The sequence below is a fragment of the Peromyscus californicus genome, unplaced genomic scaffold, assembly GCF_007827085.1.
Source record: "Peromyscus californicus insignis strain IS unplaced genomic scaffold, ASM782708v3 Scaffold_6__1_contigs__length_162567912, whole genome shotgun sequence".
Classification (NCBI taxonomy): domain Eukaryota; kingdom Metazoa; phylum Chordata; class Mammalia; order Rodentia; family Cricetidae; genus Peromyscus; species Peromyscus californicus.
In genome coordinates this window covers 85972961-86117139 of record NW_026294584.1, presented here as the reverse complement: position 1 = coordinate 86117139, position 144179 = coordinate 85972961, and the positions used below count along the sequence as shown (strand labels likewise).

General features: G+C 44.4%; 2 protein-coding genes, 1 non-coding gene and 1 pseudogene across 4 annotated transcripts; 1 reads left to right on the top strand and 3 right to left on the bottom strand.

The window, feature by feature from the left end:
• Positions 1-7007: 7007 nt before the first annotated feature.
• Positions 7008-10393, bottom strand: LOC128099692 (protein SET-like; annotated as a pseudogene).
• A 27076-nt stretch (positions 10394-37469) lies between these two features.
• Positions 37470-43356, top strand: Tex37 (testis expressed 37). 2 transcript variants are annotated; one of them, XM_052719429.1, is made up of 3 exons: positions 37470-37496; positions 40028-40120; positions 42937-43356. In XM_052719429.1, the coding sequence occupies exons 1-3, from the start codon at positions 37470-37472 to the stop codon at positions 43354-43356; spliced, it is 540 nt and encodes a 179-aa protein (XP_052575389.1). The 2 variants fall into 2 exon arrangements, with proteins under 2 accessions (XP_052575389.1, XP_052575388.1); XM_052719428.1 differs by having other exon boundaries at positions 42934-43356.
• Positions 43357-45808: 2452 nt separating this feature from the next.
• LOC128100208 (small nucleolar RNA Z17) lies at positions 45809-45862 on the bottom strand. The gene has a single exon (XR_008214722.1). It is a non-coding gene; the product is annotated as a small nucleolar RNA Z17 (small nucleolar RNA).
• A 22498-nt stretch (positions 45863-68360) lies between these two features.
• Positions 68361-135784, bottom strand: Eif2ak3 (eukaryotic translation initiation factor 2 alpha kinase 3). The gene is made up of 17 exons (XM_052720663.1): positions 135293-135784; positions 121989-122118; positions 101021-101215; positions 98807-98940; positions 95991-96225; positions 95072-95234; positions 93639-93779; positions 92170-92292; positions 89440-89660; positions 86363-86475; positions 84593-84715; positions 82868-83017; positions 80859-81639; positions 77112-77279; positions 72388-72489; positions 71345-71407; positions 68361-69501 (listed from the first exon to the last, which is right to left on the bottom strand). Exons 1-17 carry the CDS (start codon positions 135586-135588, stop codon positions 69301-69303), a joined length of 3339 nt encoding a protein of 1112 aa, XP_052576623.1. The 5' UTR covers positions 135589-135784; the 3' UTR covers positions 68361-69300.
• Between the last annotated feature and the right edge of the window lie 8395 nt (positions 135785-144179).

Genomic DNA, 144179 nt, shown 5'->3' with positions numbered 1-144179 from the left:
GCATCCTTTGCTAAATAATAATAATAATAATAAAAAGTCACGCTTTTCTATCGATTTTCTTTATTTCATTTCATTTTATTTTGAGAGATTCATTTCACGTAGTCTAGGTTGGCTTTGAACTCTCTGTGTAACTGAGGACAGCCTTTTAGGGGCAGACCCTCCCGCCTCTACCGCCCAAGTGCTGGAGTTACAGGCATGTGTACCATACATACCCATACCAAGCCTTTGATCACAGTTTGGTTCTATAAACATAAAGCTAGTACTAGTCACAGCCTGGGTTATTCCCTGTCAAAATTAATTTTTTTAAAGCATCTCTATGTTTAAAATGGAGGAAGCTGAGGCAGGTGGATTGCCATAAGCCTGGGCTACAGTTTGAGAATGTTAAAAAAAAAAAAAAAGCCCACAAACAAACAAAACAAATAAATAATAATCAGAGCAAGAAGAGTACTGAAACTAAAGTTCCCACCGGGGAGGCTGAGGAAGGAGGATCCAGAATTTGAGGCCTGAGTGCTGCATTGTGAGACCCTATATAATATATATATATACACACACACACACATACACACACACAACTACAACACAAGCCGGGCGGTGGTAGCACATGCCTTTAATCCCAGCACTCGGGAGACAGAGGCAGGCGAATCTCTGTGAGTTCGAGGCCAATCTGGTCTACAGAGAGAGCTCCAGGAAAAGGCGCAAAAGCTACACAGAGAAACCCTGTCTCGAAAAACAAAAAAAACAAAACAAAACCAAAAAACAAAAAAACAACTACAATACAAGACCCCTGTAATAATGTTTTGTCCAGTCACCCTTCCACAATAGGATATAATCAAGACAATTAATTGTTGCATAAATATAAGCTGTGGTGTTTGGGGGAAATTATAGGAATAATTAACTCACAGGCTTCCACTGCTATTCGCTGACATTCTGACGGGATGTTGTCATTTTGAGCAGAGTCTTATGGGATGTAGTTATTATTTCCATCAATCTGCAGTTATCACAGGAACACAGCACATTGGTGTGCTGGCCTCGCCACCTACTTCCAGAGGAGGAAAGGATCACATGCACTGAAAATGGCCTTGGTGCTCTTCACTAAACACATCAGCCATCGTAGACCACTAAACACATCAGCCAGCGTAGACCAACGCTGCATTTTACGTAGCATTGATGTTTACAGAAACACTCATGAGTGGAAACCATGGGCTCAGTGGGTAAGGGTGCTTGCCACCAAGCTTTATGACAGTGGAAGGGAAGAACTGACCCCCTCAAATTGTAAACAGAGAGAGAGAGACAGAGACAGACAGACAGACAGGCAGGCAGGCAGGCAGACAGAGTGACTAAAATAAATAAATGTGATTTTTAAAAACTGGAAACCAGGCACTCTAGCCCTATCTCCTACCTGGCTGTTTAGCTGGCATTCTGTAGTCATCACACTCATCTCACTTCATCAAGTAAACGAGATGCTCACTGAGGTTGAACCCTCCCGGACCCCCGACAGTATAGCTCAAACTGGCCCAAACTTCCCACAGTCCAGTTCTCTCAGACTTGTGAGTGCTAGGATTGCAAGCATGCCCAATTGTCCTGGCTGGAGGGGTCATTCTTTGGCTCACCAAATATTTATGGCTTTACCAAATATTTATGACTGGTAATGGGAAGTAGAGTGGACAGCTGGGAGAGCAAGCTTTTGAATGATGGGCAAGTATTTCATGTGGTGGTGTACCCAAAACAAACAAAATTTAGAATAAGCCTAGGCTGTGGCCCTGGATGAACCTTGGATGCCTACATCCGAAGAGTATCAAAAGAGAAAGTCATACGTGGGGAACCAAGAGACCCAGGAAGCCCAGACTATCCTGTACCCAGCCTTCCAATGCTGAAGGTCACGTTGTCATACCTGGGTGAACTGATGTAAACTGGTCCACTATTTAGACTTTCAAATGAGTAAAAGTTATCTAAAGTCAGGCTGATGCTAATTTGCAAATCTTTACTCAGGCATGTGATCTCAGACTTTTTCCGCTAAAGAGATAAGTCTTCCGCTAAAAAAAAGTTTGGGGCTGGGAATATAGTGTATTAGCATGTGCTCATCCAGCCTAGCATACTGGAAGCCTTGAGTTCAGTCCCTAGAATTTACATAACAAAGACTGGCCTTGGTTGGAGAGATGGTTCAAGGGTTGAGAGCACTGACTTACAGAGGACCTGAGGTCAATTTTTAGCAGCTGCATGATGGCTCACAACCATCTGTAACTCCTCTTTTTCTTCTGACTTCTATGTGCATGTGGCATACAGACATGCATGCAGGCAAAACATTTATACATATAAAATAAATAAATTAAAAAAGAAAGAAAGGAAAAGACCTAGAACACTAATACGAAATAGTCACTTGCCAACATTTCAAACAATTGGGAAAAAAAGAATTCACCCATTTTTTAACATATCTGACAATATCGGTAGATTTCTGGACTCGTCATGACTGTCTGATTTCTGTAGCCAAGAAGTCTTTGGGTACACAACAGTGAATATTTGTGCTCAGATGTACCAGCCTGAATGAAGAGCTTCCATTCTCATATTAAACCATCAAGAACCATGCACTCTGGGTTTTCCCAACCTTCTCAAACTCCATTTTGGTTTGCCATAAATAAATCAAAGTGTTCAGAAACCCTTACCATCTCTGGATGCATGAATTGGCAGATGTCACCATGGTCCTCATTCAGCCTGTGTCTCTCACATACAGTCAAATTAGCTGATTTTAAATTAACAGTGACTTCATCAGTTTCCTGGCCTCTGTCATATATATATCTTTGTATAAAGTTCAAATATACATATATGTATACATGGGTGTATATACTATTATAGAATATGATGCAGTGAGTAGATTTTTCTGTAAGGTCTGACTACATGATGCAGTATATACACATATGCACACACACATATACACAATAGAATGCATATATACAATGTATATGTATCATGGCAATATACTCCTATAGTTCTTTGCTTTGCTTCTATTTTTTGAGACTGGTGACTGCCTTTCATTTAAAAGGCACCTCATACATGTTTTCTCATGATAATGATGTCCATGGTAATGATAATGAAGAAGTTGATGACAAACGTAATTTTATTGTTCTTCCTAACTCTAGACTTAATTTGGTTGATTCCTCCTAGCCAGGGTTTATTAATTTGCCAACCAGTGCTTCAGGGTCCCTTGGTGAAATCAGGAAGAGGATTAAAATGCTGATTCCCTAGACCCACCCAGGAGAGAAAATTTGCTTTTAGGGTCTTCCATTTCTTTCTTTTGGTTCCAGAGCTGCGGAGTGAAGCTAGAGCCAAGAACATGGAACTGCAGGTCTCCTGCTGAGCTAACCCCCTAGGACAGGAAACCATTCAAGTCTCCCACCAGCACCCAGTGACTCAGACACTGCTGGGTTTGGGAGCATAATCACCCATTTAAAACTTTATAAATAAAAGGGGATGTTACTTTAGAGACACACACACATCATAAAGCAATTGTTTGCAAGTTGTCGATGTGTGAGCAAGGTACCAGAATCAATAAAAAATATTGTTTTCAAATGACCTGGGTGAAAAGCCATGAGCAATAGGTATGTGTCTGCATAACTCCACAGATGGGGGGGGGGGGGGGAGATGCAAGAGCCATGCTACAGGGCAGGTGTGGAAATAATGACAGAGGACTTCGTACAAATGCATCAATCTATATTTTAGAAGGGGGGGGGAGAAAGAAGGGGAGAATGTGAGGGGTCTGGGAAGGGAGGAAGAAAGGGGGAGAAAAACAAGGGGAAGAAATGATGGAAAGGAGAGGTAGGATGAGATCTGGGATAGAAAGGAACTCTTTCTTTTCTCTTCTTTCTTTCTTTCTTTCTCTCTCTCTCTCTCTCTCTCTCTCTCTCTCTCTCTCTCTCTCTCTTTCTTTCTTTCTTTGAGGCAGTGTCTTTCTACATAGCCCTGGCTGTCCTAGAACACACTGTAGACCAGGCTGGCCTCAAACTCACAGAGATCCACCTGCCTCTGTGCTGGGTTCAAAGGCATGTGACGCCACACCCAGCTAAAAAAAAAAAAAACGAACTCTTATCTCAACTACAAAGTTGGAAGATAAAAATGGCTTGAGCTCATCTTGAGATGCTAAGTAAATCTGTGACTCTGAAGCAAAGGGTACCTGAACCAAAACCTCTCAGACCTTTGGCTTCTGTTCTCTGAAAGAGTTCAAGTATCAGGATGAGCACCACTAGCTACTCACAGGACAGATGAGCAGCAGAGGGCTGGGAATGCTGGTACAGAAACAAAAGGAAAACAGAGAAATTAAAAACAGAGAAATTTAAAAACCGTAAAAGCTGTAACAGGAGCTGGAGAGATGGCTCAGTAGGTAAGGGTGTGTGTTGCTCTTACAGGGTACTAGACTCTGGTTCCCAGCATCCATATCAGGCAGATCATAACTGTCTGTAAATCCAGCTCTAGGGGATCTGAGGCCTCTGGCCTCTGCAGGCACTGGTACTCATGTGCACGTACCCATACAGATATACACTCATACACATGATTTAAAACAATAAAACAATTTAATGTTGAAAGCAAGAGCCAAGGTGCTTAAAGACATGACAGGAAATGTGGCGAGGCCTGGAAAGTACTGAGCATTTAGCAAGCAATAGCTTTTAAATGTTTTTAAAATTTATTTTTATCGTATAAATGTTTTGCTTGCATGTATGTCTGTTTGATATATGTGTACTTGGTCCCTGTGGAGGTCAGAAGAGGCCATCAGATTCCCTGGAACTGGAGTTACAGACAGCTGTGAGCCACCATATGGGTGCTGGGAATCAAAACCAGGTCCTCTTCAAGAGCAGCCAGCAGCTCTCAACCTCTGGGCCATCTTTCTAGCCCCTGAAAACAGTATTTTTTTGGTTTGTTTATTTGGTTAGTTGGTTTTTCGAGACCGGGTTTCTCTGTGTAACAGCTCTGGCTGTCTTGAAACTCCCTTTATAGACCGGGCTGGCATCGAACTCACAGAGATCCTCTTGCCTCTGCCTCCAGAGTGCTGGGATTAAAGACATGCACCAACATCACCTGGCAAAAACAATGTTTTTAAATCATTACCTAATTTTAATTTTTATAAAATAGATAGACCTGGAAATTAAATGTATGTTATTGTTGTTCACTTTTGAGACAAGGCTGGCTTAGAATTCATTATGTAATAAAGGCCTCCCTCAAACATATAGCAATCCTCCTGCCTCAGCTTCCTGAATGACCACGGGTGTGCCACCATACCTGGTTTTAACAAGTCCTGTTTCGATCGCCCATAAGACACAGATCATAAATATAGAAGAATGAAGAGAAATAAATACTAGATTCAAGTGTGTGTGTGTGTGTGTGTGTGTGTGTGTGTGTGTGTGTGTGTGTGTGTGTGTGGTCTGTCTGTCTGTCTGTCTCTGTGATGAAAGTAGAAAGGGAAATACAAGAAGGCGTGCAAAGAACAAGAGAGTCATGAAATATAGACATTATGAAAATAGAGGAGGGCACTATGGGGAGTAGAAAGGGGATCAGCAAGAGGGGAGATGGGACATGGGAGTGTGTTTTGGGTAAAAAAAGAACGTGTGTGTGTATGTGTGTGTGTGTGTGTGTGCCTATGAAAATGTCACAGTGAGCATGTGTGTGTGTGTGTGTGTGTGTATAAGAAAATATCACAGTGAAACTCATGCCTTCTGTCTAACCAAAATAGTAATTAAAAAGAATGATCTCAGCTCCTCAGAAGGTGGAAGGAAGGAAGAGAAGTGAGCGGTTCTGGTCCTATTGTGACCGGTGCTTGAAGGAGGAGGAGAGGGAAGACAACTTTGCCCACATGCACATCTGCTAGGTTTCATTGCTTGACATTAGCCTGTCTGTATTGTCGAAATTCTTTACAGAGAGAATTTAGAGGACAGGGACCAGAAAATAAGACATGACATGTTACTTGTATCAGCGATATTTTGTACTGTTTGAATACCAAGGAAGAACATATTAGTGGCAACTGACTCAAAATAGGCAAAATATTGCCTGCTAATTGTGTGAAAATGCATCTCCTGAGCTAGAGGTGTAGCTCGGCGGCAGATCCCTAACCTAGCAATTTGATTCCCACCATGACAACGAACAAACCAGAACACTGAAATGTCCCTTTGCATTTCAAATCTTGTCTGGTCAAAGTGCTAGCTTTGTTCACTTGTTTCATCGGCTGTTTGAGATGGAATTTTATTATATGGCTGTGGCTAACCTTGAACTCTCAGCAGTCTCCCTGCCTTGGTCTCCATTGTGCTGGGATTACAGGTGTGAGACACCACACTCAGCTCAAAAACGTGTTAGATCTGAAAAAAGAATATTTTCAAGATTGAGGAAGAGACCGAGGGGGCTGAGGCTGGCAACTGCAGCCTTGGGTGATGTGTGTGTGTGTGTGTGTGAAGCTGTCCCTACTGAGTATTGCTTAAGTATAATTTCTCACCATCTTTGCTCTGTATGATGGTGTGTGTGTGTGTGTGTGTGTGTGTGTGTGTGTGTGTGTGTGTGCGCGTGCACTCGCGCGTGTGCGCGCGCATGCACATGTAATTCAGAAGACAGTTTATGAGAGTCCAATCTCTTTGCTCTACTCTGTGGGATCCAGGGTTGAACTGAGGTCGTCCAGCTTGAGAAGGCAGGATCTACTACTGCCTGTGAAGCCGTCTCTCCAGCCCTGAGTTTTTTGTTGCTTTTTTAAAAAAAATCTGTGTGCATGAGTGCATGTGTTTGTGTGTTTATGCGCGAGTGTGTGTATGTGTGTGCCTGCAGAAACCAGAAGAGGGTATTGGATTTCCCCAGGAGCTGGAGTCACAGGCAGTTGTAAGCCACCAGATGTGTGCTGAGAACCGAACTGCAGTCCCCTGGAAGAACAGCAAGTGCCCTTAACGACTTCACTGGGGATTTTTAATTTCACGTTTCTCCTTGGAGGGAACTGTAATCAATGGTGTCACTGAAGGTTGCACTCAGCTCTCCTTCAGCTGTTTCTATAAACTACGGATCGCACTGGTCGTAGGGGAGCGGATCACAGGCTTTCTGTAGCGGAGGGAGAAGATGGGACGCTCTAACCAGGCACTTGATTTGATCTTGCCAACAAGACTTGAAGGAAGAATGGGGATGACGTTTCGGATTCTGCAAATACATGAGGGACAGACATGGGCCCCACCCTTTGTCACGGCGCTTTCTCTGCTGTTCCCAAGCGACAAAGGATTAAGATGAGGGGACCAGAGTGACAATTTCTAAAATAATTCTTCCTAAGCCAGGAGAGACACTTTTTTTCAGAGAGTTGTGGGGCTGGGTGGCGGCGCATACCTTTAACCCCAGCACTCAGGAGGCAGAAGCAGGTGGATCTCTGTGAGTTCGAGGCCAGCCTGGTCTACAGAGCGAGTTCCAGGATAGCCAGGACTACACAGGGAAATCTTGTCTCGAAAAAGGAGGAGGAGGAGGAGGAAGAGGAGGAGGAGGAGGAGGAGGAGGAGGAAGAGAAGGAGAAAGTAGTGGTGGCCCATGGATTATACGGTCAGGTCACTGTCCACAAATGTCCCCACCGCTCATTTGACATTATGATTTGCTGTTTAAGCTGCTGACCTCACTTCCTTCCCAGTCATCAGAATAAGTAAACACCATCTTTTGGCACAAGTATAGATGACTACTAACCCATCTGTTATCAGGTAAGACTTTCTGGGAACCGCTGCCCAGTCGCCTCACCAAGCTGGCCAGTTAGGGACGCCAGAACCTCCTCACCTGTCCTTCAGAGGGGAGTGAGGGGGGACGGGAAACACACACCTCTCGGCAGGGGAAGTAATGAAGAGGGTGAATTTTGGTGTGCCTGTGAACGAACAATCACGCACATTTATAGAAAGCTGGGCTTTCACAAGGCCTTCTGTCTGTCATCACCTGGGCTGGGAGACGGAGCACTCACCTGAGCCATCCCTCTTCCTCAAGACGTTTCCCTATCCCAACTCTGAGAAGCATAAATAAAGACCACTGGGAAGAGCTTTGCTGTCTGACCTTTAACCTGAAATGAAAATAAAGCTTGGAGAATGTCATCCTGACTCAAGGCTCTGTCAGAGCAACTCCTTCTCTTACCTGATGACAAGCGCCTGCCAGACCTCACAGTTACCTTTGATTTCGCTGGAATGGCATCCCCACACATAGCAGAGGTCTGTCCTGTAATCCTTCTGAAGCTTAGGTCAATTTGATGGTAACCCGAGAGCCATTTCCTGCTTCAAAATGATGTCACTGTCTGTTAACACATACTAGAGTGGCCACGGAATTCTCTCTTAGGGCAGCAGAGCCGTGGATGACACTTAGAGTCGGAGCTGGCTAAAAATAAACGTTATGTGAGCTTTCAAAATGCAAAAGGAGGTTTGAATCTAATACACCAATAAACCCCTAAAAGGTATCTCAACAGATGTTTTCAAAGAGCCCAGAGGGTTTTATGACTCAGAAATCTGTACCTCAGAGGTCTGAGAGTTTAGTTTTTGTTCAAATGGGTGCAATTTTAGAACTGGGGCGGAGAATCAGGGACATCAAACCATCCACACCTGTAACTGAAGTTTATTTTACATTTTGCCTTTGTTTTGGTGTTTTCCATTGAAAAGAATGTCCTCTCAGCCGGGCGGTGGTGGCACACGCCTTTAATCCCAGCACTCGGGAAGCAGAGGCAGGTGGATCTTTTCGAGTTTGAGGCCAGCCTGGACTACGGAGTGAGTTCCAGGAAAGGTGCAAAACTACACAGAGAAACCCTGTCTTGAATCCCCCACACACACACACACACAAAAAAGAAAGAAAAAGATGTCCTCTCTTTTCTAATGGAATTTTTGTTGATGTCTGCTGGAGGGGGCAGGGTATGTGTGTGCATGCATTGGAGTCCCTCCATATAGCCTGGGGTGGCCTCAGGTTTGGAATTATCCTTCTGCCTCTGTCTCCCAGGTGCTGGGATTACAGGTGGATGCAACAATATAGCACTTCTAATTGATTTGAAATCGTGATTTTTTTTTTTTCTCAATTCAGTTATTTCTCTCCTGAAACTGGCTTGTATCCATACAAGGTACCTCAGGGCTAATACACAGTTTAGCTAGGTGCTGTAGCGTGCACCTCCAAGCTCATCCCTTAAGAGGAAGAGATGGAAGGATCAGGAATTCAAGGTTATGCTCAATGACACAGTGAGTTCAAAGGCACCTTTGAGATCTAAAACCTCAGCTGGGGGTGGGGCATTCTACGTATTTTTCCTAGTTGTGCCTCTGGAATAAACTTAATAAGTTGAATAGTAATTTGTGTGGGTAATGGAGATCCTGTTGCATTTTGCTCAAGGTGTTTCCTCCTAAATAGGTTGAGAACCATGGTGTTGAGAAGAGGGACCTCAAAACCAGGGTGACTGAGCACAAGAGGGGTTGGGGAGGGGAGGGATATGACCGCAACCTGCTCCCAGGGACTGGCGAAAATTCAAAAAGAAAAAGAAAATAAAAAACAGGGTTGGACTCCATCAGTCTTCTGTGTTGGTCATCCTGGCCTGCATCCTCCTCTCCTTCCTCCCCTTCACCTTCATCTTCCTCCCCTTCACCTTCATCTTCATCTCCTTCACCTTCATCTTCATCCCCTTCCTCATCAATATCTTCCAAGACTTCCTCTTCTTCACCATCACCATCATCATCTTCTGCCTCTCCTTCTTCGTCATCCATCTCAGAAACCAAACAGGACTGCAAGGGGGGCCTCTCCTAACTCAGCTGCACCCGCACCCGCACCAGAACGGTCAGTCACCTGGTAAAGCAGCTCTCCGGCTCTTCAGCTGCCTCTTCCTGCTGGCCTTATTCTGCATTTGACTTGAGCATTTAGTCAGATCCTTTCCAGATTTCCGTTTGATTTCAGTGGGCTTTGAAGATGGGTCACCACTCTCATTCAGATGGAATTCTTTGGAGAGAACTTTATTTTCAAAGTAAGGATTTCCATCGAAATAAGAATCTATTCTGTAACCGGATTTAATGTCTTCAAATTCTGTCACTTTGACTCTGGCCAAGTGAAGTAGGGCCTCTTCATCTTCCTCCCCAAGCAGTGCAGACACATGTGGACGGTTGACAAATGTTGTTACTCAAAATTTTGGGATTTTGGCGATCAATTCTGACCTCTTCTGAAAAAAATGGTTGGCGGAGTTTGTTATATTTTTGTTCAACTTTCAAAAATGTCCTCACTGGCTTGTTCATCAAGTCTGTCTGTTTCATGTTGTACTCCATCGATGTGTTCAATTGCTCCTTCTGCTCCTTTCCTTCCTTCGGCAGGCTGGCGGAGGCCAACTTGTTCTCCAGTTTGGGGCAGGAGCCAATTTGGGTTTCTTGGGCTGAGGCAGGAGCGCAGATTGCTGTTTCGGGGCCATGGCATGAGGGAAGAGGCCAGGAACCAGAGGCCCGATGTGCATGGGTGTGTGTGTGTGTGCGCGCGCGCGTGTTAACCAGGAGCTTCAAAACCAGCAGCAGACAGGCATCTTTAACCCCCGCACTCAGGAGGCTGAGGCAGGAGGCTTTTGAGTTCAGACTGAGCTTCCCTAACCCATAGGAGCTGGCCTGCTTCTTGTGGAGATGACCAAAAGAGCATTGGATTTGGGGTGACTTTACCACAGACCGGTTAAGTTCTTCAAAGAGCAGGAGGTCTCAAGTGTGGAAAGGAAAAGACTGGAATCCACACAGCCTGGAGGAGAGCATAGGGCATCAGAAATGCTGTCTAAACTGTAATGGGCTGTGAAGGGTGGGCACATCTGGAACATAAAACACATGACCAGGAGACGTGGCCGTTGCTAATGCTCATGTCAGATGTGATGTTCAGGGTTCCTGTGGCTTCACCTGGGACTGGGCTGTGTCTGGACACTAGGTATCTCAATTTTTTGACTGCTCAGTTATTTCCGTTACATCCAGCTGTTGTATATTGAGCCCAATGGAGTGTGGTCTAGCCACTGGGCATCTCTCATAGGGCTCCATCAACACCCCCAACCAGACTGTCCTCTTCTGCAATACAGTTCAACCAATAACTCAGGCCAAGGCTTCACACTGTGTCCCTTTCTGCTCTATTTCTTATGACCAGATGTTTCCCAGATGTTTCCCTGAAATTGACTAGATCAAACCTTTATGTGTTTGTTTTCCGCAGCTGCTTCCTGCTTGTCTTTTTTTAAAAAGACAGGTTCTCACTCCTTAGACCTGGCTGTCCTGGAACTTGCCTGACTCTGGCTATGGAGTTCTGGGATTTAAGGCATGCACCATTACGCCCAGCCCTGCTTGTCTCCAAACTCAGCCAAAGCCTGCCTTTCTCACCTCCAGGGCGATCAGTTCCAGTAAACTTCAGAAGCATATGCGCATGTGGCTGCGTTTTCCTCCTTCCCGCCCTTCCCAGTCTCTCTCTTTCCTTCCTTGTAGATGGCATGTACATGTTCGATTTTGAATTGTTCATTGCTAATGTATATAAAAACATAATTGCGGTAGGTGTGGTGAAACACACTATATTCCTAGCACTTGGGTAATAGAAGAAAGATTAGAAAGAAGTACAAGATTATTGCCAGTCGTCTAAGGTGGGGTCATCCTCGTGGATTCCTGGAAACTTCCCTAGCACCCTGCTTCTCCCTATTCCCATGACGTCTTCATTTATCATGGTATCTCTTTCCTTGCTCTCCCACTCTGTCCCTGTTCCAGCTCGAACCTCCTGTTCCCCTGTGTTCTCATCCCCCATCCTTTGCCCTCCATTACCCCGCCTCACCCCCAGTTAGCTCATGTAGATCTCATCTATTTCTCCTTCGCTGGGCGACCCATGCGTCCTTCCTAGGGTCCTCCCTGCTAGCTAGCCTGCCTGGAGCTGTGGGTTGCAGTCTGGTTATCCTTTGCTTTACATCTAGTATCCACTTATGAGTGAGTACATACCATGTTTGTCTTTCTGAGTCTGGGTTACCTCACTCAGGATGATATTTTCTAGTTCCATCCATTTGCCTGCAAATTTCATGATGTCATTGTTTTTCTCTGCTGAGTAGTACTCCATTGTGTATATATATATATATATATATATATATATATATATATATATACCACATTTCCTTAATCTGTTCTTCAGTTGAGAGGCATCTAGGTTGTTTCCCGTTTCTGGCTATTATGAATAATGCTGCTATGAACATAGTGGAGAGGATGCCTGAACCAGCCTACTCTGGTGATCAGATGTCTGAATACCCTAACTGTCATCATAGAGCCCTCATCTATGATATAGAGTGAAGGATAGAAGCAGATGCAGAGATCCATAGCCAGGCACCAGGCTGAGCTCCAGGAGTCCAACTGACGAGAGAGAGGAGGGATTCTATGAGCAAGGGACATCGAGGTCATGATGGGAAAATGTACAGAGACAACCAGCCAAACTAGTGGAAATGCATGAACTGTGGACCAATAGTTGAGGAGCCCCCATGGTACTGGACTAGGCCCTCTGGGTAAGCGGGACAGTTGTTTAGCTTGAACTGTTTAGGGGACCCCCAGGCAATGGGATCAGACCGTCCCTGGTACATGAGCCGGCTTTTTGGAGCCCAGTGCCTATGGTGAGACACTTTGTGCAGCTTTGGTGCATGGAGGAGGGGCTTGGACCTGCCTCAACTGAATGTACCAGGCTCTGCTGACTCCCCATGGGAGACCTTACCTTAGAGGAGGTGGGAATGGGGGTGGGTTGGGGGGGAAGACTGGGGGGTGGGAGGAAGGAGGACGGGGGATCTGTGGTTGGTATGTAAAACAAATAGAAAATCTCTTAATAACAACAACAACAACAATAATAAAAAGAAGTACAAGATTAAACTCAGCTACATAGCAAGTTTGTGGTCAATTTGGGCTACATGAGGCTAAATCTCAAAAAACAAAATAAAGTTTGATTTATATGTTGCCTTTTTAACCCTATGACTTTGCTAAATTTTCTTGATTATTGGTACACAACTGTGAGTTCTTTGGAATTTTCCCCACAGGCAGTAATGTTATCTACAAAGAACAATTTTTATTTCTCTTTCTCAATATGTATGCATTTCATCTCTCTATTATTTTTATCTGTTTACTTATTTATTTGGGGGATTTATTTGGCGATGGGGATAGTGTCTTATACAGTAGTACAGACTGGCTTACAGTTCACTATGTAGCTGGCACTGAACTCACAACAATCCTCCTGCCTCAGCCTCTTGAATGCTGAGATTACAGGTATAAGCCATCTATTTGGTCATGCCTGGCTCTTCTTTCTCTTGTCTAATTATACCATATTGGATCTCTAGTGAATCCAATAGTGGAAGTGGATACTATTACTTCTCTCCCTCCATGCCCCCAATCTTAGAGGGAAGGCTTGCAGACTCATACTAGTTGAGGTAGGTGCTGGCTGTGTGTCTCATAGAGAGCCTGAGGATATAGCTCAGTTGGTAGAGTGCTTGCCTGCAATGCATGAAGCTCTGATTTGAGTCTATCACCATATAAAAATGGCCATGGTACTACTAAGATGAATATGAACACACCATATAGGATTCTTATCCAAAACAGGTGGTAATGGATAATGAGATCTGTTGGACGTACTAGACACTGGTGGACAAGAGGAGTAGAGTGCCATGAGAGGCAATACACAGGATAAGTGAGGGCTCCCTCTGCAGACATTAACTTCTACAAGGAGCAGATTAGCCAGTGAAAGACTCTGATGGCCTACGGATTTGTGAACAAGGACTTTTGACACAAAGTAAGCCGACGAACTGGCCAAGAGTTCTGAGATGCCACTCTCTCGGCCAAGACAAGATCGTGTGTGAAGATGCTTTTTACAGACTGGTAAGGGAGATAAGCCAGTACCAAATGAAAATCATCCACAACGGTGATGGTGGCACTCCAGGTTGTGTGGAGTTGCTCCTGAGTGATGGAGTGAGATATACAGGGAGCTCTGTCACCAGAAAAAAGACACCTGCCCTGATATGCCCTTTCTAACTTTGGAGAGGCATCCCGCTGCTCTCTTCACCTCAGTGGAGCTCCCGGGATATCCCCAAGTCACTACGGATCTCCTCATGAAATTTCCTCACTTGCTTTCTGACCGGATAAGTGCACCTGTTACTCCCCGGGGGTTTTCTCACTTGGGTGTCCCCCCATCCCCAAAACAAACACCTCTGCCAGCCAGATTTGCCATCCAAAAAGCCAGCTATAGACAAGAAAATCTGTTGAAAATTGATCCTTACACTCTAAAATATCAGCTGCTGGTGATTATTTTTTTCTTGTGGCTGACCTTGGACCTATGCTAATTTTTGGGAAAATGTCACAAACTACTGTTTTGCTGACAACATAATTAATGCTGCTGATTGGTTTGTTTGTGGTGTGACCAGCTATATTCTAGGCCAGAAAAAGACATCAGATCCCCTGGAATTGGAATTACCAATTGTTGTGAGACACTATATGGATACTAGAAATTTAACCCATGTTTTCTGCAAGAGCAGCAAGTATTCTTAACCACGGAGCCATCTCTGCAGCCTCTATTTTATTTTTAACTACGCGTCTATATGTGTGGATGTGTATGGGTATGTGTATGCAAACACCAAGGACATCAAATCACCCGGAGCTGGAGTTACAGGCAGTTATGAACTGATTGACCTAGGTGCTGGGAACCAAACTAGGGTCCTTCAGAAAAGCAGTACATGCTCTTAACCACAGAGCCATCTCTCCAGCCCCTCAATACATTCTATTCAACATTCTAGTAGCAAGGAGTCATTTAATGGCCCCCATGCTGGGAGGGCCCTAACTGACCTTCAGTGTGTTTGAAACAGAAATACATAGGGAAATATGGGGGGTATCAGAGGATGCCTCCTGGGAAGATGGCATTTGAGTTGGCAGCCACTAAAGAAAGATGATTCATTTAGACCAATGTTTCTCAACCTTCCTAATGCTGTGACCCTTTAATACAGTTCCTCATGTTGTGGTGACCTCCAACCACAAAATTATTTTCGTTGTTACTTCACAACTATAATTTTGCTACCATTATGAATTGCAATGTAAATATCTGATATGTGACCCCTGTGAAAGGGTTGTTTGACCCCCAAAAGGGTCTCAACCCACAAGTTGAGAACCACTGATTTAGACTAAATGGATAATATGGACATAAAAAGAGATGATCTTGTCAGGGGGAATAGAAATGGCAGATGGAGTTGGGAACAGGGGGGTTACCCTACATTGTAAATCAGTCAAGGTCTTTCTGTTCAGCAATGGGGCTGGGTCAACATATCCAGCATCTGCCAGGGCCCACACAGAGATAGTATCTTACGATGTATAAATCTACATTTGATTTATTATTTTTTTAAAGGTTATTGAGGTTTCTGCCCCATTTCAACAAGGGTGGGCAGTGATCCGTGCAGAAAGCAAGCAGGGGAGAAGACAGATCGCCCTGGGAAGCACTCTGTTTATCCACAAACACCTCCCCCCATGCACGGTGTTGGAGAGCCAGGTGACATGTCAGGAGGGACATGTCGTCAGGAGGGACATGTCAGGAGGGATGGCCTGGTGATGCTTCTCTCAACTCTCTCAACTTCCTTTGTTCTCTTCCTTGGTGTTTCTACAGCTCTGGGTCGGCTCGACTCTCTGTGAGAACGGCACTAACCGAGATCCTGTCAAGGCGTCTCTTTGGGCAGATGTTTGCACCCTACCCAGATATAACCCAGTCTGTTTCCAATCCAGGAAGAGAAACTGGGATAACACAAGTGCTGACTAGTTTTATGTCAACTTGACGCAAGCTGTAGTCATCCGAGAGGAGGGAACCTCAGTGGAGAAAACGCCTCCATAAGACTGGGCTGTAAGCAGACAAGCCTGTAGGGCAACAGTTCTCAACCTGTGGGTCTCAATTCCTTTTGGGGTCCAATGACCCCTTCACAGGGGCCACATATCAGATATTTATATTATGATTCATAACGGTAGCAAAATTACAGTTATGAAGTAGCAACGAAATCATTTTATGGTTGGGGGTCACCACAGCATTAGGAACTGTATTAAAGGGTCACAGCATTAAGAAGGTTGAGAGTCACTGCTATAAGTCATTTTCTTAGTTAGTGACCAGTGTGGGAGAGCCCAGCCCATTGTGAATGGTGCTATCCCTGGGCTGGTGGTCCTGGGTTCCCTAAAAAAGCAGACTGAGCAAGCCATGGGAGCACCCCTTCATGGCCTCTGCATCGGCTTCTGCCTCCAGGTTTCTTCCATTCTTGGGTTCCTGTCTTGACTTCTTTGCTGGTGAACTGTGATGTGGAAGCATAAGCCAAATAGACCCTTTCCTCCCCGAGTTGCTTTGTTCCTGTGTGCTTCATGGCAGCAATAGTAACCCTGACTAAGACACATGCCTTGATATTGCTGTTTCTGGCTGTCATTTGAAGGGATACTTAAGAGCTGGGAGTGTAGCTCGGTGATGGAGCACTTGCCTAGCATGCATGAGGCCTTGGGTTTGACCTGAGCAATAGAAAAAAAACAAGCCCCCAATACCAAAAATACTATAAACTATAACCTAGTGTACCTCACAATTTCATATTCAGTAAAAAAAACGGTTTTGTGGACTGGTGAGATGGCTTTGGGGGTAAAGGCACTTGGCACCACGAGGCTGCCAAACTGAATTTGATCCCTCAAGCTCACATGGTGGAAAGACAAACTGTCCTGAGACCTCCATACATGGACCACAGCACACACATGCTTGCACACACAGACCCCAATTTCTGAATGAATAAATAACTAAATGTAATTTTAAAATAGCTTAAAAAGTGGTTTCTATGGTGGCTACTTGTATCAGTCTCAAGCTCTGAGTTCCAGCTCTAGCTCCATTTACGGGTACTGATAGCATAGGTCACACCCTTGCTGCAAAGCAACCCACCCTTTACCCGAGAGAATAAAAGTTGTAGGCAAGGTGGCCATATCTTCAGTTAGCATTTCCAGGGAATTTTGAATGCTTCACTTACAGTGTAACATTTCATTGGCAAGTCAAAATTTGATGAGTGACACAGTTTTTATATTCCCTAAATCACTTAGACATGCATTATGTTTATGTAGAATGCACAAAACTCTGGATTCGCTCTCCAGTCTAGCCCCCCCCCCCCCCCGCCCCCGTGTGTGTGTGTGTGTGTGTGTGTGTGTGTGTGTGTGTGTGTGTGTGTGTGTGTGATTGAATGAATGCTCACTGATGATCTAATAGGGTGAAGCCCCGGGGTATGTCAGAGTTACCATCTGCTTTGTCCAAGGTCACTCACTTAACAAGTGATTCTGTGCTTCAGAGCTGTACAGAGTGTCATCAATCCTTCAGATAAGGAAACTCGGGCAGGGCAGAGAACTCACCTATCCTGCCCAAGGTCATACAGGGAGGAGGTAGCTCAGTCCTTGACTCATAACTCCACATGTTCAGCCTCATCTTCCTGGCCTGACCTCATTTTGCATTTGGTCCAGGAGTGCTAGTGTCCTCACTTCAAAAGAAGATGTTTATTCCATCTTTAGCCAAGGCTGCAGTTGCTAACGCTTATCGTTGTTCTCACAACTTAAAGCTGAAAAAGTAGCACAGGGTATATAATATCAGGGAGAGCTTGATTTTTTTTCCTTTTTCTTTCTTTCTTTCTTTCTTTCTTTTTGGTTTTTCGAGACAGGGTTTCTCTGTATAGCTTTGCGCCTTTCCTGGAACTCACTCTGTAGCCCAGGCTGGCCTCGAACTCACAGAGATCCACCTGCCTCTGCCTCCCGAGTGCTGGGATTAAAGGTGTGCGCCACCACCATCCGGCCCTTTTTCTTTATTATGTAGCTATGGCTGTCCTGGAACTGATATGTAGACCAGACTGGCCTCAAAGTCACAGATCTACCAGTTTCTGTCTCCCCAGTTCTGGTCTGTGCCACTATACCCGGGCAAGCTTGACATTTTAACATTGTCATATAATGTTTTAATAAGTATTTGACAACTGCAACACACACACACACACACACACACACACACACACACACACACACACACACACGAATTGGTGAACACTTGCCTCATGAGCCTAAGGACCTGAGATCGATTCCTCAGACCCACACAAAGGTGGAAGGAGAGAATTAACTAGAAAAAGTTGCTCTCCACCTGTGTGTCGTGGCATGTACACCCACACCCACATACGATGTACATATGGGCACACACAATACATAATAATTAAAAAACAAAATGAAATTTTAAGAAATGAATTAAAAGAAGCTCTAAGCATGCACAGTACAGGCTGTAACTCCAGCACATGGAAGAGAGACAGGAGGGCTGAAACAAGCTTGGGGCCAGGCTGACACACACTGTGAGTTCAAGGGCTACATAAAAGACCCTAACCAAGACCCAAACAAAATAACAACAGAAGAACCTTCAATATTCGGTTAGCATCAGATTCTAAAATGAAAAATGTTAGCTCGGTACTCCATCCACCTACGCTTGTTTTTGTTAAGAATCACTCCAGCCTGCTTTTGCTGTTAGGTAACCCAACCCCACCCGGAAAACTAAAAGCCGCAGTTCTAAGCAGCTGCCTACTTAAACTGACACAGCAGCGGGGTAAGACCTGGCCTTTCCCCTGAAGAGATAATTAAGCAACTGGGCTGTTTGGGTTTGTGTCAAAAGTCACCTGTCCCCTTGATCTGTACTTCAGCTAAGGTGCATGATAGGCCTCAGAGGTCATGGGAGAAGAGGGCCAGGGCAAGGGAGAAATTTCAGTCCACCTTGAAGTGCCAAGTGTTTGTTTTCCCCTGGTCGGCTCATCTGACTTCCTCTCTGGTGAAAATCTACCCTCCGTATTCCTTCATGAAAGTACCTTGGCATTCTTTAACTGCCCTTCCCCAAACCTCAAGGAACCCAGCCCGGGACCATGGCTTTCCAAAGGCTTCTGGTGGTATCTTGGAGTCTGTTAGGTTCTGAGACACAATGTAGAGGATTTTTGTTGTTTCTGTGGTCTTATTGTTTCAATGTAGCAACATGTGTTTTCTGCAGCGGTACAGGAACTTGACATCTTTCACACTTCAGGGAGACTCCCCTACCCATGAACTGATGATCTGAATCTAAATACAACATCGCTGTGTGATAAGGAAATTGCAATCACAGTCACGGTCACTGAAAGTCACAAGGTTTTCTTCTGCTCTTTAACAACTTCCCTTTTTGTTCCTCACCTTGTGGAGAAGCATCAAGAATTGAAGATCTAGAAGATTCCATGAATGCAGGAGAGGCTTTTATCTGATTTAGGAGTCCTGTAGCAATTTCTATCAGTTTTAAAACCTCCCTCTTATTTTTTCTTTTGTTTCCCTCCATACCACTGGTAATGCAGTGAAACCAGAAATTCTCTTCACAAAGTTTTGGTACTACCCCTAAATGCCACCCCCCCATCCCTCATTCCCCCACCCCTCACCCCTCCAACTCTCCCCACCTTTCCCACACCCCCACCCTGTCCCCACCTTCCCACCCTCCCCACCCCTCCACCTCCCCACTCTCCTCACTCTCCCCATGCCCCATCCTCCCACCTCCCCCCCCACACCCCCGACCCCACAACCAGGAGCAGAGTCACTATCCTAGGAATTCTGACCACACTCTTATTGATATAAATCAACAGCACTTTTTTTTTTTTTTTTTTTTTTTTTTTTTTTTTTGGTTTTTCGAGACAGGGTTTCTCTGTAGCTTTGCGCCTTTCCTGGAACTCACTTGGTAGCCCAGGCTGGCCTCGAACTCACAGAAATCCACCTGCCTCTGCCTCCCGAGTGCTGGGATTAAAGGCGTGCGCCACCACCGCCCGGCTCAACAGCACTTTTTATCCTGATTAATAAGTCAGGAATCTTAGAAACGAGCAAGGCTGTCACCAACAGCTTCCCACACAAAGGAGCTGTAGACGCTCAGGTCGATTCTGTGGGACTCCAGACTTCATTTCCCCAGCTAGCGTAATCATGAACCAAATAAGACAGTTGCCATTGCATTTTTGTTGTTGTTCTTTGGAGACAGGGTTTCTCCGTGTAGCCCTGGCTGTCCTGGAACTCAGAGACCCACCTGCCTCTGCTCCCCAAATGCTGGCATGAAAGGCGTCAGTTGCCATTACAATTTGACGATGATACCGAGGCAAACAAGGAGCTACTCCAGTTAGACCTCCCTGACTGAAACAAGGAAGCATGGAATTTTGGTTCACAGGGGCACTGGCTCGGGACATGGAAGACAAACTTCCAGTGGTCTGACCGTTCCTCTCATAGAGTCAAGGGCAGAAGAGACATGCTCGAGCCTGGCCTCCACAGTTTCTGGTCACTGCAGGCAGCAAAGCCCCTGGGATTCTGCGTACTCCAGTTGCCACCAAATTTATGACAATTTCATCTCTGTCCAGAGTAGCTGTACAAAAGATTTCGTGGAAGATGGTGGGCTGGGGAGATGGCTCAGTGGATAAAGCACTCCTCCCGAAAGCATGAGGACTGGGGTTCTGATCCCCAGAACCCACCAGTCAGGTAAATGCCAGTTGGGCTCCCACCTGCCTGAAATTCTAGCTTTGCAAGGCAGAGACTGGATTTCCAGATCCATCTGTCTAGCAAGACTAGTCATATCGGAGAGGTCTGTTTGGACGAGAGACCCTGGCTTTAATGAGTAAGGTAGAGGAACAGGAGAGGATGATCTTCTCATATCAATCTTAGACCTCCACAAGACCATGCACTTACGTGTGCATGCATATACACATATGCCCACACATATGCAAACCACACATACATGGAAAAAAGGAAAAAAGAGAAAAAAAGGAAAATGGGTCTGCTCATTCAAAGGGGCCTCTTGCTTCCTCCAAAGCAGCTTACATCTAGAGTGTTTAATAAAGGACTTTCTCGGGCCAGGTATGGTGGCGCCTGCCTTTAATCCTAGCACTCAGGAGGCAGAGGCAGGTGGGTCTCTGTGAGTTTGAGGCCAACCTGGTCTACTACATAGGGAGTTCTTGGCCAGCTTAGACAACAAAGTGAGACCCTGTCTTAAAATTAAAAACTGATAATAATAATGATGATGATGATGACAATAATAGACCTTCCCAACTTCACTTGTGACTCTAGTACCAAGCTCCCTTTCCCTCTACCAGAAGGTCTACCCCAGGTCCAACCCAGAGATAACTTTCACTCTAGGCAGAAGAAACAGGTTTGGATATTGGGCCAGCACAGGAGACAATTAAGGTATCTCCTGGGCAGCATGTATTCTGGCTTAAAAGAGAACGACTAAGAGGAGTTTGTTTAAGGAGATCGCAGCGAAGCCAGAAGTGGGCCCTGCAGCTTCTGCCTACATCACTCTTGGTGTCCTTCGGAGGGTCTAGACAAGGAGATGATTATGACAAAGAGTTGACTTAGGCCCACATTGCACACAGTTCTTTCTTGCTTAGAATGTCACATGGCAATGAGAAGCTGCTAGGATAGACTGGACAGCAGTAGTTTGGAATCCTGCGACAGTGTGTGCCCTGCAGTGCATTCTCTGGCATCTTTTCTCTCTTCTTTTCGGTACTGGGGATCTTTATCTGAACTTGTCACAGATGAGGAATCCGTGTGGTTGAATGTATCAGAAGGATGTCATTGGGCTTCTGTGCTTTGATACGAGCCAAAGAAGCATCAGTACGTCTCTAGTCTTCCCGTGGGCTTGAGAAGACTGAAGTGTGAGATGGAATAGAATAACCTGAAGGATATAAAGAGATTGTTGGGGTAGTTCAGTTTGCATGTGATCACTAGGGTAGATGATCAGAACTTCTGGTTTTCTTTTTCTTCTTAAAATTTTTACGTCTATAGCCGGGCGGTGGTGGCGCACGCCTTTAATCCCAGCACTCGGGAGGCAGAGGCAGGCGGATCTCTGTGAGTTCAAGGCCAGCCTGGTCTACAAAGCAAGTTCCAGGAAAGGCGCAAAGCTACACAGAGAAACCCTGTCTCGAAAAACCAAAAAAAAAAAAAAGTACGTCTATTTTTTATTTTAGTGTGTGTGTGTGTGTGTGTGTGTGTGTGACCATGTGCAAGTGAAGGTCAGAGGACAGCTTCTGAGAGTTAGTAGGTAGAGTGGGTCTCAGGGATGGAACTCAGATCAGCAATTTGGCAGCAGGTGTCTTTTTATGTCTTGCCAGATTTTCTGTTTTTTCAAAAATCTACAATAAAGGACATGTTGTTGTTGTTGTTGTTGTTTTGAGACTGGGTTTCTCTGTGAAGCAGTCGTGACTGTCCTGGATCTCACTCTGTAGACAAGGCTGGCCTTGAACTCACAGAGATCCGCCTGCCTCTGACTCCTGAGTGCTGGGATTAAAAGCGTGCGCCACCACCACCCAGCAGATAAAAGGAAATCTTGATGTGTTATTTCATTTTTAGTAGTAAGCAAATGTATATAGAACTGAAACAGAAAGGAAGAAAAAGAAAGAGAGAGAAAAGGAGTGGGCTAGGTGTGATGGCATGTGCCTGTAAGGAAGAGGGAGTCAGAGGATCACAAGTTCAAGGCCAGCCTGGTCTACTTATCAAGACGCTGTTGAAAACAAAATGTCTGGGGGAAGAGCTCAGTGGGGAGAATGCTTGCCTAGCGTGCACCAGTCATGAATTTGATTGCCCAGCACCACATAAAGTGACACAATGCCTCGTGCTTGGGGCCCGTACTGGGAGATGGAAGCAGAAGGCTCAGAGTCATTCTTGGTTTTCTGTTGAGTTTGAGGCTAACCTGGGCTACATGAGACCTGTTCTAAGCAAAACAAAATAAAGAACCAACCAATCAGATTGAGAGTTCCAGCCTCTAATGGGGTGTCCCCATCCACAGCACTGGGTAGAAACCCTTCCCTGCTCTTGAGCCACAGGCAGAGACCTCTTGCTGCTTCTTCCACCCCACTCATCCCTGGGAACTCCCTGGCTCCGTTTCTGTGTGCGGCTCACTCCAGCTGAATGGTTCTTACCGTGCACCCCCCTCCCACCCACACCGACCTCGGCACTCAACACCGCTTTCCCTCCGGGCTCCTGGTGAAATATCACCTCCTCTGAGAGGTCTTCCTTCTGTGTACTATTTTATATGAAATACTTATTTTCTTCCCCGCCCTAATTATGCCTCTTATGAATTTCCTCTCTTTCTGTAACTGTTAGTGGCACTCACCCTTGCCTCCAGCGTGGTGACCACAGTGCAGCAGTGGCCAACAGAGGAATGAACAGGAAGAAGCCCCTTTGTCTCTGAAGAGGGCACTGTGAACAGCATTGTACTTACGTGTGCAGAACCTGATTCCACAGGGAAATTCAAGGTGGCGTGCAAAAATACAGACAACACAAAGAAGAAAAAATAAGTAAGCAAGAAAAGATAGAGCTAGGAAAAGCTGAAGCAGGCTGAAGAGGGCTCACCTATTATCTATAGGGTGGAGGGGGGGCCAGACTGCTAGCGGCCTGTTACCAGCAGTCAGCAACCTGGAGAACGGGAAACAAAAGGACACAGGAGAAGGGCATGAGGAAAAGAAGTTAACCACAGTCCCGTGGTTTGTAGGTTTGTAGGGTCTATGAAATAAAGCCAACTCTGTTGGATCCGAGAAAGTTAATCCTGTTTCTCTGAATTGAAAGAAAAATTTAGCATGGAAAATTCTGAGACGTGGTCTCACTTTGCAGTTCAGGCTGGCCTTGAACTTCCTATGACAATCCAGGCTAACTAACCTCTCTGACTTGTAGAGATTCTCCTACTCCTGCCTCCCCGTGCTGGAATTACAGGAGTGTGCCACCATGCCTGTCTCCTTTCTTTAAAAAAAACTTTTTAGTTAGCATACAGTACATTCACCTTTCATTGTGAATGTGTTCATGTATAGATCACACATACCACACACACACACACACACACACACACACACACACACACACACACACACCCCCACACACACACACACTTTATGTTATACTTTGTTCTCATCTGCTACCCCCACTGCACTCTCCTCGAGTCTCTCTCTTTCCTGAATAGTTCCTCTATCTGCTTTCATGACATCTACATCCCATTACCCTTCTTGTTCCCCTTAGCAAGGATCTTAATATTTTTGTTTCCTTGTTAATTTTTTTCCTGAAAATGGTCAGACCTAGGAAAATAACATCAAAGAACGGGACAGAGTCTCCTTGTCCTTTGGAAGCTTGTGTCACAGAGGAAACAGGGCCCAGCTATTTATGAGGGCCCCATGCACCCACACACTCCCTTGCTTCTTCCTGCTGGACGACTAAATGAATTGCCCAAGGAGACACACACAGTTGCTTAGTTGCAAGCAGGCTGGGCCAAGAAAATGAGTGCCCAGCTAAGGGCCTATGACCTTTCTACCAAACCCGCCCTTCTAGATAACCAGGTGCTGGAATCCAGGCCCCAGAGGACCCCACAACCTTTGCTTATCAGTTAAATCCTCTGGTTCAAATGAATATCAAAGGGAGCCTCCAGGGAAGTGAATGGTTCTGCAGGGCGGCTCGCCTGCTGAGAAGATGTGAGAGGCGGCCCCACTCGCTCTCCGCCTGGCACTCGATTCCCTCAGGCATGCAGTCCACCCTACCACCTCTCCTACCTGCCTCCCAACACTGCTTCTGAGTTTGAATCCCTCTGAGTCAGCACTCTACAGCCTTATTCTCCTCTACAGCTATATTATTTATTTCAATTTAATTAAATTATTATCGTTTTAAGACCATGTTTTAAGGCCGGGTCTCATGTAGCACAGGGTTCATGACCAGGGACTTCTCTTCTAGCAAAGCTCATTTTATCAAGGGTAATTTTCTACTATCTCCCCACTTCCCCCTGCCCCACCTGCTACCCTATTTTTCCTAATCTGACCGTAACAGCCCTTCCTTGAACTTGCAATGTTCCCTTGAGGTGTCCTTGAATTCTGGATCCTCCTGCCTCCTCTGTTCCAGTGCCTCAGGCCTGCACAACCATGCTTTCCTAGGTGGCTTGGGGAAGCACCTGGTACTGAATCCTGAATAGTCTAGCAGGGCCTGTTAGGCAGAGTGTTCAGGAGAATTGCTCAGGGCAGCAGGGCGATGTTTTCTGCAAGACCCCTATTGTTAGGATCCTGCACCAGCGCTGACGCTGACATGTACCTATCACCTCTTCTAAAGAGATATGGTGGAATAAGCCTCCCTGCCCCTATTCCATGTCCACTCAGCACCCCAGATGGTGACTTTCATTGGAAATGGGGCTTTTACAGAGCTATAAGTAAGGTAAGAATCAAGCCGAGGTTATACAAACTGAGGGCAGCCCCTAAATACTACCAGAGCATCATCACAATAGACAGGAAAGGACAGAGGGGCCCACAGAGAGGACAGCCTTGTGAAGACAGCCAAGCTGAGCAGAGAAGGCAGCTCTGCCCTCACACATCAAGGGACACTTGGGGATACCAGACCCTGGCTGAGGCAAGTGCGGGAGAGGTCTGCACATCTTGGATTTAGACTTCCGGACTGCAGGATTGTGACTGAACACGTTTTCTGTGGTCTTAGACTAGCAGCCCCGGGAAGCATACAAAAACACGCCATTCCACATGAATTTTTGTTCAATGTTATTTTGTGTGTGTGTGTGTGTGTGTGTGTGTGTGTGTGTGTGTGTGTGTGTGTGTGTGGTGCTGGGGGTTGAATCCAGGGCTTCAAACATGTTAGGCATTCTGTCTTACCAATAAGCTACATCTCAAGCCCTCCTTTATTTAGAGACAGAGTCTCACTATGTAGACCAGGCTGTCCTCAAACTCTAGAAGATATACCTGTTTCAGCCTCCTGGTGCTGGGAGTAAGGGATCATGCCACAACAACTGGCCCCCTCTCCACTTTTTATTTTGATACACGATACAGTTAAACTGCCTCAGCTGTCCTTGAATTCACTCTGGCGTCAAATGATCTTCCTGCTTCAACCTTTTAAGAGCTGATATTAGGGCTGGTGCCATGGCTCTACGGCACTGGCTGCTCTTCCAGAGGACCCAGGGTTCAATCCCCAGCACCCGCATGGCAGCTCACAACTGTCCATAACTCCAGTTCCAGGGGATCCAACACTCTCACAGATATACATGTAGGAAAAACATCAATGCACATAAAAAATAAATAGATCTTAAAAAAAAAAAAAGAATCTGCTATGACAGTCACATACCACCAAGTCTGCATTTTCTTTCTTTCTTTCTTTCTTTCTTTCTTTCTTTCTTTCTTTCTTTCTTTCTTTCTTTCTTTCTTTCTTTCTCTCTTTCATTTATTTATCTATTTATTTATTTGTTTATTTATTTTTCGAGACAGGGTTTCTCTGTGTAACAGCTCCAGCTGTCCTTGTCCTGGCTCTGTAGACCAGGCTAGCCTCAAACTCAGAGATCCGCTTGTCTCTGCCTCTCGAGTGTTAGGATTAAAGGCGTGTGCCACCACCGCCTGGCCTGAGGTCAGAGTTTTCTAATGTATGAGACAAGATCTCCCTGTTTAGCCCTGAATTCTTGACCTTCTGCAAGCGCTCACCTTGGGAACCACAGGTGTGCCCTGAGGATCTTATACTGCTCCAGCCACTGTAGTATACACAGGAGCTGGTTTGGGCAGGAAAAATTAATCTGATGCCTCTGAGACTCAATACCCAGGATAGCTGAGGGCCCTAGTGTGGAGAATGTACACAAATATACACACGCACTCTTTAATAGTAAAGGCATGCAGCCTCATTTTGTAAAGCGAAATGTTCGAAGAAGATCAGATGATCAGGATTCATTACCACCCAGGGGTGGTGCCTTGTGCCTGTCCTCCTGACTTTCTGGAGTCTAAGCAGCGGGCTAGCCACACACTGGAGAGCAGCCTGGGCTGCATGTTGAAATCCTGTCTCAAACTAATGAACAGATGAATGAACTGAACAACTTCATAATAACTAGAAGAAAATCTGCAGCATTTGTGAGCAAGTGGCCTAAGAGGGTGGTACTGGGGGCTTGGAACAAGCTGGGCTCATTGTAGCACAGAACGGTAGGAAGTGGGACAGGGTCTAGGCAAGAAGTAGACCCAGCCAGATGTGGGGGCACATGCCTGTGACATCAGCACTACAAAGGCAGAGGCCAAAGTAACCGCTGTGAGTTCAAAGGCAGCCTTTATATAGTGAGTTTGAGGCCAGCGGAGGGTACATATTGAGACTTTGTCTTGAGTGGGAGGGAGGGAGGGAGAGAGAGAGGGGAGGGGAGAGGGGAAGAGGGAGAAAGGGAGAGAAGGAGAGAAGGAGAGGGAGAGAGAAAGGCTGGAGAGGTAGCTCAGTGGTTGAGCTCTTAGTGTTTCCTGTTCTTCCAGAAGACCAGAGTTCTGTTCCCAGCTTCCATGTTGTGCAAGTTCAGAACTGCCTACAACTCCAGCTCCAAGGGATCTAGTGCCCTCTTCTGGCCTCTTCTGGCACACACAAGACAGACTCACAAAGCTACACACATATAAACACAAACCAAAAACAAAACAAAGAGAAGGGGGCCCAGGCCAGCTCTGAGCCTCGCTAAGGCCATCCCTGTCCTGTGAGAAGAAAGGGAGTGGGTATCCTTTTGTGAAATCGATAGGCATGTATCCACTCTGTGTCACCCTTGGAGGCAGCATGGGGTATTGACGGCAATGTGGTTCTTACTCTCCCATGCTGATAATGATGTACACGGAAAATTTTGGCAGCCGCGTGGTGGTTCACAACCATTTGTAACTCCAGTTCTGGGAGATCTGACACCTTCTCCTGACCTCTGAAGCAATGCACATGGCATATAGACATACACACAGGCAAGGCAAAACACTCACCTGAAACAAAAATAAATCTAAAAACATTGTTTAAAAATGGCTGCCGTGAGCCGGGCGTTGGTGGCGCACGCCTTTAATCCCAGCACTTGGGAGGCAGAGCCAGGCGGATCTCTGTGAGTTCGAGGCCAGCCTGGACTACCAAGTGAGTTCCAGGAAAGGCGCAAAGCTACACAGAGAAACCCTGTCTCGAAAAACCAAAAAAAAAAAAAAAAAAAAAAAAAAAATGGCTGCCGTGATTGTGTGTGTATGTGTGAGTGTGTGTGTGTGTGTTTTCTCTAAACGTAGCAAGAAAATGTATTGAAAGGAAAGCAGTAGAGGACAGATACATGTTCAAGAGCGACAGCAGGGGCTAGGGAGATGGCTCAGTGGTTGATTGTGCTCAGTGGTTAATTGTACTGGCTGCTCTTCAGAGGACCTAGGTTCAATTCCCAGCACTCACATGGTGGACCACAATTATCTGTAATCCCAGTTTCAGAGGATCCTACATCCTCTCGTGGCTTCCAAAGACACCAGGCACACCCATGGTACACAGATATGCATCTATACATATGAAATAAAATTTTTGTTTGTTTTTTTGTTTTTTCAGACGGGTTTTTCTCTGTGTAAACCTGGCTGTCCCGGAACTCTCTCTGTAGACAAGACTGGCCTCGAGCTCAGAGATCTGCTTTCCTCTGCCTCCTGAGTGCTAGGATTAAAGGTGTGTGCGACCACAGCTCTAACTTATAATAAATAAATACATAAATAAATAAAGAGTGACGGCAGAGCAAGTAGATGAACTATATGTGTGTTTTTTCATGTATATACATATGGCTTTGGTTTTTCTTTGCGAGGGTAGACCTCTGCATCTATTCAGCTTTGCTTTGGAGCAGGTGTTTTATATGGATTACTTCTAAACCGCTCACCTATTCCATTGGAGACATTTTAATTTGCCTTTTCTTTTTCTGAAAATTTAATTAATGTGTGTTGTGTGTGTGTGGGGGGTGTCACAGTACTGGTGTGGCAGTCAGAGGGCTACTTCCACCATGTGTGACATGGGTATTCAACTCATGTCATCAGGCTTTATAGCAAGTGTGTTTACCCATTACCCGTCTCACCCCCAACCCCTATTATTTTAAAGACAAGGTCTCTCTGTGAAGCCCTGCTGTCCTGGAGATTGCTATGTAGATCAGGCTGGCCTCCCAAATGCTGGGACTGGAAGGTGTGGGTCACCACTCCTGCTCACCAGCCCCTTTATTTGACTTCCCTATAAGAAGACCCAAAACTAAACGAACCACCTAGAATCAAACAAGTGAGTGTTAAAGTACTGAGTTTAAACCCAAGTCCATATGCCCTGTATGAAGTCAGTCTGCTTTCCCAAGCCACAATCCTTTACTCTGTTATATTTGTGTGATGTGATATAGAGATCTCGCCCAAAGGTAGGACCATATCCTTGTTCCCTTATGTGACCTCAATAACTGGTGTATAGTACATTCTTACTAAGCACTGGAATGAAGGAAGAAAGGGAGGGAGGGAGGCAGGGAAGGAGAGAGAGGAAGGAAGGAGCGCGCGGGGGGAGGGGGGAATGGTGTAATCTTCGAGGTAATGTTACACATATATAGCTAGTTGACCTTAACCAACGACACAATTGCCCTCAAGAGTTTGTTGAGAAGAAAAAAAAAACAAGTTTTACCTGTTTAGTTTACATGTTATAAATGAATGCAAATAAGGAAGGAATCTCTGAAAGTGAGAGACCAAATATACACACATACATATATGCACACACGTATTTAACATCTGAGACATACAGTAGTAAGCATTGGCTAACAAAGTGAATAAGTAAAGCACATGGATCTATGCATTTTTTCTTGGAGTTTTCTTAATATTATTATCACTTTTTTGGCATTGTGTTTGATATTGCTGAAATAGAGAGAGGACACCATTTAAGACTAACCTCAAATTATTATTATTATTATTTTTGTTGTTGTTGTTATTCCTCTTCTTCTCTTTGTTTTTTGTAAGTCCTGGAACTCACTAAGTGATCCATGCTAGTCTTGAACTCATGACAGTCTACCTGCCTCTGCCTCCCAAGCACTGGGATCATAGGTGTGAGCTACCACCCCGGGCTCTTCTAATTATTTTGTATTCCAATGTAGTAGAGCAGATCTAGGGTTTCATGCGTGCTTGTCGAAGATGTAATCAGACATAATGATGTCGTGAAAGACAGGACCATGGCAGATACCACCAAGGTTGCCTTCTGTTGATTGCAGACTTCAGTGTGCTAAAGAGCTCCTGCAAAATCCCACTGATTTCCAGTTGGGCATGGTGGCATATGCCTTTAATCCCAGCACTCGGGAGGCAGAGGCAGGCAGATCTCTGAGTTAAGAAGCCAGCCTGGTCTACAGAAGGAGTTCCAGGACAGCCAGGGTTACACAGAGAAACCCTGTCTCAAAATACAACAAACAAAAAGTTAACTTCCATGCCTTTCCCTATCCTTCCCCATCAAATTCTGGTTTGGAAGTTCTGGGCTGGGGCAAGAGAGTCTATACTCTCCCCATCACTGAAGGAGTACAGACTATGTGTAAAGACCCTGACTTCCAAAGTTTCTGTGACTCAGTGTCTTTTCCTCAGCCTCCTGTTGCCGGTTCTGTGTTCCGAAGTGCAAGCAGGCAGGCTGACCCCAAAGTGACTGGCCAGTCTGTCAACACCGCCCCGGGAAGATGCGCCTTTCTGTGCCTTATTCCAATGTGATGGCATAAAGGGAGATGCTCTCCTAGATTACACTTGAGGAGCCAGGGCGAGCACGCAGAGAATGGAGGTGTGACTTACTGATCACCTTGCCCTTTCAACATCTAAATGGCCTGACCCAGCACTGACCCTGGACGCATGGCCCAAAAAGCACTGGAAAGAATTTAGGAAAGTTGACAGAGGAATCAGGAGGCAAAATAAGCTCAGCTCATATATTGCAGTAATTGTTGGGCTAAGGTCTCTTAGGTGCTTTCGGCTCTTTGTGGCATAAACTCCCCTCCGTTATCTCTGCCATCAGTCGCAGCAACAGGTCCTTACTGACCACCCACAGGACAGACACCTCCTACACATTATGGGGTAGAGATTCTGACAGCTATCATTTCCCATTCCATTCCCAAGCTTTCAGGCAGAAAGACCTCATCCATCTATCTTCAGAGATGTCACAATTGTATTTTAATATCTTCATGAAATGGTTTTCTTCCTCCATAGCAGTCCTTACTTTGTTTAACTATCACTAATATTTTATGGTGTGTATGCATCTAAATTATTTTATCAGTTTCTGTTAACGCAGATTTAGGTGCATGCAGGTTCTTGTGATTTCAAGTCATAAAGAACCATATCATGCCTGTCTTCGCATAGGAGAATCAATTGTTGCTGTAAGACCACATCCAGGAAGTCAATTGCTAGGTTAAAGACTTGATTTGGGCCAGGCGGTGGGTGGCTCATGCCTTTAATCCCAGCACTCGGGAGGCAGAGCCAGGCAGATCTCTGTGAGTGCAAGGCCAGCCAGGTCTACAGAGTGAGTTCCAGGAAAGGCGCAAAGCTACACAGAGAAACCCTGTCTGGAAAAAAGAAAAAAAAAAGGAAAGAAAAGACTTGATTTGTGCTCTTGGCATTTGAGCAGATGATGCCAATCACCTTCAAAGGTAGGTTATGTCAGTTAAGATACCTGACAATAATGTGTAAGGAAGCAACAGCTTTTTTCATTTCAATAGTGGAAACTATATATCAGAAAGTAGGTGTAACTGGGATTGGATAGTTTATTTGAGACAGAGTTTCATTTAATTCAGACTAACCTGAACTCACTTCGCAGCTGAAGGAGCCCTTGAATTCCTGATCCTCCCGCCTCTACCTCTCAAGTGCTGGAATTAAAAGCATGCACCATCATACCTAGCTTCTTTGGTTGGATAGCTTTTTAAATTTTATTTTATCATCAATAATTAGTATGTTGTTATATATATTGATGTGTGTGTATAGTTGAGTATTCATTCACCTGTGTGGTCAGAGAACAACTTTCAAAAGTCAGTTTTTCCACCATAGGAGTTCTGGGTATCAAACTCAGGTCCTCAGGCTTGGCATCAAGTGTCTTTACCCAGAATCATCTCACTGCCCCTGTGATTGGGTTAATAATGTAACCATCAAGCAGAAGGAGTAAGCTAAACCTAAGGACACAGCATTCTCCATTGGTAGAATAGGAAGCTATTTGGTTCATTTGTGTGTCTGCCTTAGAAAATGTCCATGTTGGGCTGGAGAGGTGGCTCAGTGGCTGCTCTTGCAGAGGACCTGGGTTCAGTTCCAGCACCTACATGGTGGCTCATAACCATCCATAACTCTGGTTCCAGGGGACCTGACACCTTCTTCTGGTCTCTTTGGGCATGAGGCACACAATGCAGTACATATACATACATGCAGGCAAAACATTCATACACATAAAATAAAAGAAACACATCTTTATAAAATGGTAGTGCCCATGTTTTCTCTATGCTGAGACATACTAATGATGGGGTATTTATTTATTATTTTTCAATACCTGGCATTAAATTGAAAGTCTCATGCACACTAAGCAAGAACTTTATCCCCCAGCACTCTTTTTACTTTTTTTTTTCAAGACAGGGTTTCTCTGTATCCTTGTCTGTCCTGGAACTCATTCTGCAGACCAGGCTAGCCTCATACTCACAGAGAACCATCTGCCTCCCAAGTGCTGGGATTAAAGGCATATACCACACCACCCGGATTCTTTTTACTTTTTAAGACAGGATTGCCCTGTCTGGCCTTGAACTCATTGTGTGGCCCAGATTGTCTTTGAACTTGAGATCCTCCTGCCTCAGTCTCTAGTAGTTGGGATCACAGGCTTACCTAACCAGGTCTGGTTCTGATACAGATAATCTGTGAGATTAGTTATGCTCAATAAGAAAATACATAAATACGAAGCTCAGCTGTGGATGGCAAGTAACCTTAAGCTAGCCATCTATTGTGGCTAACTCAGTCTAACTAGGCTAAGGGATGCCCAGCTAGCTGGTAATACATTATTTGGGGGTTTGTCTCTGAAGGTGTATCCAGATAGAGTAGCAGCACTTCACACTGCAGACTGAGAGGATTTCCCAGTGTGTGAGCTTTACATACATTTTATTATGGTCTGTTATTCTCATCCCTTCATTTTATTGTTAGGTGCTGGTTTTAATCCTGCACGGTGCCCAATTTATAGATAATACTTTTATCATAGATGTTTCCAGGTAAAGGGGAACTGTATTTAGGGTGTGGTGCTCGGTAATTCAGGCCTCCACTGGGGTCTCGGGATGTGCCTGTTAGACATTTTATTGAACAATGAAGTGAGAGGCCCTGAATTCTTATGCCTCTTTAATAATTTCAGGGGCTTTTGATAGTATTTTCTCCTCCGCAGTGAGCCCCCCCACCTGTCCTGCATAGTCCAAGCTCCTGGAAAACTCTGGGCCTCAGCTCTCTCCTCTAAGGACAGTAGGGGGCGACCGTGACAACACCGTTTCCTGTTTCAATCTTAAGAATCATGAGTTGTCTGAGAAGCGTCTTCAGAGTAGATTATTCTCGGGTTGGCACAGAGAAAGGTGACGACAGATAGCAGGCCAATATCATGGATCCCAGGCAGCTGTGAAATAGATGTCATTTGGCTGCTCCCGGAGAAACCTGGCCTTCGGGGACCGTCAGACTATGCTTCAGGACCGGGAAAGGACAGAGCCTGTGTGCTCCTGGTGCAGCAGCATTGCGTGGGGGACAGACAGACCGCTCTGAACTAACTCTGTCATTTCCAGAGCTGTCTCCTTGAACGCTCATGACCCACCACTATGAAATAGCACAGCATCCTCACTAGATAGCACAGCCCCTCCTAGAGATGGGGCAGTCCCACGGGGATTTTTAACTAGGTCGCTTCCTTTTGCCCGGCTGTGTCAAAGAAGATCTACCTTACCTGGTTGGTTGTTTGCGAAGTGAGGGGGGCTTAATTTGTGCTGAGGGCCCTGACCGAGGCCCTTCTTTGGGAAATGCCTGTTTGATAAAGAGTGCCACCTGCCCGGCCCCAAGGCTCTAGGAGAGGGCGTGGTACTTTGTAATGTGGCCTGGCTGTTTGTGTTTCTGGCGTTCAGGGAAAGGCTGCTCCTAATTAAAGGCGTAAATGCTTTAATCCCTGGCCTGGGGGCTTCCCATGGCGCATTAGCCCTGTTAGGAAGGAAGTGGATTGTAATCCCTTTAATAGAAGCCTGGAGGAACTGGAGCTTCCATTTCTTCCTGTGATCTAACAATATTAACAAGCTGAATTTGCATAGACAGAAGTTTGGGGGCCCGGCTCTCCCTTCGGGGTACAGGGGTTGAAGTGGGATTCACGCAAAGAAGGGCTTTGGGAGCTTTCTGCAGCAATAATTAAAGTCCTACAGCATACTAGACCTGGAGTGAAGTAGCTAAATGCACATCACCTCCTTCACAGTCAAGCCTGTGCGTGTGTATTTGGGCAAGTGTTTTTACCAATGTAGAGGTGATTATTTTCACTGGAGGAAGGAGGGGAGGACTGAAGAACAAATGATGTCCCTGGGAGCACTGGATCCTGTTCAGGTAGTCTCCGTCGCTCGCTTCCCCCATTTTGCAACCTTTTAAACATGGTTTAGTGTAGCACAGCCATGCTTCTGCAGTCCTATTGGTTACTAAATTTTTATTTAATACGTCTTACCCTACATCACACAATGTGCCTCCCACACATACACCCAAGGTGAAGTATCTGGAACCCTTGAGGTCAGGATCAACCTTCAGAATTACAGAGAAAGCTATACAAAACTAAACAAGACAAAATTTACTTTCCAGCATATTTCCCATCCCTTACAAATGTAGAAAACATATATTTGCATGTTAATAAAGCAGATACTAGAGAGGCGTATAACTCTGGGTGATGGTGGTACATGCAGAGGCAGGTGGATGTCTGTGAGTTCCAGGACAGCCGGGGCTACAAAGAGAAACCTTGTCTCAAAAAACCAAAAGAGAAAGAGAGCTATATAACAATGGGGACTGTGAGGAGAGAGAGAGAGAGAGAGAGAGAGAGAGAGAGAGAGAGAGAGAGAGAGAGAGGAGAGAGAGAGAGAGAGAGAGAGAGAGAGAGAGAGAGAGAGAGAGAGAGAACAGTGAGGTCTGTGGAGAGGGCTCAGTTAGTTGGTACAGTGTTTACCACACTAGCATGAAGACCTGAGTTCAGATTCCCCACATCCACATAACAAAGCCAGGGCATGGTGGAACATATCTGTGCTCTCAATGCTGTGGAGGCAGAGAGGTGGATCCCTCCAGCTCACGGGCCAACTAGCCTACCCAAATTAGGTTCAATGTGAGACCCTGTCTCAAAAGGTGGGGAGTGATGTTGACTTCTAGTTTCTACAAGCGTGCAAGCATGGTCCATTTAGGCATCATGAATTCTGCTGCTACGAGCAGTGGCATCCAGTATCTCTGATCCCCTGCTTTTAATTCCATTTGATTTATGACTAAAAGTGAACTTTCCAAACCATATGGTTCTTCTCCATGTGTTTTTTTAAACATTTATTTATTTATATTTGTATGTGCATGTGGCGGTCAGAGGGCCACTTTCAGGAGTTGGTTCTCTCTTTCCACCATGCGAATCCCAGGTTCGAACACAGGTAGTGCCACTGGGTGGCAAGAATCTTTCGCTACCGAGCCACCTTGTGTGCCCCTGTGCTTAACTTTTGAGAGACTTCCAACCTATTTTCCCTAGCGGCACCGTTTTCCATCACCACCAAGAGTGTGTGAGAGTTTGACTCTCCCTGAATCCTCAACCGCACTTGCTACTTTTTTTTTTTTGGTTTTTCGAGACAGGGTTTCTCTGTGTAGCTTTGCGCCTTTCCTGGAACTCACTTGGTAGCCCAGGCTGGCCTTGAACTCACAGAGATCCGCCTGGCTCTGCCTCCCGAGTGCTGGGATTAAAGGCGTGCACCACCACCACCCGGCTACACTTGCTACTTTCTGCTCTGTGCTGCTTGTTTTTAAATAGCCTTACTAGTACAAGTAAAAGAGAGTAAGACTTTGAAAAATATGTGAGCTGGGCTCTAAGGCAATATGAAACCCACAGAGGCGTGGGTTTAGCTAAACCCAGGCTGATGTCATCAAGCAACTACTTCTCCTGGCAATAGCATCTCCCCTCCAGGACCATCCCGTCAGGTTTGTTCTGGCTCAGTTAGTCCAGATGTACTGAGACTCCAGGAGGGCTAAGCCAGGGACAGGGGCACTGACATTCAGGGAGGGGACAACTAGCTACCCACATCACAATGACCAGGGCCAGTGACCAAAGCAGTTTCAATTGTGTAGGTCAGGGCTGATCTCCGGGGCAGGCCTGTCCGTGAGACAGTGCCAACAGGACTTCCCAGAGAGCAGGGACTCCTGAGGTTGGACGGGCAGGAACGGTGAGTCATGTCAAAAGGAGAGGAGGTAGGCTCTGAACTAAAGCGGGCCCTGGGCTGTCTGTGTTCAGGAAGGAGGAAACGTGGAGTATCAGCTGAGGTCTGGCCAGTACCTAGCCAGATCACAGCTGGCTGATCAGCATGGACCGCAGGGCAGAGTAGTTCCTGGCAGTGAAATGAAGGAGTGGTTGCTGGAGATGTAGTTCCGTTGGTGGGGTGCCTACCTAGTATGCACAAGGCCCTGAGTTCAATTCTTAGCACCACTTAACACAGACAGGGTGGTACACACTTGCTTTTTGGTTTCTTTTCTTTTTGGTCTTTGAGATCAGGTCCTGGCTGGCCTACAACTCACTATGTAGACCAGACTAGCCTTGAATGCCAGAGATCCACCTGCCTCTGCCTCCTGTGTGGTGTACCCTTGTAACACCCGGTACTCAGGAGGTTGACATAGGACGATCAGAACTTGAGGTGATTCTCAATTGCACTGAGGTTTGAGGCCAGCCTGGGCTGCCTGAAACCCTGTCAGAAAGGGGTGTGTGTGTGTGTGTGTGTGTGTGTGTGTGAGAGAGAGAGAGAGAGAGAGAGAGAGAGAGAGAGAGAGACAGAGACAGAGAGACAGAGACAGAGACACAGACACAGACACAGACACAGAGACACAGAGACACAGAGACACAAATAGAAACAGAGACAGAGAGTCCTACAACATGGCTTCCTTCAAGATTTCAGGGCTGGGCATGGGGGACATTGGACCTTTATGTTCATCCTTCGTCTGGGAATGCCTCACAACTTTCTTTACCTTGGACAGCCTGCTTCTGAACTGGAGTGCTGGAACCCCAGGCCTGGGCCTTGCCTCCTCCGGGCAGGGCGAGCCCTGGTTTACACTGGCTGGGGAGATCCCACATTGCGTACATCTCTGCAACTCAGTGTCATCGATGTGTTAGAAGCTCAAAGTGGCCATGCTGGGGGATTTACTTCCTAGGGATTGGCAGATGCTGTAAAGTCACAGCTTCTGTTCCTTCAAAAATTGGTTATTAAGTTTGCTTTGCTATTTGATGCACCTTTTGGAGAGGTGGAGCATCAAAGTAGTGAATTCTAATTCCTCCGAATCCTGCTTATAGTCTCCTTGTCACAGAGCCCATACACCCATCCCTAGTGCCTCCGAGATTGGCTCCAGGGAATATGCAAGGTAGAATCTTAGGGAAGGTGGAGAGGGGATGAACTAAGGGGACCAGAGTAGTCCTGCTTGCTTGTATAGCTGTGGAAATAGTGGGATATTGCCTCTCTTTGAGACAGAGCAGGGCTAACTGATATGTCTTTCTAGGTCCTTGGCCATGGCATGTATGGTGAACCCCAAAAAGGTGAGTAATGTAGGTTTCTGTCCCCTATAACAGTCTCAGAGTGAGCTACACAACACAAGGGAAAGTCTGAACCATTCTGGAGATTTATTTGTTCATCATGTGCTTACTGGGCACTCATGGTGTGATGTACCAGGCATTGGTGCTGGACTTTAGAGACTGAGAGAGCTAAAACAAGGTCTCAGTCTAGAGTACTTCATTAAGTTTGTTATTGTGGTGGTTGCTTTTGTTTTTGAGTATGTTTATTTTTTGTGTTTTTGAGACTGAGTTTCATTATGCAACCCTAGCTAACCTGGAACTTGTTAAGTCTTACTGTGTAGACCAGGCTTGTCTCAAACTCACAGAGATCAGCCTGTTTCTGCCTCCTCAATGCTGAGATTAAACCACCACACTTGGCTAAATTCTTTTTTGTTTGCTTTTTTTTTCAAAAGATTTGTTTATTTTTTATTTTGTGTGTGTGTGTGTGTGTGTGTGAGTGTGTGTGTGTGTGTGTGTGTGTGTGTGTGTGTGTGTGTGTGAGTGTTTTGCATCCATGCATGTGTATGTGTGTGCCTGGTGCTCACAGAAGCCAGAAGAAGGCATTGAATGCCCTGAACCTGGAGTTATGGATGGTTATGAGACTCTATATGGGTGCTGGGAACTGAACCTAGATCCTCCACAAGATCAGCAAGTGCTCTTAACTGCGGAGCCGTCTTTCTGTCCCAGCTTGCTTGTTCTTTGGTGGTTTTTAGGTTTTGTCTGTTTGTTTTTGGTTTTGAGACAAGATCTCTCTCCATAGTCTTGGCTGTCCTGAAACTCACTCTGTAGACCAGGCTGGCCTCAAACTCATAGAAATCTACTGTGTCAACTAAGCTTTACTTCCTCCTTTCCCAAACCTTATCTCTAGTTCCAGATCTCCCTTTAACTATCACCAGAGGCATCTAGCTGTGCAGGTTGCCTAGCGACTGAGCACACTTTCCCCCACCCTGCAGAAAAATGGCAGATAGCTTGGACAGATATGAGTCACAGGAAAAAAGAAGACAGTTTTATTTTCTCCCATTGACTTAGCAACTTAAAGATTCTTAACATTTTCTATCAATCATGTTTAAGATTACAGTTGAGCACATAAGAGCCCTCTCCTTAGATATTACCTGAATTTAGCCTTTAGTTAATTTATTTTCCCATTGGTTATTTCCCTTTGGGGTTGCAAATGATAATTAACGGTTATTGCCTCTCAGTGTGATTCTTATCACCCCTCCGTTTGACCCTGGAAGCCTGGCTTTGCACTGCCAAGGGAATACTGCTTGTAAGTGTATACATACCAGGACTTCCAGGGCACAGAGGAGAGAGAAGAGAAAAGAGAATGGAAGAACTAGATGGGTAAGAACTTGAGAGGAACAAACTGAGATGCGGAAGAAGTAGATTGAAGGGCTAGAAGAGAGTACTGGAGGAATGAGATGGAAGATGAGGAAGAGCCGGATGGGGAAGAACAAGATGAGGAAGAACGAGATGAGGAGAGAGAAGGAGATGGGAGAGGAGATGATATGGGAAGGAACAAGATGGATGAGAACCTAGAAGGGGCAGAACTAGATGAAGGAATTAAGATAGAACCTAGAGGGAACCGCAGACAAGTGTAGAGAGAAATCAGGCTAGAAATGAGCTAAATATGAGAGCAGAATATAGGCTTGTAACTGACACAGAATAATAAAGTATATGGACTAAGGAGTTTCGTGTACATAGATTCATTTCTTCTCATCAAAGATTAATTATCAGCTGGTTGTAGATTCTTCCCGGACCCTGGGAGGGGACTATCGAGGGGCTGGACCCCCATAGTCCCCGATAATCTACCTGCCTCTGTCTCCCAAGTGCTGGGATTAGAGGTGTGCGCCACCATGCCTGGCTAACAGCCAGCATCTTTTGTGGTCCATGTGTTTTGTATTCCTGAACTTCCTGCTTCTACCTCCCAAGTGCTGTATTACAGGTGTACCACCATGCCCAGTTACTTCATTAAATTATTCTCTTAAGATTTATTATTTGTGTGTGTGTGGCTGTGTGTGTGTGTGTGTGTGTGTGTGAGTACAGATGCCCTCAGAGGTCACAGGCATCAATCAGATCTCCCTAGAACTGAGCTACAGGTAGTTGTGGCTGCCTCATGTCGGTCCTGGGAATCGAACTGTGGTCTCCTGAAGGAACACTTGCACAGTATATTACTGAAGCAGATGGGAAAGGAGGAAGGTTTTTGTTCTTGAAAGCTGGGGCATAAAGAGGTAGAGACTGACTGGGGAAAGGGACATTTGATCTGAGTCTTAGAAGATGCCCAGGAGTTTGCTTGTTGGCAAGGGCAACAGTTTTTGTTTTCATCAGGCAGTGAGCATGTGCCAGGCTCCTGTGATGGTGGGAAGAGGGCCCTGAGGGACAGAAGCCAGATTCCCCACGACTCCTGATGCCAGGCCCCAAAGCTGCCTGTGATTTTATAGTCAAGAAGTCTTGAAAGAGCATTAAGTTGAAGAATGACAGGGCCAGGCTCTTGTTTTCTTTTCTCACTTGTCCTCTAGAACTACGTGGACTTAGACATATACCAGAGCTCGTACATGGTCGACTATAAGCCCTTCACGAAGCACAAATACTCCAGAGTCACGCCACAAGAGGTAGGGGTAGTTGCAGGCCTGTTATCCATTCTATGAGTCCCTGGAAGGATCTTTATTATTTTATTTTATATGTATTTCACCTGATGTATGTGTGTGTAGTACAAAAACTGTGTACGCATACAGTGCCCGAAGAAGTCAGAAGAAAGTGTTGGAGCCTCTGGAACTGGAATTATGGATGGTCGTGAGCCATCAAAGCCAGCGCTGGTGACTGAACCCTGGTCCTCTGACTGTTCTTAATCACTGAACTATTTCTCCAGGCCCATGATTATTATTTTAATGTGGACACTGTGGCTTTTAAAATAGCCGGTGACTGGGGACTTCACTTAGAGGTTTTGCATGTTTGTGTGTGCATACACATGCGTGCACGTGATATGCCAAAATGTATAGCACATGTAAAACTTGAAGTATTATACACTTATAGTTTAAATATCACTGATAAGGGCCAGCAAGATGGCTCAGCAGATAGAGGTGCTTGCCACCAAGCCTGAGTTCAATTCCCAGGACCCACATGGTAGAGGGAGTGAACGAACTCCCACAGTTGTATTTTGACTTCCACATGTACCATGGCATGTGTGTGTATACCTCCACATATGCCATGGCGTGTACACGTGCATGCACAACAAATAATTAAATGTAACAAAAAATGTAAATAACATTGAGAAAGCCAACACTAATGTACCCATTAGTAACCAGCTTAAGCATGGCATGCGTATTCCTCCTCTTACACACATATTCTGAATGTTAGCCTAATCCTATGTGTTTATAGAATTCCTTTAATTTTTCTTGTTGTTTATTTTGAAATAAAGTCTCACGTGGTCTAGCATTGAGCTTGCTATATAGTCAAGGATGCCCTTGAACTTGAATTCCTGATACCCCTGCTTCCACCTCTTGGTTACTGGGAAGATAGGCATGTGCACCAGGCCAGGTTTAATGGTGCTGGGGATTGAACTCAGAACCAGGCAAGCACTCTCTCAGTGAGCCATCTGCCCAGACCTAGGCCCCTCCTTCTCTCCTGTTCCTCCTCCTCCTCTTTTACTCTAAAGAGAGAATTACTTGAGCTGGGGAGATTACTCATTTGATAAACTACTTGCTGTACAAGCATGAGGATCTGAGTTTGATCCCTAAAACCCACGTAAAAAGCCAGGCATAGTACCGCGCGCGTGCGTGCTTATAACCCCAGTGCTAGGGAGGCAGAGACAGGCGGATCCCTGGAGCTCATCGGCCATGCGGTCTAGCCAGATGGGCACCAGTGAAAGATGCCGTTTCAAAAGATAAGGTAGATCTGAGAAACAACATATGAAATTGATCTCTGGTCTCCACAAGTACTTGTACAGATGTGCACATGACCCCACCCCCCTCCCTATGGGTCGCTTTCATGAGAGCACACACACACACACACACACACACACACACACACACACACACACACTCTCACACTCACACAGATTAAATAAAAATAAAATGTACTATGTAATGAGGAACAATTTGTATGTGTGTTGGCCTGCATACATGTATGTGCACCATGTGTATGCCTGGTATCCACGAAAGCCAGAGAACGGCATCAGATCTTTTGGTACTGAAGTTAGTTGGTTTTAAGCTGCCATGTTGGTGCTCGGAACCAAACTCCAGTCCTTTGCAAGAGCAGCAAGTGCTAATAACCACTGAGCCATCTCTCCAGCCCCATTAGTATGTAATTTTTGAAAAGTGAATCGTTCATATCCTTCCGTAGCTCTCATTCTTGCTAAGCATTGTGGGTATCACTCACGAACTCTCCACAGTGTGGGTGCTCCTTCCCTTGGTGGACACGAGCTGTTTTCTTCCCACTTGGATGCTTCTAAGAAGAGGAAGCCCATCCTAATGTGCAAGAGTTTCTTATGCCAGGAGTGGGGTTGCTAATTCTCAAGTGTGTGAGCAACACAGTTTCCCCTAAAAGCTTCTAGTTCATACCATTGTTAGCAGTGGGTGGCCACGGTGATACTGCTGTCTTGTGCAGCTTGAAAGGGTTCAAAAATTCGGTGAGTGTGGAATCATATGGTCCGTGGTCATAATTTTCCTTTTTCAGTTTTTGTGTTGTTTTTTCAAGACAGGGTTTTTCTCTCTGTGTAACCCTGGCTATGCTGGTATTGCCTCGATGACTGGTCTAGAACTCAAAGCTCCACCTGCCTTGCCTCTACCTCCCAAGGCTGGGATTAAAGGTGTGTGCTATCACTGTCCAACTTTTTCTTTTTTTAAATTTTATATTATTTATGTTCATATGTGTGTAAGGTACATTTGTGCCAGGATGCCCACACACACATACTACACAATTGCACACACAGTAAATAAAAGTGCTATAAAAAGAAATCAAAACTGGCTGGGCTTGTGGTGGCCCATACCTTTAATTCCAGCACTTGGGAGGCAGAGGCAGGTGGATCTCTGTGAGTTTGAGGCCAGCCTGGTCTACAGAGCAAGTTCTAGTACTGCCAAGGCTATACACAGAGACCCTGTCTTGAAAAACCAAATAAATTTAAAAAAAATGTATGTGTCTGGGTCTTTTGCCTGCATATATGTCCATCCCACACGCATGCCTGGTGTCCACAGAGGCCTCAGGGGTGTCCAGTCCTCTGGAACTGGAGCTATAGATGGTTGTGAGCCACCACATGGGTGCTGGGGACGGAACATGGTCCTTTGCAAGAGCAGCCAATGTTCTCAATATTCAAGTCATCTCTCCAGCCCTGAACTTCCCATTTTTAAAAGTAGTGTGGCTTTTGTCTGGAGTGCTTTGAGGGGCACTGCCTCGGGGACCTTTCTCAGTCTTCCCTTTGTTTCTACAGCAGGCCAAACTTGACACTCAGCTCCGAAGCAAAGAGTTTTACCGGCCCATGCCCAACCCCAACCCCAAGTTGGAGGATGGGTACCCTGCCTTCAAAAGACCCTACATGACCGCAAGAGACTTGGGAGTCCCTGGCTTCTTCCCACCACAGGCGCCCGTCACCCCTGTGAAGAACGAGAGCAGGTTCACCAGCACCTGCCATGTTGCATACCCAGCTTCCCTGGCTCTGTACATGGCCCAGTTTGAGCCCCACCGGCTTCATCAGAGAACAGACTTCCCGTGCCTCATGGAGCCTGAGCTGCAGCCTGCTCCAGACGTGGCCAAAGGCTATCTTCTCCTCCCTGGCTGTTCCTGTCCTTCTCGTCAGAGAGTCAAGGTCCCCATCTTGAACAGGTGGGGCCCCTTGATGCCATTTTACCAGTAGAGGTGTGAGAATGCCTGTGGCTTCGATGCGCGAGGAAATTCCACACCAGCGCTCACAGAGAAGGCACCAAAAATAAACCGGGGAAGATGTTCCTTATGGCAAGCGGTATTGTTTCATCATAACCATCGGCCTCATCTCAGCGCAGGAGGAGGGAGGGAAAGGGAGAATGTGTGTGTGTGTGTGTGTGTGTGTGTGTGTGTGTGTGTGTGTGTGTGTCCAGCTGGAATTAGTGTCATTCTTATTTTTTATAGTTTTGGAGTGTGAGTATCGAATGGATGCATAGCTGTGTGAGTGGTGGCGCCTGCATGCCACGGTACGTGTCTGGAGGTCAGAGGACAATCTTAGGTGGCAGTCCTTATGCTTTAAAATAGGGCCTTCTGCTGCTTACCCTAGGCTAGCTGGTCATAAGCTTCTGGGGAGGGGGCGTGTCTCCCATCTCTGCTTCTATTTAGTTGTAAGAGCACTGGGATTAAAGGTGCACTATTGTACCCAACTTTACATGGGTTCTGGGGATTCCATCTCAGGTCCTCATGCTTACACACTGTGGTAGTTTGGATGTAATCTCGTAGGGAGTGGCACTATTAGGAAGTGTGGCTTTGTTGGAGTGGGTAAGGCCTTGTTGGAGGAAGTGCGTCACTGTGGGGGCGGGCTTTGAGGTTTCCTATGCTCAGGATACCGCCCAGTGTGTCAGTTGACTTCCTGTTACCTGCAAGAATAAGGACTCTCAGCTACTCTAGCACCACATCTGCCTGCATGCTGCCGTGTCTCACCATGATGATAATGAACTGAACCTCTGAAACTGTGAGTCTTCCCAATTAAGTGTTTTCTTTATAAGAGTTGGTATGATCATGGTGTCTCTTCATAGAAATAGAAACCCTAACACACATACAGCAAGAGCTTTATGCCCTGAGCCATCTCCCGAGCCCATCATATTATTTATTTTTTGGTGGGAGTGGCTTTTGTTTTGTTTCTTTGTTTTTTTTTTCCATGCATTTTGGTGGCGGCCAGGGGTGGAAGGGTTGCACCACAGTGTGCTTGTGGAGGTCAGCAGACAATTTGTGGGAGTCAGTCAGTTCTCTCCTGCCATCACATGGGCCCTGGATTTGAACTCAGGTTGTCAGGCCTGGCAGCAAGTGCCCTTACTGCCAAGCCGTCTCGCTGGTCCTTGGTGAGATGTTTTGGAACAAGGTCTCATTTTATAGCCAACTGGCCTGGACCTTACTGGAGTGGGTAGCTGCTCCAGCTTTGACCTTGAAGCACCCCCTAGTGAGGCAGCAGGTAACTGCTGCACGGCCTATAACTTGCCCCTGGGGCATGGCCTCTTTGGACCCTTAAGACCTGAGATGTGTAGGGCTGGCTCTCTTGGCTACCTCATGATCCTGGATGCTGGATTGCAGACCAAGTCAGAGTTCTCCAGAGAACTGCGTTGGCCTGCCCCTTGCCTCTCCCGGATTCTGTAACTTATCCATTTGCTGGTTGTAAGTCACCCCAAAATAAACTTCTTTTGACTACTATCAGATAAACTCCGTGGAATTGCCTTATTAATTGCCACTTTACCTTACTATATAACTTAGGCTGACCTTGAATCTTATGGGATGCTCTGGCTCAGCCTCCCAAACTCTGGGATTACAGGCAGGAGGCACTATGTGTGGGTTTGTGTCATATTCTATTATAATTAAGAGTCTTTCTTTATAATAAGTAGAACTCCTCTCCTGTCCTATGTCATGGGTTTAACAATCTCAAAGTGTGTGTAAGTGCAATCATGTGGGGGTCACTTTTAACTACAGAAGCCAACTCAGGCAATAAACTGAAAAGATCCATAGCAGCAGACCTCCTGTAGAGTCTTACTGTTTCAGGCATTTTCTGACAGATATGATTTTAATGTCTTTCCAGAGAGCTTGGGTGTTGGACATTAACTCCCGAGTTCACAGGTTACTGGTATTTGGAAGTGAGATTTGGGAAATAATTAGAATTGGAGGAGTTAATGATGAGGGGGATCATGATGACATTTGTGGCTTTATTTTTATTTAATTTTATTTTAGTGTGTGAATTGATGTCCCGCCTGCTTGTCTGTGCACCATGTACATACCTGGTGCCCTCAGAGGCCATAAGAGAGTGTCAGATCCTGGAATTATGAATAGTTGTGAGCCCTCACTGTGGGTGCTGAGAATCGAACCTGGATCCTCTGGAAGAGCAGCCAGTGCTCTTAACCACTGAGCCATCTCTCCAGCCACATTTGTGGCAGAGGAAGAAGGAGAAGGAGGAGAAAGAAGAGGAAGAATAACAAAGGAGAAGGAGAAGAGGAGGAGGGCAAGGAGGAGGAGGAGAAGGAGAGGAGAGACCTGAGCTGGCACCCTGCCCCATTTCCCCATGAAATGAATGCCCTCCACCATGCTATAATGAAGGACAACAGCTTCTCCCAATCTTTTTTTTTTTTTTTTTTTTTTCCGAAATAGCAATCATTTCTATCAGACTTTGGTCGCTAAACAGTGTCATCACATGCAACTTCTCCCAATCTTGTACCATATAGGCTGTCATCCCTTGTCATTTTTTGGCCCTGTGAGGGACCCTTGCAAGTAGGCTGCAGAAACAGGGCTAGGGCTTGGAGGTAAGGCCAACAGTCCTTGACTATGAATATTCCTCGAGATTTACAAAATACAGCCACAGGTGCTATCTTCCTTCATGCTCATTTTTCCCCAGACTTAGGAGTTTCCATGCCCCTTTCATAGCAGGGACAAGGGACCAAGCAGCTGGACAGGGATTCACACTGTGGTTTCAGACTTCTGTTGAATGGCTTCTTCCAGGTGAACTTTACCCTCAATCCACACTCTCCACTGGTAACAACTTCTGAGAGTGCCTGCCTGGAGAGAGCACCTGGGCTGCTTGAGAAAATGTGGGCATCAGGTCCAGATGGACATTGTAGGATCTGGAGCCAGTTCGTGGGATTCATGCGTGTATCCAGTTCAGAGGAATGACTGGTGCTGTATGCGAGAAGCAACAGAATTCAGCACTGAGCTCCTGGGAGAAGGGAACAGCAGTCAGGCTCTCCTGGAGAGAAATATAATAGATGTGGGTTAGGAGGTCTGTGTTGAAATATGTGAAATCGTTCAGGTGGAGCCACATTCCAGAATGTGCCCATTAACCTTCAAATGTGTGTGTATATTACATTATATATAATGTATACACACTTTTTTTCATTATTTTGGTGGAAGGCAAGAGTGGAGGGGCTGTACACACACACACACACACACACACACACACACACACACACACACACACACACACACACACACGGTATGTATGTGTGGTAGTTTGAAAGAAAGTTGCCCCCAAAGGGAGTGGAAACATTAGGAAGTGTGGCCTTATTGGAGTAGGTGTGGTCTTGTTGGAGGAAGTGTGTCACTGTGGAGGTGGGCTTTGAGGTCTCATATATATGCTCAAGATACTGCCCAGTGCCTCAGACCACTTCCTGTTGCCTGCAAGATGTGAGACTCTCGGCTCCTTTAGCACCATGTCTGGCTGCATGATGCCATGTCCCATTATGATGATAATGAACTGAACCTCTGAACTGTAAGCCAGTCTCAATTAAATGTCATGATTCAGGATTTTTTTTTTTCCGAGACAGGGTTTCTCTGTGTAGCTTTGTGCCTTTCCTGGAACTCTCTTTGGAGACCAGGCTGGCCTCGAACTCACAGAGATCCACCTGCCTCTGCCTCCCGAGTGCCAGGATTAAAGGCATGCACCACCACCACCCGGCCATGATTCAGGATTTTAAATTCTGGAAATTGCTAGTGTTTTTGGAATTTGGCTGCCTATTCTTCTTGGCTTGTGGATGGCTTCATCTCAGCATCCCATTCTTTTCCACATCCCATTCCTCTCGGCTTGTGGGTAGCTTCATCTCATTTATTAAATGCCAGTCTATCATTGAGAGGTTAGACTCCATCGGCCTTCTTACTCTTTCAAATATAACTTTCAGCTACTGTTCCACTGCACATCAGAAGCCATCGATCCATTGCCTGTTCGGCTGCCTTCAAAGAAAGGGGCACTATACCTTTTCTGGATTACAAAACCACTTCAGCAATGGTGCCATATTGTCCTGGCCTCAGAGGATGCCTGTTGCCAAAGCTGCAACCACACTTGTCTTGGCAAGGATCAGCAGTCCTTTGTTTTGTGTCCTGTTTGTCCATTTTGGATAGCACACTGTCAGCAATTGCTGCAAGGGCACTTTGTTGCTCAGTGGCTAACTTTTGCCACAGTGAAAGTTAACTCTGTATGTAGTTTCTTCAATGCCCATATCTTCTCTGATTGGTGCTACCAGGAGCTGACATGTCTCATAGCCATTAAAAAAACGAAAAATTCTAAGTTATTAAAAATTTCAAATGCCATATTCTATAGATCTCTGAAGGGTTTAAAGATGACCTGTCTATCTAAAATATATCTCTGCTTAACCTTAAAAACACCAAATGTGACTACAAGTTTGATTGTAATGTCTAACTACTAACTTTCATTTCTTTATAGCCTAATAGTTGGTAATAATAACATTCAAGGATTAGCAAATTGCATTACTTTGTTAAATGAACTGTATAAATACAATATCTTGAACAAGCAATATCCACAACAATATATGTACAGCATTTTCTAACAATATCAATCTCTCTCTATATATACATATATATATAATATGTATACAATATATAAAAATCCAATCCAATGTAAAGTATTTAAAACTAGTAGTTGTCTTAAAAGTAGATTCAATAATCTATCTTGTAGCTAGAGTTTTCCTGGTCCTGCCTGGCCCCCAGTCAGGACAAATCTTTTTCACCTGCCAGTACCGCAGCTGCTCAGACCCAACCAAATTAACACACAGAGACTTATATTGGTTACAAACTGTATGGCCATGGCAGGCTTCTTGTTATCTAGTTCTTCTATCTTAAATTAACCCATTTCTATTCATCTATACCTTGCCACATGGCTTACCAATATCCTACATGTTGGTACTCATGACAGCGTCTGGCAGCATCTCCTGACTCAGCCTTCTTGTTCCCAGAATTCTCTTCTCTGCTTGTCCCACCTATACTTCCTGCCTGGCTACTGGCCAATCAGCATTTTATTTATACAGCACTACCTTTTTATCTATATCATATCTACATCCTCTCTTTTCAGAGGAGATTCAATAATCTACCCTTTATTCTATCATTTTTATATCTTTTTTATCAGAGTAGATTCAATAATCTACCTCTTATCTATATCTTTTTTTTCTTTTCAAATAAGAACCTTAAATCTAATCTCCTTTGTTTAGACCTTTTCCTGACCATTAACAACAACTTGTAACCAACCTTCCTAAACAATGACAACTATCCCAAACCTGAAATCCACTGAAAGACCAATAACCACCTGCCCCACCCTACCTCTTGGGAATGTGGATGTTGTGTTCTTAAAATTGCTTCCTGCTGTTTGTGGGCAGAGGCATCTTTTTTTTTAAAGGTTAATTGTATTACGTATGCAGTATTCTGCCTGCATGTATGCCTGCAGGCCAGAAGAAGGCACCAGATATCATTACAGGTGGTTATTAGCCACCATGTGGTTGCTGGGAACTGAACTCAGGACCTCTGGAAGAGCAGTCAGTGCTCTTAACTTCTGAGCCATCTCTCCAACCCCAGAGCAAAGGCATCTTTAGGGGATCCTGAAAAGAAAATTTTTTGGGTTAATTGTCAAGTTCTGGTAGAGGTAGCTGTATCATTTGTTGTCCAGTCTCTGCTTAATGCCAAAGTGCAGGGCTTATCGCAAGTCCTTGTTTAAGTAGTCTGTGAAGCTGGATCATCTCAGCTAGCCATCTCAAAATTGTCCTGAGCAGTTTGTAGTCCAAAGATGATCTTTTTTAAACTTTTACTATTGACGTGATTTTTCTTTTTCTTTTTTTTTTTTTTTTTTTTTTTTTTTTTTTTTTTTTGAGACAGGGGTTTCTCTATGTAGCTTTGTGCCTTTCCTGGAACTCACTTTGTAGACCAGTCTGGCCTCAAACTCATAGAGATCCACCTGCCTCTGCCTCCTGAGTGCTGGGATTAAAGTCATGTGCCACTACCGCCTGGTGATTTCTTTTTAAATGAAATTATGAGGCCTCCAGCCATTTCCTATCAGTAATTTATCAATCTTGTCATTACCTTGTGCTAGAGGGCCTGGCAGACCCGTATGGGATCAGATGTGAGTTATATATACAGGATGCTTCCTATTCCTGATTGTATCTTGTAACTGAATAAATAGTGAAGTTAATTCTGACTCATCAGGGATAAATTCTGTGGTCTCAATATGTAATACCACTCTTTCAGCATACTGAGAGTTAGTAACTATGTTGAGAAGTTCTGAAAAATCCTTTAATACCAACAGAATAGCATACAATTCTGATTTTTTAACTGAATTATGAGGACTTTGAACCACTTTACTTAAATTTTCTGATTTGTAACCTGCCTTTCCTTGTTTGTTTGCATCTCTATAAAATGTACAAGCTCCAGATATAGGTGTTTCCCATACAATGCGAGGCAAAATCCAATCAGTTCTCTTTATAAGTTCAATTCTATTACTTTTGGGATATTTCCTGTTAATCTCTCCCAAAAAATTACTGCAAGCTCTTTGCCAAGGTTCACTTTCTGCCCATAATTTGTCAATGTCCTCCTTAGTTAAAGGTATGATAATTTCTGTTGGGTCTATTCCTGCTAATTGACGAAGTCTGAATTTTCCTTTTAAAATCAAGTCAGAGATCTTTTCCACATAAGTTTTTAATTTTTTACTCTGTTCCATTCTAATATAATATCTTCCCTCTGCATTAAAATTCCTGTAGGAGAATGCCTAGGTGGTAAAATGAACAAAATGCAATCCAGCTTTGGATCCACACGATCCACATGTCCATCTTGTACTTCCTTTTCCACCAAGGCCAATTATTTCTCAGCTTCAGGTGATAATTCTCTTGGACTTTAAGTCCTCCTCACCTTCTAAGGTTTTGAACAAATTACTCAGTTCATCATTTTTCACCCCAACAACAGTTCATAGATGGGAAATGTCTCCAAATAATCTTTGAAAGTCATTAAGAGTCCATAATTGATCTCTCCTAATTTCACCTTTTATGGTCTAATTTTTTTGTAGACCTATTTTATATCCTAAATAATTAGTAGAATCTCCTCTTTGTATCTTTTCAGGAGCAATTTGTAATCCCCAACAAGACAAAATTTTCTTTACCTCTTCAAACATTCTTTCTAATGTATTTGCATTTGAGTCAGCTAGTAAAATATTGTCTATATAATGATAAATTATAGATTTGGGAAATTGTTTATGTATTACTTCCAATGGCTGTTGTACAAAATATTGGCACAGGGTTGGGCTATTCAATATTGCCTGTGGGAGAACCCTCCATTGATATCTCTTAACCAGTTGAGAATTATTATAAGTAGGCACCGTGAAGGCAAATATTTCTCTGTCATTTTATTGTAAGGCTATTGAAAAGAAACAGTCTTTTAAATCTATAACTATTAGAGGCCATCCTTTAGGTAACAGAGTAAGCAAAGGAATTCCAGATTGTAGAGAGTCCATTGGCTGAATTACTTTGTTAATTGCTCTTAGGTCTGTTACCATTCTCCATTTACCAGATTTCTTTTTAATAACAAATACAGGAGAATTCCAAGGGCTGGTTGATTCTTCAATATGCTGAGCATTTAACTACTCTTCTACCAGCTCTTCTAAAGCCTGGAGTTTCTCTGTTGTTAAAGGCCATTGCTGAACCTATCCATACAGGCTTGTATGTTAACCATTTTAAAGGTAGAGCTGTTGGTGTCTTTGGAAGATTATCAGTTGTTGTGCCCTGTTTCTTGTACAATCTGGATGGCTGGTGACCACTCATTAGAATAGTACCTCCTAATATTTCTCTCAGAAACATGTGCTAGTTTATGATTTGTTTCTGAGGTTGGAGGAATGTTAATCTGAGTATTCCATTGTTGTAATAGATCATGGCCCCATAAGTTCATAGCTATATTAGCCACATATGGCTTTAATTTTCCTCTCTGTCCTTCTGGACCTATACATTTGAGCCATCTTGCACTCTGTTTCACTTGAGATAATGTTCCAATTCCTAACAACTGAACATTTACCTCCTGAAGAGGACAATTTGGATGCCAAAATTCTGGTGCAATTATTGTCACATCTGCACCTGTGTCTGCTAAGCCTTCCAAGAAAACATCATTTATTCATATTTTTAATTTTGGTCTTTGTTCATTTATAGAAGTTTGCCAAAAAATTCACTTTATGGTTTCTCCTGAATTTCCTATTCTCTCTGCTACAGCTGTTCTGTCAGTCCAAACAGCATGGTTTATTTCAATAGGCATTTGGTTATTTAATTGCTCTGAGAAGGAATTTCTTCTATGATGTCAGGAAACATCTGATCTGAGTTTGCTGTGGGGGCCTGCATGAGGCCCCTCTGGGAGTTTCCCGGAGGCAGAGGCAAAGGATTACCTTGTCTGTCCCTTGTTGATCTACATTTGTTTGTTCAATGTTTACCCTTACCACATAATCCAGAAGGGAGGGGCATTCTGTTGCCATTGTTCCTTGAATAAACATTATTTCTAGGAATACCCTGTTTACACTCCCTTTTCTTTTCTTTTTTTTTTTAAGATTTATTTATTTATTATGTATACAGAAGAGGGTGCCAGATCCATTACAGATGGTTGTAAGCCACCATGTGGGTGCTGGGAATTGAACTCAGGACCTCTGGAAGAGCAGTCGATGCTTTTAACCTCTGAGCCATCTCTCCAGTCCTACACTCCTTTTCAAATGACCTTGTTTACCACAACCAAAACATCTGACATTTTTCCTCAAAGCTTTTGATATAACCTCTCCTATCCACATATCATCATGGTCATGAGACTCAATATTAATTGTGTCCCTAATCCAATTTTCCAAGGGTGCCGATTTTGCCTTTAATGGTCTGATTATTCTTTTGCATGCTCCATTCACATTCTCAAAATTCAAAGATTCAATTATTATCTGTCTAGCTTCTGAATTTGGTATCATTCTATTTACTGCTGAAGACAGCCTTTGTAAGAAATCTGTGAAGGATTCTCTGGGGCCCTATATAACTTTTGTGAATGATTCAATTTTTTCCCCCTGCTTCTCAGTTCTGTCCTATGCATTCATGCCTGCCATGCAGCATAGAATTAAGGTTTGGTAATCATATAAACATTGTCTTTGTATACTAGAGTATTTGCCTTCTTCAAGAAGCTGATCCTGTGCTATGGGATGTCCTGCATGCTGTGAGTATATGTTGCTATGATTGATTGATAAATAAAATGCTGATTGGCCAGTGGCCAGATAGGAAGTATAGGCGGGACAATGAGAGGAGAATTCTGGGAAGTGGAAGACTGAGGCAGAGAGATGCTGCCAGCCTCCACGAGGAGAAACATGATGTAAGATACCGGTAAGCCATGGGTCATGTGGCAAAGTATAGATTTATAGAAATGGGTTAATATAAGATATAAGAACAGATAGCAAGAAACCTGCCACAGCCATACAGTTTATAAGTAATATAAGTCTCTGTGTGTTTACTTGGGGGATGCGAGTGGGAGAGATTTGTCCCGACTGCCAGCAGGCCAGGACACACAAAAAAAATCAGCTACAGTCCTGGGAAATTTCCACACCTCTAGTTCTACATTGGTTTTCTATTGTCTTAGCTGCCTCCTTAAACCATGTTTGCCAGTGTAATTGTGCTCTGGATTCCAGGACAGCTGTTACCAATTCTTTCCAGTCCTGATGAATAATCCTATTACAAGTTGACCATGAGTTTAACATTTGCTTTATGAATGGATAATGTATGCCATATGATACTATAGCTTCCTTAAATTTAACATTTCCACTGGAGTCTAATTAGCTTGTACATGCCCCTGAGCAGGTAGTTCCTATAGGCTACTAGATAAATTAAGTTTGATTGTTTGTAAACAGGCTGCCTCTCTGTAACCATATAATTCAATCCTGAAATAATTTCACCTTTAAATTCTTCTGTCTGGGTCTGAATTTCCCTATAATTCATTTTAACAGGTTTTTCTAAAGCTTTTATCTTGGCACTTAAATTGATCAACCTTTTCAATACTAAAAGAAGGATAATTAAACAATTTTCATAATTGATGTTACATACATCCCATCAACATTAATTATCCTCTCATTTAATTGTTCCATTTTTAGACTGCCTAATGTGTTGTCAAACAAAGACCAATTTCCTTCCATTGTAAAAATGTTCCCCATTTTTTAATGTGGGGAAAAAATCTCTTAAGTAGTTTCTTCCTTTAAGATATCTTAATTGACTTACCAAGTCTGTATAGAACAGTAGAAGTTCAAGGAAATTTCAAAGCAGCTACCTAGTGTGGTGGCAGTCTGAGATGGGAATTGAGGGGAGGGGGGCAGGAAGTACCTACTACCTACCAGGAGAAGAAAAAAAGCTAAAAGCTAAAGAAAGTCTGGCCACGTGCTCAGGCCTGAGCTGTATCTTGCCTGAGCCAGGGGCTCTGTAAACCCACAAGCAGTCTGGCCCCTTGAGCAGCTATGGCCGCTTGTAGCTTCAGCCCCTTGCAGCTCCGGCCGAGTGCAGCTCTGGCTTTTTTATGAATTCCTGCACCACAGTTGGATACCAAAGACCAGATGTGAGCGCTCAGCTACTTCTCCAGCACCATGCCTGCCTGCCAGCAAGCACCCCCACCAGGATGATCATGATGACCTTTAAGCAAGCCACCAATTCAATGCTTTCTTCTATAAGTTGCCTTGGTTATGGTGTCTTCTCACAGTAATGGAACAGTAACTAAGACAGGTGCCTTTCTGGTGTGGAAAATTAAGATGTGCTAGAGGTGAATTGGGTGATCAGGACCAGCTGGGTGAGCTGGCAAAGTGTTTCCTGAACAGGCATGCCTTAAATTTTTATTGCTGTGAAGAGACACTATGACCATGGCAACTCTTAGAAAAACGACAACATTTAATTGAGGTGGTGGCTTACAGTTTCAGAAGTTTAGTCCATTATCATCAAGATGGGGAGTAGGCTGTGTACAGGCAGATGTGGTGCTGGCTACATCTTAACCAGAAGGTGCCAAAAGTTGACTGATGGTCACACTAAGTGAAGCTTGAGAAAAGAGACCTCAAAGCCCGCCCCCACACCGACACACTTCCTACAACAAGACCACACCTACTCCAAAAAGGCCACACCTCCTAATAGTGCCACTCCCTTTGGGGGCCATTTTCTTTCAAACCACCACAAAGCATGAGGATTTGAGTTCGAATTCCTAGCCCCTGTGTGAAGCCCAGCATGGCAGTGTGCATCTGTAACCTCTGCACTGGGGCAGACCTCGGCAGATCCTGGAGGCTCACTAGCCATCTAATCTAGTTTAAATGGTAAGCTCCAGCATCATTAAAGAGCCCTGTCCCCAAGGATAAAGTGGAAAGCGGTAGAGGAAGAGACCAGTACAGGCGAGAAGGGGTGATGGTTTGGTATTTGTAGGATGGAAAATGACAGTTTGGGGGTATTCAATAGTCTCCCCCTTTCCCAAGCTTGTGCTTTCTTTGTTTTCATTGCCTATAGTCAGCTGTGGCCCCAAAATATCAAATTTTAAAAATCCATATATATCCGAATATTTTTTGTTTCATATTACTCTAAATACCATGATGAAATCTCTTTCTGTTCTACCCGGGATGTGAGCCAACCCTTTGGCATCCTGTGCCAGTTGCCAGCACCACGGACTCACACGCTTTAGACTCCTTATTAAGTGAAATTAATGTTAGTTGAGCACAGCTACTGGGACCCTTTGGCAGTCAATCTAATAACCAGCAAGCTTCTAATAACTAACAGCGACCCCTCGTAGTTTTGGGAACCATGCTACTCAGAAGGCTAGAGGCAAATTATCACTAATCATGACTAGAGGACACTTTTGACAAGACTCCAGCTAGCCTTGTACAGCTTTGAGCCCCGTGTACAGCACTATCAACAGGCTAGGCAAGCACATATTGGTGCATGAGTCTGCTTTGGGAATAACCACATACTTTGTGATTAGATCTGAGGCGTGATCCACAGGATAGAATTCAGATCCGGTACTGGACACTGTCTGAGGAGGTCCTAGTAGGCTCCAGGAGGGAGGCTACTGATGTTTCTTTGTCAAATTTGACACGCCAGTCCAATTAAATCCCAAATAATTATGCTTATATCTATAAATTAGTGTTGCTGAAAGTTTTGGACAGAGCTTTTTTCTTTTTTCTTTTTTTGCAGTGGGAAGTGTAACTGCCAAGACTCACTGACAATAAGTGACCATTGAATGCTCATGCGTACATGGGACACAGATATCCCACCCTCTCCAAGGCTTAGGGAACACTGAGGAAGGAGGGTGGAAAGGATGTACGAGTTGGAGGAGGGGGTGGAATGTTGGCATTCTTAAAGATCCAGCCTTTTAATGTGCTGCCAAGGGCTAGAAAAGATAACCAGAAAAATTAAACAGCAAGAGAACAAGTCATCCAGTCAGTAGATGGGCTAATGAACAGAATACACAATTCTTAAAATAGGAAACAGGATGAAAATACTTGAAAAACTCCAGCATCCTGGTCATTGGAGAAATGTGAGTGAAAGCTGCTTTTGAGATTTATCTCACCCCAGTCATGATGGCTGTCACCAAGAGAACAAATGATGTTGGAGGCAGAGGCAGGCGGATCTCTGTGTTCGAGGCCAGCCTGGTCTACAGAGTGAGCCACAGGCCAGCTGGAGCTACATAGTGAGACTCTGTCTAAAAAGAAAAAAGGAAAATTCTGGTGAGGTTGTGGGAGAAAGAGGAAACTTATTCACTGCTGGTGGGAATCTGGATTTCAACGATGGAAATCAGTGTGGAGGTCCTTAACTATGTATGAGAATAGCTACCACATAATCCAGCTAAGTTATTCTTGAGTATATATCTTTACTTATTTATTTATTTTTATTTATTTTATTTCATTTATTTATTTATTTTTTGGTTTTTCGAGACAGGGTTTCTCTGTGTAGCTTTGCGCCTTTTCCTGGAACTCACTTGGTAGCCCAGGCTGGCCTCGAACTCACAGAGATCCTCCTGGCTCTGCCTCCCGAGTGCTGGGATTAAAGGCGTGCGCCACCACCGCCCGGCTACTTATTTATTATTAATTACATTTATTCATTTATTTTACATCCTGACCACAGTTTCCTCCCCTCCCCCTTCCCCATTCCTTCTCTGGGTACAGATCTCATGGACTCTAAGTCAACTCACCATCTGTTTTTATTGCTGTGCTATAAGCAATAGTTAAGAAGTGGAACCAGCCTTTGGTCCTATTAGTAAATGAATGGACAAAGAAAGTGTGGGACAGCTGAGGCTGCAGCTCAGTTAGCTGGCTGCTTGCCTAGTATGCAGAAGATCCTGGGTTCAAGCCTCAGCATTGCAGAAACCAGACATAGTGACATGTGCTGCAATCCAAGCATTCAGGAGGCAGAGGCAGGAGGGTCAGGATTTCAAGGTTGTTCTCGGCTACAAAATGAGTTCCAAGCCAGTCTGGGATTTGGGGGGTGGGGGAGGTGGACGAAAGAAAGAAAACAACAACAAAAGATGGTACACAGTGGAATTTTAGGCACCTCTAAAGAAAAATAAAATGACACTTGAAGGAAAACAGATACAGCTAGAAATCACTATGTTGAATGAAATAAACTAGACAGACAAATAGCACATTTTCTCTCATATGCAGAACAGAAACTGTAAATTACAGGTGTCTGTTTGTATGTGTGAAACTACACAGAGCAACATGAGAGGGAAAAGATCTTAAAAGCAGTGAGTAAATTTTTAAAACCTGCTGTGTAACAATAGGAAAAGAGTATCTCATTGTTCTTTTCATCTGTATTTCACACACACACACACACACACACACACACACACACACACACACACACACTTGCGCATGCACATTTGGAGGATAGACTGGATTGGAGATTGGACTGCCTGGAGGCCCTGATGATGGGATGTGGGCATTTTGCCCTCACCTGGCCAGAATCATGCCTGGCAAGACTGACTATGGATTGGAGCCAGGGCCTGGGGGCCTTGTATTCCGGGAACTTACACTTTCCACCCACCCCCCCCCCCCCCCCCCCCCCCCCCGCCTCCGTCCCAATATATAAATGTTCCAGACACTGGGATGTGAAATTCTTTGTCATCCCAGAATGTCCCTTGCTAAGAGGAAACCTGAGATATCCTGAGCTCCCTGCCTTCCACAGCCTGATGCCCTTCACTGACTTGTTCTCTGCTTCCCCATCTGAGGGGAATAAAGAGGTGTGCCGTTAACAGATTTGCTGGCTTGGGTCATCAGCCCTGGCAGCCCTCCTGACCCTGCGTTTGAGTCTTCCCTTTTGTTATCCCTTTATCCGCCCCCCCCCCCCGCCCCCGTATCTGGTCCTCCCCGTTGGGACCCTGTCTGGTTCTTCTTTGTCTGAGTACACCCATTGTGGGTACATTCTTAGACGGGATAAACCTCCGTGTGCTGCTCCATAACGGGAGCCATAGAGTTATCAAGGAGACTAGACGTGGATTTGGCAAATGCTACCTGCTATCTGTTTGTGCATGTCTGGTCTGTCCGTCCACCGGTCCATCCAGCCATCCTAGGATCTTAGGATGGAATTTGGTATGCAGCACTCATACCAGAAAGAAACCCACCCGGGAGCCCACCCACTGGCAGCTCAGCAGGTGTGCGCCTGGGATAGAGTCATTCAACCCAAGGCAGGGTGGTAATTAATGGAAGGAGCTTGCTGTTCGATCCACCTACCTGCTCGCCAGGCCCCCCTCCCAGACTCTCCTCACACTATATCTCTGTCCCAAGGCCACCCTCTGGCTTCTGTTTCACCAGTGGTCGGGTTGTGTTACTGTTTGCATGACTGAGTTTCCTCAACCCGAGGGCGCCGCAATTCGCGTTGTCTCAGCCTTTCCCCTGAGTCTGTCGGCCCTAGGTAGCCAGTCTGAGTCCTTTTCCCTGCACCTAGTCTTTATACCAACAATTCCTGGCGCCACTCCTGGCTGAGCTGGAGCCAGATTCCCGACACAACTGGGAGAATCGATAGAGCATCCCCCCTGTATTTTAGATCTTTGCAAACTCGGAGGCCACGCTGTGCCCCCGACTCCAGGCGTAGTCAGATGGGGGAGGGGAGGGGAGGGGGAATGACTGACTCGCTAAGTAGCTGTATCCCCTGGGTGGTGGTGCTCCTCAGGCTAGGGTCAAAATCCTGGAAGGAAAGGGGCACTCCCAGTCCTTTTCCCCAACCCCTCAACCTCATCCCAACTCTCACCCCTGATCTATCTAATAGGAACTGAAGGGAAGTCTTTGTTCCCCCACCCCTCCTCGCAGCAACCACGTTTCTTCAAGGTTAGTTCTCTACTACTTCAATAACAACCACGGGATAACAGGTTGGCTTCCCCTAACCCTGATGCCAGTCTGCGTGTCAAGTGCATGCATTCCCACTCTGCCACCTGGTTTTCTCTGTGGCAGGTTTAAGTAGGCTCAGTTTTGTTAGTTTGTTGAGACAGGATCTCACTATGTAGCTCTTGCTGGCTAGGAACTCACTATATAGACCAGACTGGGCTGGGATTTACAGAGATGGGCTGGACCCTGCTTCCTGAGTGCTGGGATTAAGGCCGTGCCCACAGAAGTCATCTGGCCTTTACAGGTCTGTGTTCTTCCCCTTTCCTCCCCTCAGTTTCCATTTTTGTCCTTTCCACCTGAGAATAATCAAAGGGAAAAGCCCGGAGCTCATTTTCTACCTTTCTAGACAACCAGACAGAAAAGGATACTCAGTTCTCTCTCTCTCTCTCTCTCTCTCTCTCTCTCTCTCTCTCTCTCTCTCTCTCTCTCTCTCTCTCTCTCTCTCTCTGTGTGTGTGTGTGTGTGTGTGTGAGAATGTACAGTTTAGCCATCCAATCTCCACACTAGCCTTACTTGGAGAACGCACTCCCTTTTGAACTGAGGGATGTGAACGCTGACTTCCTTCTGAGTCTCTATTGAACTCCAGATAGGTATCAGCTCCTACCATAAAGGTCACATCTCTTATTTAATCTTCACACTGTGTTAGTTGCAGTAGTGGAAGAAGATTAGAGAGCTGAAGGACAATAGTAAACAAGAAGCCAGAGTCTGTGATTCCAAAAGACACTGTCCTGTCACCTGTCCTCCTGACAAAAATGCCCTCAGGGTTTTGGAGACGCAAGAAGGGGACTTGTTATGCAAATCCAGATGGCGCTGTGGCCAGAGGGTTAGTACAAGCTCCTGTTAGGCCACTGTAGTTATGTTAGCTGTGTGATTTACAGTGTGTAAAACAGCAACCGAGACAGTTTTTACCAAGACCTAGGAAAATTAGAAGCCACGCCAAATTCTATGAAACTACAAATCCAAGATTACTCAACATATTTACAAATGTTTCCTCCCTCCCCTCCTTCCTTCTTTCTTTTCTGTTTTGTGTTTTTTGAGACAGTCTCAGGTAGCCCTGGCTGGCCTCAAGATTTTCTATGGAACCAAAACTGGCTTTACATTTCCAAACCTCCTGCCAGCGACACATGCGGAAGAGGCTGAGTGGAGGCCAGCCTGCTCTGCTGAGTTCCAGGTCAGCCAAGCAGACTTAGTGAGATTCCAGAAGAAAATAAAACTCTGAAAAATCCTGCCTTAACTTCTCAAGTGCTCGGATTTCAGGTGTGAAACTCCTGGTCCTGGTTTTCGTCATTTCGTTTATTTGGCGTGGTTGGCATTGGTAGAACACAAAGAAGTCACTGTTACATCCTTGAGGAAGTTCATCCCAAGCAGACATTTAGGAATGGCTCCTATAAACATTCTATACCCATGAAAACAATTTCATCCTGTTGGGTCCAGGGTCTCACAATAATGGGGGACAGACCACAAAAGTCTGTTAAGAAGCAAACTTTATTCCAGAAGAAAAATAAACATAACCGAGGGGTACAAAAGCTTATCAGCAAGCTGAGACTACAGGCAGAGTTGGATTTTAAGGCTGTGGCAGTTATGAGCCCCTTTTTATAGTAAGGGGGAAGGCGTTAGGCACAGAGTGCATGCTAGAAGTCACATAGGAACATCAGGCATGGGATGCATGCTAGAAGTCACATAGAAGCAACTATTTAAAGTTAACTTTGGTCCAGGCAGTTGTTGGCTATAAGGGGAAAGGAGGTTAAAAGTTAACTCCTGGTTGGGTGGTGGTGGTGCATGCCTTTAATCCCAGCACTTCGGAGGCAAAGACAGGTGAATCTCTGTGAGTTTGAGGCCAGCCTGGTCTACAAAGCAAGTTCCAGTTAGCCAGGACTGTTACACAGAGAAACCCTGTCTCAAAAAATCAAAAGAAAGAAAGTTAACCCCTGGCTGTTGACAGAGGAGCTGCTGTAAAGCAGAGGACCATTGTTAGCAGTTAACCTTTAGAGCTGATGACTGTCAGTTTTCATCTCTTAAGCTTATAATTTATATATCTATATTCCTGGACCCTTCAAACCACAGGAAACTATTTTGGTTGGTTGCTATCATAATGCTCCATCTCTCTGCATCTTGTATTTGCCATTTGTCTTCCTAAAACCCCATTTAAAATTTCCCCTTCTGCTGCTGACTCATTGAACATACTGTCCACAGTATGACTGCACCTCCCTTTATCCATCTAGCTGAGTAATTCTGTAGAAGAGTCTTAAGAGATGACCCCCTCTTCCCCTTCATTACATCTCCGTGTCTCCCCCTCAGTTTACAGTTCTGAGGAATGAGCATCATCTAGGGTTCCTGCTGGGAGGTCCCAGAGCACCGTTTCTGCCTCCATCGCACAGCTCCAGTTTCATCCATGCTCCTGAGACTGACAAGAAAGATACTTTGATGTCACACCCCCAAATCTGTGAGGTTTAAGTTTTAGACAGTGTCTTACTATTTTCCTCAGGTGTGGGGTACAGTGGAGGAGCTGTCCTTGCAGGTGCTTTCCTTTCTAGAATTCAAGGGGACCCAACAGCAAGGCTAAGGATGATGATTTACATCTGTGCCTTCAGCCAAAGTACTCAGAATGAAGGCAGAGGTGCCTGGTTTTCATTCTGCTTTTAGTGACCTTGTGGGCCCATGTGAGGAGTCCGTGGTTTTAACAAACGCAGCTTCGGGGGGTCTATTTCAAAATGACATTCTCCTAAGGAAAATCTTATACTAAAAACCCAGGTACCATGCTCTCCTCACCTATGGTCATATCTAGTGTCCAGACCTCAGGGGTCATTCTCAAGTCATTAACCAGTGGTCATTCTACTTTCCTTTAGCCTTTCTTTTTTTTTTTTTTTTGGTTTTTCAAGACAGGGTTTCTCTGTGTAGCTTTGCGCCTTTTCCTGGAACTCACTTGGTAGCCCAGGCTGGCCTCGAACTCACAGAGATCCACCTGGCTCTGCCTCCCGAGTGCTGGGATTAAAGGCGTGCGCCACCACCGCCCGGCCCTTTAGCCTTTCTTGAGAGGTGCATTTTATACCCCACCCCTTCTTATGCCATTGTCTTCCCTAACTTTTATTTTTTCTTTCTTTTTAGATTTCTTTTTTTCTTTCTTTTTTTTTTTAAAATGTACATATGTGTGCCCACAGAGGCCAGAAAAGGCATCTGATCTCTTGGAGCTTGAACCAACCAGTGTGGGTGTTGGCAATGAACTTGGGTCCTCGGAAGAGCAGCAAGCATTCTTAAACCCTGAGCCCTCTCTGCAGTCCTTCCTTTCTTTTTTTCTTTTCTTTTATTGTGTTTGAGACAGAGTTTCTTTGTATAGCCTTGGCTGTCCTGGAACTGGATTTGAACTCCGAGCTCCTCCCACTTCTGCCTCCCAAGTGCTGGGGTACAGGTGTGGGCCGCCATCCTAGTTATCCACGATTTTTCTTAATCTCTCCAGAGCAGATAGAAGAACCAGGGAAGAGAGCTAGCTATTTTGCTGTCCCTAAAGGGGAGGTGCTGAGGAAGGGCCTGGGGACTTGAGTTGATGGAAGTGGCTGGCTACCTCCTGTGTTCCCATCTCTGTGGTTTTAAGTCACCACACACGAGGAATTAATCAATTGCTTGGTTGACTCTTTTGAAACTGGCTCTCATGTGGCCCAGGTTAGTCTCAAACTTGCTTTGTAACTGAGAGTGACTTTGAAGTCCTGGTTTTCACGCCTCTATCTCCAGAGTGCTGTGGTGACAGCTATGTGCTTGGTTCCCACGTGAAGAATTTAAAGGTTCATGGCAAACATGCTCTTGGACTTGGTGTGGGTGAATTTTGCAAAGTGTGACCTGTAGAGTTTGGTTGCCTGTTGGTGAAGTTTGGGACTTCGGGTTGAGGTGTCCTGGGTGGAAATGAGCCACCTGGTGGCATTTACCGTGTTTGCAGAAAAGGAATATCCTAGGAAAGGCTCCATAAAACTGTGCTTGAGGATGTAGTTACAGGGACAGCAGATGTTCTTAGCGTGGGCCAGAGGACATGCAGAGTCCCACTGAGACCTTTTCCAGGAGTAAGACTGAGTGACTGTGGCTGCTAGCTGAACTGGGAATTTGTTTCATTCCCTCAGAGAAAAAAGCAAAACAATAAAACAGTTTTTGTGGTAAGTATATCCCCAGAAAAAGTAGACAGAAGGGAGAGGAGGGGAGGGGAGGAGAAGGGAGGGGAGAGGAGGAGACATGAGGGTGAGGGCAATCCCAGTCTAACACAGAAAGAGGGAAAACATGTAGTTAATTTAAAACTTTGTGCTAGGCTCCTTGACCTCACCAGCACTCAGTTCTGGATGACTCACTTCTGGGAGGTGAACCAGAAGGTGCAGGGATGTTGTAGAATATTTTAACTAGGCAAAGATGTGTTACATTTGTTTATGGTGCAGAATATTACTTTAACTGTGTAAAGGTGTGTTACATTTGTTTATGCTGCACCTGTTTAACATGTAAGGATGAGCCGGGCGGTGGTGGCGCACGCCTTTAATCCCAGTACTCGGGAGGCAGAGCCAGGAGGATCTCTGTGAGTTCGAGGCCAGCCTGGGCTACCAAGTGAGTTCCAGGAGAGGCGCAAAGCTACACAGAGAAACCCTGTCTCGAAAAACCAAAAAAAAAAAAAAAAAAAAAAAAAAAAAAAACAAAACAAAACAAAAAACATGTAAGGATGTGTGATTAATTATGTAACGATGTGTTGCATCTGTTTCACCCTGCCTGCCTAAGGCACCTGATTGGTCTAATAAAGAGTCAGACGGCCAATAGCCAGGCAGAGAAAGGATAGGCGGGGCTGGCAGGCAGAGAGAAGAAATAGGAGAAATCTAGGAAAGAGAAAGAGAGAAAGGGAAGAACAAGGGGAGGAGGAACAGAGAAAGAGGGACATGCCTGGGGCAAGAAGCCAGGCAGACACAGAGAAGCAGTGAAAGTAAGATATACAGAAGAAAGAAAAGGAATAAGCCCTGAGGCAAGAGGTAGATAAACAGGTTAAGTTAAAAGAGCTAGCCAGAGAAGGGCCCAAGCTAGGCCTAGCATTCAAAACTAATAAGTCTCTGTGTCATGATTTGAGAGCTGGTTGGTGGCCCCAGAGGAAAAGCCTGGTACACAGAGATGATGCTCTTGTGGTATGGGGTCAGCAGGGATGTGTGGCTCTGGTGTGTGATGTCAGGTGGGTGAACAAGTGTACCTGGGCATTTCTTCTCATCTAAAAGAAAGTACATCAGATAAACTCCAGGATTTGAGACTTTTTGTCTGTCTTTAACATTAGGGATCTTAATACCCACCCCACCCCCTCAGTGACCAGGCATGTGCTGCCACACCCAGCTTTCTTACCTTTATATATTTGAGACAGGGCTCTGTTATACAGCTTAGGCTAGCCTCAAACTTATAAGCCCTTTCCTCAGCCTCCTGAGTGTGGGGACTATAGGTACAGCTGCATGTTCAGTTTCTCTACCTTTCTGGGATGGCCTTTTTAGTAAGCTTCTCCTAAACAGGCGTCTTGGGCATTGGTTGGTTATGTAGCATTGAACTTATTCCGAGCTGGACACTATAGTCTAACCTTCCTGTAGCTTCTTTAGCTGTGACCAGTGAGTTTGGACACAGTGAATACATATTACATCGGTCAGAGATGCATGGTCTCTGAGCCATGTTAAGAGTGACTGAGTGTTCAAGCTGGTGTGGTTTACAGAGCAGAATGCATGAGGTACACTTACTTGTGTGGCTGTTCCTACAATGAGAGCAATGGCCCCTATTGGCTGATGGGGATATTTTCAGTCATTGTTGGCTTTGGCTTTACTACATGAAAGTGTCTCTGATACTCTCTTTCCAGGTACCACGTGAGGGGCCTGTGTGGGATTGGGTCAATGGTGGAATTACAGCTCCTTATATAAAAAATTGCTAGTGACAGGTGCCTGGGCGCAGTGCTGGGAGACAGATGTGGGAAACCATGGGGGCCAGTGTGAGCCTGCATGTTCCAACACACCCCTAGTCTTGAAGGGCAGTCTCCCTGATCCAATTCTTGAGGATGCCACCCTGCACAGCCTTCCCTGGTGTGGTATTTGTTCCCTGTGGATAGTACTTCTCAGCAGGTCTGTGTCAGTCACTACAGCTGGGTGATCTTGGGTAAATCATGTCATCTTTCTGCACGGAAGTCTGGCCAGAAATAGAATGGTGGTCATTGTGCTTTTTATGGTTAGTTCCCAACTGTTGTGGGGATCAAGGATATGAGTGGGGTGCCACGCCCACGACGGTGTCGCCCGCGTGACATATGCCTTGGATGAGGTAGTTATGTGGGAAAGGGGGGCTCGCGGCCCTCGGGTCTATGCCCCCGGCGACCCCTTATCAATCTGCCCGAATCATGGTGCCAGGCTACACGGAACCACGCAAAATCTGCTTACAGAGGCTGGCTGGCATTCTGCCTTTTTTCTCTTTGCAGCTGTGACTATTGCTGTTTCCTTGTGTATTGATTTCAGGGAGTTAGCTCTCAATGTTTCTGATGTGCCCCATAAAGAGAATAATGATTCCTCAAAAGTGGCCTCAATACCCCCACCTATAATTCAAGCTTTTAGGCAAACAGTTAAAGAGGGTCCTAGAAATTTGAGGGAATTTATGAATGATTTAGAGCAAAAAGAACTCATGACTCAGAGGGACAAAGATTCTAGTGAGGAGAGATGAAACTAAAAGTCCAGGAACTCATTAGCAATCCACACGCGCAGCCAACAGCAGCTGCAAGGAAGCAGTTACAGGAACTAGCCAGTCCTACAAGAATTATCAAGGGACAAATAGAGTTTCTCATCAAGGGTCGGTGGTGGCAACCCCCTAACTTTAATCCTAGATATAATAATTATTTGGAGCCATTGCCCTTTACGGGAGCTTATGATAAACATGGAAACCAATGGGTGAATCATAATAGTATGAAAACAGAATGGCATAAGTTACAGTTCATGGAAAAAATAGCTAGGTCCCAACCCCCCTGGTGCCTTCTCACCTGCAAGCAAAGGTTAAATATTTTCACACAAATGAAACCATGATTAGAACGATGGTGGGAAGGGTTTAATTTTGATACAAAACAAAGGTCTAAAAACTACGTAAAAGGAAAAACTTCAGCTAGTGCTGTAATGTTCTCTGGATGAGGAATCACAGTAGAGGAAATAGCACCTGTACTCATGAGATCTATTAATCATTCTGAGAAAATTGTGTGACCACATTGTTGATTCTATGTCTATTGCCCCACTGGCCGATTGCCTTGTTTTCTTCAAACGATTGTATAAAAAACACTGCTTGATCTGAGTAAAATTGCAGCAGTTTCACAGCATACTCTGGTGTCTGTGTCTGTCTGTCATTCGCCGAATCCCACTTATCCTGAGTACCTTCGACCTGTTCTCCCTCGGTCTGGTGTTCCTACTGAGACCCAGTCCGCGGCAGTGGGGTATGTCAGGAAGAAACCAACTAGTTCCCTGACTGGCATAAAAATGGAGTAGGAAGTAGCAATTAGACCCATCTGCCCAGGAGATGGGAAAACAGGGCTGGCTGGGAGCCAAGCAGAACCTTGGCCAGCCATTGGGTGTGAGTCTAATACAGTCCAGGTAGCTTGGAAGCATTTTCCCATGTCACAAGCTGTTCCTATGTAGTAGATGAACTATTTGTACAATGGAGACATGTTAGCCTTTCTTCATTGTGACAAAGTATCTGAGAAACAGCTTAAAAGAGGCAAGATTTATTTTGCCTTATGATTTTGATCCATAGACACTTGGGCCCATTGCTGCAGACAGAACACCATGGTAGAGTGTGGCCAGGCAGAACTGCTCACTTCATGGTGGCTAGAAGCCCAGAGACAAAGATGTGTGGCCAGAACACCATGGTAGAGTGTGGCCAGGCAGAACTGCTCACTTCATGGTGGCTGGAAGCCCAGAGACAAAGATGTGTGGCCAGAACACCATGGTAGAGTGTGGCCAGGCAGAACTGCTCACTTCATGGTGGCTGGAAGCCCAGAGACAAAGACGCCAGAGATGCAATGTACATGTACACCCGTAAGCCCACTTCCTCTGATCAGGTCTCACTTCCCAACAGTCCATTAAAAATAAAAATGTGGGGCTGGAGAGATGGCTCAGAGGTTAAGAGCACTGGATGCTCTTCCAGAGGTCCTGAGTTCAATTCCCAGCACCCACATGGTGACTCACAACCACATATAGTGAGATCTGCTGCCTCTTCTGGCATAAAGTCAATAGAGCACTCATACACATAAAATAAAAAAAACTTTAATTAAAAAAATAAAAATAAAAATATGTGTGTGTGTGTGTATGACTGAGGTTATGTATGTGTACCACATGCATGCAAGAACCCTAGGTCAGAAGAGAGCACTGGATCCCTTGGAATTGCAGTTACAGGAGTCTATGAGCTGCTTTGTGGTTTTGGAAACCAAACGTAGGTTAATAGTTCTTAACCAGTGACTTGTTTCTTCAGGCCCCAGTCCATCTAATTATGAATTAGCCCATTGATCAGACTCATGCCCTCTGGAGCCAATTACTTTTCCAAAACTCCAAAGTTCTGCCTCTGAATGTCAGAGACTGAGCCTTCAACAAGCCCTTGGGTGTAGATATATCACGTGGCTGTGACTAGTTGGTTTGCATTTATCAACTCAGAGTGCCACAAGGTTTCATGGGCACTGAGATGATGCTGCCACCTTGACAGAATCTAGAATCACTTGGGAGGTGGGCCCCTGAGCATCTGTGGAGGGTTGTCTTGGTTGGGTTTATTGATGTGAGAAGACATCTTAATTTGGGGCAGGAGCATTCCCTCAGTAGGGGATCCTGGACTGTAATAAAATAGAGAAAGTAAGCTGGGCATCAGCATTCATGAATTCCTCTCTGCTTCCTGAACTAGATGTGATGTGACCAGCTATCCCACACGCCTGACGAGTTGACTTCCCCACCGTGAGGGACTGTGCCTTGGGACTGTGAACCAGTTTCTCCTGGAGTGTTTTATCTCAGCAACAGACAAAGACAGACAGGCACAGTTGGGAATTAGGCCCATTGACCTAACTAGCAATCCCACCTTCCTTTTCTCTTTGAGCTCTCACGTTGGGGTATAGTCCTCTATATTCCCAGTCCTTGGCATGGAGTGGGGCACAGAACCTATCTTTGATTATGAATCCTGTGAACTTGGGAAGTAACAGAAAAGACACTTGTCTTGAATAGCTTAAGAATAAGTTTTCATGGAGCTGGAGAGAGGACTCAGCAGTTCAGAGCATTTGCTGCTCTTCCAGAGGACCTGAGTTCGGTTCCCAGGCCCCACATCAGGTGGCTCACAACCAGCCCCAGGGGATCTAACATCTTCTTTTAGCCTCTGCTGGCACCCATGCACATGGGGCAGATATACATACATATACATTAATAAAAAAAAAACTTAAAAAATTAAAAGAATACATTGTCTTGAAAGTAAGGGGTATAACCTTTCAGAGCCTTACGATCCCATTTTGTAAAGTTAGAAAATCATTTGAGAACTCTCTAAAATAAGTCAACTGTAAATATAATTTAAAAAAGTTTTATTAAATCATTTAGACTTGAAAGAAGTCATAATAGTTAACACACTTATGTGTGTTCTGTACACCACCAACCCAAATGGATTGATTTCAGAATTTTTATAAATAAAAAATAAACATATTTACAGGAAAAATGAAAACATGTTAGCAAGTTGAGATGATTAAACTTATCTATAATCAGTTTGGGGATGTACCCACTTGTATTACATATAAGATAGGATTCTAGAGGATAAAAATTACATAATTGAAGAAGTTAGTTGTAATAGAAGATCCATTTTTTACTACAATTTCTTTTTTTAAACCCTCAAATCAGAACCTTAGACCAATACCTAAAAAGCTTCATTTTCTCATTACTGGAGGTAAAAAGTACAAAAAGCTCATGACACTCCTATAACCACCTAAAGAATGAAGCTACTCAATGCCGCCGGCAGACTATGACAGTACTGACATGACCCTCAACCCAGCCTGTGCTCTGTGCCGTCCAATGGTGCAGACACGTCAGGTCCCCACCTGGGACAAAATGGAGGAGTCCGCTTTCTAACAGTCCCCTTGCATCTCTAGAGAGCGCATTTCTAGAGCGGAAGTCACCATGTGGGAAGTCTCGACTCTTCTGTGCTATAAAGACATTTCTAGCTCAGATCATTTCAGGGGTCGCTTCTACCTGCTGGCAAAAGGTGAGATTTCTAAAGCTTGACCTAGTTTTGGGACACCGACGAGGAGCAAGTCCACGTGTCATTTACATAGCCCTTTCCTGGAAGTGCAGTTGAGAGAAAACTGGATTAGGCCCATAATCCAGTCTAACTCAGAAAACTGGTCCCAAATCAAATTGATCAAAGCACAAAGTCTGAGTCCGCCGCTGTGGAGAGCCACACTCCTCCAGGTATCTGCCCCTTGCCACCTTCGGGGGCTGCTGGCACAGCTGAAGGCTAGTTGCCAGGCAGTGGGCTGTGCGAGCAGCTGGGCTGTCTGGAATGCTTTGTTCCGGATGAACTCATGGAGCGGGACCGCTGTCTCAGAACCGTTTTCCCGGGAAACTCCAAGTCCGCAAATACAGCATTTTCAATGATGTTTGTGGCTTCAGGCCGCTCCGTGGGGGATGGAGACAGCATGTCTTGAACCATCATATGCTGAAACATAAAAATGGTTTTGTGTTAAAAGTTCTAGCTTTAGATTATCAAGCAGTCCTTTAAGTCATGGAAAAAAAACAAACATATATATGCATACACTCACATACTCACACTTGGGTGCATATATGCACCCCTCACCACACACACACACTCAATCTGCAGTAGAGGAGCTGGGACACAGGGCTCTGAAGGTGGGAGGGAAATGGTCTTTATTTGGCTATAGCCTCAGCTCCAGCAAAACTTCTCTGTAACCATTTGAAGTGTGTGAACCACATCTGATTAGTCAGCTGACACTCAAGCCCCAAAGCAGCACAGCCATAGAGAATATGTAAAGAGCACAGCTGTGTCCCATCAGTGTGTGTGTGTGTGTATGCATGCACTTGAGCACCTGCAGAGACCCGGGGAGGATGCCAGGCTCCTGCTCTGTCACACTTGAGCGTACTCCCTTGAAACAGGGTCTCTCACTGAACCTGGAGCCAGGCTGGCAGCCAGCAAGCCCCAGAGGTCCTCCTGTCTCTGCCCTCTACAAGGCTAAGTTAAAAATGTGTGTGTAGGCATGTCCAACTTTCTGTGTGGTTGCTGGGGGTTCAAAGCTGGGTCCTCAATAAACACTCTTACCCACTGAGCCATTTCCACGGCCCTTGCTGCCAAGTCTGATGACCTGAGCTGTCTCCTTAAAACCCACATGGTGGAGAGAACTAACCCCCAAAGTTGTCCTCTAACTTTGATATGTACACACACACATACACACACACACACACACACACACACACACACACGGATGGATTTAGCCTATCAGCCGGGCTGCAAATGCACAGAGACTATCTGAGTGTAAACGGTGTTTTTATAATGAAAGGAAAGGTTTTAGAATCACATCCTGGAGGTGCAGATGTCACCTGATTTTAAAAATAAATTTTACAAGTCAGGGTTTATCAATGTGTAAATATTAAAGCAATAAGCTTGTGGACCTAAACACACTATGGGACAAAAGTTACAAAAAGAAATGACAACTTCAGAGTTTATTTTTAACACGAAGACCAGTTTAATCTTCCCCTAATCTTCTAAACCACTTTCTGTGTGGCCTACTCCCACACCTGGAATCAACAGCTACTGAGGCCTTTTGTCTAAGGTAAGACATTTTTAAATTTAAAATTTTTAATTTTTATGTGCACTGGTGTTTGTTTTGCCTGTGTAAGGGTGTTGGGTCCCCTGGAACTGTAGTTACAGACAGTTGTGAGCCGCCATGTAGGTGCTGTGAATTGAACCTGGGTCCTCTGCAACAACAGTCATTGCTCTTAACTGCCGAGCCATGAGTCCAGCTTCCAAGATAAACAAGTCACCAACGGAAAGAGTTAATGTAACATGGCTGCTCCTGTGAAGGCGCTTTATGAAGTCAGCCTCAGGGATGATGAAGGCAGTCTGTCCTCTGCAGGCCCCTGGGCTGAGGGCAGTCCTAACAAACCAGTCCTCTAAAGCAGTGGTGCTCAGCCTTCCCAAGGCTTCGACCCTTTAATACAGCTCCTCGTGTTGTGGTGAACCCCAGCCCCAAGATTATCTTTGTTGCCATGTCATAACTGTAATTTTGCTGTTGTTATGAATTGTAATGTAAACATCTGTGTTTTCTGATGGCCTTAGGTGACCACTGGGAAAGGGTCCTTTGACCCCAAAGAGGTCACAACCCACCATAGGTTGAAAACCACTGCTCTAGAACATCAAGTGTCTCATCTGAAAAGGGGAAGCTGACCAGTTGATTGCTAAGGACCCTTCATGTTTATGGGTGTCTTGAAGAACAACTGAAGCACTGAATACAATTTTGGGGAAAGAAGCTGAGAACTATACATACCTCTCGGGGATATTTCTGAGTAAACAGTGGTGGGAACTTTAGATTCCTTACATCAGTTAAGGTCTAAAAAGAAAGAAAAACAGTGTTCAATCTTTTAACTTTGTTTTTCCTATGGATCCATTTCTCACACATGCAGGCAAATATTGTCCACGGATAGCACCCCAGCCTGTCTTTTCACTTTTTATTAATGTACGTGTCTATGTGCATTACATGTGTGCACATGTCTGTGTGCTTGTGCAAAGGCTTTCAACCATTGAGCCTTCCCTCCAGCCCAAACTCTCCACTTTCTCAAGAGTGTCTCTGATGAACTGATAACTCTACAGAGTTGATTGGATCTCTTTTTTTGTTTTGTTTAGACAGAGCTCACTAGGTAGCTAGTAGCCCTGACTGTCCTGGAAAACTATGCAGATCAGGCCAGCCTCAAACACAAGGAGATCTGCCTGGCTCTGGTTCCCAAGTGCTGGGATTAAAGGTGTGCACCACCACGCCCAGCTCGTACTGTGTGCCTGAAAACCCGTGGTCCTGATTTGTTCTGAGAAGGAAAAACCCAGCCATGTGTCATTCGCCAGCATTGAAGTCTACGAGGGCACAGCCACTTGTCCTCTGGACTGGTGTCCTCCAGCCAACTGTCACTGCCTCCTTCTCCCTCTCCTGTCAACCCTGCAGCCCCCTCTGGCTTTGCACCGATCACAAAGGTACCAAATGCAAAACACTGCTAAGATTATGATGAATTTATGCCAAGGAACAGCTAAGAATAACCCTGTTGTCCACATGATCCCTTCTGCTCCCAGTTAACTATCTAATGGCATCCAGATAAACTTAATGGTGCTGGAGAGTTCAGCGGAGCTGCTTACAACTGCGTGTAACTCCAGCTCCAGGCGGATCGGAAGCCTCTGACACTGGGGCCCCTGCACTGTTACACTCAGACGCACACGCACACGCGTAGTTTACAAATTTAAAAACAAACATAACTATCTTTAAAAACTCTTGTACATGGTCAATGATTTTCTCTTTCCATCCTTTTGGGAGTCAGATGTACTTACCCTGACTCGCTCCATCTGAGTGCTGAATGGGTAAAGTAATTCAAACAGAATCAAGCCCAAAGAGAAGATGTCCACTTTATGGGAGTAGTTGTTTCCATGAATCTGAAATAGCATAAAAATACGTGAGAAATCATCACAGCATTAACGCAGAGATGAACACAGTTGTTATGACAGCATCACTGAGGCCCAGAGTTGACCTAGTGCCTCTGGGTAGAAGTGTATGTGTCAAAGTGCTAGCAAAGAGTTAACTGCTAAGCCCCTCTCCCCGCCCTCTTCCACTGTGGGCAGGTGTAATTACACCACTCAGCATTACAGAGGGAAAGCCCAGGTAAGGCTTGAGATATGCATCAGCAAAATCGGCAGAAACCTGGAGCCTTGTGTGCTGGAGCCTCTAGGGGCTGCTCGGCCCCCCTGAGGTGAAGCTTTTCAAAGCGACACTATCTGAAGCCAATCTCATTTCTAATCACCGTAGTCCTGAAGACTCCTGAAGACGGTCATTACTCGAAGCCACTAATCAACCTGGGAGCCTTCATTACGCACTTAATTGCAGACTGCTTTGTATGCATAGCTCTATTTCTCATGTGCATATTTCTTTTTCTTTCCCAGTCCTGGCAGGGAAGAGACCTGCTGCCTTTGTGTCCCTTTCTCATCTTTCAGCGCTGGGCTAAGTATAGAGAAGGCCCTCAATAAATTCCTGATACCACGAAGCAATGAATCACAACTGGTCTGCTCTATTAGGGAAAGCCCCGTTCAAATGCAAAGCAAACTCCTGGTGCCTCAGGGGAGCCCTTTCATTTATGAACACTTCCTTAGGCCAGTTACTTGACTGCAGGTAAACAGCTCTGGACCTGGCTCACCTCAGAACTGCTCACCAGGGGAGGGAGAGGGGAAACATGCTGGGTGGCGGAGCAGCGGTCAGGGGTGAGGCCATCATCTCCTCTCCTCTCCACCACTCTAGGTATCTGTCTCTCTGGTTCCTTCTATGCAGATGGCAGATGGCTTGCTTCTGCTCACGAAACAGCCGGTGGAAAGTTCCAGGGACTGTATCAGCTCTGTCACCCAACTTCTAAAGTGACTATAGCAATCCATCTGCACAGTCCCTTGCCTGCCCCACCCCCCATCTCTGTGGTTTAGGAAAGGTTCAAAGAAAATGTGTTCAAGGACACTGCCCACAGGGGCACAGGGAAGAAAGATACCTCAGACTATTGGATGGTGTAAATTGACCGTTCACTGGAGGCACCTGGACAGCTGATGATTAATCCCATCCAATTCTGTCCCTGGCCTGGTGGATGGAGATGTGACAGAGGCTGGGGCAGTTGTCCAAGTGAGAAGCCTAACAGCAAAACTGACACTAACTTTAACGTCTGAAACAAACACTGAGCAATGTGAACGGAGTGAATGCTTCAGAGCTGAGAGTGCCGTCTAAAGATGTCCAGGAATACACAAACAGTCCCAGTTCATGGACTAGAATTCCAGTTCTGGTTTCCAACAAAACAATTGTTTTTTTTTCTTTGCTTTATATGAGATAAATGTATGTGCATGTAGCTGGAAATGACAATGTTTTATATGTATTTTTGGTAAATGCCCTTTTCTTTATTATAAATTCCTATATGTTCCACATTCCCTACACAGAAGACAGATGAATATATAAAGAGAAAAAAAATTATTAGCCCATTACTGGATCGTAAAATAGTTGACACTTACAGTTTGTTGTATATATTTTAATTCTACGAATTTGTGGAGACTGAACTATTGTTTGAAGAGACCTTTGAAGAACAGTTTGTTGCCCAGAAGAGGGCAGCAGGTTGGGCAACAGCTAGAGTATTGCCTGACAGGGCATTTGAAAGAAAGAATCAGGACAACTCCCAGTCACCAAATTTCTTTTGAAGGCTTGCAAAGCTGAACTTGTTTCGTTTTTAAAGCAAATGTAAGCGAGACCCCCGACGCCTGGTTTAAGATGGAGACTGGGAGACTGGGAATCCCAGCTGCATTTTAACTGCTGTGCACTTACTGTACAACATAGTTTCTCTTGCTAACCTAAAATTGTAGTTTTGTCTTCTTTCCCTCTCTCAGACCCTTCTTCTGTCTTTGTGACATGTTTTGTTAAGTCACTCGGGCTGGCCTGGAACTTGCTAGGTAGCCTAAGCTAGACTTGAACTTGCAACCGTGCTTCAGTGTCCTGAGTTTTGGGATTACAGGCGTACACTACTATACCTGGTGTTTTTCAGCATTTTCAGTAAGAGCAAATAAAGCATCATTTGTCCTCAATCTCGTTTTCTGGGGGGCAACCTCTGCCCATCCTACACTCACTCCTCCCCCACATCCGTATCTAGAGACAAAGCTTAATCATAGAGTGGTGCCCACCTGTTTTTATTTATTAGAAGATTTATTTATTTTAATTTATGTGCATGTGTCTGGGGGTGGTTGGTGGTGCCCGCTGAGGCCAAAAGAGAGCATCAGATCCCTAAAATTTAGGGGCAGTTGTGAGCCACCCTACATGGGCACTGGGAACTGAATTCTGGTCCTGGGAACTGAACTCTGGTTCTTGGAAAAAGCAGAGTGTTCCTAACCTCTGGATTATCTTTCCTGTCCCTTTCTTACCCCTGCTTTAGACCCCCTCTCCCCTGGTCACATTACAGTTATTTATCTTTTTGTGTGAGAAAAGCATACATGTACACATGAGGAGGTCAGAGGCATCCACTCTCAGTGGATCCCGGGGATTGAACTCAGGTCCTAAGGCTTTGTGGTACCTTTCCCTATCCGCTAATCCACAGATGTAAACTCCCACCTGTTCCGGTTCAGGCATTGTTTTAGGCAGCGGAATTTAAAAAAAGAGAAGGTAGGCAACAACGTTTTGTTGTTCTGTTGTTTTCCTGCATGGGACCTAATTATTTACTCATCTCTGTAAATCTATACCTACCTACCTACATGTGTGTATATATTCTTATTAATATAAATACTGTTATGTAGAATTATCTGGTAGATTTTTTTTTTGCATATTACCATGATTAAATTCCTTGTGTTTGGATTTTTTTCTATGTTCTTCAAGGAAAATAATGATTTGAAATTAACTTTTTAAAAATTTATTTGTTTTTTTTTAATTATCAAAGTATCCTGCTTCATTTGTTGACCCCCCCCTACTATCTTTTCCTGCTGGTCTCACTAGTTCTTCCAAGTAGACCCCACCCTGCCTTCACGTAGCGTAGCAAGATACTAACTTTAATAGCTTATGTTTTAGACAGGGAGAAAGGATCATTTCAGAGAGTTGAAAACGCTATGAAAAGAATACACGTACATGCCGGCAGGGGGTGGGGTGGATGGGTGGATGGGTGGGTGGGGGCTCCGGCTGTCAGGGTACCCTTTTGTAGTGAGCTCTCCACTAAGAAGCACCCAGAGTCAGTAACTGCTACTTTGCTTCTACAATATTTAAAGGTAAACATTATTTCTGACCCTGTAAACAAGGGCTAATTTTAAATTATTTGTTAATTTTTGAAGTTTATTTATTTTTGTGGGTGCATGTACACACACATCCCTGTGTTCCTGTGCAGGTCAGGTGACAACTAGTGGGACTGGTCCTTCATTCTGCCATGTGGGTCTCAAGCACAAGAAATTGGGTTGGTGGCAAGTGCCTTTACCCACGGAGCCATCTTGTCAGTTGATGATGGATGTTTAAAAGGCAATTAAAACGCTTCTTATATCAATTCTGGTAATATGCTGATGTATAAGAATAGAGAAGTGAAGGAAAATACACAATAGGTTAAAATTCCAAATTCCCTCACTCAGGTCAGAAGTAACGGCTGTGGACAGTTCATGGTTCTCTTGGTCCTTCCTCCCTGGGACACAGATGTATACTTACAAGATTTTGATATTCTACTGTTTTTATCTTTCTTTCACTAAGTCTTAGCTACATCATTTGATGAAGACAGTCCACTTCCTTAGCCAAATGATTTCTCTCTCTCTCTGGCTCATAAAATCTCTGCTGTATCCTTTTAAGTTTACTTTTTCTTCTCTTAAGTAGATCTGCTAGAGAAACCTACTGTTTTGATTCAAAACAATTAGAACAATCTGGTGATGCTGTTTTATTATCTTAGGTTGGTTTGCTCTCCTGGGGCTCCTCTCCCCGTGCTGAGCACAAACCGCTACTGTGCTTCGGCAATGACGGCTCATGCAATAAGACAAATGTACGAGGCAGAGGCAGGAAGTAGGGGGTTCGAGGCCTGAGCTATACGAAACCCTGTCTCAGAACCAAAACAAATACAAAGTCAGCAAATTTAAGTCCAAATAGGACTTTGAAAACTTCCCTACATTTCAGTATTTTTTCATTTCTTTCATTATTTGTTGAACACACTGCTGATGTCCTCTTCCTCACACTCCATCTCTTTCTCTTTGGGTTTTTGAAACAGGTTTCATTCTGTAACCTGGGCTGGATTGGAACTCATGGCAATCCTCCTGCTCCAGCCTCCTGACTGCTTGGATTACTGCCCTGAGCCACCAAGCCTGGCTCTCTAAGTCTCTTTCCAGGCTCTTGTTCAGAGGTGAAAGTGTGTCTCATGATGGTATTTTCTCACTCCAACCCCAGGGTGGATGGAGTTGTGCTCCCTGGGGCAGAATTACTTTCATAACTTTTAGGCTGTGCATTCCTGGTTACTGTACGGAGGACATGGAGAAGACTCATCAGCCACAACTATCTCACTGCCTGGCTAACTACAAGTCTGGAGACTCACCTGCTCTGGGCTCATGTAGAGCTTGGTCCCCACTTGTCCTGTGTGTGTGGCATAGGCTGGCATTGGAGTCAGAACAGTCTGCTCTTCTTCATCTTGGTCCATGGCAGTCACTAGTCCAAAGTCCCCAACTTTGACCACATCATCCATGGTGAAGAATATATTGGAAGGCTGGGGAAATAAGGGGTGGGGAAGCACAGTGAGTATACACAGAGAAGGGAAAAAAGTCAAAAGAATTTTGTGATTTCAGAAAAGAAACAGAAGCATCAGTAGATATTCTAAAGTATATGATTCTTTAAAATGAGCCACTGTCCCTAAGAGGAGGAGCAGCCGACCAACACAAATTAGATTCCATCTTTCGTTTTGCTATTAAGAGAGAGTAATGCCGGGCAGTAGTGGCGCACTCCTTTAACCCCAACACTCACAGAGACAGGTGGATCTCTGTGAGTTCAAGGCCAGCCTGGTCTACAGAGAGAGAGTTCCAGGACAGCCAGGACTGTTACACAGAGAAACTTTGTCTCTAAAACAAAACGAGAGAGAGAGAGAGAGAGAGAGAGAGAGAGAGAGAGAGAGAGAGAGAGAGAGAGAGAGAGAGAGAGAGAGCAGGAGGTTGGGTGGGCGGGTAGGGAGGTGGAGAAGGCTCTGGGAGGAGAGGAGCTGGGGGAGGGGGAAGAATACGATCAAGCTGTATGTTAAAGGAAGAAAACCAAGTGCTGTCTCATCAGTTTACTATTAACTCATGTAATACAACCCTTTGAAAACCACTGTTTGTCCTCCACTCTCTAGATGTGGAAACCAAAGCCCCAGCCAGCAAGTGGTAAGGCCAGGAATTGAACTCAGGTAGCCTGGCTCTGTCTCTGCTGCCGTATCCTCATGCCTTACTCTGTGGTAGATGATCACGATCTGACCATCTCCTAAATGTTATACACCTCTCATCTGGTCTGTGTCCGAGGGGGAAACAGCCCATCAAGGGGAATCACAACTCGTGACTGCTGTTATACCCTGTTTCTGAATCCCCCACGCTCCTATGCCATCAATCACACTTGGGCCTCTGTCCTAAGGCCTGAGTTCTAAATTCCCACTTGAATTTGCATATTAGATGCAGCTAACCAACTGTCACATGAGCTCCTCCAACTCCAGGTCCTCTACATGGAATCTGTCACTTTCCCCCAGGCAACAGGGATACAAGTGAGAGAGATGTTAAAGCCTGAAAGAGGGGCCACCTAACCCCTAAAATCGAACCTTTTAGTAAAATAATACTTCCGACACTGCCAGGAAATAACACTTCCCTTGATTCCTAAGACACCATTATAAAACTCGGACCGTGAGGCAATGAGGTTCCTGTAACTGGAATCTGGAATAATAACCCAGAACTTCTCACCAACAGCCCCAGAGCAGAAGCAATAAAGGACCCTGCCTCTCTGCCTCCCTTTCTCCTCCTTCCCCCTGCTGGGCTACAGATCCAACCCAAGGCCCCAGGACTATCATGTGAGAGCTACTAAAAGTGGGACTTGTGTTGGAACTAACACTCTCTGCCTCTGTTTCTCTTGAGTCTCAAGTAGCCCAGGCTGGGCTGGATGACCTCACTCTGGAGCTGAGGATGACCTTAAAATTCTGATGTTTCTCCTCCCAATTCCTTTCATGCCGTGCTGGGGATCAAACACAGCTTCATGCATGCTAGACAAGCACTCTATCAACTGAGCTTCATCTGCAGCGCCCTGCTCCCATTTCCCGACAGCAATTACTGACTGAACTCTTTTTTTTTTTTTTTTTTTTTTTTTTTTGGTTTTTCGAGACAGGGTTTCTCTGTGTAGCTTTGCGCCTTTTCCTGGAACTCACTTGGTAGCCCAGGCTGGCCTCGAACTCACAGAGATCCGCCTGGCTCTGCCTCCCGAGTGCTGGGAATAAAGGTGTGCGCCACCACCGCCCGGCTCTGACTGAACTCTTAAGAGGCCGTGCTTGTCTCCCTAGCATCCCTCCTGTGCTTCTCCTAGAAGCATCTGACTTTGTGAACCTCCTTCTTTCCGAGTATGTAGCAACCCCATGCTTGCCTAATTCCTTTTCGGCCAAGGAGTCCAGTAGAGAAATGGGCTATGGTCCCCGGTTTACTGAGAACAAGCCTTAGGGTTTCTGGCCAACTCGGGGGAATTTTTTAAGTTTTTTGATGATTTTAGAGGAAAGTAACTTTGTATTCCAAAGATAACGATGGTCTCATGTAGTCCAGGTTGGCCTGAAATACCAGTGACCAACAGTGGGGATCGAACTCGGGGCCTCCCTGCATGCTAGGCAAGCACTCTACCAATGGAGATACACTCCCAGCCCCAGAAACCAACGTCTGCTATAGCTGCTTTAGTATCTGGAGCAAAAGTTTGTAGTTACACAAAATAAAACTTAACATACTTAAAAATGAAGCCAAATCTGCCACACATTTAAGTCATTTCCCTCAAAAAATGTTTATAGGTTCCATATACACCTACTGGGGTCTACCAGGAGCATGTGGATCATGGCAAGAAACACTCAAATAAAAACAGAAAAATAGAATCAGCAAACTGGTTACAGTCCTGTACACTTGTTTTTAGAAATGTATGCTATGGAAACACTGTGTGTATGTATGTATTCATGACAGAGACAGGCTCTCACTTTGTGACCTAGACTGGCCTTGAACTCACATCAGTCCTCCTGTCTCAGCCTCCTAAGTGCTGGGATTAGAGGATACTCTACCCCTTGGATTTGGAATTTTATGCAATTCAGCACAGGGTATTGCTGCGCTGTTCGATACTGTATACTCTGAGACCAGGGTTTAGGTCTCACAGCTACAGCCACAGGGCTAAGCGTTTGTCACCGTTCTCTAGTTGGCTTCTCCCTCAAAGCCCACCAGTCAGCAATGGGGCAAAAACATGGACATCTACTGCCCCAAATCAGAGCTGGCCGGTGAAGACTCATCTCCCTTTCCACCAGGTTCCTCTCACCATGTGCTGCTGAGGAGACCCAGGGTACCTGTGTCAGGGTTATTCAAAGCCGTAGAAGTATCCACACAGTAAAAGAACAGAATTGACTCTCACAAGTTGTCCTTCAACTTTCATACATATACCAAGCTATATATAATTTGGTTTTAAGACAGGGTTTCTCTGTAGCCCTGGCTGTCCTGAATCTCACTCTGTAGACTAGACTGGCCTCGAACTCAGAGACCCACCTGCCTCTGTCTCCTTAGTGCTGGGATTAAAGGTGTGTGTCACCAATGCCTGGTGGTTTTTTAAAAGATTTATTTATTATGTATACAGTGCTCTGCCTGCATGTATGCCTGTAGGCCAGAAGAGGGCAGCAGATCTCATTACAGGTGGTTGTGAGCCACCATGCGGTTGCTGGGAATTGAACTCAGGACCTCTGGAAGAGCAGCCAGTGGTCTTAACCTCTGGGCCATCTCTCCAGCCCTGTAAAAATATTTTTAAAGCATAGGAATTATGTAGTATAACTGCTCGTGGTGGACTTGAGTTAGAGACTCTTTTCCCCCTCAGGGCTACTGGAAACACTTTTTACAGCAAAACAAAAAAGAACAGGCTACAGAGGAAAATGCGTTTGCCTGAACCCTTCAAACATGAGACTTCCTCCTTTCCCGTTTCCTTCCCGGACTGCTGCTCTCTGGTGCCTTTAACATCACTCCACTCTGGTTAAAGACTGACAGCTGTAAGTCCCGCTCTGAACCGTGGACGTCACACCCAAAGTCTGGTGTGACGTTCTCCGACTACAGACCTTGAGGTCCCGATGCATGAGCCCCTTGCTGTGCAGAAACTCCACAGCCTCTGCGATCTGCAGAAAGATGTGCAGACACACGCTGTGCTCCCTCTCCTCCATGCTGCAGCGGCGGTTCATCCAGTCCTTAAGGTTCTCTTTTCTGCACAGCTGCATCTGAATGTACAGGTACACCTTTGGGGAGCTGGGCTGCAGCTGGTCCACAGTGTTCTTGGTGAAGTCTAAACTCAGAGTGGTTGGCCTGGTGGGAGAGGTAGACAGGGTGGCTTCTGAAGAGGATCTGCTGCTAGAGTACTTGAAGTCAGTTAGCTTATTCACATAATGGTTGCCATTGTGCAGCCCGGTCGTTCTGGGGTCTTCCTTACTGGAGGCATTGTCGCAGCCAGAGTCTTCGAACACTATGGAAGAGGACGTCCCCTCCCGTGACCTTGTGTGGGGAGAAGCTTCAGAAGGACAGAGTTCAAAGGAGTGTCCCTCATCATTGCCGTCCACGGTACCGTCTTCCACGTCACACTCCGTCAGGCAGCTGTCCTGGAGGTTGCGGGCTGCGTCCACTGACTCACTGTTGTCTCCACAGTCTGTTCCTGAGAACTCCAGTGGAGAGAACTGGCTCTCAGATGAACTTGTCTGGCCACAGGAAATGCCCACTGAGAAAGACCGACTTCTTTGAGGTGAAGGGGCTATGACTTCAATATGTTCTTTTGTAGAGAAAGGATCCATTCTGCGAATCTTAACGGATGGGGCATCCATTGGGCTAGGAGAGCTGAGTGGCCAGTCTGTGCTAAAAGTGGGAGAAATACAAAGATTTGAATGAATATATGTCAATTAGGTTATCTGATCTGTACCTTGGCTTAAAATGTTTCCATTATTATAAATACACTTACCAAAAACACATAGGGGAAATAAAATATGCCATGTGGGACAAAGAACATCTCATCCCATCTATTCCTTTTCAAAATTTTTATTGGAAAGCTAATTTTGTTTTAAATTTGTGTGTGTACCTTCTTGTCTGTGTGTGCACCTCATGTGTGCAGTGCCTGTAGAGGCCAGAAGAGGGCACTGGATTCCCTGGAACAGGAGTTAGAGGCAGTTGTGAGCTGGGAACTGAACCCAAGTCCTCTGCAAGAGCAGCAAGTGATCTTCACTGCTGAGACATCTCTCCAGCCCTGAGAGCTTAAAATTATATACTTGAAATAGTTATTCTGTGTATCAGCCTTCTGTACAAAATGTAAAATAGTAAAGCAACACCAATGACAGGGTTTTTTGGCGGCCACAATCCTGAAGCCCCTGTGCGAACTACAGTAGCTCACAAGCTTTGATACAAGAGGCCACTTCCCTTCATCCTGGAGTCTATAACAGGTGTTACTTAACAAGACACCTCCAGGGACTGAACGCTCTGCGGGCAGGTTGTTTCATCATTCTTCACTGTGCTTTTGAGGGGCTTCCCACAACACATCATACACGGGGAGTGTCTGCAGACTACCTAAGCACATGTACTTTTGAAAACTGAAATAGCCACCCAGGCAGTGGTGGTGCTCGCCTTTAATCTCAGCACTTGGGAGGCAGAGGCAGGCGGATCTCCGAGTTGGAGGCCAGCCTGGTCTACAGAGACTTCCAGGACAGTCAGAGTTACAGAGACAAACTGTATCTCGAAAAACAAAGCAAAACCAAAACGAAAACCCCTGAAATAGCCTAAAACTATTTAAAATGAAGTTATAAATTGTTAACTGCCAAGATAAAAACCTCATAAAAAAACAAAAAAAAAAACGCAGAAGCATTTCATGTTGAGAAAAGCCACTGTGGGTCCCTTGAATATTATTCATACAAAGCAAAAGCATATTGAGAAAGCCTAAATCTCAGTTACTTAAAAAGGGGTGAGAGAATAACATGGTGATACAGGACAGAACGCTGCCATACTTTCTTCTTCAGGCCACTGAAAGACACCATGTTCACAGCGAAGCGCCGCCTAGGAGGAGACGCTCATTTGTAAGTCGGTCTAACCAAGCTACCTTTCGTCCTTCAGCCAGATCTCATCCATCTCCTCTTGCCACTTCTCCGGCGGTGTCTCCAGCCAGGCATTGAAGTACCTCACGATGCCTGGGTGTTCCAGCTTAGCCAGGGCTTTGACTTCCCGCATCACCTTCTCCCGCGCCAGCTCCCTGAAACACAGAACACAGTAGCTGAAATAGTCTATGTCCGACGGTGAAAACCAAAGAATGCAATACAAGTCTCTTTGAATGTAAAATCAAGAACACAGTTAGCCTTCGGCACATATTAACTACTAAATTACAAACAAAACAAAATGTGTAGTGTTTTTTTGTTTTTGTTTTAACCTTTCTGGAAATAATGGCTACTGACATACCTGCTTCCTCATCTAAATAGTTTCTTAGCTGAATGAAAGTCACTACTGACTCTTAAATGTCTGTTGGTCCATGTGAGGAAGAGTCACCCAGGAGATAAGTATCTGGCACACAGTGAGGGATGATCTATGTAGATTAGGTTAGATGAGGTAGAAAGACATGTCAACTGTCAGACAAAAGGAAGGATGGAAGCTGAGCAGCAACATCCTTCTCCCTGTGCTCCCTGACTGCAGACACAATGTGACCCGGTGCCTCACACTCCTGTCCCAACGCCTTTCCTGGCATGGTGGACTGTGTCTTCAAACCGTGAGGCTAAACAAACCCTCCCTTTTGAAGCTGATTTTGCCAGGCATTTGTTACAGCAGTGAGACACAGGACCCTCCCACCTCAACCTCCTGACGACTGGGATGAGAGGCATGCACCGCCAGGGCCAGGCCAGTTCTTGTTTTCCTAGCGGTAAGCCACAAACTGCAGTTTGGATATGGAACATCCCTGGAGCCACAGGGAGGTGATGGCTCTTTATGCAGTGGCCCACCGGGGGTGTGCCCTTGAAGGGGAGCTGCTGAGTTCTGAGTCTTCTCCTCTCTCCCTAGCCATGATGAACTGTTAACATTCTCTCCCTTGTCACAGGCTAAAAAGTAACAAGGCCAACTCATCATCAACTGAAACCTGGGGACCAACGAGCCAAAACAAACAACTCTAAAGCGAATTATCTGCTCTTTCGTTACATTAGTGGAACACCAACTAATGCATTATAACAGAAATGATTCTGAAATGCTGTGACTATAGTTCCTATACTTGCCTCTGGAGAAATATTAAGAATTCACATATATTTCTGTGTATATATGCTGTGTGATCCTGGTAAATGCTCATATGTGTATGTGGACACATAAAGGCCTAAGGAAGGTGTTGGGCACCCTCCTTTATCACTCCCGCTCTCCATCATATTCCTTTTAAGGCAGGGTCTTTCTCAACCTGGAGTTTGCTATTTTTTTTTTTTTCTTTTCTTCTTCTTTTTTCTTAAATCTAGGCTAGAAACCAGGGAGCCTCAGCGATCCTCCCATCTCCAGCCAATCTGGCACTGGTGTTACAGGTATGTGCAGGATGCCCAGCTTTTTATTTGGGTGGTGGGATCAGAACTCTGGTCTTCAGGCTTGTGCAGCAAGTGTGTTTAACCACCAAGCCATCCATCTCTCTAGCCGAAAGACCACACTTTAAAGCAATCTAGAGCTCACAACTTTGAGACCACGTGTTACTTGGCAGCACTCGGAACCACGGAGTTGGAAGAAGAAACTACATTGTGACAATGGAGCACAAGGAAAGGCATTTGGCCTGTGAGATGAGATCCGATTTACTGAAAGCATCATCCATTACCTATTGGGGAGACGGATCCTCTTGATAGCATAATTGCAATCATCTACTTTGTTTTTAGCTTCAAAGACGACTCCAAAGCCACCACGACCCATGCACTGAATTGGCTCAAAATCTGTTAGATATCTTAAAAAAAAATACAAATTTTTAAAGCTTGAAATAGTTTGAAATGTTATAATAACGTTTCAATATTGAACAAAAACAGTTCAATATTACATCATCACACACAAATGCATAAAGTCCGTAACCTCTCAGAATGTGTTTCATAAAAAGCACAGCGTGAATATTACTAGCAGTATTCTAAGTTCACCTGTGTGCATAAATAAGCAAACACACATATATTCCATACACATAAGTAATAAATGGCTTTGCTTAGTTGGCAACCACTTGTTCTTATAGTAATTGTACTAACATCCGTCCTACCCAAAACTTTCTGTCAGCTCCATAATATCATCTTGTCCATTCTCTCTACGCTTTTGTTTTCTTTAGCATTCTGCCTCTGTTAAAATGTCCTTTCACTGTCTTCCATTGCTTGGAAGTGTTCTCTGAAGAGAGTGAATCAACCTTACTATATTTAAATACACCGTTAGCCGGAACTCTCAGCAGGAAGCAAAGCTGACATTGGAGCGTTACGTCACCAGCCAGTACACCCACCGTGGAAGGTGTTCAGAGAAGCTCAGTTCACCACTGTCATCTCCCACAGCCCGTCACTGTCACCCACAGCCCGGCTCCCTCTGATGCCTCATGGTGGTCCTCTTGCTCCACCTCCCTACTGTCTGGATATTACTGCCATGGGCCACCATGACTGGCTCTCTAAGTTTCCCGTCAGGTTCAGAGGGGAAAGCGTGTCTCATTGTATTTCCTCACTCCAAAACCAGCTCAGGTTGGAGCTGTGTTCCCCATGGTGGAACTAATTTAACTAATTTTAGGCTGTGTATACTGGGTATGAGATCACAGAAGTCAGGGGTCTGACCAATGCTGTGCATCACGCTCTCTCTCAGGTTCAGGGTTCTTGTTCCTGCCCTGTGCTCTCCTGGATAGCTGCTTCTTATACACTTAATGAAATCCCATCCTTCCTCCATCCTGCTGATCTCACCCGTTTAACTGTTCCCCATTGCACCGTCCACACAGTGCTTTCTTTGAGGGTTGCAATGACGCTCGTGTTTCTCAGTACCGCTGCATCATGGGGACCATAAATGTGGACAAAACATTTTTCTTTCTCTCTGTCTTTCTAGAATCTGGACACTAGCTAGCAAATCAAAGGTCCAACAAATGTCTGTTGAGTTACTCTGAGAATTCATGCATGCACGCTGGAGAGTCCTCCAGCCCCCCGGATGGAGACTCCTCCAGCCCCATGGATGGAGACTCAGCTGCTCTATGGAGTGGCTCTTAGGACTTGTACACGCATGTTAATTTAGTAGTTGCCTCAGCTGTTCAGAGGACAGCTAAGGAGGAGACATAATCGACGCCAACCCTCCCTGGGCCAATTACCTTCACAGAGAGGGAAGAGCCATCATCTGAATCCCCCAAAATAGAGTCAAGGACCTCAGTACAAATCCACCTCCCCAAATGCACAAGCCCTCAACAGTTCAAGGGCCAATTGTACCACCTTCCTTTCTTATGAAAGGAATGACATCTCATCCATGATTAGAGACATAAATCAGTCTCATTTTGCTAACGTCTCAGCTGGTGGACGACAAAGCTGGGGTGTGAATTCACAACTGAACACACCAGAGGCCGTTTGTATGCATCCACATTTCCTGAGACTCTTACCGGGACACGTAGCCTGAGTGTTTCACGTCGCTCCAGCTACTGTCACTGGCATCGGCACTCACAGAGTCGTATTTATTTTCAGTCTGACACTGAGTTTCAGACTCCTTCCTTTGCTGAGAAGGCAGAAAGCAGAGTTACTTACAGTTAGTACGAAGCTGATCGGAAGTCAGCCGATCATCTTAGATTATGAGATAACATTGAAAAACAAACAGCATTGGGAAAACAATGAAAAGCATCTACACAAGAAACAGCAATTCCCTTTCCTGCACTTCAGTAGGCTTACGCTCCCATTGCCAGCCCCCTTGTCAGTAAATGAATTCTTTTCTCCTTTTAAAAAGACTTTATTCTGTGTGTATGAATGTTTGCCTTCATGAATGTGGATGCACCATGTGCATACATGTGTGCAGGTGCCCACCCAGGCCAGAAGAGCAAGTCAGATCCCACAGAAATAATTACAGATGGCTGGGAGATGCGCTGTGGCTACTGGGAACTGAACCTGGGCCCTCTTGAAGAGAAGTAAGTGCTCTTAACCTCTAAGCCATCTTCCCAGCCCTGGTAGATGCTTTAAAAAAATATTCTGACTACAGGAAATTGAACTTGGCAATGTCTCTTTAACAAATTCAAAAAGACTTTCTAGAGGATATTAACTATTATCACGGTAAAGGGCAGAGGTAATAATGGCTCATCTATTCCCTAACTGATTCTTGTCCTGCTGGGTGCTGTGTAAGGGACTGGAGAGCTGGACAAGTAACTAACTGGTTCCAGAATGTCGTCGACAAGCAGAGAGAAATGAGACAGTCCCTATTAACTGCATTGGCAAGGGGCAGAGGATGTTATTCATTTATTTGTTTATTGTATATATAGTATTCTGTCTGCATGTATGCCTGCAGGCCAGAAGAGGGCATTAGATCTCATAATAGATGGCTGTGAGGCGCCATGTGGTTGCTGGGAATTGAACATAGGTCCTCTGGAAGAGCAGCCAGTGCTCTTAACCTCTGGGCCATCTCTCCAGCCGAGGGTGATTTTGATATAAGCAGAGAGCCTAAGGAATCTAAGGTGTGGGTAAAGATAAGTACAGAGCAGGCAAGGCATAACTCACTCAGAACCCTTGCATATTTGAAGAAGGACGAACTTTATTCTAACAAAAATGTGAAGTCAGTTATTAGAGGTTCTAATGCCAGGAAATGTGTTAAAATGGAGCTGGAGAAGGGCTTTCAGACAGGGAGTGGACTAAGGGTATGAGCCCAGTCAGGATATTTCAGCAATCAGAAGACGAGCGATGGTATTTGTACCGAGGGAATGGAAATAGAGATAAGGAAATGAAAACTGAAGATATTTAGGAAGAAGACCTTGACATGACTAGGGACTGGTGAGGGAGAGAACAGCTTTGGCCGTGGTAAGAGAGCAGAGCACTGCAGTCTGAGACAGATAATGCCAGTGGGACAGGCTGGGGACGGGATGGGATGGATGAGCACAGTCTGAGATAAGGCTCATTGGAGCTATTTGTATAGTTCTAACTGGACAGTTGCTCCAGAGAAAGGATTTGGATCTGGGAGGAAACCTTGATCCCAGCACCCAGGAAGTGGAGGCAGGCAGACTAACATCAGTTCTGGTCAACATGGTTACAGGGTAAGCCCCTTTCTAAAAAAAAAAAAAAGGAGAGATGTGGGATTTGGGACTCTACAAGATGCTTGATGCTGAAAAGAACAGGAGAACATGTGAGGAGACTGCAGAGCCCTGAGGTATACTGTGGTGGTCAGAAGGAGCTGAGGAAGGTGAAGTTCTGAAGGATCCACTCAACTTCCAAGAAGGAGACTGGGAGGGCAGGGGTCAGGGAAGTCAGAATGGAAAAGTCAAAGAGAAGCATACAACAGTGTCATCACAGAGGCTCAGCTAGGGGACAGAAATACGTTTAACAAAAGGTCATCTAGAGGTCTTGTCAAGGTCGGTTTTGAGAGTTGTAGGAATAAAAGCCAGAATGCAAAGGACAGAGGACTGAGAAAAGAGAAGGCAGCAGAAATGGGTGCAGCCATGCCTGGCATCACAGCCATTCAGGCCTCTACAGCACACGTACACAACAGCGTGCTCATAAATGTATTATTATTATAATTTAAAGGTATTTTATTTTTATGTATGTATGACCCTATGTCAAAATAAACGTGGACACCCATGGAGGCCAGAGGAGGCTGTCAGGTTCCCTGTAGCTGGAGTCACAGGCAGTGAAGAGCTGTCTGATGTGGGTACACAAGAGCAGTAAGTGTTCCTAACCACTGAACCATCTCTCCAGCCCTCCCGAGACATTATCAAAGACTTGCAAACCAACTGTGGCTAGTATTCTTTTTGACTGTGCTTTATCTCCTTTAGATACAGAGACACTGAACATTGTGCTGTAAGCACACACTGTACAAGACTGCAGCCTAGCAGTGGCAGGCTGTGTCATACTGTCTAGTATGCAGCAGCCTTGACCGTCTAGAGTGGAAGTACACTCTAGGACCTTGGCACGGTGATAAAACTACCTAGTGACACATTTCCCAGATTGTTCCTTTGTAGCTAGAGTTTTCCTGCCTGGCCCACAGTCAGGACAAATCTCTGTCACCCACCAGTCCCACAGCCGCTCAGACCCAACCAAGTAAACACAGAGAGACTTATATTGCTTACAGACTGTATGGCCGTGGCAGGCTTCTTGCTAACTGTTCTCATATCTTAAATTAATCCATTTTTATAAATCTATACCTTGCCACGTGGCTCGTGGCTTATCGGCATCTTTACATGCTGCTTGTCATGGTGGTGGCTGGCAGTGTCTCCCTCACTCAGCCTTCCACTTCCCAGAATTCTCCTCTCCTTGTCCCGCCTATACTTCCTGCCTGGCCACTGGCCAATCAGTGTTTTATTTATTGACCAATCAGAGCAATTTAACATACAGACCATCCCACAGCATTCCTTCTTGGCTAAATGATGGATGACTGTATAAGCACAAGTGATCCAGTGGTAAAATCAGAATACATTAACCTCCCCCTCCCGTAAGCTTTCTATACAGCAGACATTTGGAAACCCATTAGGTTGAAAGAGCATCTTACCCTGTGGGGCTGAGGATGGAAAAGCCTGCGCACGATAAAGGTTGTGGCTACGATGCAAAGTAAGATCGTTCCAAATATTTCCTTCCACCAGTGCAGGAGGAGGACGGGGTCCTTCTTGCGGATGTTCTTGCTGTAATGTGGGCTCTCCAGGAATCTGACTGTGATCTGTGTGCTCCGTTTATTCCTTTCTCTCTTGTAGTATGGCAGATAGTAACCATTATCTGAGACAACAAACACCCAATATCTGTTAAGACAACTATAATAGTTCACCCCCTCACACACACACGCACTTTTTTTTCAAGATAGGATTTCCCTGTGTAGCCCTGACTTCCTGGAACTCGCTCTGTAGACCAGGCTGGCCTCAAACTCAGAGATCTGCCTGCCTCTGCCTCCCAAGTGCTGGGGTTAGAGGCGTAAGCCACCATTGCTCGGCAATAGTCTTATCTTTAATGGCCCAAAATCAGGCCATTTTATGGTTATGACACCAATTCCTTTTCTTTTCTTTCTTTCCAGACAGGGTTTTCCTGTGCAGCCCACACTCAGACACGCCTGCCTCTGCCTCTCAAGTGCTGGGATTAAAGGTGTGCACTACGACGCCTGGCACCGATTCCTTGACTCTCTTGGACCCAGGTCTTCTGAATAACGACAAACACTCTTCTCAACAGCTCAGTCGTGTCTCTACCTCAAACAGAGCATTTTAAATTTATGGTAAATAACGATTAGGGAAAGCCCTTCCAAGGGCTGCCCCACTCATCACCTTACTGATAATTAAGTCAGTACTCAAGCTTCCTTCATGGAGTCTTCCGTTTCCTTTCACTTGGGATCAGTTAAACACCAGATGCTAACCACAGTCTTCCCTTACAGCTGTAGGACAACCTCCATCATGCTCTCAGGTTCACTCTGGGATGTCAAAGTGAATCTGTGCTGGCAACCAGCATGTCTTACTTTATTTATTATTTTAATTCTTACGTGTATGAACATTTTAACTGCATGTATTTATGTGTAGCATGTGCATGCCTGGTGCCCGCGGAGGTCAGAGCATTGCAGATCCCCTGGAACTGGAATTATGGACAGCTATAAGGCACTATGTGGGTGCTGGGAACAGGACCCGGGTCATCTGTACAACAGTAAGTGTTCCTAACCACTGAGCCATCTCTCTAGTGCCGGTACGTCTATCCTTAACCTTCCACTTTGCACTACACAGGGACAGACTAAAAAATTCTCTTTTACTGTTTCTTGGATCCATTTTAGGTGATGTCTACTATTTCTAGTTCACAGCCTTCTGTTTTCTTACTGATTTGAGTTACATAATAAATTTTCAGTTCTAACATCTAATGTTGACTAATGTTTTTGTCTGATACTGAGCTGAGGATTTTAAAACTGTCAAAAGACTTCCATGAACATATCCCAATTTTATTTTATTTACTGATTTTAAACTATGTGTAGATGTGTGTGTTTGTGTTTTGGTATTTGTATGTACATGAATGCTGGAACTACAGAGGCCAGAAAAGGGCATCACATTGTGAGTCACCCCATGTAGGTGCTAGGAACCAAATTCAGGTCTTCTGCAAGAGCAATATGCTCTCCTAACTACTGAGCCACCTTTCCAGCCCCTATATCCTAACTTTAAAAGAATTTGCTTCTGCTGGACATGGTGGCACACACCTTTGGCACAGGTCTTTAATTCTAGCACTTGGAAGGCAGAGGCAGATGGATCTCTATGATTCTTAGGCCAGTCTGGTCTACACAGCAAGGTCCAGGCCAGCCAAGGCTAGATAGTGAGACCCTGTTTCAAAAAAGAAAATAAATACATTTTAATTGCTGCTGCTGATACTATACACGTTATTTCGTGTTAAGTCTCACTTATTTTTGACTTGTGCATGAATTTTTCTGAGGATAAAAGTAAATGATCTCATCTTAGATCATTTTCATGTAGCTCCCTGAGAAATACCCATTTTCTTTTTCTGATCTTTTTAAAAAAATTATGCATTTATTGTGTAAGTATGTGTCTATGTGTGTCATGTGTCCATGTGGAGGTCACGGGACAACTTGCAGGAGGGGGTTCTCTCTTCCTACCACACGGGTCTATAACAACTTACGTTATCAGGCTTGGCAGCAAATCTCTTATGTCACTGGCCTGTTTGAGACAGGGCCTCACTAAGTAACCCAGGCTGGCTTTGAGCGCATGATCCTCTTGCCTCTGCCTCCTGAGTGCTGAGAATATAGGCTTGTGCCATCACGCCCAGCTGTTTTCATTATAGAGTTTATTATATATAGTCTATATTTTATAGTCAGATAAATGGCAGAGGAATGAATCTTAACCATTAGAGCAAGGCGAAACATCAAGCAGATTATTAAATTAGAGCTAATAATAAAACATAATACATATTTATGGACACTTAGGATGTGGCCGGAAGAATGCTAGTTCATATTGCGGCCCACGATCTCACAGGTGTGTCCAGTGAATATGTACTAGTTACTAGTGGTTTTACAGATATGAAAACCCAGACACAGGGAAGATAGGGGTGCCCAAGCTAGTGTATTGGCCACTGAGACTGGACCCTTACAGTCTAGCTGTGAAGCTTGTTCTGCTTATGGCCTCCCAAATTTATTTTTCACTTTTCTATATGTTAATCAACTTACCTTCATCTGAATTCTATTGATTAATTTCAAACAATTGAATGAGACAAAGGAAACAAGTAATTTCCATTTATGAGTAATGACACTTACCATACGGATACTGTAGAATTGAAAGTGCACCATTACTGTATTCGTCATGGGAAAACTTATCATTACTTAGACATTTGTCAAATTCATCAGACCCAACCAAGACAGGAGTCCTAGAAGGAGAATCTAAAAAGAATGTAAACTATTAACCATGTGACTTGAATGAAAGGCATCACTTAGTCGATATTCACCCACAGCTTAGTTCAAGAACACAGGTCAAGGAGGCCAGCATCCTCGCTGCTGAGAAGCAAACAGTCCTACACAGAACACGAGACTCAGAAGATGGCCCAGCTGCAGTCCTAGCTATTGGGGGGAAGGAAATACTGGAGCTCAGGAGTTGGAGATGAGCCCGGGCAACACAGATCATGTCTCAAGACAACAGACGCAGAAAGTCTGTTCAAAGAATCACTTAAGTTCAGCAAGGTGGTTAATTGGGTAAAGGCATTTGCCAATCAAGTCTCAAACTTGAATCTGATATTGGAGCCCACATAACGGTGGAAGGACAGAATTCCTCTACAGCTGTCCTCAGACTGACACATGTATTCAGGGCATGCATGCCCATAATAAAATTAAACTAAAAAAATTTTTAAAAAGTAATTCAAATACAACGTTTATAATAAATAAACAAAAGGTGTGGAAAGACAACTAAAGGATTTGGCCCAGTATTTCAATTCAATTCACTTATTTTTCTGAAAAATATGATGTGATAACCACATAACTTTTTACTTATTCTTTCTTTTTCTTTCTTTCTTTCTTTCTTTCTTTCTTTCTTTCTTTCTTTCTTTCTTTCTTTCTTTCTTTCTTTTTCTTTCTTTCTTTCTCTTTCTTCCTTCCTTCCTTCCTCTCTCTCTCTCTCTCTCTCTCTCTCTCTCTCTCTCTCTCTCTCTCTCTCTTTCTTTTTTTGAGATAGGATCTTACGTCATAGCTCTGGTGTCCTGGAATTTGCTCTGTAGACCAGGCTGGTCTTGAACTCAGTGATCCACCTGCCTCTGCACCACTACCGCCTGGCATATTCTTTTCTTCTTTTCTTCCTTTCTCTCTCTCTCTCTCTCTCTCTCTTCTCTTCTCTCTCTCTCTCTCTCTCTCTCTCTCTCTCTCTCTCTCTCTCTCTCTCTCTTTCTTTCTTTCTTTCTAAATGCTATTAATGTTTGTTTGTTTTGAAGACAAGGTCTTGCAGTGTAGCCCTGATTGGCCAGAACTCACTGTGCAGACCAGGCTGGCCTTGAACTAACAGAGATAGGACTGCTTCTGCCTCCCAAGTGCTTGGATTAAAGGTGTGCTTGTTCTTTTTTTGAGATAGGGTCTCTTGTAAGTTCAGACTGACCTCAGACTCACTATGTAACTGAATAGGAAGGACCCTCAATGCCTCTGAACCTCCTGCTCCCACCTTCCAGATGCTGGGAAGCTGTAGGCCTGTGCTACCACACCTGGCTTCACTTTGGTGGTATTTGTAAAGTTTTTAAGTGACTTACGGATTAAGGGCTTCCATTTGATCGTCGGCAGAGGAATAATTGCATTTTCGCTATTGACAGACTCCAAGGCCTTTGGGCTTGTAGGGAACTTTTCTGAGACTCTGACAGATGACTGCAAGTACAGCTGGCCTCTGTACATCCCTGGGTCAACCACAAAAACATGTCAGCCACACAACGGAGTTCTTAAAAGTTTGCTTTGATTTAATGCACAAAGATGAATTCTTTGTCTGCTACACAGTTCTTTCCACAGAAGAAAGATGCTCAAGGCATTTACAGCTGACTCAACAAAACCCAAGATATATAAGGCCTCTACATTGTTAGGTTGTGGGATAATCTTTTTGTACACTGTAAAGATGTGTCTTTGCCAAGACACCTTCTGATTGATTTAATAAAGAGCTGAAAGGCCAATAGTTATGAGGGAGAGAATAGGTGGGACTTCTGGGGAGAGAGGGGAACTCTGGGAGGAATCTGAGGCGCAAGAAATTCACCAGCCTGACACGGAGGAAATGGAATGCATGATACAGAGGAGAGTTAATGATTCACGTGGCAAAACATATATTAATATAAACAGGTTAATTTAAGTTTTAAAAGATAGCTGGGAACAAGCCTAAGCTAAGACCAAGCTTTCATACTTAATAAGTCTCCGTGTCATTATTCAGGAGCTGGCAGTACAAAAAAAGTCCAACTACATTGTTTATATATGGCCTCTACAATGTTCCTCACTGAATAAATAGCACCTTTACAATAACAGAAAACCACTCCAACCAAAACATTAAATAAGACTCCCTGTACTTTGAAGAGATGAAATGACTGTCTCCATAAGGGAAGTTTATCTACACAACTGAAATTCCAGGGCCAAACTAAGAGTTTGGCCAAATGCTATTGCAACACATGCATGATATTTTCATTTATTTTACAAAGAGGAGGGCATTCTTTATTTCCATGAATATATTATTTAAAGATATATGTGATTTGTTCATATTGCCAAAGACATTCATATAACAGTTTTTCATGGAGACCAGGTTGAGGTATGGGTGGCATATAGTTTATATAATTTTATGACAATTTAATAACCCAAACTAATCCAAACATATACAAAAAACTTATATGATATGCTCAGTAGTCCAGAAGTGCAGGAGAACTTTGTTTCTGTTTTTCAGAAAAGCTGTAAAGATGCCACAAAATAAAAAAACTACAGCCTATAAGGGGAGAGCAAACCTATACAGATGCGAGGGAAGGATTTTATCTCTACAGAGTAAGAGCATTTCCAAGCCTTTCTAACCTCAGTCCCAGACGAGAGAATAGACTATACTAATTAGACCGCAGAACCGGACAAACGGAAAAACGGTAGGAATGCAAATCGAGGCAGCGATGTCAAGGGATGGCTCATCAGCGAAGGATTCTGGGGCCGTTCACTGGCTGCATCTACCCACCTAAGTACACGCTGTTCTCTGTGGCTCCTCGGGCAGCCTCCACGATGTCTTCTTCATCCTCCAAAACCTCCTCGTTGGCCGTGTAACTTGTATCGTCAAACAGACTGATGGGGATGACTTTGCCGTCCCTCACCAACCAGGCGGATGCAATCGGTGTACAAAACTAGACAAGAAGGGAAAACATTATTAAGGAACTTGAGCGGTATTTAAGAGGTTTCAACTTGTAAATGTCATTTACTTATAACTTCTTCCTGGGGGGTGTGGATGTGTGGTGTGAGCATGCGCGTGCACATGGAAGCTAGATGTTGATGCTGGCCGTCCTCCTTAGCTGCTTTTATTTATTTATTCTTATTTTACGAATGTGAGTGTTTTGCTTGCATGTACGTTTGTGCACCACTTGCATGCCTGGTACCTGTGGAGGTCAGAAGTGTTGGGTCTACTGCAAACGGAGTTACGGGCAGCTGTGAGTAGCCATGTGGGTGCTAGAAATCTAACCTGTGTCCTCTGCAAGAGCAGCAACTGCTTCTAACCACGGAGCCCTCTACCTCTTCAGCTCCCCCATCTTATTTTTGATACAGGGTCTCTCACCAACTACAGGAACTCACTGTTTAGGCTAGGATGGCCAGCCAAGGAGCTTCATGGATCTGCCATTTTCTACCTTTCCAGGGCTGGCTATAGACCTGGATCTCCAGGCCTGGCTTTCCACGTGGGTGCTGGGGATCTGAACTCAGGTCCGCATGTGTGTGCAGCACGTGATTACTGACGGATTACATTTTGCCAGCTCCACAAAATGTCTCTTAAGGTCAGTTTTAAAGCAGAGATGAGTTGAGAACCCAAAATGGAGTTACCTCCCTCTAGCAATGTGTGTGGTCAAACAGGGACCGGGGGACACAGCCACCGAGTCAGTGGTCTCAAATACCTGATACTCCCATTCCAGGTGGCCTCCCTTCTTATTAAACGCGATGACCTTCCAATCGGCAACGGAAACCTTTATCACCGTGTCCAGCATGGAACCTTCCTGTTCTTCCACATCTGAAATAATTTTAGAGTCTTCTTTGTTTCCACTGGGCTTAAAGGTGCTCTCAATAAATCCGGCTCTAGTTTCCATGTCTGGAATATACCGAAGTTCAAAGTGGCCAACACTGAAATTCCACCTTAAATTTACAAAGGTGTGTTTTAGAATCTTATAGTGAAATGAAGGGACCGAATAACACAGCACTGTTTTTAGACTGCAGAAGAAAATAGAACAATTTTGTGATGACGAGAACAAGTCACCACAACTTTCTGGAAAGGCATGCAATGCTGATTTCTACCACAAGAGGGCCTGAGAGAACTGTGGCTGATCCTTTGCAAACACTCATTCTGAGGCGGTAGACTGGAAACACCTAGGGCCAGATGGTCTCTCAAAAATTAACACGTTTCATAAAGCACAACAAAATCACCTTAAAATGAACTGACATGCAGCCTGCCTTAATTTCTTAATTACTGAAGCACATTCCATTCAAGTGCAATAAAATACTGCCCAACAAACCAATATATAAGGCAAGGTATATGCATCAATTTTAGATTCTAATGAAAAGATGGCCTTGCACAACAACTTCAACTTTTTTCAGTCACCTAAACTCTACTGTCAGCTCTCTGCTAACCACGATAACGTGGGTCATTCACTCTGTCCTAGAGGTCTGTGTTCCTATCCATAAAGTGGCAATGTTTCCTCTAGAGTTATGAAACAGGAAAGTCACTTAACTACTGACTTAACCATAATGTTATGTTGCTTGGATATCAAATGGTCTAGCTAAGAATTCTGAAATCTAGTAATATATGTACACACACACATATACACATATATATGTATGTATAAGTACATATACATGTATGTTCATGTTTAAGGAACATGGAGCTTAGAACATACACACGCACTCTTCAGGTTCTGGTAACTCACAAATCTGCTAAGCTGCACTTCCGCTCCCAGGTGGCCGAGCTCCCACTGAGCTCTCAGAGTTAACAGCCTCAGCAGGATAAAGAGTGGCAGGTAAATGCAAAGCTCTATTCACAGGCCAGAAAAAGTAGAAAGGAGAAATACATTCTTAATCGGGTTTGAAAAAAACAAATTTCAGGAGAGACACCTGAATTCTATTTCATCAGATGACAAAATCTGCAAGTCTGGTTCGGTTTCAAAAGATCAAGATGGGATCTAAAATGGTTTTTTTTTTTTTTAAACTACACAGACAACTCAGAGCTTAGTGTTTCAGGCTGAAAAAGTCTGGGCACGACAGAAGGGCAGCATATCTAGTATTTGAATCATATATTTAAGTGGAGAAATTAGATAAATCACATTATTTGAAGAAACAAGAAGTACTGGATCAAATGAACTGCTAGTACTTTTAAAGAAAACAGTAAATGATTCTTCTAAAACTGGGAGCTGGGACTGCAGCTCAGGGATGGAACACTGCCTAGCATGTGCAAAGAGCTGGGTTTGATCTCCAGCATTATAAAAATGAAAAGATAAATAAAATAGGGCTAACAAGACAAACTATGAAACTACCCACAAGACACTCAAAGAGTACACATTAAGTTTGTCTTGAGAGTTTCCTGCCATCAAATAACTTCTCTCAGTCATTTTACTATGCCGAGTGTCACTGACCTAAGACCTAAGACTCCTGGCTACCACACCTTGAAGCACATAACGTGAAGCCGTTTGATGTCTATCAATATAAGCAGGTGATGAACCAGCCTGCCTCCATCTTACGCTTAAAAGCTATCTTCTAGGCCGGGCGGTGGTGGCGCACGCCTTTAATCCCAGCACTCGGGAGGCAGAGCCAGGCGGATCTCTGTGAGTTCAAGGCCAGCCTGGGCTACCAAGTGAGTTCCAGGAAAGGCGCAAAGCTACACAGGGAAACCCTGTCTCGAAAAACCAAAAAAAAAAAAAAAAAAAAAGCTATCTTCTAGTAAAGACAAACTAGGTTCATTCCGTTTATGACTAAATCTGTTTCTCAAGGATTGGGCTGTGCCCCACCTGTAACCTTAACACAAATGGTTCTGTATTGCCTGTTCTAGGTAATGGCAATCATGTCTTTGTTTCCAAAGTTGTTATAGCCATCTTGCAACCCTACCTTTGTTTCAAAGTTGTTATGACTACCTTGTTATGACAATCTGTTGTTATGACTACCTTGTTATTACCACCCTGCAATCATGTCTTTGTTTCAGGAGGTTGTTATGACTAACTTGTTATGTTTATGTTCTGCTCCTCTAACTCCGCCTATTTTGCTGGCCAAGTCCCCCATTGGAAACTCCCTACTCCTGAGCTATAAAAACCTTGTCTTCCTTAGCTCCAATGCTGACCTCTCAAACCCTGCCTTAGCGGGAGGCAGCCCATGTACATGAATAAAAAAAGCTTGCTTTAATTAACTGCTTGCTTTGATTAATTTGGCCATGATGATTTGGGTTGGTGGTCTTTCTCCTCAAATCTTTGGGATTAACACAGGAAGGCATTTGTTCCTCTTAAAAGTACATTGTGCTTTTAGATTAATAAATAGTTCACAGAAACCCTCTAAAGGAAAGTCTGTGAGAAATCTTGACTTTAAAGGAGTCTCCCCCAGATATCCCCCAGGGTTTCCCTGCATAGCCGGGACTCAGAGATCCACCTGCCTCTGCTGGGATTAAAGGTGTGTGCCACCATGCTCAGCTACTGAAGAAACTTCTAAACAATGCCATCACTAGTATTCTGATACTCACTTCTCACTGCCACTGCGAGGCCCAACAGCTCGCACGGTCTTCTGTGTGCGTTGCAGAAGCAAGATGTCTTCCTCTTCTTCCATTTCATCGCTATCCCATCTGCGACACCCCAAGGCAGAACAGATATACCTCAGCTGAAAAGACAGATATAAAATGAGTCAAGGAAGCAACATACATGCATGCACGCACACCTCTATATAGCCTTGGCCAGCCTGGAACTTGCTCATGTAGGCAAAGCTGATTTTGAACTCACAGAGATCTATCTGCCTCTCCTTATAAATGTTGGGATTAAAGTGTGTGTGTCGCCATGCCCAGCACAAGATCGATCTCTCTCTCTCTCTCTCTCTCTCTCTCTCTCTCTCTCTCTCTCTCTCTCTTTTAGACAGTGTTTCTCTGTGTAATAGCCCTGGCTGTCCTGGAACTTGCTTTGTAGATCAGGCTAGCCTGGAACTCAGAGACCTGCCTGCTTCTGTCTCCCTAGTGCTAGGACTAAAGCCAAACACCACCACACTTATTATTTTTAAAAAGTAAAATGAAATTTTAAAAAACGCATAAGAAGTACCCAAGTAATGAGCATCAGTTTGATTATTAAATCCTAAAATGAGTTTTTTAGAACCATGAAAGTTCCAACAATATTTGGAAATCACAGTGAGTGATTTTAAGGATTTACATAATTTGAGTCCTATTTGGGAGAACACCATGGAATATACAAGAAGAAATAAATAACCAATGACATCTTTGCAAAAATGTCATTACTAAAATTCCAGATGAGCCCACAATTTCCATCTAGCATTATGGATACAGTTTTGAAAAATTTGAACCTTTTCTAATACCTTTTGGCTTAAGAAAAAAGGAGGATCCTCAGTTTAATCCAAACTAAAATCCCCACAGAAGGATGACGACATGCTGGAATCCCAGATTTTTTGTAGTAGTACATCCAGCCAGAGAACCAGGGTCCAATCCTGCTGTTTCACAGAGGAGAATACTAACATAAAGGAGACTGAAGACTGACACCCTTGCCTTTTAGAAAAAGCAACATGGCCAGCCTGGATAGCATGGAATCCTCTGCCCCCAGATGCAGGTGAATGGGGAAGACAAAACAGGCCCAAGAAGTGTGTGAAGGGCCCAGCACTCGGGTGAGGAACCGCAGAACTGTGGGAACCTAAGAAGTCACATTCTCACCTTTCCTTTTCAGAGTGCAAACCTATACAGAAAATGTTTAAATAGCCAGGGGCTAAGATGGGTTTTAAAAATGGGATTTATCCCTGAGCTCTTGTTAGAGAGAATCTAGGTCATTAATGACTTTGCTATCAGCCTGATCTAAGGCAAATCTGACCTTGGAGTTTCTGAATCTGCTAAAGTCTCAATTCCTTATCTGTTTAGTGAGCATAGGCTTCTCGGGCAATTTTATAGGACTAAACCATATAAACAAACAGCAAATATTCTTATCATCATGATTATTATTAATCTTTAAAGGTTTCTTCCCTTGTAAAGATGTGAATAAAATGCATAATCCTTAGGAATATTATGAAGATTTTTAAAAAATGCACTACAAAAGTGCCTAGCACAGCAGATCACATTTATTAATTCTCTTCTCTTCCTGTTCTCCTGGCTCTGAATTTTACTCCCTTATTTTTTGTTATGAGCCTTTAACAGCTGGGCCATCTCTCCAGCCCTCTGATGTCTTATTAAAACAAATTCTATCTTCTGTGGGCAGATTTTTTTCTGTCTTGCCAGCCAGCTCCCAAATAACCACAAGAAGACTTATTATTAATTATGAAAGCTTGGCCAATAGCTTAGGCTTGTTTCTAACTAGCTCTTATAACTTAAATGAACCCATTTCTATTAGTTTACATGCTGCCACGTGGCTCATGACCTCATCTCTGTATAGCTCATGCTGCTTCCTCTGTGTCTGGCTGGTGACTCCGCCTTCTCCTTCCCAGCATCCTCTCTGTCCCCCAAATCCTGCCTAGCTATTAGCCATTTAGCTTTTTATTAAACCAATCACAGTAGTATATCTTCACAGTGTAAAAGGACATTCCACAACAATCCCCAGGGGAAAATTACAAAAACGCTCAACTGCCAACTCAAAATCCTGGCGAGTTCAAGTCTACACAGCAATCTCTAGACAGTTACACAGCGAGACTGACTAAAAACCCTGTTTCTTCTATCCCATTGTTTACCAACACCCCCCACCTATACATTGTCACTCACCTTTCCACTATATGCACTGAGTCCATACGTAGTAAGAGATTTTCCTCCAACCAAAACAACATCATCTCCAAATTTATATGAAGATTCGAGAAGGGACTCCACAGTGAAAGGAACGGTCTCCATGCTCTCTCGGTCTCGGTCCCACTGGAAGAGGTCCCCATCCAGCGAAGGAATTATCATCTTATTCCCAAACACCTGAAACAAAAGCTTGTTTTTAAAAGCCTTGTACCTTGAAGAGTAGTAACCGAGGTCTAGGGTTTGAGCAACACATAAAACAACACAGTCTATCAACCAGAAGTGACTGGCAAGAACCACCATCACTTCATGGGCCTACAGTCCCCTGGCCTGACAGTTCAGTATGGTTTTTTCTCAAACTCTGCTATAGGTCAAGAAAGTTTCATACTGATGAGTAAGTAGCCAAAAGAGAGCCTGGGGATCCAGTGAAGTCAGAAAAGGTTACTGTAGTCTTTATAGCCATTAATACGCTAAGGAGCAGTATGGTTTTCTAGTAAATGGATGACATGCATTATTTTCTAGGCCTTCGATACTCCAGCCAGTTACTATCCGATCAACGGAACACAGGGTGACGGATGCTAATCAACCAGTGCCCCTTTTCTTCATTTCTCAAAGCTGCTGTGAGTAGGATGGCTAATAACTAGGCCTCCTACATGTTTTATGTGGGCAGTCATCCTTCCTTCTTTAAACAACATCTATCTTTTGTTTGTTTGTTTTTTTGAGACAGGGTTTATTCCCATAGCCCTAGCTGTCTTGGAACTCTCTTTGTAGACCTGGCTGGCCTCAAACTCAGAGGTCCACCTGCCTCTGTCCCCCAAAAGTGTTGGGATTAAAGGTGTGTGCCAATATGTCCAGCTACACAAACTCTTGATAGATGGCTCAGGAGAGGCAAGTAGACAAACAAAAATCACTGCCATATGGAGCTTGAATTCTGGTGTCTAGGGACAAACGTCAAAAGTAGATGATTTATAATATGTTAATGATAGAGATCACTAAGAGGAAAGAGGAATTAAAGATTAAGGGGCAGAGGAAAATGTGGGTTGAGTGAGAAGGAACTATCAATAAAGAACTCATGGCAGATCTGCTGAGAAAGTTAATAACACCAGGGCAAAGCTCTCAACAGTAGATCATGTTGACATTTGGCAAGCAAGCTTGCAGAGGTCTCTGGGTAGAAATGACCTGGTCATAACTGAGGCAACAGGAAGAGAGAGAACAGGCTGGGGACAACAATGGAGGCATGGACAGCAGGCAGAAGACGAAGATTGGTTAACTGAAGAAGTAAGGAAGTTGCCAGAGCGGTGTTGTAACAGGAGGGTCTCAATGGTGGGTTCTCTGGGCAGCACGGGCAAAAGAAAGGAAATCGGGGCATGACCCAAGGTCTCTGGCCAAGGATGTCTTAGGAATTCTAGTTCAGATCTTCACGGCATCTCCCTACTGTTGGCATTAAAAATAAAATGTCACCAACTCCAATTAATGACACATTTCTGTCTTGATCAATCAGGCTTAAAACTCTGGGAAGAGAGAATATGAAAGAGTTAAAGCCTGCAAACGAACCCCTCAAACAAATGCCAGCCGTAGGCTTTAACACAGGACCCCCTGGATCCTTGGTTCTGAAGCAGCGGCCTTTCTTTAAGTAGTTCTAAGTTGGCATTCAACTCATTCTCTACACTTTCTGTATCTCTGCCTTAAACTTTGGGGGTCTGGAAGTGAAGACCACTGTCCTAATTCACTTCTTTCGTACTCTAGTTCAAATCCTTAGTAGGTGTGACCTGAGCTGTTATAATAACCTCTTTATAGATCTCAGCTGGAAATTCTTTCAGTCTAAGCTGATCTATCTTTTAGATTAATCACTCTGGGCCCAATAAGCTTGTTATGACAACACTGAAAAATCTTCAATGGCTCTTTATTATCTTCTTACTAAAAACCCCAGTCCTAAGGACCTGAAGTCCCGTAGAGGACATGCAAAGTCTGTGTGACCTCCAACAACCTTTCTGTCACTTGTCTTTCCCTTTTCCCTGTGTGGGCAGAAATCTGGCATGGTTACTTAACCAAACAATTACCATTCCTTTTACCACTCATTAATTCACTGGCAATGTGTTTCATCTCCCCGGAACACCTTATACAACTGCCCACTGAAACTACCTGGCCTTCTACCTGATCACTTATCTGTTTCAAAGTCGAAGAAAATACTGGTAGTGTACACTTGCTGACAGAAAATTTTCCACCCCATAGCACAGCACTATTATTTTTGAGGTGCTAGGGACTGAACCAAAGGTCTCGGGCACCCAGGCAGTGGGTTAGGCCCTCTGCTTTACTTCCACATCTGTTTCCTTCAGATTTATCCATTTGATGTGTTTATGTGCCTGTCTGTGGTGTGTACCACGTGTATGCAGTGCCCATGGAGCTCAGAAGAGGATGTTGGACTTCTTGGATCTGGGGTTACAGATGGTTGTGAGTTGCCATGTGGGTACTGGGACATGAACCCAGGCCTTCTCTCTCTGTCTGTCTCTCTCTCTGTCTCTATCTCTGAGACAGGATTTCACAGTGTAGCCCTGGCTGGCCTGGAACTCACTCTGTAGACCAGGCTGGCCTTGAACTCACAGAGATCACCTGGCTCTGCCTCCCGGGTGCACCACCACCGCCTGATGCAGCCAGTGCTCTTAACCACTGAGCCATCTCTCCAGTTCACTCTGTATCAAATTTTTCTGCGATGGGGGTGGAACCCAGGGCCACAGGCATATTAAGTGAGTGCTCTGCCACTGAACTACGTCATTCTCAGCCCTCTACTTCACTTCCTGTGGTTACTAGAGCTGAGACTCTATTATGTTCTCAAAATTGTTTATTACAGAAATATTTACCTGGCAGAGTCATGTTTACACTTAGTTTGTATCCAGTGACTGTTAATGCGCTCAACCCTAAAGCCCAGATTTTCATTTTCTACCAAAAAGGAAACGTCTGAGTCTAGGTGGAGTCTAGTACAAGATGAGCCATTACCATCTTATTACAACAAAAGCAAAAGTAAGTGCTATTAAGAAGATAAAAATAAGAAGAAGAATTCCTGAGTTTAGACCAATAAAAAAATAAGTACCAATGAAAAATGAAAAATGAGAAGATTGGAGTTTGGAAAAATTAGCATTTTATAACCATGGGAGTAAAGTTAAGATCAGACAAGAATTATCAATGTTAATTCTAGGCAGAAATTTTGACAAGGATATCTACATGGTCTTTCTATTGTAGTTTTGAGAGAGTGTTCATATTGTAGCCTAGGCTGCCCTAGAACTCACTATGTAGCTCAGGCTAGCCTCAAACTTAGAGCAACCCTTCCACATGTCTCCCAAGTGCTGCAATTACCAGGCATGTGTCATCATATCTAATCTTTTTTATAAGTTCTCCAAAGACATTGGAATGTATGCCACCTGATATTACTGAGTTTAAAATTACCATTTACTCTTAACTTCCTTATATCTCTTTTTCTTTCTTTTAAATGTTATTTTATGTGTATTGGTGTCTTGCCTGCATCTATATCTCTGCATTACATGTGAGAGTTATGGGCAGCTGTGAGCTGCCATGTGGGTGCTAAGAATTGAGCCCAGGTCCTCTGGAAGAGCACTTAGTACTCTTAACCACTGAGCCATCTCTCCAGCCTCCTTCCTTTATTTCTTGATAACAGCATATTATATTTAAAACAATTAGCTTTGTATTTGTAGAATGTCTGACTTAAAGTTGTCATTACAACAAATTTGTGTTGTGATATAGATACTATGCAATAACAATATGTAGATGATATGTATGCCATTTTAAGAAACCAATAAAAAATTCAAGTACTTACTGTTGTCTTTCAGCATATGTTAGGAATTTGACATTCTATACAATAGAATGGCAGATTTGAATTACAGTAAATTCAAAGAGGGTGGGGGGGGGTACTGTCACCAAAGAAGAATCAGTGGGTCTGCCACAAGCAGGGAACATCTCCTTTGACACGTTTCCTCTTCTCTTAAAGGAGCAGCTACTTTGCAGGGAATGCACAGGCTCCTAACTGCAGAGAGCAAACTGATGTGGACTGAAATTCAAGGAGGACCTCTGCATCCCCAAAGCAACAGAAAATTAATCTTTAATTAAAACAAAGGTTTTAAACAACCAAGAAGGTTTGAGATGACTGACCACACTGAGCAGTTAAACCCTCAATGGTGGTAACTCAGTAAACACAAAACATAAGATAGAATAATTGTGATTCAGTATTGAATCATTCTGTCACACTTCTGGATGATGATTTTAGAAGTTTATTTTTCAATAGCTGCTCTTCGCTGATTGGCTGCCTATGAGTCATACTTGAGGCTGGTGACCTTTGCACCAATCTTTGCAAAGCCTTTCAGGCTGTGGATATGAAAGCAGATGGTGCTTTTCCTGGAGAGCCTGAGCAGTGATCTATATGCATGCAGTTCAGGTAGAGATGATATCACCCCTCACAATAGCATTACCTCATCCTCTAAGCAAAGGAATGAGTCATTCTGATAGTCAGCTCTGAATCTCTAGACAGAAAAAAACGTAGGTTGCATGTCATGTGATGCACAACCACATTCCTCCCATCTGTCTCTGTGAGTGGCTATTTGTTCCAATCCGCTGCTTTGCAGCTCAAGCTAATTATGGGACTCCGGTTTCCCTCTGGTCTTTTAAAAAAAAACATACATTCTTGCTGTCTACTTATTCCCTCTATTTGTTTTCCCCTGTTCATAATTTTAAAACAAAAGATCTGTCACACTGGCTAGCAAGCTCAGTACCAAAGATCTAGAGCCTTTTCTGTGCAATACCAAGAATCAGCAGCTGAGCAAAGTCATTTGACTTCTGCGACTGAACAGAAAGCTAAGCGGCACCGTGTGCACGTGTAATTGGAACTGCTGTCTGCAAGACTGCGGTGGAAATAAGAACTCTGATCTTCTCTGGAAAAAGGAATCTCCGTTGAAGAAGAGAAAAAGAAACTTTACAATGAACATCAGGAAAAAAAAGATCCTCCAGACGCACGGGACTGTTTTTTGCTTAGTTCTTCCTCACATTCTATGTGGCCAAATATTCAATTTTAACTTACTATGAAATATTTCAAACATGAAATGTAACAAGGCCAGTGCGGCAACCTTCACGTAATGATTTCCAATAACTACCGATACTTTGCCAGGCGGTTCATAAAAGCATCAGGACATTTCCCAGACTGTCCCAAAGATAAACTTCACAATGAGGAATTCCACATATACACATTCTACTGATTCCTCACACCCCAGTAAGAGCCTCTTTCGTTCCTCTTTTTCTTTCTTTCTTTTCTTTTTTTAAAAATTTTTCAAGACAAGGTTTCTTTGTGCAGTCTTGGCTGTCCTGGAACTCACTCTGTAGACCAGGCTGGCCTTGAACTCACAGAGATCCGCCTGTCTCTGCCTCTTGAGTGCTGAAATTAAAGGTGTGCGCCACCACTGCCCGACTCATTCCTCTTTTCTTCAATTTTTTTAAAACTTATTTTTCATTTTACTCTAGGGGGATTTCACCTGAGCGTATGTCTGTGCACCACATGTATGCCTGGTGACTGCGGAGGTCAGAAGAGGGCATTGGAACCCCTGGAACTGGAGTGACGGACAGTTGTGATCCACTATGTGGGTGCTGAAAATTGAACCTGGGTCCACCTCTTTCTAGTCCCATCACTCCCCTTTTCAAGAAAGGATTGTGTCCTATAGAAGGTCCCACAGTCAGGACCTCACACATTGTTTAACTACTTCTTTTTTTTTTTTTTTTTTTTTTTTTTTTGGTTTTTCGAGACAGGGTTTCTCTGTGTAGCTTTGCGCCTTTCCTGGGACTCACTTGGTAGTCCAGGCTGGCCTCGAACTCACAGAGATCCGCCTGGCTCTGCCTCTGCCTCCCGAGTGCTGGGATTAAAGGCGTGTGCCACCACCGCCCGGCTTTAACTTCTTCTTTTATCCCATGCATCCTGGAATGGGTACTTCATACTGGTGCTATTTCCTTTTATGTTAGGAGTCTGTGAACTGCATAGGCTAAGTCTTGCCCAATCAGTTTCATTAAGAAAAGTCTTATTATAACTCAGTCATGCATTCTTTTATTTGCCTATTATCCATGATCACTCCTGAGCTCCAACTGCAGGGTTCACTATAATTGCAACAATCCTTATAATAGCAACAGAGACCATGTGTCCCTCCATGTCTAAGGTGCTCACCATCGGGACCTTCACATAAAAAGCCTGGTGGCTCCTGTGTTACGTCATAGTATAAGGTGTACAGTGTTTGCCTGCTCTACTTTCAGTGATGTTGCTACCAAACAGTGAGTACTAGGGAGTCAGCTCAATTTTCCCACTTAAAAATGTCCCATCAATTTTTCATTGTAGTGTTGGTTGATGAGCCTATTATTCATCTAAACAAAACAAAATAGTGATTTCTAATTTAATTGCTTATTCTGTAATTAGCCAAAAATTTTTTTTCTATAAAGAATTTCCACTCATTCTGCTTTGGAAGCCAGATGTGTAAAAACAGCTGTTTTGTCAGTGAGCGACTGAGACATTAACCATCACCAAATCCCAAAGTTGTATTCACGCACAGTGTGACTAAAAGTTGAAAATGGCTCCTGTGACTTAGCGATGCTAGTCTGCTCTGTAACCCACAAGGAAGTACAGTGACCGGGACAGGCAGTCAAGTTCCAGATGCAGCATGGGAAAGAAAGATGAAGAAGGAAAAGGTGAAGAGAAGGTGGCAAGGATGAAAACGATCACGTTTCAAGAAGGAGGAACCACCAGAGAGAACCGTGGAAACAGCTGGAGAAGACCATTGCCCCAGCACTCACCACAGGGGAACACAGCCCTGCCCACCTCCGTCACTACAGGGCCTCTATGGCACAAGACAGTACAACAGAGATGCAAAGAACCAAGTCCGAGAACTCATTAACACTAGGAAGGGGCAGACTAGGTGGCCGGTACTCATCAAAAGCACTAAGCTGTGCACCCCGCTTCCCCAGAACAATGGCTTTACTAGCCACACGGCTTGCTTCAGCTGAAGCCAAGCCTCATGACAGACTGCTCTGCACCTCACCAAGCCCCCACTCCTTAGGTCCCTCACACCACTCCACACTTGCTGGGAGACCATGGATAAAAACTAACACTTAGACGTCTTACATTCCTTACACTGACTTATTTCAGTAATTACTCCACAACTAGTTTATTTGTTTATCTAAAAGTCAGTGGCTAGTGTAGCGGGAGGCTGCATACATGCCACCATGGGCAAAGTCAGAAGACAACCTGCAGGACCCAGTTCTCTTCTTCCACCATGTGGGCTCGAGGAATCGAGCCCAGGGCGTCAGGCTTGGGGGCGGGTCTCTTCACCAGCTGAGTCATCCTGCCAGCCCTTCCACAACTATTTGTAAAAGACACACCTCTTCTGGTCCCTCACTTACTGATGGATGTTTTCACTTTGGCTATCTAATAAATACGCTTGCTCACGTCTCCTCCGCCTCCTCTTCAAGCTTCCCCAAATCCTCTACAATCAAAATGGAAAGGATTTTTTGGACATTCTCTTTGCTGCCCACTCATAAACTCATCTCTGCTGCTCTCTCTTATGCCATTTAAACCCTGCCAGTCTGCTAAGCATGCTACAGCCCTCCCTCACCACATAATCCTCATTCCTCTCCCAGGGCAGTCCTCTCCCTCCCTTCTCTACCCTTCTGTCTGAGCAGTTTCTCTTCATCATCTAAATCTGGGATGCCTTCTCCAACCGCCAGACCTGGTGACCAGCCCTCCTTCCTCCATGTCCTCTTACTGCTCCATCCTGTCTTGGGGCAGTTACCGCACTCAATTTTATTATCCACACCACAGCTGTTTCCTATCTGCCTCCCTACCTAGCTCTGTACAGGACCAGGAGAGTTCCGTGACATAAGGATCCCAGCTGTCCCGGCCACTCCTATACTCAGTACACGGTCCTGAGTGACCAGCACACCCCACCACAGCGATGACTTGGATTGGCCTGTGTTATGTTTGGCGCCTGTGACTATCCCCACTGGGGTCGTCTGATATATGCAGTTAAGGGTTCATAACATGCAGAATAGCATGAGGCTGATGAGTAATTAACCTAGAGAAAATACATGAGGAATTATAATTATCAGTAGAGAAAACACAAATATATTCATAACCACTGGGGTATTTAAAAAAAAAAAGCTGCCTGGCGGTGGTGGCACACGCCTTTAATCCCAGCACTTGGGAGGCAGAGCCAGGTGGATCTCTGTGAGTTCGAGGCCAGCCTGGGCTACCAAGTGAGTTCCAGGAAAAGGCGCAAAGCTACACAGAGAAACCCTGTCTCGAAAAAGCAAAAAATAAAAAAATAAATAAAAAAGCTACAAGATTTTAGAAAGAGGGAAAAGAATAAGCAAGAAGACTAAAGTATTTATTTATTTAGAGACATATTTTTGCTATGTAGTCCTGGTTTGCCTTGAACTCACAGCCATCCTCCTGCCTGAGCACCACCCCCATGCCCCACTGGGTTTACAGGTATGATGCCTGGCCGAGACTGTACTGGAAATTGTATGGAATGCTGAAAAGAAAGGAGCTGCAGGAAGCCTTTGGGTTGCACTGGCTCCACTGCAGCAGACAAAGTTCTCAGCTTCCTGGAGTTGCAGATGGTTGAGATGTTGGTTCTGGGACTCAAACCTAGGCCCTCCAGAAGGACAGCCCGCTGAGCCATCTCTCCAGAACCAAGAAGTTATATTTTTAATATTTTAATTCTTTAAAGATGATGTGCTATGCACAGGACACAAAATGGTAACTTTTTAAAATTTGAGACAGGGTCTCATGTAGCCCAGGCTGGCCTTGAACCCTCTATGTGGTCAAAGATGATAGTGAACTTTGATCCTCCTGCCTCCATCTTAGGCTGCTGGGATCACAGGCCTGTCCCACCACACATGTTTATGCAGAGGTGGTGACCGAACCCAGGGATTTGTGCACTCTACCAATTGAGTTATATCCTCAACCAAAAATGGCAACTCTTACTTAACCAAAATGAACCATTGATTATACTACCAGATGAACAACTGACTGTACTACTTTATTACTTGTGACTTAATTAAAAAGAAGCCCCAAGCCTGCGGTGATGGTGCATGCCTTTAATCCCAGCACTTGGGAAGCAGAGGCAGGTGGATCTCTCAGTTTGAGGCCAGCCTGGTCTACAGAGTGAGTTCCAGGACAACTAGGGCTGTTACACCGAGAAACCCTGTCTCGAAAAACCAAAACAAACAAACAAGTAAGTAAACAGAAGCTCCACCATTATTGTATTATAAAAATACTGTCTTTATGTCCCTTTAAATGCCAAAATCACTATGATGGTGAAATAAAAACAAGATTGCTAAGGAATCCCTTGGGATTGTGTCTCATAGATTGGGGTGTGTGTGTGTGTGTGGTGCTTCACGGCTAACAAGAGCTAAAGTTCCAGCAGATGGGGCTGAGACCTTCTGGGGCACATCCAGTTACTAGCACAGCCCAAAGTTACATGCTCAGAAGAAAATGTAGAGAAGGAGCCCGGGGGATGGCTCGTGGGGAAAACAACTGTCCTGCACGTCCGACAACCAGAATCCAAGACTGGAACTCGTGTAAAGGTGAAAGGCGGGAACTGACTCCACCTCCGCACTACTGCTGTGGCACGTGTGACCTCCCCCACACCACACACACACACACATACACACACACACACACACACACACACACACACTACCTAAAAAATTAAAATGTATGTGATAAAACACTCTAGAAATGATTTGGTATTTATTATCTTCAAAACTGAATTAATCTCAAGAACAGACCTGTAAAATGTCACAAGGAAAATGACTACAATATCTATTTCAGCATACCTGTCTCACGCTTGATGGAAGAACAGTCATTTTAACAACCATCTCTGTCTTCACCCTGACTAATCAACACTTATAGACTAGAAAAACAATGCACAAGAAGAGCCCATTTCCTAAACGATAGCTGTGGGGCAATCTCAATTTCTCATTTGGCAGCATGCGTGCTAGAATAAATTAGTTTAGTTCACAAAATTGCTTTCAGCCACACTGAGGGCTTAATAAAAATTACATCAAAACAGTTTCATTTCTATAATTAAAAGCAATTAAGCATTTAGATATTGGCTTGCTGCATAATTGACAGTCACTCTTCAAAATGGATTTCATAGCTGATGACTTAAGTCATTCAAAAAGCACCTTTTAATGTTCAAATCAAAAGAAATGTGGGTCAGGCACACTGGTGCACGCTTGTAAGTCCAGCATTCAGAAGACTGAGAAAGGAAGAATTCAGAGGCGGCAGCCAGCCTGGAATACTCCATAGTGAGATCCTGTGTCTGTTTCTCTCTCTCTCTCTCTCTCTCTCTCTCTCTCTCTCTCTCTCTCTCTCTCTCTCTCTCTCTCTCTCTCTGTGTATGTGTGTGCCTTTCTGTCTGCCTCTCTCTCTCACATACACATACACAATCAATCAATCAATTAATCAATCTTTTTAAAGAACTTGAACAACTTTTAGAATGAATTAGACAATCTTCAAAGATTTGTTTATTTTTATTTTATGAGTATTTGCATGTATGTTATGTGTGCCTGGTGCCCATGGAAACCAGAAGAGGGTGACAGATATCCTGGAACTAGAGTTACAAATGACTGTGAGCTGCTATGTGGGTGCTAGGAACCAAACCTGGGTCCCTCTGCAAGAGCAGCCAGTGCTCTTTAACTGTTGAGCTCTCTCCCTAGCCCTAAATCAGGCAACCTTTCAGAGACTGCAGAGGACTTGGCAGGAGAGCTCTTGCCTACTATGAACAGAAGCAGAGTTCATAAGGCTTGTCCTAGTTACTTTTCCATTGCTGCGATGAATCACCATTATCAAAGCAACTTGGATAAGTTTATTTTAGCTTCCAACTCTCAGGTCATACTCCATCACTGATGGAGCGTGGAGGCAGGGCTGAAGCAGAGGACACAAGGAATGTTGTTTACTGGCTTGCTCAGCATGCTTTCTTATATACCCAGGACCACTTGCTTAGAGGTGGCCCCACCCACAAAGGGCCGAGCCCTCCCATATCAGCCACTGACTAAGAAAATGCCCACAGGTTTGCCTATAGACCAATCTTAAGGAGGCATTTTCGCAATTGTGGTCCCCACTTCTCAGATGCATCTAGGTTTGTATCTGGTTGACAGAAAGCTAGCTAGCATAAGACCTACGTTCAATCTCCAGCATTACATAGAAAAGAGAGCGATTTCACCTTGTCTTCTGTTTTTGAGGGGAAATGGGGTGGGGGTTAAGACAGTGTCTCACTTTTCAGTCCAGGTTGATCTTAAACCAAATTCTGAGATAACAGACATGCCCCACCCATGAGTGCTAATAAAATAATATTTAGTTTCTCTGAATGATTTGCGAACAAATCATAATTAGTAACTATGAAAGGTGCACTGTTTGTGTGGGTGTGCATATACACTTTCTTTCCTATGTTTGTGACTGGATCTCAATCATGTAGCCTATGCCGGCTTCAAACTCATAATCCTGCCTCAGCTTCCTAAGTGCTGGGATTATCAAGTGCATGGAATATAGATGTCTGCCACCATGCCCAGCTCCACACACATCTTTTCAAAGGTATTCCACCAAACCAGTGTGGTGGTGCATGCCTGTAATCCTGGTACTGTGATGGCAGAGGCAGAAAGCTCCTGTGCTAGTCAGAGTGAAGGCAAATTGGTGAAATACCCTCTTTTCTCCAAGAGCACCATGTCATTGCTGTCTGCTTATGCCCCTGTCTGCTTAGGCCCCTGTCTGCTTATGCACCTGTCTGCTTAGGCCCCTGTCTGCTTAGGCCCCTGTCTGCTTAGGCCCCTGTCTGCTTAGGCACCTGTCTGCTTAGGCCCCTGTCTGCTTAGGCACCTGTCTGCTTAGGTACCTGTCTGCTTAGGCCCCTGTCTGCTTAGGCCCCTGCCTGCTTATGCACCTGTCTGCTTAGGCCCCTGTCTGCTTAGGCACCTGTCTGCTTAGGCACCTGTCTGCTTAGACCCCTGTCTGCTTAGGCCCCTGTCTGCTTAGGCCCCTGTCTGCTTAGGCACCTGTCTGCTTAGGTACCTGTCTGCTTAGGCCCCTGTCTGCTTAGGCCCCTGCCTGCTTATGCACCTGTCTGCTTAGGCCCCTGTCTGCTTAGGCCCCTGTCTGCTTAGGCACCTGTCTGCTTAGGCACCTGTCTGCTTAGGCACCTGTCTGCTTAGGCACCTGTCTGCTTAGGCACCTGTTGGAAACAGAAAGGCTCATCTCCTGGGGAAAACCATGCTTAAAATAAAATAAAATAAAATAAAATAAAACTCTCAATTCTAACTAAGTATAGACTAACAATAGAGTTGTTTGCTCTTTTTAGGAGGAAAAGAGGGGGCAGTGTAAAAACAGAAAACAATATGATATGTCTAAAGTCTAAGTAATAGAAAGATAAAAGAAGCCATCTGAGTACAAGTTAGCTGCATAATAGGCACACTTGGAATGCTCTTCATAAAGGCATCCTAAATAAAAATAAAGATTGCCTGCATATTTATAAAAGTGCCCCAAGACACAGAGAAATAAGAGCTCAAAAACATTTAGTCTATTGAAATTTATTTATCTGGTTGGTTGATTAAGACAGGGTCTCACTTTGTAGCCCTAGCTGGTGGCTTGGAATTCACTATGTAGACCAGGCTAGCTTTGAACTCAACAGATTCCTTACTTGCTTCTCTTCCCTGAGTGTTGGGATTGAAGGAAAGTGTGTGCCACCATGCCGAGCCCATCAACTGAGATTTTGTTTTTTACTTACATTCATTTAGTGTGTGTGTGTGTGTTCGTGTGTGCACGCACATGCCATGGCATGAGGGTGGTGGAGGTCAGGGGACAACTTGAGGTTCTCTCTTCACTACATGGGTTTGGATCAAAGTCAGGTCCTCGGGCTGAGCAGTTGGTAAAGGACTGAGCCACCTTGACAGCTCTAGTCTATTCAGATTTAAGTGTGGCCCAAAGGTGCCCAGAGACCTCAAAACAAACAAACATACAAACAAAACAACAACAACAACAAAAAACTAAACACACACACACACACACACACACACACACACACACACACACACACCACAAAAAAAACCTGCTACAGAACAAATGGTTATTTATTAAATAAAATTTTAAGGCAATCAGTGAGGAACCATAGCCAAACATCCACACTTTCTCAAGGTTGAGTCTGTATTTAGATTACCAGAGGAAAAGCAAATCAGATTTCACATCAGGAGGTCCTTCTGAAAATTTAAAACACGAGTCTTAGCTACTGGCTATCCAAATGACAGCGGGTTCATTACCTAGGGAATGTGATCCACTAAAGCTCAGAGTGGACCCGGGTTCCCTAGTCATCTTAACACACACTCGGAGGCGCAGCTGCAGCTTGGTTTCGTATCAAGATTCTTTTGAGGAAGTTTTGTAGGTGCCTTGTAAACAGGAAGGAGTGGTAAAGGAGATGTGTGTCCCAAGACACCTCAGCCTTCCTGCCACGTGCGATCTTTAAATATCATACAAAATATTTGTTCCTAATGGAGCTATCACTCTCCCTGTACACACGGGATTTCACTGACATGGTCAAAACACAAAGCAACACACTACACAATAAACACACCAAACGAGAAAACAACACACTAGTTTATAGACCCTTTTGGAACAGAAAGAGTTCATGACATCAGAACAAGCCAGGATGCAACGAGATCTGAACCTAGTGTGATAATGTGTAATGAATGTGTACTTTTAATAAAAAAAAAAATAGTGTGTATACATATGGGTTATGTGCATGTATGTACTTGGGGTGTTCAGGGGGGAGTACACGTCTGTGTGCACGTATAAATGGAGGCCAGAGGTCAACCTTGAGTATCTTCTTCAATCACTGTGTACCTCCTGTTTGAGACAATTCACTGATTCAGTGAGAGTAGCTAACCAGAAAGTCTCAGAATCTTCCAGTCTTCACTCCCCCAGCTCTGGGATTATAAGATTTTATCATTACACCCAGCTATCACCTGGGTGTTGGGTGATCCCAACTTAAGTCCTCATACGTATGCAGCAACACTTTACCTTGCCAGCTTATATAAACTTCTTTTTTGTCTCTGTTTATTTTTGAGACAAGGTTTCATGTAATCCAAGCTGGCCTTGAAGTCACTACATAGCCAAGAATAATTGAATTCTTTTACACCCCCCACCCCCATCTCTGCCCCAAGTGCTGGGGTTGAAAGCACAACCATGTGCCTGGCTTTGTCCGTGTCTTTTGAGACAGATTCTCACTGTATGACCCAGGCTGGTGTAGAAATCATTATTCTCCTGCCTTAGTCTTTGGAACTCAGAGATTACAGGTGTGTACCACTGTGTCTGGCTGCATACAGCAAACTGAAGGAGTTTCCCCGACTAATACAGAAAGTCCCATATTCTGGTCCCTCCCCCACAATACCACAGAGTCTAAAAAAGCTTCAATTTCTAGTCCATGTACATGTGATCCACAATCAATTCTTCAATCAATAAGAGCTAGAATGAGCAGTCGACCTGGTCCTTTACCGTTCACCTTAGCAAACCAAGAGGATCTTTAACATTTAATAGCTGCTGCATGGAGAGCAACTCAGGTCTTGGGAGTTAAACTTGTTGCATCTACATATGAAAGCTGAGAGAAACCAAGCATCCAGCACAGGAGGACCCAGGTGGAGCCACACATCTCTTTATTGTCACTGGGGAGACACCTGCTGTATTCTTCCTGCCCATTGCAATGGCCCTCCTCTTACATCATGGCTGCCCATTGAATACTGTATTTAAAGTAGGAAATGATAGCCACTAGGAAGACTAGGGTCTTCATAAACCATTGATGCAGATGTTCTTGGAAAGTTTGTGACCTGCAGTTCAGGGTATTTGTGTAGTAGTATTTTGCCTAATCCTTTTTTTTTTAAAGACAGAATCTTATTATACATGTAGCCTTGGCTGGCCCATGCTGACCTTAAACTCAAAAAGATCCAAGTGCCTCTGCCTCCCCAGTTCTAGGATTAAAGGTGCCCACCACCACACCCAGCCCTTGTCCAACTTCTGAACATAACTGCTAGTATGAGTGACAGATGGATTCAACTCATAGTGCATTCCTGTCTCTTGGAAAATGTTTATAATCAAATGTCCTTATAATATTTCTATCATCGACTCAGTTAGCAACCCTTAAAGGATGGTCTGTGATTTTTTTGTAGAAGGTCAAATAGTCTTCAAAATCGGATTTGACTGTTCCTATACTGCTGCCACATGTTCTGAATGTGTAAAAGCAACACATGCTGACACTCTGAGTGCCTAACAGATCTTGTGTTCTTCTCTACTGCACACTCTGAGCAAAAGAAACTTTATTTTTGTTTTTCCTCAGGATTTTTAAGGCAGAGTCTCCCTATATAGCCCTGGCTGGCTTCAAGACTATGCTAGCCCTGAACTTGTAGTGATCCTCCTGCCTGTGTTTCTTAAATTACAGGATTACAGGAGGGTGACACAATGTCCAGCTTAAGAATGTTCTTGGCAGAGGCAGGTAGATCTTTGAGAGTTCAGGGCCAGACTGGTCTACATAGTGAGACCCTGTTTCAAAAAACCAAAACCAACCAACCAACCAACCAACCAAACTGTTCTTGATGGAGATAAAGCCCAGTGGTACAGCACATGCCTAGCATGTGCAAGACCTCACATTTAATCCTTAGCACTAAGATGCTAGCCAGAGACTGTGGTGAATGCCTGTAAACCCAACATTCAGGAGGCTGAAGCAGGAGGACTATGATTTCTGGGAAAGCCTGAGCTCTCCAAGACTTTGTTGAAAGAAGATGGTGGTGGTGGTGGGGGGGGGGGGGGGGAACAAGGGAGAGGAGAAAGGAAAAAGAATGTGTGTGTGGGGGTTTTACAAGATACAGAGATAGAGAGAGACAGAGATAGAGAGGAAGACAGAGAGAAAAAACATTTGAAACAACAAACAGGACGAATTTTATGAAATCTTGACCCTCAGGACTGCCTTCCTCCTGGTCTTGTCACTAACTAGGAAGTGTGTCAAGCACTTGTGCACATCTTAAGTGTGTCTGAAGCCTGTCTCGGGAGCAGCACTTGTGTGTACTGAATTGTTTGTTCTGTTTAAACGGCTTCATTTTGTTCATCAACTGAAACCAACAATAGCAAAGAGAGTATATTCTAGACATTTCCTCCAAAAGAACAAAGTAGGCTTTTCTCTTCAAAGAAAACAACTGACAGTATTTGTGATGACATTCAAGTTTGCAAATGAAAATCAGAAAACTAGATAGGCTGTGTCTACAGGAGAAAACCTGCAGGTCTCTGGTACTTAGGGGGATGTTTAAGGGCTGTGTGGGTAGCACAGTGGCAGGCTAGCTTAGTGTGCAGGAAGCCCTCAATTCCCAACACCAAAAACCTAAGCCAAACCAACCCAACAGCTTCTGATTAAATCAGTGATGTTAGTGACAAATTGAATTTTTTCCAATGTACTATGTATTAATAATAACTCAATGAGTCAATATTTCCTAGTGAAGTCAGAAAAGCATGATGTTAGAGTAAAAGGCAAGATGGCTAATGCAATAGAGTATAAAATGTTCATTGCTGGAGCTGGTGAGATGGCTCAGCCATTAAGAGTTCTTGCTGTTCTTGCAGAGGACTGGGTCAGTTGCCAGCATCCACACTCAATGGCTCACAACCCAGTTCCACGGGATCCCACACTCTCTTCTGGTCTCTGTGAGTGCTGCACAAATGAGGAACGCAAGCAGGCACACATATATAAACATAAATAAAAATAGGGTCAGAGTGGTGCACGCCTTTAATCCTAGCACTCGAGAGGCAAAAGTAGGCAGATCTCTGTGAGTTTGAGGCCAGCTGGTCTACACAGCAAGTTCCAGACCAGCCAGGGCCACATAGTGAGCCCTTCACACAAAGAAAACAAGATAAAAAACCCAACAATAAATAAAAACATTTAAAAAATGTTAATTGCTTTGGTTTCAGACCCTTTCAGAAACTTACATTTGTTTGGGGGCAGTGTCAAAACAAAGCAAAAGGCCACTAAAATATTCTTCCCTTCTCCAACAACCTATGTGTGGGGTTGACTTTTCTTCATATAACTGAAACAAAAAATGCAATATAATTTTTGTTTGTTTGTTTTGTTTTTCTGAGATGAGTCTCATGTATTTCAGACTGGCCCTGAAGTCACAATGTAGCCAAGGCTGGCCTCTATCTCCTGATGCTGGGACTATAGTCGTTAGCTACCATGCCTGACAACAATGCAATGTATTTAATAAAGAAGCAGATATAAAACTCTAGTTGTCTTCTACTAAACTGAAAATTAAAGAGATTTGCAAATGTGTAAAAAGGGTGTCTTTTTATCTTGATAACATGTCATGCTATCATGTACTGGGTTTATTATTAATTAGTAAGTCTTTTGGAAACTCTCTTCCTCTCTCCCTTTCTCCCTCTCCTTCTCCCCCTCTCCCCTTGTTTTGCTTTAATACAGGGTCTCACTGTACAGCTCTGGCTTTCCGGAAACTCAATTTGTAGCCCAGGTTGGCCTCAAACTCAGAGATCCAGGCTCCTGAACAATTTATTTTAATTTTTGATGTTATAAATATAGATATGTAGCTGGGTGTGATGGTATATGTCTATAATTCCAGCACTCAGAAGGCTGAAGCAGAAGGATGAAGATTATAAGGCTATCCTGGGCTACATAGTAAGACTCTGTTTCAGATAGATAGATAGGTTGATAGATAGACAGACAGACAGGCAGACAGACAGACAGAGTGGTGATTTGAATAGCAATGGCCCTTATGGGTCATAGATTTGAATACTTGGTCATTAGGAAGTGGAGCTACTTGATAGAGATTAGGAGGTGTGGCTTTGTTGGAGTAGGTGTGGCCTTGTTGGAGGAAGTGTGTCACTGTGGGGGTGGGCTTTGGGGTTCAAATGCTCAGGCCAGTCCCAGTGTCTCTCTCTCTCGTCCTGCAGTCTGCTGATCTGGATGTAGAATTCTCAGCTACTTCTCCACCATGTCTGCCTGTGTGTTGTCATCCTTCTGGCCATGATGACAATGGACTAGATCTCTGAGACTATAAGCCAGCCCCAATTAATTGTCGTCCTTTAAAAGAGTTGCCATGGTCATGGTGTCTCTTCACAGCAGTAGAACACTGACTAAGGCAGATAAATATAAAAGAAAAATGCTCCTTGACTCCCTTAATAAAATTTAAGAACTTGGGGTTCAGAGAGTGACGGCACTTGTCTACAAGCCTGCCAACCTGATTTGGTGCCTGGGACCTATATGGTAGAAGGAGAGAACCAAGTTGTCTCCTGATCTCCACACTTGCACTGTGGTATGGATGCCCTTCACAATACACATAATAAATAAAAAAAGATGTAATAAAGAATTTCAAAATAAATATAGAAGGCTCGTCAGACCAAGAGTTTGAGACTTGCCATATTTTATGAACAGCCTGAGTCTATACAGGATGCGCACATACAAATGTGGAAAAGGCTCAGAGCAGGCACACAAAGTACAGCCAGGAAGTCTTTATCACACGGTAGGACTGATACTTCAAGAGCTCTAAGGTTCGGTTTTCAACAGTTTATAAAGTGGGATTGACTGAGCAACATCAGGAGGGCTACTCTAAGGAAGACCAAGTATACATTATGATGCTGAGAATACCATCATTAACATATCTATATATTAAGCTATCATGTTGTCACAAATGATCGATGCCTTTAGATTTCTTTCTTATACAGTAGAAAATTAAAAACTAGATAATGTAAAGAAGTCTCAGCCACCCCCCTCTAACTTTTTGGGGGGCTGGAGAGATGACTCAGCAATTAAGAGAACTTTCAGAGTCCAGCACCTACACAGAGTAGCTCACAACCTCTTGCTACCCAAGCTCCAAGGGATCTAACACCCTCTGGATGCTTAAAAATGAATTATATTTATTAATTAATTGATTGATTTGTGCATGGGCGAGGCACAGCCACCGGGTGCAATGTGGAAGTCAGAGGACAACCTTTGGGAATCAACTCTTCTCTTCCATCATGTGGGCCCAGGTTTTGAACTCAGGTATTCAGGCTTGGAAGATTAGCAACTTTACCCACTGAGCCATGGATTTTTTTTTTCTTGCATGAAAACTATCTATTGAGTTTTCTTTTTGTCTTTGCGTGTGGTGGGGTGGAAGGCCAGGGCCTTCCACAACCCAGGAAAACCTTAAACTTGCTATGCAGCTGAGGATGACCCTGAACTCTTGTTCACAGCTGTCAAGACTTTGGTTAGTACAGCTGTTCACATTCTACTTGGTCATGCCATGCAGCTCATCCATTTCTGTGTGTGAATTTTCAGTTTGCAAATACACACATGCTCTGAATCACTACAACACACTGAAATGATCTCAGATAGAAATGGTTTATAATTTCATTTTGCTGATCATCTTCATGTCTAGTTTAAAAATAAGGAAAATGCCATAAGAGCACAAATAAACATCTGAATACCATTCTTAAAATCTGACTTCAGGTTAAAGACAATCAACTTGCTATTCATGTCAGTAATTCTTAACAACAGAAGCTCACGAATCCCAAAACATGCGTCAGCATACAGTCTGACAAATACAAAAGCATAATACACACTGCTTGCCCAAAGTCTGGGCAGGGCTTAGCACACAGGAGATGTAGAAACTCTACAAGACTGTTTCCTTAAGTCCCCTCCTCAGAGCCGCAGAAATGATCCGGGCTGGGTTTACTGGAACACACGGGAAGTGCGGGTACAGAAAGGAGGTTGGCAGCAGTGTTCCCATCCCAGAGCTCCACCAATGACAGTACGGTCATTCTTAAGCCCCTCATGTCAGCTCTTGTCTCCTCCCAACTTGATACCGGCTTGGAAGCTTTTTAAAGAAAAGACGACTGTGGGGGTGTCCACAGTTAGCAATGACTAGATGTGGGAGGAGACTGAGGGCATTCCACAGGCGACTGACAGCTACCGCGGCTCTAAAGATGGATTTACTTAAAATGGCTTGGACAACAGACTAAAGCTCAGGAGACAACCCAGAGTCAAGATTAAATACTGGAAAGTAAGCTTCTCTCCTCTACTGCTCCCCACGGCACCACCCCAAGATGGGCAGTTCCTCACCGACGGGGAACTAACCTGCCAAGGGGTGGAGCTGCAGCACGGGTCTGAATGTTTGGTGCTCTCTATATCCCAGAGCTCAGAACCAGGAAGTACAAATTTTCTGCGATAAATAAAATTAGATGAAATGTAGTGCACTTAGGGCTGGTGAGATGGTTCTTGCCACACAGGCCTGTGACTGGAGTTCAGTCCCTGGAACCCACAGTGGAAGGAGAGAACTGAGTACATAAAGTTGACCTACAACCTCCGTATGTGCAATATTGGATGTACGTGCCTGTGTGCCTGGGACCTCTCTCTCCCCTCCACCTCCTCCACTCTAACAATATATATTATCTTTATATATAATTACCATAATATGTGTGTGTATATATATATTTTAAGTGACCTGGTTTGGACCATACAAAAAACAATTAGGATTTACAATACTTAAGGAAAAACGTAGAGAATAACAAAGCATAGGGTTCTGCAGCATGGATTTCTAACTAGAAAATCTTAATTATTGCTCCTTCTTGGGGATCCTATGATGACAATATGAAAAGATGACCACGTCATCAACCAAGTAATGTGCTATCTGGATATAGCAGACATGGTTTCTTGGTTACTTATATGATTAACACATGTAATGCCTGCAGCAATCCTAAGAAGTGGATGTTACCATCCACCCCATTTTACAGAAACGTGAAGTGACACTTGACATCTCTAACCCAGGCAAAGGCTCCGAGCTCAAGCTTCACAAGAAGACACAGCAGCGATTCTCACCACAACTTCTCGAGTTTTCTTACCTCCGGCTTGCTGAGGCTAGATGAAACCAAGGAACCAGATCCTACATCCAAATCCCACTGCTTTTTCCCATGATTCTCAGCGTCCAATGCAGCAATTCTTCCATCTAAAGTGCTGATAATTACTAAGGATCTGCAAATGAAAAATAAATAGAACAAAATTTGGAAAGCAATCTAAGACAGTGTGCACTTATTCAATCACTTGAAAGAAAGTTCGTCCCATCAGTAAGAAAAGAGGGGAGACCACTGCCCCTCAACCTTTCAGGTCTTGTCACCTATCTGTCTCTAGAGCAAGACAACTAACTTCACCACACCCTTTATCTGCTCAAGCCTCTGATGAAAAGCCCTCGATTCCTAGGTCTCCTCTCCTTCCACATCCTCATCACCTTCCATCACCTCATCATCCTCAACATCCTGGCTGTGTCCTCTCCTGCTCTTTCCCCACCTCCTGAGATCCACTCCTTTGCAACACATTCCTCTGCAAACTTTCTTGTGTGTGTGCATGTGTATGTGTGCATGTGTATGTGTGCACATGTGTGTAGGTTGGAGCCCCAGGGTCTTCCTGTCTCTGCTTCCCCAGGGCTGGAATTACAGTAGTGTACCACGCCACCCAGCTTCTACCTGGGCCCTCGTGCTTCTGCAGCAAGCACTCACCTGAATAAGCTCCGACCCGGCCTTCTCCCTAACCTTCTCGGTCCCCTCCCCAAATTCTCACTCTGCTGCTTGCTTTCCTAGAACATTCCCTAAGAACACCACTTCCCCAAGGAAGGGAGCACATTCTCCTACTGTGACTCTTGACTACCAGATCTTTCATCTCCTTGCTACTTCTGGCCCATTTCCTTCCTCTTCTCCCTCAAATTCTTGGGATCAGGCCGTTCCATCCATCGACCCTCCTAATGGTCCTGTGCTGGCCCTTTCATAGGTCACCAGCTGATTCCTGGAAGAGTTTAGCTGCTGGTGACTGTCACTAACTCACATGACTTTTCCTCAGTTCTCTGGGTTTTTACTGTGTCTACCTTGAATCGGTCTCTCCTGTCAGGCCCGTGACTCTGTCAGGACCACATTTCAAGATCGCACTTCAGCCACCAAGGCTTTTCTTTCCTGCTTGCTTCCTCTTCTTTGACTCCAACAAACCTCTGACTCCATGAGAAGGTATAAGTCCCTGATCCTATAACCCTCCCTCTTTCTTATCCACAACTGTGAGAAAAACATTTCTGTTGTTTCTAGCCTCCCAGTCTACGGGACTTTATTATGGCAGCCTGAATACACAAGATGAGGATTCAAATCTCCTGTAATTCCCAACTTAAAATCAGAACCAGCTAGGCCTATGTTCCCAGCATGTGGGAGGCTGAGGTAGGAAAATTAAGAGCTTAAGGCCAACTTGGACTACAATGAAAGACCCTATCTCATAGCCCACTCTTAAAAAAAAAAAACCCAAAAGTCCAACTACTAAATCAAGCCAAACAAACCACTCTTATTTCTAGCCTCTAATCCCTTTCTTGAGTCTTTCTACAACAAAACTCCCACAGTACCAAAGCAGTTCTCGCTGGAGTCACTGTTGACCTTCACAATGACAAATACTCAGGGTCAACTATCACTCCTGCACTTTGTGAAACATACTCTATGTGGCTTCTGAGATACCACATTTTCCTGATTTATGTATTCATTCATTTATTTTTCCAGAGGCAGGGTCTCTCTGAGCCCTGGAAACCCTTATAGCCCAAGCTGTCCTGGAAGTCATGTAGACTAGGCTGGTCTCGAACACAGAGGTCTACTGCTTCTGCTTCCCGAGTACTGGCACTAAAAGCATGTGCCACCATTCTTGGATATTTTCCTAATTCACCCCCACACACAGCAGACAGCAACTATTGCAGAAAACCACAGCCAATTAAAATGCAGAGGACAAGAGACCAAGAGATCATGTAGTACCTAGTCCTAATCACTACATCTCAATATAACTCCTAAGGCTCAGGGATCATTTCAGAAGAGGAAGTGGAAAGATTGTAAGAATCAGAGGAACAGGAAGTTTGCTGTGAGATTGTGTATCCTAGAAATGTCAGAGAAACACGGCTGTCTAAACAAGACCCGGACAATAACAACACTAACGGACATGGTAACTTGGAAGGTGGAAGCTCAGAGGGCCTCAACCCTAAATAAAAAAATGACCAGCAACTGGAGAATGCTGGGAGTGGGAGAAAGTCTTCCCAGGGAAATGAGCTCCCCCAACCCCTCACACTTGATTATCTAATACCAAGTGGTCAGCCCTGAAACACAGAAGTGACTGTATATCGAGTGGACAGGTTGTATTTATGTATTTAGGAGAAAGAGGATACAATTAAAGAAAAAAAAAACAGGCCATGAAATTGAGAGAAGGGGAGGAGGTAAGTGGGAATGCCTGGAGAGAGGAAAGGGACTATGGGAGATTATGTAATTATAATTTTGAAAAAAAAATATAAAAAATTATTTTTTCACTCAATTCTCTGATTTTTCTCAGTTCCATTTTCTGGTTTCTCTTCATCTTTCTTGCCTCTTAAAATAGTTAGTCTTCCCTATGTTGAACTAGTTTGGAGATCTCGGCCAGTCTCAAAATTTTAAACACACCTCTGTGATGGCAACTCCAAAATTTTCATCTCTGGCTCTAGACCTCTCCCCTGAGGTCTGGACACACATGTCTGAATACTATAATGAAGTTCCCTAACAGGCTCCTTGGTATATCAAAGTTGACATATCCAAAGTCAAGACTATCCTGAGAACCCCTCAAATGATTTTTCTTACTGTTATTATCTTTTTTGCATTGGACATACACCCCTGGTACACAGCGGACTGTAAACTGCACATTGGATGAAAGAGTTGAACACTGGTTTTAACTGAGCTGGTTTCAATTCCTAGTTAAACTTGAGGAATTCATGGGGGTTATCTGCCTGCTTTAAAGACCGTGCAAGAGTCGGGCGTGAGGGCTCGGGCTTGGGCTCAGCTGGTAAAGGTGCTTGATGCCGAGCCCAGCATCCTGAGTCCTTGGACCCATATGGTAGCCAGGGAGAGTTAACTCCTGAAGGTTGTCCACTAATCTTCAAATGTCTGTGCTCAAGCACACACTGCAGGAGCACACACACACAAAACAAACAAACAAACAAACAAACAAACAAACAATAAAATTTTACATCTTCTTAGAAGACCACACAAATTCCAACTATGCATAAATCAGTATGTTCCTGGTTAGGAATATAAGGTACAATTTCACTCCTTGCATTGCATTTGATGTACAAAATGCACAAAGTAAAACCATAAGTTAATCAGGGAAATAAGTTAATATAAACTCATTTGAAATCTCTCCAAGCACAATTTGTGAGGTGTTGTGGTATACCCTGTGATCTCAGCACTCAGGAGACAGAAGGATCTCCAGCCAGCCAGTCTGGGCAACATACCAAGTTTAATGCCAGCCTGGACTACCCAGTAAAACCCTGTCTAAAAAAGCAAACAACACATAAATGTAATTACCAAATTATACATTAATTTTCTTATTTTGGATTTTAAAGTGGTAACCCTTTATCTTATTTGTGAAAAATAAAAATTTCACCACATAACTTTAGTTTACAAATCAAAGGAAAAGGCCAGCCCAATTCCTTTTAAGCTTTCTACCTGTTGCTGGAGCTGGTCTGGAACTCTGGAGGTCAAGAGATTCTCACCCCCCAGCTCCTGAGCGCTCTGCCGAGTGTTAAAAAAAATAAAACAAAACAAACCCTGTAAAATCCTCTACCTCTCGTGTTACAAGCTAGGGTGTGTGACAAGTTGGCAGTAACATACTAGGGGGGTGCACTTTGACTCCTTCCTATAGCATGTGTTCTAAAGGGAGGGACCCCTTATGCCACAGCTGGAATGGAGCAGCAGCACCGGGACAATGCAGACGCGAGGTTCCGGAGATCACCTAATTTACAGTCAAGAGGGATGCTCACTGCCATTGACCGGGAAAGCAGCAAGTAGCCAGACTCTTGAGAAAGAGCCTCAGCTGAATGCAGGGACAATAAAGCACAGAGGTGACACAGGCATCAGAACAGGGAGATGAAAAGAGGGGGGACAGAGAGGCATTTATCTCCCCATGAACGCACTGTTTCAAACAAGATGAAAACCCTTTAATTTATTCAAGAACCAAAGAAGTCACAGGTAGGGCCTGGAAGTCACTGGACACACCTCCACGGCTCTGCCTTTATTCTTCTCAAAGTTTCACTCAGTTGGACTTTTTTTTATAATTTTTATTTATACATTTATTTTGCAATGTATATCTGTTTCATGCCTAAAGCTGGTGTCTTCCTCAGTTGCACTCCATTTTATTTAAAGTTTTTTTTTTTTTTGAACAAGATTTATTTTTAGCTGGGCTTGGTGGTGCATGCCTTTAATCCCAGCACTCGGGAGGCAGGGAGATTTCTGTTGAGTTTCAGGCCAGACTGGTCTACATAGTGAGTTCCAGGCCAGCCAAGGCTACATAGAGAAACCCATACCTCCCCTGGCCAAAACAAAAATATTTTTTTTGTGTGTAGTATGTGCATCTATATGTTTTGCATGTGTAGGTCATGTTTGTGGGTGCTTGTGGAGCCAGAAGGCATTGGAGCCCCTGGAGCTGGAGTTATAGGCAATTGTGAGCTGCCTGACCAAATTCGGGTTCTCTGGAAGAGCAGCAAATACTCTTGAATGCTGAGCCATTTTTTTCTGCCCCTTTACTTCGCTGATGGAGACAGAATCTCTTTTGGAACCCAGAGCTTGCCAATTCCCTCTAGTCTCGTTTGTCAGCTTGCTGAGGGTGGGAGAGGGGAGGAGCATGGTTCTAGTCTTCACACCTGCCGAGCAGCTGGTGTCTTATCCACTGGGCCATCTCCCAGCCCCTCACCTTGTTTTTTAATAGGTAAAATAGAGCTGTTTCTCTTAGCTCAATATAACACAAACTGCCCGGTCATAAAAAACGATCACAAACTATTAAAGGATCACAAGACAATGTATCGTAACATCCAGGATGAATTTCAAGCTAAGATCAGCTGGGCCAACCGATTTGTAACCGAGGAGGCAAAGAATTCACGACTCGCTAGAACATGATCTCTAACCGCTTCTGGTAGCCCTAGCTCCTTAGCGCAGCAGCGCATCTGTCTGGGATTGCCAGCAAGCACATTCCAAACCTTTCCTCCCACAGAGGCCTCTGCCTCCGACAGACTCTCACCTGTCATTCCCATAGCTCTCCATCTCTTCCTAGCAGGCACTTTCTGTTTGTACAGCATGCTCTTCCTGGAAAGCCAGGGCCCACTTTTCTCTCTTGTGAAAACGGCAGCCCCAAACAAACCTACATGGCATTTGTGGTTCCCCATCCCTTTCAGGACAGCTCGGCAGGTAGGTTCCACCCCTTATCAGGATGGCACATTCAGAATTAAACCTCTCACCCAATTTCTTCCTCCTACTTCTTCCTCTCTTCACACTACACCCGTTCACTTTGCCACCTAACGCGTATCATGGACCTCACCCCACCTGCTCTCTCACCCTATTGAGACATTACGATCATAGCCACGTATTCCTGATTCTGTTTCCAAAGTTGCCCTTAAGTTTGTCTCTTCATTCCCCCTGCCCTGGCCCCAGACTTTCATTTTCATCAAAACATCGTAAAAGCCTGTCTGACATATTTTCTGGCCTCAGGACCATTTCTTCCCATTTCTGGTGAGTTTGAGTCCATAGAAGAGCTCTGATTAACTTCTGCTGTGCCCACGGCTTTGCAAGGGACAGAATGCTTCCACAATTTAGCTCCTGTGTACTTTCCTAACCTCATTCTGTCTCTGTTGCCAAGCTAATCCCCTCTCCTCACACCTCTCTCAACCCATGACAACACACACACCCCAGGGGTTTCCAGCCCTTCCAACAAGCTTCCTTTGTTCATTCAATTTTCACCCTGTCTTCAAATATTTCATTTGCCAAGTGCTTAATACTCCATTAATTTTCTTTGTATTTATTTTGTTTGTTGCGGGGGGGGGGGCGCGGGGGGGGGGGGGAATGGGACATACATGTGCCATAATCTGAATTGCGGATGTCAAAGGACAATGTACAGGAGTTGGTTCTCTCCTTTCACCAAGTGGGTTCTAGGGATGGAGATCATGATCAGGGTTGGCGGCAAGCTCCTTCACCTGCTGACCCATTTTGGTCGCCTACATTGCCCCAGCTTTAAAGAAAATATTTAAAACTAGCCTAAATATTCAGCGTTTCTGGGAAGAAAGAAATATAATTATTATTGGAGGTTCGACATAATTGGAGCTCAAAGCAAAGAAGTTCACTCTTTTGTGTTTGTCTGTCTGTTGAGACAGGGTATTTTATAGCCTCAGATACACTGTGTATATAGCAGAGGACGGCCCTGGATATCTAGTCCTTCTGCCTCTGAGTGCTGCGGGGATTACAGGTATGTGTTCACCACATCTGGCTTTTTAATTAGGGTTTTCCTTATTAAATGTCTCATTCCATTACATTATTTAAATAACCTATAGTCCATGGATTCCCACTGGATCTCAAAGATCCCTTATACAGATCCACAGTGACCTGGGAACTCAGGCTTGGAAATCCTGCTAAGTTCACTGTAAAACTCCCACTGTGCCCTTGCTTGTGTGATTCTGTGGCCTATTCTGACCAAGAGAGTTTCTTTTTCAAATTAAAAAATTTTAATTTATTATTATTTGCATGTTCACACGCGCGTGCGCGCGTGTGCGTGTGTGTGTGTGTGTGTGTGTGTGTGTGTGTGTGTGTGTGTGTGCGCGTGTGCATATGGATATCACAAGACAACTTCGGGAGTCAAGTCTTTCCTTCCTCTCTTTCTTTTGGAGCTAGCTGACCTGCAAGTAAGCACCTGGTGCCTCTCCTGTCTCTGCCTCCATCTTGATGCAGGAGTGCTGGGATTACAGATGTGCCACCTCATCTGGACTCCAGAGATCAAACGTAGTCATTGGGCTTCATGGAAGCCATTTCATCCCCTGAACCATTTCTTTGGCCCTTGACATTTCTTTGAAAGACATATTTTATTTTATGTGTACGAGTGTTTTACCTGCATGTATGTATGTATACCATATGTATGTCTGGTGCCCATGGAGGTCAGAAGAAGTTATCAGATCACCTGGAGTTGTGGATGGCTGTGAGCCACCATATAGGTGCTGAGAACCAAACCTGGGTCCTCTGCAAGAGCAGCAAGTGTTCTCAACCACTGAGACACCTCTCCAGCTCCACCTGACTCTTCCTATATTAAAGGATTTGATAGTATGACAGTGATGCTCCCATTTTCTCCAGCTTCATGCCATTATAAGGATGCCTGACTATCTACTACAATCTAGTTAATTCTGTAAACAAAGTTATTCCTGCCAGACTCTGAGCTTCTCTCTACTCAGTGCCTGGCAGTGCCTAACCTAGTAAAATAAGGAAATGATTATTACACAAATTGATTACATGATGTAAAGACATTATCCACATCAAACAGAGAGGCTAAGAAAGATGCAAAGAAATGGAACTTGCCTAGGATCACTCACAAATAAGTCTAGGACAGGCCTGGGGAATACAGTCTTCCTAGCTCTGTTAGTCTATCAACTCCAAATCTGCCCAAATGATTAGTATGCTACTGTAATATGCAATTTTTTCTTTCTTTTTTGCTTCCAGAAATGACATCAAGGTGTCATTTATCTTGTAACCACTCTGATTACGTCCTCAATTTAGCAGAAATGACTATAGGCCAAATGAATACACAGGCTTCACTGGCTCTGCCTTGATTTTAAAGAACCCTGGGCTCTGACTTAATCTATCCACTGACAGTTAAGTTTGCTGGATTCTGGTAGATGCTAAACTCCTTCATAAAGTCATTTCAAAGGAGTCCTGGACTTCCTGTGGACTTCCCAGCAGGTGACAGAAAGCATTATCTGGACTGAATAGTTTACAGATTAGGAACTGTTTACTTTCTGCCCAGTGGTGTGGCACATGCCTTTAATCTCAGCACTTGGAAGGCAGAGGCAGGCATATCTCTGTGAGTTCATGATCAGCATGGTCTACAGAGTGAGTTCTGGGACAGCCAGGGCTACCCAAAGAAACTCTGATGCAAAACAAACAAACAAAAACCCTGCTTACTTTAATATTTTCTATTTATTTTCTTCTAGTGAATATACTTTACAAACTATACATATATATATACACACACATTATATATATATATATATATATATATATATATATATATATATATATATATATCTGATAGGCCTAAGGATCTTCCACCAAAACATATACAAAGCATGTGTTTTCATACAAAAAAAAAAAAAACCCAAAACTAATACTGATTGGACTTGATGCCTTAGTCCTCATCTAGATAAATCCTCCAACAAGCCTCCTATGTTTAAACAGATCCTAAGAACAGCCAGGCTTCAAATGAGAACAAATAATACCTAAAGCTGTCAACTGAGCTTTGTTCTGATATATCAGCTAGACCTTGAGGAAGCTTAAGCAAATTTACAGGTAACACAAGAGTAACAGAGAGTCCTCTTAAAGACAGAAAACATTTTTTCTAGGTAAGATATGGTGGGGCATGCCTGTAATCCTAGCACTAGGGAATCTGGAGGGTCCTCGAGGCTTCTGGGCTTCATTGTAACACTCTAAAAAACAACCCAAAACAAAAAGCCCCAGCATTTAGGTGGTGGAGGCCAGACGATCATGAGTTCAAGGCCAGCCTGGGCTACATGAGGAAAATAAAAAAGCATTTCTAATTCATACAATGAAACAGTTTTACTCAAAATGGTTACTCACAAATAGAACAGAGTTTTAAAAAACTACATATTTAATTTCCTCCCTTTACATTTATCCCGTACCTTACAAGTTCTCTTCTACCACTAGGTACTGTTGTCCTATTTGGTAGGTTTTGTGTGTGTGTGTCTGCTTGCCTGCTTTTGATGTTCCCCATTAAGCCCTAGGCCTCACTCATGCTAAGTATTTGTCTGTCACAGATCTACACCCAGGGTCCCTCAAAGTGTTTTAAAACAATGTGTATAAATAACGTGTATAAACTACTGCTTTCATTAAAAAGAAAAAGAAAAAAGCAGGTGGAGATCCCAGGTGCTTGGTACTGAAGAACCAAGTTCTAACTACTGTTCATGGCAACTGACAGACAGGTCCCTTTGTAAAATGAACACACAGAGCTGAGTTCAAATAAGGAACGGTCTGGTCCCTGTTACAGATATTCAGGGTCTAGGCATCAATTAAGTTGAAGGCAATTGTAGAGAGGAAAGACAGTCCATTTACTGGCCCAGAGTATGTGTAGTTTGGCTTACAACCTGTTTGGGAAGTTACGTGTAAATTCTTCTTTAACTTTTGGTTACCCTCCAGTCTGGAGTGGGAAAAGTGAACACTGACAGGCCTTCACGATTGGCAGTGCTCTCTTTCAACACAGTATTCAGACATGCTATTTATTAATGGCCTAAAGGGCGTTTAAAACAACAAACAAAATATTATGTGTATGAATTTGAAAATCTGAGGAAGACCAGATTTCTACACCTTTACTTCCTATCCGCTCAGTCTGGGAAAAGGCAGAGTGGAAAGAGAAATAAAGAGGAATTAAGTCATCTTACATTTGCAAAGTATTTGACGTTATCTCATTTAACCCAAAAACTTCTGTTAGCGGGTGAACGGTGTATAGAGACACCAGGAAGAAATGTCAAGTTCAGTAATACTTGTGTTAGGAAGTAGAGAGAACAAGCAAGGCAAAAGGAAATACACTTTGCAATGAGTGTGACAAGCAAGATCAAATTAGTTCTTTATAACTGCAGAACGTCTTTGGTGTGAAATGACCAACCCCTTGCAGGAACCAAGTAACACTCTGCAGGCCCAACCCCCTGCAGGAACCAAGTAACACTGTGCAGGAACACTAACACTCTGCAGGCCCAACCCCCTGCAGGAACCAAGTAACACTGTGCAGGAACACTAACACTCTGCAGGCACAACCCCCTGCAGGAACCAAGTAACACTGTGCAGGAACACTAACACTCTGCAGGCCCAACCCCCTGCAGGAACCAAGTAACCCTCCGCAGGAACCAAGTAACACTCTGCAGGCCCAACCCCCTTCAGGAACCTACTAACCCTCTGCAGGAACCAAGTAACACCCTGCAGGAACCAATCCTCTGCAGGAACCAAGTAACACTTGGCAATTCGTTACATGTTAAAATTAGAGCAGGTAATATAAACTCTGCCAGTATCCATAAAATCCAACAGTTAAGTGTGTGATTGAGGTGTTCTTCCCAATTTTCTGTGTGTGGGGGGTGGGGTGGGGGAAGGCATACCATTTACTAGTCTAAAGCTTAGAAGAAAACTGCTACTAGAAAAACAAGCTTACATTTTTGGGGAAAAAAAAAAAAGAATGTTTATCCAGTCAGTCACATGCCTGAGAGGCAGAATGATCACGTGGAGTGCCATGGGTAAAGAAAGGCTATCAAAGGGGAGAGTGAATCTCAGTAGGTCCCATCCGGCTATGCATCAAAAGGCAAAAGACAGACAGACCTTCATTCCCCACCTCCCCCTGTCCGGCAAGTGCCATAGTTCTTCACAGCTGTTTGTGATCAACGCTTGGTTAACTCAGCTCTGTCACTACAGCTCTCCCCTTGAAACAAACAGGATATCGTTCTATAATTATGGAACTGATATTCACAGATTTTGTTTTCACTTGTAAAGAGCACTTAGAAAAAACTTTTATTAAACTGTGGATATTTATCTCCTGCTGACCCAACTCACCCATGGCTTCTCACTCATTCACACCATGTTGACTTCACACCACCGTGCAGCCCTGTTGGCCAGGGGTCACATGCTCTTCTCCCAGCCCATTTCCTCTATTTTCACTCTTGTAGGAAGAAAGTGGTCCTTCCGACCGCTCTGGACCGACACTCAGACCCCTTCCTGAATTCCGTAACCCAGAACTCGCAGCAATCCTCCTCCCTTGGCCTCCCAGGTGCTGGGATGATAAGCAAGAGCCACTTCGAATACAGAGCCACCTTTATCCTTTTCTTTTTCAACCTGTCTACACAGGCTCCCTCCTCGGAGACTACAGTAAGGAAAGGAGGGAGTGGGGCAGGAAGAGAGTAGTCCTCACCTTTTGCAATTTATTTCCTACTGCACTTAAACTGTTACTGTGCTCATCACCAAGTCTTTCCAGACTCAGGCCTACACTCTACCCTAGTGAGCTATGCTTGTCCTCTCTAGAAGATAAAGGCATCTCCTGGGGCTTTTTCCGTGAGCACTTCCTTCTTCTTATAACTGTTGCTATCTGTCCGGCCTTCCCTCTAGCTCAAGTCATTCATTTCCACCTTCTTGCCAAGCATCAGTCTGGATGTCCTGCATCTCCGAGGCATCAGGACCAATACCAACACCCCTTACCTTTTCTTCCCAGATTCCCTAAACCTCTTGATGTTCCTATGTTTGCTGTCATCTTCTGGCCACCAGCTCTCCATCAAGAGAAGAAGGACCAATTTACTTGCTGCAACTAAGATTTTGCTCAACTATCTCTCATGTTAGTCCCATGTAATGGCATATGATACTGAACTGCTATAATGTTCTTTTAGTATCCTCACCTCGAGTTTCAGCAAACCCTGTTGCTAGAGAAATATTTTAGCATAACTTTCGCTCAGGACTGCCATTCAAGATAACATTTCCCAAACTAATGTGCATATGAATCATATGGTGATCTATTACAATGCAGATGCTTGGTCAGAAAGTTGGGTGGCACCTGACTCTGGAGGTCTAACATGTTTCCAAGTGATGATGTTGTTAGGGTAGGGGCGCAAACACACACCACACACACACACACACACACACACACGCACACGCACACGCGCATGCACACGCACACGCGCACGCGCACACGCACACGCACACGCACACGACAAAATGGTCTCAGCATAATTTCCAGCCCCCATGCCTCTTGCTGTCTTATGTCCACTATCTATCAGAATTCTACCCATTTTTAAGAACCAAATCATTCTGTCACAGGAATTTCTTATGAAAACCACAAAAGCCTTGCATCACCCATGACACTTCATTTGCACTGCTTCATCTTGACCTCTGGACTACATACTCCTCCCAAGGGCAGGGGCTACCTGCTCAACCTTGGGATCACCAGTGAGTCGTGGGCTCTGATCAGCTTTAGTAAATACCTGCTGCGGTAGGTGTGTGTTCTAAGGAAAACAAAGTATTTCACTCTACTTCGTGAAATTTACTCTGCACAGCTGCTCCACTCATCCAAGAGAGTCCATACATTGCAAATGTATGAAAATTGTGTTATTTACTACTTAAAAACCTTTTAAATATAAGCATTCAAACGGTGTATGGTGAATTCTAGGACTTAGCTTATTTCTAGTAGTCGCTGTAAGGTTCTGATATTTATTATAACATAGTAACTACTATGTTACAAACTTAAAATACTTTCTAATTTAGATCTGGCTCTCCCTGTCTTACTTTACCCAATGCTCCTTTATCATTCCTTTTGTTAAATAGTACCACTTTCTCCACACGTGCTGTCTGAAAAATACTTTATCGTTGAAGTGTTTTACATTTCTTGCAGACTTTGAAAATTGCTTCAAAACTTGTCTCTTGAATGTGTATGCTTATAAGGCTAAGAAACACAACTGAAATAAACTATGGTAACCCCCTTTAAATATCAAAGACCTGCCAGAACCTATACAAGAACCTAACCAGAGTGCTTAAACTTCAGGGTGTTCAAGAGTTGTCGGGAGTGCTTGTTCAACACAACAGATTCCAGGTTCTTACCCAGAAAAGGTCTGGTTCAGTGGAACCGGGGCGGAGCCTAGAAAACTGTCTATTAAACCAGCATCCCCCAGGCAATTCTGATGCAGGTGTTCCAGCAGATCTCAATTAGAGAAACAGAAAATCAAAAGCCCTCGACTAGGGGCCACAACGTACTGGTATATGAAGGATACAAGTAGACATCTCTTTCGAAAGTCCTTTCTCAAAACAGCTGTCGCAACAGCGCCAGTATAAAACGAGTCACACTTGGGAAGGAGAGTGTAAAAGGGACCAGGAGGATGGCTAAGCCCGAAAACAATGAAAGCGGGGAAGTGGACTTTCCTCTCTTAGCCAGGTGCTGGGTTCTCCAAGCAGCCTTCATCCATCCTCCTTTGAGGATGCTGTTGCCCTCCCATAGCCAGGACCAGGGGAGGCACTCTGATCTAGGGAAGAAGGTGTCACGGCTTTCTGCTTGTCCACAGCCCCTCGTATCCCTGCGAGAGGCACCCGGATCCCGGTCCGCAACCTCTCACCTGCCGCGCGGCCGCAGCTCCACGTCGTCGTCGGGCTCCGTCGCGCGTGACTCATGTTCGCCAGCGGCGGCCGGCAGCGCCTCGGCGTCCTCCACGGTCACTTCGGCCGTAGTCACCGCAGGCACCCGCGCGGCCGAAGTCGGGGCGGCCGCTGCCCCTAAGCCGAACGCCGCGTCCGCCGTGGGCGCGGGCAGGCTGCGAGAGCGCGCGGCCGCCGCGATCCCCGCCGCGCAGCCCAGCAGCAGCAGCAGCAGCAGCAGCAACGCGCGCGGCCCAGGCCGGGTGGCGCGCTCCATCAGCGGCCCGCCCCACGCGCGGGCATGGAGACCCGGCCGTCGGCGCCCGCCCGTCCCGCCGCTCGGAGCCTCGGAGCACCGCGAGCGCGCGCCACGGACCCCACCGCCACCTCCCAACTTCGCGCCGCAGCAGCAGGGCTGCCGGGCCACGTCTCAGCCACCGCCACCTGAGTGACAGCCTTGTGCAGACATCGCCCATTGAGTGAGCGGTCCGCGCTCCTGCTCTGCGATTGGCTGCGCGCCCTGCCACTCCGAACCAGGCGGACGCGCTCCCGGTTGTCAACATCATGCCTACCAATTAAATTATAGTTTTGCATGTGGAAGCCCGGCCCTTTTCCGGAAGCGATGACCAATGAGAAATGGCCCTCCCCAGAGTCCTCTTAACCGATTGGTGAATCCTTTCAGTTCCCGAATGCCTTCTCTGGAACAGATTGGCCTGCGCTGCTATTGGCCTCGCCTCTCAAAGTGAGGCGCTGGAGAAGGCTTGGAGATCATTGGTGCAAGGGCATGCCCCTCAAAGGCCTGAGCTAACTGCTTCCTGATTGGTTGGAAGCGGCACTTAGTACGTGGCCGATTCTGACTGTGAAGAGGACGGTCCCCAGTGAAAGGGAGAGTGGGAGTGAGTCCCAGGTGGCCGGGAGGCGGCCGACCTTAAAGGGACAGATGCTTTGGCTCCTCCCAAGCCGGATCTATTTTGAAAGAAGAGGGGTAGGGGGGAAGTGACTGCACAGGTCACGTGCCCTTAGGTGGATGGAAGAGAAAAGACGAGTTCAGAAGTTGTCCAATTAGTGGCCAGCACGGTACTAAGAATTACAATTATAGCTTTGATAGAGATGACAGTGACCTGTAGAACAGATAACCCAGTGCACCGTAAACGCCTCCTACCTCGTTATAACCGAGGAACCCAGGCCTGGCGCGCTTAAGTCATCTGCCCAAGGTCACATAGTCACAGAAACGTGACTTTATTTCAAGTCTACTGATTGATCTGGCATGCTTTACACTGCCCTCAGGAGAAATAAAACTACCAACAGCCAAAGTGGAAAAGGTCTGAATGTTTAACTAAAGCATCTAAAATTCTCTTAAGGCAGTTGAGAACAGCTTGATGATTTCTGAGCCGGTGTGTGGAACAATAAGAAGTTGCGTCCATCTGCACACAAGCACACTCAGTTTCCTCCCAGTCCGGTCCATATAAACTCGTTTCTCCCTTTAGTTCTTACCACATTCCTTTGCTCTTCTGTACAGCAAATCTCTAAACGCCTTGTCTTTCTTCTCCCATTTCACACACACTGCACTGCGTGTTAGTAATCCTCAACTCCACCGAAATTGCTCAGACTCGAGTTGTTTCTGATGAATTTGAAGGAGAGTCTTGTTTTCTTTCATCCCAGCTGTCTTCGACTTTGGAACTCAGTCTTACCTCTGTGAACTACTTTGTCACTTGTTTCCCTGATTCCCCATAGGGCAGAATATGACCTTCAAATGACCTCCTGTGTTGCTCCGGATGGAAACCAAAGGCTTGAAGTTCTTACCCTGTATATTAGCTCTCTAGGGTTGTCATAGCAAATCCCACAAAGCATATATTTTCTCTCTGTTCTAGAGGTTAGAATTCCACCATCGGAAGCCATCAGGATGGGGTTCTTCTGAGGCCCCCTCTTTGGCTTGTAGGTGGCCACTCTATTGCCTCTTCATGGGAACTTTCCACTACTCAAGAATTCCTTTTCTCTTTTTATTTATTTTTGAACATCTTAAGTTCATATGTGTACCAGTCTTGTTGTGTGTGAAGGAAACTATTTCCTTGGAGTCATCAGCCACTTCTGGCCCTTAGAGTCTTTCTGCTGCTTCTGCAAGGAAGTCTGAGACTTGAGGGGAGGGATTTGATACAGACATCCTATGTAGGGCTGAGTGTTCCAAAGTCTCTAACTCTGTGCACGTTGTCCAGTTGTGGGTTTTTGTTAATTACTATCTACTGCAAAAGAAGCTTTCCTGATGAGGGTTGAGCGATGCTCTGGTCTATGGGTATAGCAATATGTCATCGGAGTTGTATTGCTGTTTCTATAGCAGAGTAATAGTACTGTTTACCCCTAAGCCTATGACCTATCTAGTCTCAGGTTCTTGGTCACTTCCTCAGTGTCAGCTTTGGGTGTTATCTCATAGAGCGGGTCTTAAATCCAATCAAAAAGTTGTTGGCTACTCCCATAACATTTGTGCCACTATTACATATGGGGACTCACAGAGACGGTGACAGTGTACAGAAGACCTACACAGGCTCAACCCAGACAAAACCCCAGCACTAACAAGGGGAAGTGGACACAGTCCCACCCCTGACAAGAGCTATTTGCAATTGATACCTGCTGGGAAAGGAAAGTTAGTTTTCTCCTAGGAGTAGTTAGTCGGTTAGGCAAAACATGTGCTGTTTTGTGTACTTTTGTTTTGTTTTGGTGTTTTCCTCTTATTATTTTTTTTCCTGTTTCCTTGTCTGCTTTGATTTTTGGTTGCCTCCCCCACCCATTTTTGTTTTGTGTTAGAGAGAAAGAACATGAAGTTAGGTGCCTAGAGAGGTGAGGAGGAGTAGAGGGAGGGGGAAGAATACCATATATATTGTATATATGTATGAAATACATATTGATTAGATATTGTATGAAAACATTAATAATTTTTAATGTAAAGGCTTTTTACTTTATTTTTAATCATGTGTATATGTTGATCTCTGAGTATAGGTTTGTGTATTTGAGTGCAGTGCCTCTGGAGGCCAGAAAAAGGCAGAGGATCCCTTGGAGCTAGAGTTACAGGGGGTTTTGAGCTGCATGGTGTGAGTGCTGTATGCCAAATTATTGTCCTATGCAAAAGCAATACATGCTTTTAAATACTTAGCAATTTCTCCAGACCTTCTTTTTATTTTTGGAAAGACATCAGCCATACTGGATTAGAGCTCCACACTAAGGCTTCATTTTAACGAATCACCTCTTGAAAGATTTTTATCTCCAAATTATATTCTGGGATACTAGGGGTTAGGATTTCAACATACACATTTGGGGGTGGGACATAGTTCAGTATATAACATCTGGACACCCATAGATGTGGTCTTTGACCTCCACGTTATTTAAAATGGAAAACCTTATGACCCTACTTCCTATCCTTTTTTCCTTCTTTTGTAACATAAATTGCTAAACAGTCTTATTAATAATAATAAAAAAATCAGGAGCCAGATATTGGGGTGAAAGCTGAAAGATCAGAGAAACAGAACAAGCCAGCCAAGTTCTTACCTCTACGAAATTCTCATCCTCAAGAGAGATACTTCCTGTTTACTCACGCCTTGTATACCTTTCTGTGCCCTGACATCTTCCTTCCTTCCTAGTGCTGAGATTAAAGGCATGTGCCACCATGCCTGGCTCTGTTCCCAGTGTGGCCTTGAACTCACAGAGATTGGATGGATCTCTGCCTCCTGACTGCTAGGATTACAGGGATGTGCCATCACTGTCTGGTCTCTATGTCTAATCTAGTGGCCAACTCTCTCCTCTGATCCCCAGATAAGTTCTATTGGGGTGCACAATATATCACCACATTCTTTATCTCTCTCAGACTTTAAATGCTACACATACTATTCTTATCTTTATTGCCTGTGTACCTCTGCTTGTATGTAAGGTCTTTGATCATTTGCTCATCGGTGCATTTTGAAGTGCCTAACAAAGTTTAGATGTTTAGTAAGCATTTAATAAATATTTACTAGATGGATAAATAAATCCTCAAGGTTGGAAAGGAAAGAAACAAGTGGACAGAAAGAGAGTGCTGTTGCTATGGATAGAAGGAACTGTGGAAGCAATATCCTAGACTGTCTGAGGACACAGGAACAGCTCCACTTTCCACTTTGAATGCAGAGATGAGGAGGCATCCCTGGAGAATAAATTGCTTTGAAACATAGAGAAAGTAGATAAAAAAAAAAAAGTTCAAACAAGTTGACATCAGAATAAAAAATGATTTTTTTTCAAGATAGGGTTTCTCTGTGTAGCCTTGGCAGAAAAAAAAATGATTCTTAACAGTTTGTAATAACCCATTTTAAATTAGCTGGTGCATGTATTATCGAAGACTGTCTTGATGATTTTGTAAATTTTTCACAAAGTGTTCATGGCATGAAGAAGGCTATTAATGTAAGCTAATGAGTTGGGAGTCTGCTTGCTATCTGTGAATTGTGTGTTTTGTTCATAAATTTGTTTCTTTAGAAGTTAGGGAGTATCTCATGGCACCTGTATGCAGTAATTAATAAGAATGTGACCAAAACAGTTATAGTGCTTATTCTTCTGAAACTTATCAACTATCCAGGTTGGGAGACAGACATTCATGACGATGCATATGCTTTATTTATTTATCAAAACAAAGATAAGTGCTCTGATGGATAAAGTACCCATAAAAGAACAGCGATGTAAAGGCTAATAAGGATCATTTCCTTTACTCAGGAAAATGACAAGCAAATCTTTCCATTTTGGAAGAAGAAAACAGTCATGACTCAGAAGCAGCTGACTAGGATAATGACTTGAAGGGCAGAAAAGGAAGCACGTCAGCTTTCGGTCAGCACAGCACATCATAGTGAAAGATAGAGGCTCAGAACCTGGGTCTGAGCGTCTTGGGCAAGTGAGAGGAAGTGGGGACTAGGCAGAACAGCTGGTCAGGGAGTCCGGGCCAGGAAAAGATGCCTGGCACTGAAGTGTCCTGAGCCAGGGCTGCTCTGAACAGTTAAGATCTGAAACAAGCTTGATCTAGGTCTGTGAGATGGATCTGAGATTTAGAAACTGCAAACTCAATCCTTTAAAAGAGAGAAGAGTCTGAGTCTTTGACATCATGTCTGGATACAAATAACAAAAGCTTTTCAAGAAGTGATTAAGTAAGGGGTTTATTGTTCTCCACGGCACAACAGTCCCACAATGATGTGGACTTGTGATCTCTCTCTTCCCTCTTGCCTGAATTTCACCTCACAATCTTGGGATGGCAACTCCAGCACCAATTTTTACTTCTGGTAAGGAAAGGGGAAAGGCCAGGAGCAATGGCTACCTGAATTTGCCCTTTTCCCAGAATAGAAGCCCAGTGAGGGAATTCATATTTGCGCATCACAGATCAGACCATTTCCACCAGCCACCCCAAGCTGCAAGGGAAGCATGCTGCCACTTCAAATAAAAACAGGGTTCTACTACTGAGAGTGGAGGGGAGAACTGTAGTTGGTGTTAATAAAGGTAATGCAGTACATTATATTATAACTGTTGGAAGCAAACACTTGGGTGAATTTCAGTAGCATACACTACAGCCAAAATACAGAGAATTTGGGGCTGATAAGATGGCTCAGCAGGTAAGGGCCGTTGTTGCCTACCCTGTCTACCTGAATTTGATCCATGGGACCCACATGGCAGAAACAGAGCAGACGCCTGCAAGTTTTCCTCTGACCTCCACATGCATGACTCTTTTTGATGACACTATAGCAGCCAGTTAAGCATCTCACACAAGTCCTAGCTGCGAGGAAGAGAGCACCTTCCACACACCATGACGCCTCCCTGCTGCACGATGCACACTTTCACAATGAGTATTTTTAAATCCAATTCATGAGTAGTTATGCTCCTTGCTCCAGAGTGCAGGCTGTAACCTCTAGTCAGTCAAGAACGCAAGAATTCCAACACAGTTAGCAATCATTTGAGGCCTCTCTCCCTTCCCAGCTATAAATCTACAATTTTCTAGGCATCTCACCAGAAAACCCATTAACTGGAGAAAGGCATGTCATAAACCCTTTGTCCAACACTAGTGGTTCCTGGTTCCATGTTATCAGACTGTATCTCATCCAGGCACCTCTGGTACCACCCTATAATCTCACTTGTGGAAGAGGGGAACAATGGTAGAGGGACATGTCCCTCAGAGACCCATCGAGCTATGACATCCCAGAGAACTCGAAGAATCCTATGTACAGTCACCATGAGGACACTTAAAACACAACTCTTTATCAGAAGCCCCACTCACGTTCTTTGGGGTGCTCTAATTATTTTCTGGAGCACCTCTTTTGCTGTTTCTCATAAAACCCCAACTCTGCTTCACGCTGGCTACTTCCAAAGTTCCTTCGTGTGTTAAAGTCATGAATCCTGTGTTTGCCTGAGTGGAGGTCTGGAACAGATAAGGGAGCCACTCACTGAGGGTGACAGTGCATAACTCTGACTCTGTCTCTCACCACTGACAGCAGAAGAATAACTCGACTGTCCACTCCTGAATTTACACAGTCCAGTTAAGTTCCGGGCCCCAAAGGACTATCCATTATATTCCTCTTAAAATGCTCTTTAGATGGGAGATTTGTAGGTCTGTATATATAGCAAATGCCAACATATGTTCATGTGTACATGCCCACTTGGACAGGCTCTGCTGCAAGAATCAAAGTTCAGACTCTTAGGATTTTTTTTAATGATTTATTTGTTTTTGTGTATATGTATGAGTGTTTTGCCTACAGGTATGCATGTGTATATGGTGCCCATAGAAGTTAGTAGAGGGTGTCAGATTCCCTGGAACAGGAGTTAGAGACAGTTATGAGAAGCCATGTGGGTGCCGGGAACCGAACCCAGGTCCTCTATAAGAGCAGGGAGTGCTCTTAACCACAGAGCCATCTCTGTAGACCCTAGTCTCTGAGGTTTTTCATAGTCTAAATTCTTCCACAGAAAGAGGATGATTTCCCTACCTGATTTATGGCATAGCATCCTATCTCGTGCTGCCAGAGCTTCACATTGTGCTAATAGAGTTTCTTTTGTTCAATTTCCCTTGTAACCAAACCTGAGTGATTCTAAGATGACTAAAACTGCAGCCTAGACAACACTAATTAGACTTAGTGGTTTAAAAAAAAAATGGAGGCTATGAAGTGAGAGGGGAGACAGGGAGGTTAATATAATCAAAATACATTGTATATGTGTATGTAGGTCTGTATATATATAAACCCAGCAGCAAATGCCTGCATATGTACCCACATGTACTCATGAATCAAAGTTCAGACTCTTAAGATTCTGAAATAATAATAATAATAATAATAATAATAATAATAATAATAATACCACACACAGCAGCAGCAACAATGAAAATAGTCAGGTGCTGGTCTCTGGACCTTGAAACATCACAAATACTGAAAAGTGCACAGCTCTGAGGATGTTCCTAGAAAATTGCCCACATCTTCATAGCTTCCATTTTTCATGTGAAGAGGGGAAGGGTTAATTCATTCCTTCAGGAAGAAATGGAGGTAATGTGGAGGAGAGTAACATTCCAGGAGTTGCCGAGTGACTTGCTGTGTGCTCAGGGACCATCTGCCTCTCCCCTTTGGCCCTCACAGTGTATTGCTGGTGTCTTCCTAGACATCCTTTCTCATCTCTTATACTAGGATTCTGAGAGTCCACTTTCATCAGGTATATGCTGAGGTCACTTCTTCCAAGCTGTCTCAGGGGTCACTTGTATCAGTGATGTTCTTCTCTTCCATATTTCTACAATGTTACTCCTCTTTTCTTTATAGGGAAGGTTTACACAGTTTTATTTTCAGAAAAATCAAAGCAACTAGGTAGTAATAAACAACACAGGAGCTCAGTCGTTAAGAGTGCTTGCTGCTCTTGCAGAGAACCTGGGTTTAGTTCTTAGCACCTATATTGGGCAGCATACAGGTACCTTATAACTCCAGCTGCAGGAAATCCAATGCCCTCTTCTGTCTCATGAGCACCAGGACATATGGGGCACACAGACACAGACACACACACTTTTTTTTTTAATTCTAAAAAAAGTTAAGTAACATAAATGCCAAGTGTCACTTTATATACCAAATACTGTATAGATACAAGGATCTATACAGGGATCTCATACAAGGATCATCAGTACAGCCAGTGTTAATGTTCTATAAGAATGGAATAAGATGATTGGGGCTTTGCTGTTTTCATTTATATGATAACCTTTTAATGTATCATAGGATCATCTAGTTGACTTTTTTTTTTGGCATCCGAGGGTCCAACCTTGCGTTTTATCTCTACAGGACTGACAATGAAGTAATGGTATTTGAATTGTCAGAGACAATTTAGGAAAAAGAGAGCTATGTTCTTGTACTAAAGAGATTTATTCCTTCTAAATAAGTACCAAAATGCTGGCAACCTCCAAGAGCAAGCACTCCACAGTGGTTCAAAACAAGACAAAAATGCTGAGAGAATCAAATCCTCACACAGCATGTGGCTCTGTAAGCGAGCCAGGCAGAAAACAGCCCACATCTCCGCTGCCGGCATTGTGTGTGCTCTCAGCAAAGCTCTGGAGTTTCATTAAATGATCACCCATTGGGCATCTGCTCCCAGCTCCGACACAGAATCGGGCTCTAGAGCAGATCTCTTACTGACTTTCTCCATCGATTATATGGAAACAGCAGCAGCAACAACTCTTTGAAGGCATCAGGCAAGAACCAAGGCATCCAGGACTTGACGGACTAAATATGAAGAAAGAGAAAGCTGTTATTACAACAAGGTAACCATCTCCACTGTGTTCCTCCTCCGGACACCTGCTGAACTATAAGGGAGAATCTCAGGGCCACTGAAAACTTGTAGTTCAGAGAAGTATTTAGA

Excerpts from the sequence above, each read along its gene's own strand:
- Tex37 (XM_052719428.1), top strand. The coding sequence starts at position 37,470 with ATGGCATGTATGGTGAACCCCAAAAAG. Across the intron at positions 37,497-40,027 it reads GTATGGTGAACCCCAAAAAG|AACTACGTGGACTTAGACAT; the intron begins GTGAGTAATGTA and ends CTTGTCCTCTAG. Across the intron at positions 40,121-42,933 it reads CCAGAGTCACGCCACAAGAG|CAGGCCAAACTTGACACTCA; the intron begins GTAGGGGTAGTT and ends TTGTTTCTACAG.
- Eif2ak3 (XM_052720663.1), bottom strand. The coding sequence starts at position 135,588 with ATGGAGCGCGCCACCCGGCCTGGGCCGCGCGCGTTGCTGCTGCTGCTG. Across the intron at positions 89,661-92,169 it reads AATTCTACAGTATCCGTATG|ATAATGGTTACTATCTGCCA; the intron begins GTAAGTGTCATT and ends TTGTTGTCTCAG. Across the intron at positions 69,502-71,344 it reads CTCAGAAATATCCCCGAGAG|CATATGATGGTTCAAGACAT; the intron begins GTATGTATAGTT and ends TTTATGTTTCAG.